Source organism: Odocoileus virginianus, chromosome 2, assembly GCF_023699985.2.
Source record: "Odocoileus virginianus isolate 20LAN1187 ecotype Illinois chromosome 2, Ovbor_1.2, whole genome shotgun sequence".
NCBI classification, from domain to species: Eukaryota; Metazoa; Chordata; class Mammalia; order Artiodactyla; family Cervidae; genus Odocoileus; species Odocoileus virginianus.
Window position 1 is genome coordinate 78,614,015 of NC_069675.1, and position 121,896 is coordinate 78,735,910.

At 48.5% G+C, this 121,896-nt stretch overlaps 1 long non-coding RNA gene across 1 annotated transcript; it reads right to left on the bottom strand.

The window, feature by feature from the left end:
- Positions 1-59,089: 59,089 nt before the first annotated feature.
- On the bottom strand, positions 59,090-100,282 carry LOC139037193 (uncharacterized). The gene is made up of 2 exons (XR_011490051.1): positions 100,148-100,282; positions 59,090-60,284 (listed from the first exon to the last, which is right to left on the bottom strand). It is a non-coding gene; the product is annotated as an uncharacterized lncRNA (long non-coding RNA).
- Between the last annotated feature and the right edge of the window lie 21,614 nt (positions 100,283-121,896).

The window sequence follows — 121,896 nt, forward strand, 5'->3', positions numbered from 1 at the left end:
CTGGCACTGCCTCAGCTCTGGGACACTAAGATGCCACGGGTCACCTGCCTCCCAGCAGGATTAGGGCCTCCATCCTGTGTGCTCCATGGCGTTTGTCCAAATCTCTCTGAGCGAGGTGATGAAGAGGTGGTTAAGAATCTGCCTTAAGAAATACTGTGTCCCTTCTCCTGGGAGAGCCAGTGAATTACTGACAAAAAGAATTCAGTGGAATTAGTTGGGATGAGACTTTTGGTAAACCTGGGATCTCTGCCTGTTAATTGTAGCCCCCTACTTACATGGGACCCATAGTCGAGAGCCGTTGCATAGAACAGGGATCTGAAAGGCTATGTTTCGGCCAGAGTAAAACTGCTGGAGAATGTTCCCATGATCAGGTGAAGGGCTCCTGTTATCACTGAGAAGCTGAAAGGCAGAGCAAGGGATGTCTTTTCCTTGTCAAGAACTTTCTAGGCTTCTTCCTTGAATGACTGTATCTTTTCAGGGGAAATAGTACTACTTTATCCCAAGAGTAATTTTGATATGAAAGTCTGTATTTGAAAGAATAAACTGTGATAAAATAAAAAGTATCTGCCATGAGACACAAGAAACCCGGGTTTGATCCCTGAGTCAAGAAGATACCCTGGAGTTGGAAATGGCAACCCACTCCAGTATTCTTGCCTGGAGAATCCCACGGACAGAGGAGCCTGGTGGGCTACAGTCTATGGGGCCACAAAGAATCGAACACTACTGAGCGTGCATGCGCTCTGAGCCTTGGGTTCACCATCCTGCACTCACCGGTTGGTCTGTTTGCACCCCGACAGGACTGTGAGTATCTTTCCTGAATTTCTGCATCTGTGGCACACAGCACATGCCCTCTACTCAAAAGACCCCCTACTAAGTGCCATTGACTGTTGTGCGAGGTCTGGAAGGCACCAGTGCAGGACACTCTCCTGGTGCCGACTCTGAGTCAAGAGATTAACACGCAGGAGCTTTGCTGCAGAATGAGGGAAGCAGGACTGGGTGGCAGGAGAGTCGAGCTGGGACGCAGTGAGGACAGAGTCCCAGAGCCGAGCTGGACCCGAAGAGCTGGGTTCGGGGGCCAGAGACTGGGCCCGGCTCCCAGTCTTCCTTGACCAGTCAGTGGGTGACAGCTGTGCTGGGAAGAGGATGGGACCCTGGCCGTGGATGTGTCTGCTGAGAGCTGTCAGTCCTCCACACTCTCAGAGCCTGAAAACGGTCTGGGGGGGGCGCCCTTTCCAGCCCTTAGCGCCCTCTCAGGGCCTGGGTTCATCATCCAGGGGCTGTGTTTCCCCCAGCGTGGGTTGCGCACTCCTGCATCACAGACCCCCTGCCAGAGCCCAGGAATCACTACCAGTGACGGGGGTGATTCCGATGCACTGGAAAGGTTAAGAGAATCTGAGGCTACAACGGGGAGTGGCTTATCTGAGGTTCCCAGCAGATTGGAGGAAGGATCCAGATGAACTTCCAGGTGCCTAAGGTTCAGACGAGGGTCCTAAGGTGCAGACAAGTGTCCTGGGCCGAGGCACCTAAGAGCCTGAGCAGAGGAGGGGGATGGCGGTGCACCAAGCAGTCGTGGTCCATCCTCATCCAGGGCAGAGGGCAGAGGGCAGAGGGCAGAGGGCGGCAGCCTCCTGAAGAACCGGCTCCCAGGGCCCAGGACCAACACAGCGCACTCGTGATAAACACAGGTCTCACCCCATCCCCTACCCTCCAACTGGCCCAAGAGATCACCCACCTGGGAAGGAGGGCCCTGGTGTCTTGAGGATCTGTGAGATCCTCCTAGGAGCCACTGGAGTTGTTTCAGGCCAGGGGGATCTCTGTGTCTCTGACCACCAGTGTGACAGGTCTTTTTATTAACAAGAGTGGGGGTCAAGGGATGGGACCTCCATTCATAAGAGCAAATGGTCACTATTACATATTCACAGCTTGGAGTCACTATTCCTAAGGATCCTACTTGTATGAACTCGATCCTTCCAGCAATCCCCAGAGGGAAGGGCTGTGCTACCTACCTCTTACAGCGAGAAAACACAGGCACAAGAGAGGCTATGGTTCCTCCTGTGACAAGTAGCTCAGCCTTTAGCTCTGGCGAGCATGGGGGTTTTAACATATATTTTCTCAGCAGGCGTTATCACTCCATTTTACGAAGTAGGAGATTGAGGCTTAGAAACAGTTAGCAGTGTCTTGAAACAATTAAAAATGAAGAGACAGATATACACGACAGATATACACAGATATTCTGGGGGGCTTCCCTGGTGACTCAGATAGTAAAAAAATCTGCCTGCGATGTGGGAGACCCAGCTTCGATTCCTAGGTGGGGAAGTTTCCCTGGAGAAGGGAATGGCTACCCACACCAGTATTCTTGCCTGGACAATTCCATGGACAGAGGAGCCTGGTGGGCTACAGTCCATGGGGTCGCAAAGAGTCGGACACGACTGAGCGACTAACACACACACACATTCTGGGGGGCAGGGGGGTGGTACGCAACACCTCCAAACACAGGGGACAGGGGCCAGCAGCACGTGGTGCAGTGAAGGGCGGGGCAGGTGCAAGGACAGGAGGGAGGCGGGAGACCCAGCTAGAGATCTAAGTCTCCCCCCAGAGCCACAGAGCCCCAGAGAGGGGTCAGGGCTGGAGTGGGAGGGGGTGGCTGGAGCGGGGTGGGCTAGGGTGGGATAGGCAAGTTATCTCTGCATCCAGAGCCCGCTGTGAATACACACGTGACTCTTCCCGGGTAACATGGCGCCTGCTTCCTGCAGATTTAATTCAATGTCAGCTGCAAAGCTCTATTAACTAAATTGGCCATCAACCTGCTTGTCTGTTTCATATAATGGGATTTTGCACAAAACGAGTTTTGCACCGCGTTAAAAAGTGTCATGTTTGAATCAAAACTTATTCCAACGATCGGGCTAATGAAAGCCTCAAGTGAGAGCTGATCAATGGGTCTGGAGGTGTTTCCATGGAAACAGGAGGAGGGAGGCAGGTCTAATCCTAAGCCAAGTGCACCAAGGTGATGCTCTGAGTCTGAGGCGCTCATCAGTGGGACCCTCACTCAGCTCCACTGACAAGTGCTGGGTCCAACAGAGACCTGGAGCCAGAGCCAGTGCAGGGTGGGCAGAGGGGGGCCTCCCTGGGAGCTGGAGCCTCTGGGTCTGAGTTTAGCACACTCGCTGTGGCAGCCAAACCTGCTTTTAAGGATTTATTTTTGTGTTTTTTGCAGGCCTTTGATGCCTCACCAGGAAGACTCCCCAAACTAACCTCTCAGGTGTGCTGGTCCTGCTACCACAGTCGTAGCCAGTTCTAGCACAGTGGGGGCCAGGCCGCCAGGTTGGGGGTCGAGCCTTAAGGTGGGTGCTCAGGGCAGACCCTGGGGAGTCACTTTCCCTTTCTGGTCATGATTCCTTATCTCTGAAATAGAGACTAGAATAAAGCTGCTGTATTTGGGACTGGGAGATGTGCATTTCAGATATCCCCCTCTGCCTCTGATGTGGGGGGATCCTTCACCTGCCCAAAGAGTAGCTTCTCCATCCATAAGTCTGGGAGTGGTGTCTTGAAAGTGAAAAGTGAAAGTGAAGTTGCTTGGTCGTGTCCGACTCTTTGCGACCCCGTGGACTATAACCTACCAGGCTTCTCCATCCATGGGATTTTCCAGGCAAGAGTACCAGAGAGGGTTGCCATTTCCTTCTCCAGGGGATCTTCCTGACCCATGGATTGAACCCAGGTCTCCTGCATTACAGGCAGACGCTTTACCCTCTGAGCCACCAGGGAAGTGTTGTCTTGGGTCTCTCTCAAAAGATGTCAGAGGATATGGTATCTGACAGACCACAGGCTCGCCACACAGATAGCAAGGTGTCAGGCTGACACTCACCACTGGCCAAAAGGAGGGACCACGTGGCCGGTGCTTCTGCCCCCGACTGCAGATCCCCGCTACAGACAGAACAAGGGCCGCCATCCACCACATAGAAGCCACAGGCTAACATGAAGCCCTTCTGGGCATGTTCCTCATCTCGTATCATCCTTACAGTGGTCCTGACGGGATCGCTGTTGGGTCCCATGGGAGACCACGCACTGGGGAGGCTGAGCAGTCTTCCTCAGCCCCTCTGGCCCTTCGGTGACGTGGCTGGGACCACAGCCACCTCTGGGATGCAATGTGCCGACTGCACCCAGTGTCTCCGGCCTCTCCTTTCACCCGCGACACCCAGGCTCACCCAACCTGCACCGACGGTTGGCCGGCGACCTGTCCCTGAGCCCAGGCTTGGCCCCACGGCCCTTCTTCTGAGCTGGCCTGCACAGGCTGCCATGAGGCTGGCCACCGGCCACACGTCCTGCCAGTTTCCCCACCCCACCATATGGCCCCGGGGTCTGTTTTGCTAGGGGGACGGCGGGGCCAGTGAATGGGCCATTCTGTGCCAGGGACCAGGGCCTGATTCAATTTAAACCTGTCTGTCCAGGGACCTGCCTGGGGGGAATAAAGACTGCTCTCTCTGGAAGATGCAGGCAGGCTGCAGCCAGAGACACCCAGTTAATCAGGTTTGCTGGGGCGGGCCTCGGCCTTGGCCCGGCAACATGTCCCATTACCGCAGCCTCCGAGGGGTCAGTGTGGTGGCACGCCTGCCCTGTGGCTTCACAAGGCTCCTCTTTCCCCCTTAATCGAATCAGGCTTCAGCCCGCCATTCCCCTGGCCTGAAGTCATCGCCATGGGGGTGGGGGAGGAGCTGGGGGGTGGGGGCAGAGATGGCCAGGGGCCAGACGGGACCCAAGAAGTCACCCAGAGCTCACCCGCCATGGACGCAGGGGTTGAGGCCAGGAAGGGGCAGACTTATCCTTATTGTGGTCATGCTGGGGATGGGGGGGCCTTGCAGAGGGGGGAGGAGGAGGCCCATACCCCAGGACCCTCAGAGACAAGGAATTCATTCTCCCCACCACCTACCAAAAATCTGAAAGTTGAAATGAGGATGAACCCATTGCTCCAACGTCGATGGCCCTCACAACACAGATGAACTGAGACAAAATGAACACAAAATAAAGCTCAACACAGTAAGAAGAGAGAGTGAATAAGGAAATGAAAACCGCTCAGTCATGCCCGACTCTGCGACCCCATGGACTGCAGCCCACCAGGCTCCTCTGTCCATGGGATTCTCCAGGCAAGGATACTGGAGTGGGTTGCCATTTCCTTCTCCAGGGAAGAGAGAAAGCAGATACAAAGAGTGCGTGCTGTATGTTGCATCCTTAGGAAGGTCAGGGATGAGAACACACATTGGTTCTCGAAGTCAGATGTGGGAGAGGGGATGGGGCTCACTAGGGGCTGGGAAGTCGATCCTTGAGCCAATGACACAAGTTTTCACACGTGAAAATTGATGGAGTCACGCACTTGGGGTTTGTCTATCTCTCTCTCTGTGTGATACTCAAGTTAAAAAAAAATGCCTTAAAAAGCTGAAAGCTCAGAGAGGCGGTGTCTTTACAAAAACAGCAGCTGAACACCTGCCTTGGTCCTTTGCTGGGGGCCCAGAGAAAAAAGACACAAGCCTTTACAGGAAGGAGCTGAGGTCACGGTCGGTAGCTAGTCTTCAGTGCTCCGACAGAGGGATCCGCACGTGGCTGGGGGATAGACTGGACGTCAGAGAAGGGAGGCTCTGGGAGCAGGTGTAACCTGGATCACCACCTCTGATGTGTTTGTAGGAGTAAGGAGGGGGCAGGCCCCAGTGCCAGAGGTACAAGCCACAAGGCCAGGGATGCCTCAGGCTGGGCATCCTCAGGAGTCACCCAGAGAGCTTCCTGGCCTCGAGAACTCGAGATCAGAATCTCTGCCGGTGTCAGAACAGGAGCAGAAGCCTCCCCAGAAAAATCACTGATGAAGTTTTAGCGGGAGAGTCGTTGGATGAAGGTTAGCTTTGTAGACAGAGGGTCTCATCCCTGTTTCGGGTAGGGGAGTATGGAAGCCTCCGTCCAGGTGAGAATTTCCAGCTGCCTGAGCTAACACAATGATGAATGGAGAGCCGCGGTGAGGTTCCAGACATGCGGTGACAGAAGACGTGGGGAGCCGATGTGAGAGGAGTGACCTTGGATTTGGAGATCCTGTAGAGGGAACATCGGTGATGGTGGGCCCTGGGCAGGGTGATGGATGACCACGGCGTCGAGACAGTGGTTTGGGAGTCACTCGAGTGTAGATGGTAGATGACGCCTCCTGGGTGACAGCACCTGTTAGGAAGGATGCATTGGGGCAAGACGTGCATGAACCCTTCAAGAGCAGGTGGGTGGTTTGAGTTAGAACTTTGTGTGCCTGTTGAGAGAGCAGTCAACCAACCCCATAAAGGTTGCTTATCTCACAGTAGCTGGGAGAAGAATTTAAATAACTCAGTTACCAGCACTGAGGCCATGGCAACTGTCACATCACCCTGCCCTTGACTCAACAACAGTGGCACATCTCTTTTAGTATTTGTCCACCCGACAAAGGCATTTCTTGGCTTTTCCATGCCATGCAGACTTTGGCCATCACCTAAAAATCTTGGAACAGTCCAAGGCATTCTCTCCCAGGAAGGAGCTTGAAGATGGAGACAGATCTGTCTACTGGGGCTTGTCACCGCCTTCAGTACCAGATTTCGCTCCAGTATTCTTGCCTGGAGAACCCCATGGACGGAGGAGCCTGGTGGGCTACAGTCCACAGGGTCGCAAAGAGTCGGATACGACTGAGCGACTTCACTAGTCCACTCAACTTCATTAAGACTGGAAATCCATAAGCACTGACTCCCTTCCATCCGCCAATCTCAGCTATGCATCTGAGATCCATCAAATAAATGTCAAGTACCAGCTCTGTGTCTGGCACTCTGGAAGAAAGGGGGGACCAGGTGGTACTCATACCCCAGGGTGTGGATGAGTAAACAGTGGGATCCTGTTCAATTCAATTCAGCCCAATACCCTTGAAAGCCAGGTGCCTGTAAGATGCCATCTGGCCAAGGGGCACAGAGGATGACCCTGCCCTGGGGTGTCCTAGCCTGATGCGTGTATATGTGGCGGTATCTGGTCACATGCACACTCATGACATCGTGAGGCTGGATGGTGGCAGACAGGAGTAAGCCTTCCTTTCCTGGTCCATGGGTGTATAAGCATTTATCAGCCCATCTGAATCATTCTAAACCTGTAAAGGGCATGGTCCTTGTGAGCCAACAGCCAGTGCATCTTTGTGGCAGGACCTTGAGCTGGTCTTGATGGCAGAGGCCACGGGGAGTAGAGGAGGGGGCACGGGGAGTGGAGGAAGGGGCACGGTGAGCTTGTTTCAGGGCAGTGAGATCAAGTGGCAGTGCTGACAAGATGCATAGGAGGCAAGAGCTGTCCCATGGAATTATTCTGCACAGGCTGAAGCTGAAGCTCCAATACTTTGGCCACCTGATGTGGAAGGCTGACTTATTGGAAAAGACCCTAAGGTTGGGAAGGATTGAGGGCAGGGGGAGAAGCGGGTGGCAGAGGATGAGATGGTTGGATGGCATCACTGACTCAATAGACATGAATTTGAGCAAACCCCAGAAGATAGTGAAGAACAGGGAAGCCTATAGTGCTGTAGTCTGTGGGGTCACAAAGAGTCAGACATGACTTAGCAACTGAATGAAAACAAATGCTTGGTGTCCCTTTGCGTTGAGGAGCGGTCTCTGTGGAACAGGATGCAGCTGGCCCCCTTTAGGTTCAACCTCAGGTGGAAAGGGACACTTCTTGGCAGTCAGACTCTGCCAGCCCTCCCTTCTCATCCTTACCCTCATTATACCCACCATGAACACGTTTCTCCAGCCTCATGGGACTGTGTCCAGCCTGGCACATATGCCCCATCGCTGGCGAATCCATCTTGCCCAATCTCACCTCAGCACTGGAGTGCCCTTCTTTCTCCAAAACTGCCTCATGAAATCCACACGCCCTTTAAGATCCCACCAAATCCCACTCCCCCTAGAAGCCTCTCCAGATCTGTCTGCCCAGGCTCCCACAGGCTCTGAGCAGAAATCCGCCCTGTGCCAGGGCTTTTTTTAAAGAAAAAATTGTGATAAATACACATAACATACAGTTTACCATTTTAACATTTTTAAGTGTGAATTTAGAAACATTAAGTACATTTGTGGGCAACCATCACCACTATTCATTTCCAGGAATTTTTCAGCATTCCAAGCTGAAACTCTGTACCCATTATACAATAAATCCCTGCCCCGCTGTCTCCCCAGCCCCTGGGAACCTTTATTCTACTTTCTGTCTCTGTGAATTTACCTACTCTAGGTAGGGCTTCCCTGGTGGCTCAGATGGTAAAGAATCTGCCTGCAGTGTTGGAGACCCAGGTTGGATCCCTAGGTCAGGAAGATCCCCTGGAGAAGGAAATGACAACCCACTCCAGTATTCTTGACTGGGAAATCCCATGGACAGAGAAGCCTGGCAGGCTACACTGCGTGGGGTCACAAAGAGACACAACTGAGCAACTAACACCCTAACACCCAGGTACCTACTCTAGGCTTCATTGGTGGCTCAGTGGTAAAGAATCTGCCTGCAATGCAGGAGACTTGGAGGAGATTCAAGTTCGATCCCTGGGTCGGGAAGATCCCCTGGAGGAGGAGGAAATGGCAATCCACTCCATTATCCTTGCCTGGAAAATTCTATGGACAAATGAGCTTAGCAGGCTACAGTCCTTGGGGTCACAAGGAGTCTGAAATGACTGAGCATGCATGCAGGTACCTACTCTAGAAGTGGAATCATACCATATTTGTCCCTTTGTGTCTGGATTATTTTCCTTGGTACAGTGTTTTCAAGGTTCTTTGGAGAGGTAGCATGTGTCAGAATTTCACCTCTTTCTCTATGGCTGAATACTACTCCACTGTATGTATTTTGTCTTTCTACTCATCTGTTGAACATTTGGGTTGTTTCCACCTTGTAAATCTGAATAAAACTTCTATAAATGTGGGTGTAAAAGTGTCTGTTTAAGCCCTTGCTTTCCAACTCTTTGAGGTGTCTACCTAGGTGTGGAGTTGCTGGGTCATATGGTAATTCTATGTTTGATTTTTTGAGGAGCTGTGTCAAGAATTTCTATGCTCACCTGCACACAAACCCAGAACCATAAGGACAGCAGAGCCCAGGCTGCATTCATTTGCACCTATCAAACTCTAAAGGGGTCTTTGGGGCCGGACAATCCCAGGTTCAAATCCTAGCTCTGCTTCCCAATAGCTGAGCCTCCATTTTCCTGTTTTTGAAGCAGACGATAACACTTACCTCACAGGGTTGCTGCAAATGTGAGATGGACTCATAATGTGAAATGCCTGGCACTCTGCAGGTGTTCAATAAATATTCGTCCTGCCTCCCCTCACCCACTTCTGTTTCCTCATCTGTAAAGAAGCATCTTATTTACTAAATGCTTCATAAACCCCAAATGCTTTCAGGACAACTGGGTGGAAATGTTCAGAGGCAACTTTCTTTAGAAAACATGCCCCCCTTTCAAAAAGGAGCCCATAATTCCTCCACATGCTTCCCCATCTGTTCCCCCAAATGTGATAATTAGGAAATGATGCTGTCACTTTCCAACGTGAGAAGTCGGCCCCTCCCACCGCATCTCTGAGCCACACAGCAGAAGGATAAGCAGATAGCTCTTAGAGCTCACAGCCGGCCCCTTCCCCAGTGCCCGTGGGTTTAGTGGGGTTCAAAAACCAGATCAGTCTCCACTAGGAGGCAATGCAAAGTGCGGAGATAAAATACCAGTCTCAGGATGTGTGTGGAAGGGGCTTATAGACCACCTCAGGCACCCTCGCCATCTATGGTTCTTTTTTCATTCACCACTGTCTAGAGTAGTGAGATAGACTAGTAACATTTCAGATTCATGAACGAGGCCCAGGGAGGCAAGTGAACTTCTGAATACAGCGAGTCGGGAGGAAAGCCAAGACAGATGTCCAATCTCCTCCCACCCTGCTGCTGGAGATGGGGGCGGCATGGCACCCGGCCCGTCAAGTAGACTAAGACGACTGTCTTAGTCTTCCCAAGGCAGCACCTAAATCTGGAACTCTGTCTGCTGATAGTCCTCAGACTTTCATGTCAACCAGTTCTATCCCCCATTCCCCTTCTGAAGTTTTCACATTCCAGCTTCTAAACCTTTTTACATGAAGTCCCTAGGCTCAGTTTGAATTTTCTCCAATGCGGAGCCTGAGACAAGGATTTGGGTGCCTGTTTTCACTTGAGAAATGATCCTGGGATGAGGAGTAGACAGGTTTGGAGGGGAAGTCAGGAAGGGGTGCGTTGTGGAGTTGGTTTCACTACAGTAACAGTGAGCAGTCCCATGGGAACCCTCTGAATCTTGGTGTAGAATTGTCCCTCCAGGTATCAGAGGCTGAGGCATGCATTCCTGTCCCCTACTGGTTAAGAGTTGTCTTCATTGTCTATTGCCGAGCAGCAATTTGATGGCCCCGCGTTTACAGGTTTCAAACAACATACATTTACTGTCTCTTAGTTTGTCTGGGTGAGGAATCTGGGAGCCGCGGAGCTGATGGGTTCTGGTTCAGGGTCTCTCATGAGGCCACAGTCAGGCTATTCACCGGGCTGCAGTCTCTGAAGGCTTAACTGAGGCTGAAGGATCCACTCCCGAGATGGCTCAGTCATATGGCCTTTGGCAGGAGTCCTCAGTTCCTTGCCTTGTGGGCCTCTCCACTGGGCTTCTCCAAACATAGCTTCATCCTGAGAACGAAGTAGAAAGGGCAGGTAGGATGAAAACTGAAGGCTTGTTATCCCATCGCGGGGGCGACACGCTGTGACTTCTGTTGTATACCATCCACCATGTGATCAACTCTGGCACAAGATGGGGCACAGTACAAGGAGGTGGGGTCCCCCCCGGAGGCTGGTTACCCCTAGGTAAGCATTGATCTTGGAAGCATTAATCCTCCCCAACAAGGCATAAACACACACTTCCAGGCTGCACCCACCCCTGGGATGAATGGGCTCACAGTCAGGGGCCTCAGAGACGTAGACGGTGCTTGGATGGGAAGGTGTCAGCACACATGGGAACCTCTCAAGGAGACTGAGTGTGACCCATTCAAAGGCATCCTCTAGTCCTGAAACCCTCCTTGACTGCCAGCCTCCCAGCTCTTCACCTGGGCTTGCTTTGGGGTTTGCATTTGCACAAACACTGTCAGGAACAGCCAAAGGGCTGAAGTGTTCCTCACTGGGTCCACCGCAGGCCTGCAGGCCTTAGAAAAGCCCAAAGGTAGGGTGAATGGGGCGGTTTAAAGTGTCACCGGTGTCCAGTGGGGCTCCATCTCTCCACTTGGCCCCTCTGGGGGTCAGCCTTGGCCTTGCCTAGTCCTCCTTGTGCTCTGGAGATGGCAGCTGCCCTTCCAACCAAGATATCCTGACACAACAAGGCTCCCAGACAGAAGAGAAGCATGTGTTCTCCGTGTCTCCTTTAAAAAGAAGGAACAACTTGCTTGAACGCTCCCAGCGGCCTTCCCTTTCCATCTGATTGAAAAGATCTTGGTGCCCCGCCAAGCCCTAAACTACTCTTTGGCAAGGGGAATAGGACTGTCATAACGAACTGAGATGGATCAGAGGCCACCTGAGAACAGAGGATGGATTACGTTACCTGAGCACGTGGCCTCAGGACCAGAGGATGCTGCCAGACTTGGAATCAAGCAGAGCAAGGTTCAAATCCCCACTCCACCACTTCTTGTCTCTGCACCTCAGTTTCCTCCGTTATGAGGACAGTGAGACCTACTTTGTTTTTGTATTTTTCAATGTATTTTTTATTGACGTGTAGTAGATTTGCAATGCTGTGTTAATTTCTTCTGTATAGCAAAGTGACGGGAGTTATACACAAATATGCATTTTTTTCTTATATTCGTTTCCATTATGGTTTATCCCACAAGATTGGATATAGTTCTCTGTGCTATATAATAGGACTTAGTTGTCCATCCGTTTGATGTGTAATAGTTTTCATCTTCTAATTCTGAACTCCCAGTTCATTCCCTCCCTCACCCCTTCTCCCTTGGTAACCAAAAGTCTGTTCTCTTTGTCTGTGAGTCTGTTTCTGTTTCATGGATATGTTCATTAGTGCCATATTTTAGATTTCACATATAAATTATTTTATATGATATCTCTCTCTTTGTCCTACTTTGCTTAGTATGGCCATCTCTTGGTTCATTCATGTTGCTGCAAATGACATTATTGTGTTCTTTTTCAAGGCTGATATATATATGTACCACATCTTCTTTATCCATTCATCTGTTGATAGATGTTTACATTGTTTCCATGGCGATACTTACTTTGAATGGTTAAAGTTAGGCTCTAGCACCTAGACATCTCTATAATTAATTACTCCATGGCTCACCATCCACATTACCAACAGTTTTTTCCAGCCCATTTGTCTCTCTTCTCTCTCTCTCTCTTTTTCTTTCTTTCCATCTCTCACTCTCTTTCTCTCACACACACACACATGCACACACACACACACATACCTTTTAGGATTTTTAACTGACGTGTATCTTATATACAGAAGGAATACAAATCTTAAACGCACAGCTCTATAAGTTTTTACATATTCATACTCCCTGTGTAACTACCAATCAAATCAAGATTTAGAATATTTCCAATACCCCCAGAAGGCTTCCCTGCACCTTCTCCTAGTTAATACTGCCCCAAAGGTAATCTTTATGTGACTTCTAGTATAATATGTCTATTTTTAACTTTATAGAAATGGAACAATATTGTATGGTTTCTTTGCTCAAAATAAATGTCTAAGAAATTAATCCATGTTGTTGCAAGCAGATTTTTTCACTGTCATGTAGTATATCATTTTATGAATATAGCATAACTTATTTACCTAATCTACTGTTGACGGACATTTGAGCTGTTTTCAGTTTTTACTATTGTGAATGATGATGCTATTTTTGTGCAAGTCCTTTGGTGAACACAAACACTCATTTTAATTGATTATACATCTAGGAGAAGAATTGCTTGTCATTAGGTGTAGGTATGTTTAGCTTTGATAGTTACTACCAAATGCTTTCCAAAGGAGGTCCACTGATTTTCAGTTCCAGCAGAAACATGTGCCCTCTGTAATGTCTTGCCTGGACTATTGCCAACAGGCTGATCATTCTTCCTGCATTTGAGGTGCACTCTCAAAATTGTCCAATCCCCACCCCTTTCCATGCCTGGGATGTTGGAAGCTGGCAGTGTGACCCGGGCAGGGTATCCCAAGCCCAGAATGAGACCAGTGTGGGCTCTAGTGTTTATTTCTCCCCTTTGGGGGTGCTCTCTGACCTTCTGACTCTTCTTCTCCCCATCACTACACATATGGGGTTGACCAGATGCCTCAAAGAGCCCTAGGCCTTGTACCTTATAGGATGATCCTGGGTTGTGATGGTTGGGTGCAGTTCCAGAAGAGCAGCCTGATGTCCAGATACGACTGGACAAGTTTCCCACAGCCGACTTAGTATTTCTTTTCCATGATTGTACAAAAATGGGCTGCTAGAATGGAGGTGACATGTTGGTTTGTGGACGTTGAGATATAGGACAACTTCAGGTTTATTCTTGCTGACCAATCCTTGGGCTTGAACCTTGTGTAAAGGCCCATGCACCAGCTGTTGCCCACACGTGTTCCACCAGACTGCCTCCTGAAATCTACCCTACCCAAGGCAGGAGTAGGGGAAGGCAGCAGACAATCTGTGTCCCATGTACCCCTAGTGTTGGCACCAGGGTAACATTCCGTGGTTTCCACAGGCTCCACACCATTTGTTAAGCCTTCCTCTCTGTGTGGCTTGGTCGTGTCTTCTCCCAGGACTTCTGAGATGGTTGTTACACAAAGCTAATGGGCTCTTCCAACCTATGTCCCTGCTTGCCTGCAATTGATGTGGGGACCTATTACTCCCCCCAGACCCTCTTTGGCTATAAAAGACGAGGACAGACGTTTCTTATGCAAGTAAGCTCTTTTCCCTGTGCCCACAGGCCTTCTGCCCATCCTCCCTCCCCGCTAATGGCAGTGTGTGAATCAAGTCAAAGTCAATATTGGAAGAGATCCCATTCTAGAAAATGAAATGACTAAGGCCTAAAGCATTCAAGATGTGTCATTCTTTCTGTTATAAAATTCCGAACAGGAAATTTAACATAACCAGAAAATGAGTAACCGATCATATTTTCCTGCCTGTCGTAGGCGAGACATACATTGATGGTCATGTGACCAGCCTTCAATAATTGGTGTTGTTGGAACCACAGAGGCAAGGTGTTCTATACTGTTTCAGTCCAAGCAGATTCAGCAGAGCCATGGAGTGGTTTATCCGTGGGGGACAGAAAACTAACGAGGAACCAAGCCTTTGACAGTGAAGATCCTAATGACCTGGTTCTTGGATCTGAACAGTAAGAGATGGTGCCTGGACACTAAGGAATCTTCACAAGCACTAATCAGACAATAAACAAATATATAAGTACGTTTTTCCTACCATCATTCTAAATCTTCATCAAGAAATCAGCATAGGGCTTCCCTGGTGGCTCAGTGGTAAAGAATCCACCTGCCAATGAAGGAGACATGGGTACAATCCCTGATACAGGATCACAGTGAGGAAATGAAGATGAAACTAACTCTAAATCTTTTAGTGAATTTCCTAGAAGTGCCGGTTTGATGGAATCTCGATTTAAAACACTTTATGAAATGTAAAGAAAAAAAATGTGAATACTTAAATGTGAAATGTGAATACTTAAGTACTTAAATACTTAAATGTGAAAATGGCTGACACAAGAATTAATTGGAGTAACCAAGGGAAAACCCACCTTCCATCACTAGGACTGCCCTGATCTAGCTGGAGGCTCTTTCCTTTGGTTCATATTTGTCCCCAGTCAGTGGCGAGGCCCAGAAGAAGTCAAAGGCACCGTTAATAACCCACAACTGACCAATTAGGTTCAGCTGCAAAGCTGGAATGACTCTTGAAAATTTCAATGTTCCAGTTCAGCTTAGGAAACAAATTAGGCTAGAAAGCCCCATTTTATGTAATCAGGTGAATTTACCATCATTAGTGGCAATTAAGATAAAGTACTAATGACTCCATTTACCTTGGTGGGAAAACCTGTAGGGAGCCTATGCCACTAGGGGCTTAGTCCAGGATGAAGTCCCTGGAGCTTCAAGGATGCCCTCTTTCTGTGCTCCTAGAACATAAGAAGATGTAAGTCCCCTTGGGGAGCATCATTTTACAGATGAGTAAGCCAAGGCTGGAAGCTCCGACGGGCATTACTTGCCCCGGACCTTGCTCTGAAACTCTTCCCGCTTCATTTAGCTGCCTCGCTGGCATAAAGGGTTATTGCTGATGGATGGGGTGGAGAAAAGGGAGGGAAAGTAGACTTTTCAGAGCCATGCCTGTGTGCCAGGCCCCTGTTTAGTTATGCGTTAACATTACCCAGTTGACTGTCTTAACCCTAACAGACACAACCTTTCTGGAGAAACCTCCTTAACTCCATTTCACAGATGGGAAAAACTGAGGCTGGAGAAAGAAAAGCAGCTGCACAAGGTTAGACAGCTCTTATAGTTCCTGCTCCAAATCTCCAGTTCTGCCCATTTCCGCCTACAGACTTTCCAAGCTCATCTAGCTCAGCTGCTCGCCCGGCTGGCAGGCTCGCCCCAATTCCCCAGAGGTCCAGAGTGGGAAGACGAGGATCAAAGAGCGATCTGGACCTGCCAGGGCCTGCCCGCCTCTCCCTGGGCTGCCTGCAGCTGGGGGACATGTCCTACCAAAGTGACTTGCTCTCGTGGCTTCCAGGCTGGGAAAAGAGCAGGGCTGCAGCATTCCTGAGCTGGGGAAGGGAGGCAATGGGCAGATAATTAAGGGGTAGGGAGCAGGAGGGAATTGAAGCCATTATCCAGCTAATTGAGGGCCAGTTTCCCACTTTCCCTGAACATCTGGGGGCCAGGCTCAGGCGGCTGACAGCCCAAAGCTTCAGGTAATGGTGTCTGAAGAGTCCCAGGAAGCGGGCAGGCTGTGAGATCCCAAACCCCTTGTTTCAGGCTGTGTCTCCGGCCTTGTCTTCTGTGAGGTGAAGCCTGTGACATTGAAATTAACTGCCCATGAAAGTTACTGATAGAAATTGCTTTCCTCCACTGTCCATCGGATTAAATCACTTCTTTCCTTTTTATACATATTTATTTTTTAATTATTTATTTGACTGTGTTAGGTCTTCATTGCTGCGAGCAGGCTTTCTCTAGTGGCCGTGAGTGAGGGCTGCTGTCTAGCTGTGGTATTCTCATCACGGTGGCTTCTCTTGTTATGGGCTTCAGTAGCTGCAGCACATGGGCTCAGGAGTTGTGGCTCCTGGGCTCTAGAGTGCAAGCTCAGTAGCTGTGGTACACAAGACTCTGCTTTTTAGCATGTGGAATCTTCCTGGACCAGGGATAGAACCAGCATCCCTTGCATTGCAAGGTAGATTCTTACCACTGGACCACCAGGGAAGCCCTATTTTTGTTTATTTCTTTGGCTGCCCTGGGTCTTAGTTGCAGCACACAGGATCTTTGATCTATCTTCGTTGCAACATGTGAACTCTTAGTTGTGGCACGTGGGATCTAGTTCCCTGACCAGGGATTAAACCTATATCGGCAGCTTGAAGTCTTAGCTGCTGGACCACCAAGGGAGTCCCAGGTTGAAATCAGTTCTCATCACTGTGTCATCTTGCGGAGTCATCACAGTGACCCGGTTTTACACATGGGAAAACTAAGACCTAGACAGTGAAAGTGAGGTGCTCAGAGTCACATCCCCAAATGGGAATTAACTGGAAAAGCCACCCATCTCTGGATTGCTGGCTCCATCCTCTTCGGCCAGCCCCGCCCAGCTCTTGCCCAGAGCTTGAGTTTGGACACGTGTCTTCCATTCCATCCTTCCCACCTCCAGCCGCCCCCCCCCACCCCCACCTATGGAGACCAACCGATTTGCCATCCCCGGAACGAATGTTGAGGTCACCACTTCGGGAGCCGGAATTTTCCTCACTGCCCAGAGTCCAGCTTTTGTGTTTGTTGTGTACACAAAGGCAGCCTAAGTTAGCACATGTGTTCGAGTGGCTTCCACCCCTGGCCCCTCTCCGGGGACCCACGGGGAATTCTGCTAAGATAATTATCTCCAACTGGGGTTTTGTTCAGTCCTCTGGTAAGACAAGCTCCCGTTTAGAATAATAAGGCTCTGCTATTGAAGGCTAGCTGGGAAATATTTTTCAAACAAGCAATTCACGTATGTGTTTCACATATGCCGCTCATTAAGGTTTATAAGACCTTTTGGTCTTCACAATAAAGCTTGTTTTTTTTAAAGGTTAAAGTCAGCAAGGCCCGGTTACTGCCAGCTCCCTGTTTCCCTCTTCAGACAGGACAGAAGTCCTGGGAAGTGTTGAAAGCGAATCAAAGAGGCTGATGGCTCCCAACCCCGCGAAGGGAGAATGGTGACCCCGAGAAACCTCCCGTCCACCCTCCCCCCACACCATGAGCAGGAGCAGGACCTGGAGGGGAGTCCTCCTGCCTGAACCCCGCATGTGCAAGGCCTCGACGATTTGGAAAAGACCGCATCTTTATCTCAGTGACTCGCAAACCTGGCAGCATCTTAGACTCACTGGGGACATTTGAGCAACACACGGGGCTGGGTTCCTATCCCCCAAACCCTGATGAGGCTGATCAGAGGTGGGTCCCTGGATTGGGTCATTTTTAAAGCGCTTTGGGTGATGGTGGTGCACAGCCAAGGTTAAGACCACCAATTAATTCCTAGGCCCTCCAAGCTGCCCTGTACGCCGGTGGGGCAGGAATCCTTCCCCCATCCTAGGGATGAGGAGACCAAGGCCCAGGGAGCAGACGTGGCTGAACCGGGACTTGAGCCTGGCTCTCCAGACTCCTTCTTCCAAGGACTCCTCTTTGCCATCTATGAGACAGAGATGGTGACAGCTTACCACTTACTGAGCCCCAGATCTTTGCATGTGCTGTCATTCAAGCCTCACAAACCACTGAAGTTGGTATTAGAACAGCCACTTTGCAGATGAGGAAACTGAGGCTTGGAGAGGTCGAAGGACATGATTTGTGTCTCCCCAAATACAAGGACTTGATCACGAAAAATCCTGCAGGAGACAGGTACTATAGGCCATAGAAACTTAGCCATTAGGCTCCCAATTCTGAGAAGCCTCTCACTCCTTAAAAGACTTTTTAAACACAGGAGTTCCTTTAAGGTCTAACATTGGAAGTATGCACTGTTTTCCTGTTAGGAAAGTGTTAACAGCAATTGAGGGTGACACCTATTTACTCATGGTCCTTTGAGGTCCAGGGAGCCACCAGCTGTAGACTAAGAATCAGACACTCATCCATTCATTCCATGACTGGGGACCTACGGCGATGCAGAAAGAGGAAGCAGACATTCATTTATCCTCCACCTCCTCTGCATCACACACTGAGCTGGCTTTTGTACCTACATTTTAAACCTGTAATCAATCAGGCAGGGGTTGCCCTCCCCAATTCAAAGGAGAGAGCGCTGAGACCTGGTGCTGTGGTGTGACCTGCTCCAGGTCACAGAGCTTGGAAGAGTCAGATTAAAGCCCATAGTCCACAGGCTCCCGCCACCCCCACCTCCTCCCTCTGCTTGTCAAAACGGCAGGTGTGACCTGCCCAGACATAGAGAAGACTTTTGGGCAAAGCTGAAAACAACCAAGATAATTTAAAAGTGGGCGTGGGGGAAGGGGGACAGTTTTATTGTAACCTTGGTTGAATTTCATTCTTTTTGAAGTCACCGTTAATTTGGTACCAGGCCATTTTAATCAATAGGTTGAAGCTGGCTATTTGTGAAACCACCAAGAGTGTGCTTGCTTTTGTTATTAATTAAGAGCATCATTCTTTTAAAGCATTCTTTTATCAAACTGTTCTTTGCCTCCTAATTTCTTTTATTTTTTAATTTTTAAAATTTTAATTTTATGTTGGAGCATAGTTGATTAGCAACATTGAATTACTTTCAGGTATTTTTTGTTGCTTTAGTCACTAAGTTGTATCCCTTTTGTGACTCCATGTCCACCAGGCTTCTCTGTCCATGGGGTTTTCCTACCCCAGAAATCTTCCCAATGCAGTGACTAAACCTGCATCTCATCTCCTGCACTGGCAAGAAGATGCTTTACCACTGAGCTATCTGGGAAGCCCCTGTTTCAGGTATTCATCAGAGTAATTCAGGTTCTAGTTTCTTTTAAACATGGTCATGGGGGCAGGTGAAAGTAGAAAACCATAAGTGGGGGAGAGCTCAGGACTGGGAATCTGGAAAGCTGGGCCTGTCCCACACCTGCCCTGACCTTCAACACGATCGTAGACACTTGACTTCCATGAGCCTCTGTTTCTTCCCCAAGTGGGAGGTTTTGATTTCTACCCCCGCTTCCTGTCAGGGATGCTGTGAGAATGGAAATGAGATGAAACGGTAAAAACTACAAAGGATTATGCATATCGGGTTTGTTGCTAAGGAAAGTATTACTATTAATATATAAAAACAGTTGGCTAACATTGGTAGGAAGCATGCACTGTTATTCCCAGTTAGAAAAAAGTTATCAGCAACAATTGAGGGCAACATGTATTTACTCGTTTTCCTTTGAGTTCCAGGGAGCCACCAGCTGTAGGCTAAGATTTAATCAGTCACTCATCAATTCATTCCATAACAGGGGACATGATGTGGGTCAGCCCTGGGCTAGGGAGGTGCTGAGATGAAGCAGGCACACAGCAAAGGAAGACCAACCTTCACCCACTCGACCAGTGAAGCAGAGTAAGATGAAGACATAACAGAAAGAAGAAGGAATTTCCATGGGAGCCCAGAGAAATGAGAAGTGGGTGGGTTGGGGTGAGTACATGCCCTGGGCAGCTATGACATTTGGTCAAGTTTGTGGTTTTCTCCTGTGAGCTCTTACTCCCAGCCTTCACCCTCCACCAGGGTCTCCCCCAGCATCTCCCCAGGGAACTGATCTGCAGAGGAACTAGAGGACCTCACATGACATGGCCCTTTGGACTGGGCTAGCTGGTCTACCTCCAGCTGCTCTTAGAGCGGACCTCAGGAACTCTTCAGAGAAAACACTCCCAAGGGAGCTTCTCAGGTCACTGTCTCAGGCATGTTCCATCTATTCACTCATTCCTCTATCCATCCAACCATTCATTTCTTCACTCATCAGCTCCCACTGATCCACATACATTCAACCAGTTGACATCCATCAGTAAACAGTCCTCAGCACAACCTACACCTGGAATTCACTTTCATTTAACAGACATTTATTGGGAGCCTGAAATTAATCAGAAATTGTTCTATGTCACAAGGCCTTTTTGACAGATTTCTTCAGAAGCTTGGATAAATTCAACTCAACATTACCAACCTTTCCTCTTTACACATCACTCATTACAGGAAATATAATTCGTCCATCTGGCAAATATCATGGCTCTTTAGGTGGATACATAATATTCCATACTGCCTAACCTTTGCATATATAATATAAAATCCAGATTCATTTAACTGTTAGGGCTATAGGGACTATAGAGATCATCACAGGTGACATAACTAAGGCCTAGAGAGCAGGGAGTAAAATGCTCAAGGTCATATAGTAGGTTCGTGATGGAGCTAAGGCTCTTATCTCCCTATCCCAGAGCAGTCTTCAACCCCATACTATAATATGTTCTAATATTATATGATTTCTAGAATATGCCAAATGAGTTTGAAGAAATCTCTTTTGAATTCTGTTTTCTTACCTATGGAAAAAAGTTTGCTACTGATTTCTAGTCTACCTTCCTGCTCTGATTCTAGATCTCTTTTTAAAAAAAAGGACTGGCGTGTAATCATTAAAATGTCAGGGAGCAGAATGAATCTGCCTCTGGGTTCTGCTTAACTCTAGGACAGTTGTCTATTACCATTGTTAGCCCTTTCGGAGCCTTGGGTGGCTGGCCTGGGGATCCTAGGTCCAGGATGAAAGTGAAGTTTTCTGTCTGCAGTTCTGGTCCATCCCCACTTTAGAGGCTTAGCATGTCTGAGTTTGAGCTACAGGTATCAAGGAAGTGTGTAGAATTAGCCTCTTCTAAAATTAGCCTGGTCCTACAAACATGAGTGTCACACTCACATGCTTGGTACCATTCCCAGCTCCAGACTCCTTTGCCTTAGGTAGCTGGTGGAGCTTGAAGTATCACAACTTCTGCCCATTGATGGAGCCAATCATCCATTCATTCAGCCAGAAGACATCAACCACCAGACCTTGTCTAGTCCAATGGGAGTTGCTTTCCAAGATTCATAGAAATTCAGTCAAATGACCCTCTGGATAACCAGCACATTGAGGGTATGGGCTGTGTCATTCATTTGGCATCTCAAGTGCCACCCATGGTAGAGGCTCTATAAGTGACTGTTAGTTGAATGGAATACATGCTGGAGAACTTCTTATGGACTTGAAAGTATTGGGCAAAATCACCTAACCTCTCTAACTCTCACTTTTTTCATGTCTAAAATGAGAAAACTGGTAACACTGACCTGAAATGACTCTTGGGAGGCTTGGACAAGGAAAACTACACGGAAAAAAAGACTTTGTAGATGGAAGAGCCCTAAGAAAAATATTAGCTCTTGTTGCCGTGTGGTATCCTAGATGGCCAACCAGCAGAGAGACAGCCAGGACTGGGAGAGACAAATCAGGCTGAGTAAGATCTTGAAAGGAAAACTAAGAGAAATATAGTATTTGGAACCTCAAGAATAAGTCCTACACAAGAGCTGTCTGGTCATTCAATTGCTTTTCAATAGGAAAGAAAAAAAATGGACAAATGAAAGATGTTGTGGCCACTCACAGTCTAAATAAGAATTTTGACAACAAGCGAGCTTTTCTTCTTGTGGTTTTGGTGTGAACTTCAAACCAGATTACTAAGCGGTAACTCAACTCTGGAGCCCTTGTTATGCATAGGCCATTTTCTGTACCTTATCCCATTTAATTAGGAATTTGAGAGAGATTCAAAACTGCCATCCCATAGTTATTTGGGTTCTGGAATCCAGGGATCTGGGAGGGCTCAGGTCAAAGGTTTTCCCATTATTAAAGTGTCCAGAATGACAGAAAGATCCAACGCCCGCCGCCTGACCTCCACCTTCACCTCTGTCCCTCCCCTCCCGCCGCCCCAGCCACGGTCTTATTCAAATAAACAGTCTCAGGTCCCAAGTGGAGTTCCTTCGAAGCCAGGGCAGCAATCCTAATTGTGGTTTAATGAGGCCCGGGTTTGTTCTGACCAGGCTGTTTACTGAAGCAATTTCAATTTGCTCCTTTTGGCCAGAGGTGGCGGCCACTGGCTAGCCTGTGCAGGATAAATGTCACTGCAGCAATGGGGGAGTTGGACCACTGCCCCCCCACCCCAGTCCCCTCTCTGAGCAGAAGGATCCCAGGAATAAGGAGAAGGAAGATGCAGACGTGGTCGCTAAGGTCCAGCGAGGCAATAAGTAAAGGAGGGATAGAACTGTGAGAGAGGGGAGCAGGGGTGCTCCGGGGGCCTCTGGGTCAAAGGAAGAGCTGGTCCAGGAAGGCTTCCAGGAGGAAGCATCATGTGGCAGCTGTCCAGGGTCTGATGCCTTTCCAGAACCCAGAACGCGGTGCACTTTCCCATAGCTTGTGGCCATCCCAGCAAGCTGCAAAGGGCTTTCCTGCCCTCCCTGTGCAGGAAGTGACAGCAAAATTCTCTTAGTTGTGAAATCACAAAGAAACACACATTTTTAAAGTGACTTGTCTAGTGTGACAGCTCCTTCTTCAAAGGGAAGTGCTCCCAACCTGAAGGCCCAGCTTCTGCTGCTTTCAGCTTGTGATTTTTGTCTGCAAGAGTTCAGAGGGGAGCAGCAGAGAAGAAAGAGAAGGGAGATGAGGTTTACTGAAATGTATAAGCAAATTGCATCTCCTTGACTATCTTAATTGGCCAGTTCTATTGTCAATATCCAGAGGAGGAACCTAAGGCTTGGAGAGGCAGCCTTTCACTCAAGATCATGTGGTGCTGGATCCAGAATACTTCCAGAATTATGCATTGACTCACTGATCACTAGCGCTAACTACATGCCAGGTGTGGCTCTAGGTGCTGAGGATGTATCTGGGAATAATCAAAGAGCCGGGCCTCATGGAGATGAGATTCCAGGCAGGGAGACAGACCGTGAACACGTTGATATATAATATAATGTAACATCTGTAAGACACGTCTGACTCAAAGCTATGCTCTCTCTTCTACCACGTTCAGCATCCCTCGCAGCCATGAGCATATGGCCTCAGACGTTCCTGCCATCCTTTTTATTTCAAGGGGCCCGACGTTCAGGCTTCATAGCCTGCTGCCTATCCACACGCCCTCCATAAACCCTAAACGTCCCTTTGGGGGTTTGTGCCATCCCCACAGAGCCATCACGGCATCAAAGAAGAACTCTGTTCTCTGCCTGATGCCTGTGGAGCAGCTGTCCTCCGCAGGCCTGGAATCCCCAAAACAAGTTGGCCCCTGGGGTTCTCCCGTCCTTCCTGGAGGTACCCTCTGAAGTTCCTGGCGAGGAAGTTCTGGTTCAGATAAAGGTTACCCAAATAGCTCCAGCAGCCCAAAATGTGGTGGGAGATTTACAGGAAGCGGGGAGGGGTGGTACTTCCAGGAGCCGTAAATCTCCCCTGCCCGGGGCTGGGGAAGAGAGTGCACGGCCGACACTAAATCAATTTCATTGGCGTGCTCCGCTGTTTCTGCACTTGGACGCTGGGCCCGGAGTGGGAAGGAAATAGTTGTCAAACATCAGGAATGATGAGGACAGACCCCGGGATCCGAGGTTGTGATTTCCTGTGGACCAGAGAGTTTGCCTGGTCTTTTCTTGATGGTCTGCTTCCCAAATGCCTCCGTCCCAGGAGTGAGTAGCCAAAACTCCATGGCCTTGGGTTCTAGACAGCACTGGCTCCTGGGGTCTTTTCACCAAGATCCTTCTCCTGGGCTCCCTCCAACCAGCTCTCTGCCTGTCTGGCTCCATCTCATCAGGTGTATTTTAGCTCAAATGTCCCTTTCCAGAGAGGCTTCTCTGGATGGTCCATCTAAAATCAGCAGGAGGGGTAGACTGGGAGTTTGGGATAGATATGTACACACTGCTATATTTAAAATAGATAACCAAAAAGAACCTACTGTAAATAGCACAGGGAACTCTGCTCAATACTCTGTAGTAACCTAAATGGGAAAAGAGTTTGAAAAAGAATAGATACATGCATATGTATCTATGTAACTGCATCACTTTGCTGTACATCTGAAACTAACACAACTCTGTTTATCAACTATGCACGTGTCTTCATTCACTTCAGTCGTATCTGACTCTTTGCGACCCTATGAACTGTAGCCCACCAGGCTCCTCTGTCCATGGGATTCTCCAGATAAGAATACTGGATGGGGTTGCTGTGCCCTCCTCCAGGAGATCTTCTCAACCCAGGGGTCGAACCCACGTCTGCCTTCATCTCCTGCATTGCAGGCAGATTCTTTATCCACTGAGCCACCTGGGAAGGCCCGTTAATCAACTATGCTCCAGTACAAAGTAAAAATTGTATTTAAAAAATAAAGTCAGCCCGTGGACCCCACTGCTGTCTCTTGGGAGCTCTCTGGTATAATGCCTTTGTGGACAATCCTGTATGAAGAATCCTGTTGATGGAATCACTGTGACTGCCTGTATATCCCCCCACTTTCAGCTCAATGAGGACTGACTTGTCTGCTATGGCATTCCTGGTATGTAGTGCAGGAACTTAGGATATTTTTTCGTTATTCAGTTGCTAAGTCATGTTCCACTCTCTGTGACCCCATGGACTGCAGCATGCCAGGCTCCCTTGTCCTTCACTATCTCACAGAGTTTGCTCAAATTCATGTTCATTGAGTCAGTGATGCCATCCAACCATCTCATCCTCTGCCCACCCCCTCCCTGCTTCCCCTTTTGCCTTCAGTCTTCCCAGCATCAGAGTTTTTTCCAATGAGTTGGCTCTTCACATCTGGTGGCCAAAGTATTGGAGCTTCAGCTTCAGCATCAGTCCTTCCAATGAATATTCAGAAGTTGATTTCCTTTAGGATTTGCTAATTTGATCTCCTCGCAGTACTTGAACTAAGTATATAATAGGTGCTGAATAAAGATGGATTGACTCAAAGAATCAATGAATACATTAAGTACCAAAAGTCTTCCACCCTACTCTGCATCTTACATCCTGAGTAGCAAAGATGGATGGTGAAGGAGATACACTTATTAAGCTCAAGCACTAGGAATGTATTTTCACCAAAAGCAATCACGGTGTGTGCTCGGCTCTGGGAGAGATGATGACGGAGACAATGACGTGTTTGTCTGGTGCTACAGAAAGAGCTCACGGAAGCAGAGCTCTTCCTCTGTTACCTGAGGGTCTGAAGCCCCGAGACTGGGTTCTTGGGTGAACATGGCTGAGACAGCTGACCTCCAGTTCCTACCTGCTTCCTTGTGTTCTGATGTTTCCCCTACAGCCTCTCCAACTCCAAAGACCAAGAAGGAGCTGCAGTCGGGTCCTCTCTCTCCTCTTGCCTGTTTGCTCAGCCCCCACGCCACAGTCCTCCTCCTCTCCTGCCCCTCCCAGGTAGAGAACTTCCAAAGATCTCTCTCCTTCATTTGTAAGAGGCTGGCCTTCCCGGGAGGCAGAGATGGATCCTGGGCCAATTTAGTCAGAAGCCTTTGAAGGTCATCTGGCCCCAGTTTATCATGTTTCTGATGAGTGAGTTGAGCCTCAGAGAAGAAAGTGGACTTTTTTGAGGTCACACAGCACTAAGCAGAGGCCTGGGTGTCTTGACTCTGAGGCCAGTGCTCCTTGGGTCATGTCTACCTTCTTGCCTTGGAGAAGCTTGTGGCTGCTGGGAAGGGATGAGGAGGGCGGTGATTGTCCTGCTCTTGTTGCAGGGCAACCCAGGCATGGTTGATGTGATGGAGAAAAGAGCATGGGAGAAACCCGGTCTACCTTCCAGGTGGCCTTGGCGGATGCTTCAGTGTCCAAGGCTCATCTGTAAAATCTCCCGGAGGTGAACCTGGAGACGAGGGAGAATATGGATGACAGGTCAGTGCCTGGTGAAGGTCAGGGTCCTTCTCTGTCTCTTCCTTCTTCTTTCACACAATTTTTTGGTGTCTCTTCTCTCACTCCCCCAAATCCTATCTCTGCCTCCCTCCAATCACTCTCCACTCCCCAGCTTGCGAACTGTTTTCAACCCCCCTCATGTCTACTGTGGTCCCTGGTTTCAGGGATGTCCCTTCCTTGCTACCTAACCCAATTAAAAAAAATTTTTTTTTATTTCAATCATCTCTTCTAGGAAGCCTTCTAGGATTTCCAGTCCCATTTTGAAGGGGAGAAAAATATCTGACAATAGGTTCAGCTTCTCTTTCTGGTTATAAGTTTAACTGGCCAAAAACTTTCAATATTCATTCAATCACTCAACACACGTGGTAGGCATGACATCAACCTCAAGAATATAAAGACAAATCAGATAAGGCCTTTTCTCTCCAAGAGCTCCCAGGCTAGTAAGAGAGGAAGACACAAGGGCAGTTACACGACGAAGTGCTAAGAGGTCTGAAGAGTAAATCAGATCAGCTAGCTTAGTGCTAATTGTTCTAACAATGAGCCCCCAAATGTCTGAGCTTAACACAATAGGAGGGGATTTCTCACTCATGAAACTGTCCAGTGCCTATGTGCTGGTTGGCAGAAGGCCGACTGGGAATGGTCACTGCCAGAGAGAGGGGCCATTTCTCCAGCCAGGAAAGGAAGGGACAGTTCAAGGGCAGATAAGTCAGGCCAGCTCAGGGGTTGTTTTAAACTAGAGCTCACAAGCTTGGTGCATGCAAAGTGGTCCTCATTCAGGCCAAGTCAACGATGGCCCCCCCCCTTTTTTTTCCAGGGTGGAAATGTACAATTTCTTTTTTTTTTATCGGGGAATAATTGCTTTATAATGTTCCGTCCACATGAGCTGCAGTCCATGGGGTCGCAAAGGGTTGGACATGACTGAGTGACTGAACTGAACTGAATTGAATGTTGTGTTAATTTCTGCTGGACAACAAAGTGAGTCAGCTGTGTGTGTATATATATATCCCCTCCCTCTCAAGCCTCGCTCCCCACCCCCATCCCACCCCACTAGGGCAGCAGAGAGCACCGAGCTGAGTTTCCGTGCTATCCAGCCCCTTCCCACTAGCTATCCATTTTACATACGGTAGGGTGTATATGTCAATGCTTCTCTCTCAGTTTGTTGCACCCTCTAGAAACATACAATTTCGAAGAACACAAGAGGGACACCCGTTTGGGAAATCGCCCCTTGGCTGGCTTGCCCTCTTGTCATCAGGTCATTCAGCATGAGGGACTTGCTTTTAGGAAATGCCTCAGTCTCCACCTTCTGTCTGGTGTGTGGCTGGATGAAGTCCAAGAGACAAAAACACTAAAGGAGGGTGTGCTCAACTCGGACTTGGAGCGGTTGCCCCAGTAGGGAGGGTGGGAGGAACAGGAGAAGTGTCTGCCAATGGTGAGTCAGCCTCAAGTCTGCATGGGCATGTGGTTTGCTAGATGATGGGACACCCATCCAGGGGTACAGATGACTTTTCAGGGAAAGACCTTCTGACCACATCCTGTCAAGGAACTAGAGCTCATTGAGGCCAGAAAAGACCCTGATGCTGGGGAAGATTGAGGGCAGGAGGAGAAGGTGGCGACTCAGGAGGAGATGGTTGGATGTCATCACTGACTCAATGGTCATATATGTGTTTAGTTACTCAGTCATGTCCAACTCTTTGCAACCCCATGAACTGTAGCCCATCAGGCTTCTCTGTCCATGGGGATTCTCCAGGCAAGAATACTGGAGTAAAAAAAAAAAAAGAATACTGGAGTAGGTTGCCATGCCCTTCTCCAGCGGATCTTCCCAACCCAGGGATCTAAACCAGGTCTTCCACATTGCAGGTGGTTTCTTTACCGTCTGAGCCACCATGGACATGAGTTTGAGCAAACTCTGGGAGATAGTGAAGGACAGAGGAGGTTGGTATGGTGCAGTTCAAGGGGGGTCAAAGAGTTGGACACAACTGAGTGACTGAACAACAACGTCATCATTTGAATCCCTGGCATAGCATTTCCCTGAGGGTGGCCCAGCCTCAGTTTGGATTATCTCACTAGGCAGAAGGGTTGTGTCAGGAAACTCCAATAGAAAGACATCCTTAGATTCAACTATAGGACTTTCCAAACCCAGACCCTCTTAGACGCCCGGATCATCTTCATCCTTCATTCAAGGAAACAGAAGGGAGAAGGGACCTGCCCATGTCTTCAGCAACTTCATGGCAGGTCTGGGAAGGGAAGCCAGCTCTCCTCACACCCATTCTTGGGTTCTTCCCACTCGGTTTTGTCAAATCTGTTTACAAAAGAGAAAAATCAAAGGAGCTGTACTTCTTCCAACTTGATTTCAAATCTCCAAGGTTTTCTTGGTGAGACAGAAGGCGCGTGGGAGACTGGAGGAGGGCCCCGCTTCTCCAGGGGACCGGAGGTGTCGGGGGAAATGTGACACAGGAAATACACTGGCAAAGAATGAAAACAGGGGGAAGGGAGCAATTTTCCAAACTTCAAGCAAGTAGGAGAAAAGGCCTCTCAGGAAATAAAAAATGACCCTTTCAGGAATGTTCTTTCAGAGAGTGAACAAGGAGCCCACACATCTCTTACATAAAGTAAATAGTCTGGTTACCTGATTTTTCAGCATAATTGATGGGGATCACAACATAATCACTCCGGCATTCATTAACAGATCTCAAAAACTGGTTTTAACACTTGCCACACACACACACACAATTTTGCAGGAAAGATAAGTCCCTGCTGGAAGGAATTTATTTCAATGCACCACGGACGGGTCTGTGCAGATAGCAGTTCCCTGGGAGAAGGGCTCGTCTCTCAGTCGTGTTTATGTCTGCCTCTCTCCAGCACGCAGGACAACCCACCCCAGGATGCTCGGAGAACACTCCTCCAGGCAGCCTGTCGGGTCCCAGGGCAGTGGCGAAGGCCAGGGAGGCGCAGCAAACCCCCAGTCTCTGCAGCTCCAATCCTGCCGCTCACACGCTGCGGCACAAGGTCAGGGCTTCCCAGCAGTGTCTGCTCCCACTCTGTGCAGACACCAGCCCTCCCCAGGAAGCACTCCCAGGCGCGCTGGGGGCGAGACCACGCTCACCCAGCGTGTTAAGTGCTCTGCGGGAAAACCTTGAAATAGAAGGAGAGGAGAGGGTGATTATCTCTGGAGGGGAGGGACTCGGCCTTCACCTGCCCCAAGATGGTGATGCTCAAGTGGGGCTTTGAAGGGTACCTCTGATGAAGGAGGAGGAGATTCCAGGCAGGAGGGTTGGAAGGTGCATGGGCTCAGTGAAAGTGAAAGTCGCTCAGTTGTGTCCGACTCTTTGCAACCCCATGGACTATACAGTCCATGGAATTCTCCAGACCAGAAGACTGGGATGGGTAGCCTTTCCCTTCTCCAGGGGATCTTCCCAACCTAGGGATCGATCCCAGGCCTCCCGCATTGCAGGCAGCTTCTTTACCAGCTAAGCCACCAGGGAAGCCCACATAGGCTCAGAGGCGGGCACAGTAAGGCCAGTGCAGAGAACTAATGTGAAGTCTGCAAAGCTGGTGTTCACAGGCAAAGGAGGGGCTAGACTCCTTTGGGCCAGGACAGGAAGGGGTGCAATTCCACCTGGGGATCCAAAGGTCACCACCTCACAACTGCTCCAAAGAGGGGAAGAAGGGTCTGGTCTAGAGTCCCAGAGTTTCAGAGCTGCAGGATGGGATGTGGGCAGTGGTCTCTGCCAGAAGCCCCCCGCCCCCACCACCTACCGCCCCAGCAGCAGCATCACCTCTCTTTGTCTGAAGCTTCAGTCTGTCTTTACAGCTGCCCAGAAACAAGCTTCGTTTGCCCAAATCAGGGCCCCAGCTCTGTGGCAAGGTGGCTAGAACCCCTAAGCATCCAAGCGCTGAGAACAGGGTTGGCAGAGAGCCTGTAGGAGGCCCTGGGTTTGAGCCAGGATGGGGAAACTGAGGCCCGGAGAGGGGGGACTTGAGTGTGGCCCCTTAGGGACCTGGGGGCTGGCCCCGCCCCAGGGCAGCAGGAAGCCAGCCCTCCGGGCTCCCAGGCCAGTGCTCCCACCCAGAGTCACTGTGCTGCCCAGCTCTGGGAGGCACCCTGGGGAAGAAGTGCAGGGCACCCCTTGGGGTCGTGCAGACAGAGCCCGGCTCTCAGCTCTCCAGGCGGTTAGCGATTGGTTCCCCCGTAGGTGACTCCGATGCTGAGCAGACACAGAACCTGATGCTGTTCACTGCTTGCAGCAGCTTAGCATCCATTGAGTCCAGGGTCAGTAACTGTAGCCCAGCGTGAAGCCCTTGTCCCATCAGATTTTGCTCGTTCAGTTCAGTCACTCAGTCGTGTCCGACTCTTTGCAAACCCATGGACTGCAGCACAGCAGGCCTCCCTGTCCATCACCAACTCCCAGAGTCCACCCAAGCCCATGTCCATCGAGCCAGTGATGCCATCCAACCATCTTGCCCTCTGTTGTCCCCTTTGCCTGCCGACTTCAGTCTTTCCCAGCATCAGGTCTTTTTCAATGAGTCAGTTCTTTGCATCAGGTGGCCGAGGTATTGGAGTTTTAGCTTCAGCATCAGTCCTTCCAATGAATATTCAGGACTGATTTCCTTTAGGATGGACTGGTTGGATCTCCTTGCAGTCCAAGGGACTCTCAAGAGTCTTCTCCAACACCACAGTTCAAAAGCATCAATCTTACTCATTAATCACTGTCCATGTTCCTGTGAAACCTGAGGAAGGATTCTCAGTTCTTCTCAATACTGAGCCCAAGGCAGTCATTGCTAATTCCTTCATTCAAAATATTTTTGTGTCATGCCCTATTCCAGGTACCGCTTAGAGTTGTCCATGACCCAGGTGCCAACTGCAATTTCTGACCCTCTAGCTCAGTGTCCACATGGGAGGTCCAAGACAGAGAGGAGGATGACCTACCCACCATCACACATCAGTTATCAAATCCAGTCTCTTGACTCCTGGGCCTGTTTTCTTTCTCATCTATCACAATGCCTCCCAACCAAGCTCCCTATTAACACTGTAAAGCTCCCTATTAACACTGTAAAGCTCCCTTTAACACCGTAACTAAACTCAAGACCACAGTGAGGGACTTCCCTGGTGGTCCAGTGGTTAAGAATCTGCCTTGCTGTGCAGGAGACGTGGGTTTGATCCCTGGTTGGGGAACTAAGATCTCACATGTGACAGAGCAACTAAGCCTGAGTGCTGTTAACTGCTGAAGCTGGGTACTGCAGCAAAAGAGCCCTCATGATGCAACGAAGATCTTGGGTGCAGCAATCAAGACCCAACACAGTCAAATAAATAGGTAAATAAAAATCTGCTCCCCAAAACCACAATGAGCACCAGCCCTGTGTGAGGAACATATCAATTTCTTGTCGCTTGCTTGTCAGGAAGCCACAACAACTAGCTGAATTCTTGCTGCCAGCCCAGAGTCGCTTTATCATTTACAGATGGGATTGTGTTTGGTGGCTTAACTTCACCAAGCAATTTACATACATCCTATCTTGCACAGGACCTCGTAATGTGAGTATGAATGAATCCATTTCATATATGAGGATACTGAGGTGCAGGGTGGTAGACTGGCCAGTCCTCAGAGGTCACACAGCCAGTAGGTGCCAGGTCAAGATCTGAGCTAGACCCCGTCCAGAAGCTGAGTGCCTCTCACTGCACCTAGTTGCCTTTCCATGCACAAGCTGTATTCATTGCTTCATTCACCCTCAGACTTGTCATCACTTGTCATGGATTTAAATTTTAAACTTCTTCCTTCGAAATAGCCTGCTTTCATTTGGCTTTGGCTTCTGCAACTGTGCAGTTTGAGAACAATATGAAAATCAGCATTTCATCAAGATGTAAAGCTTGTTAAGTGAGATCTTGAAATCCCTAAAAATTATTCTTCCAGGATCCAGCACAACAAAGGATGCTTGAATTGTCAGCATTTATTTTGAAAAAACAAAAAAACCAAAACTGAAATAGATGTCCGTGAATTTCTAAAATATAAGCCCGAATGGGGACTGTTGAGGGATTTTCCATCCTGTGAGTTTTTTTGTAGTGAAGGAACTTCATTGCAATAGTGCAGTGAACACAGTGGAGTGAGGAAGGAGAGGAGCTGAAAGACCGGGGCCTTGCTGTGTGATTTTGGAAACTGTTTTCCCCTCTCTGGGTCCCAGTTTCTCCATCAGTCTTATGAAGGATTGGACAATTTCTGTAACTAGCCCTCCTTCAGGAAATTCAGTCCCATGTGTAATTGTTGTTTTTTAGTCACTAAGTCATGTCTGGCTCTTTTGCAACCCCATGGACTGTAGCCTGCCAGGCTCCTCTGTCCATGGGATTTCCCAGGCAAGAATACTGGAGTGGGTAGACATCTTCTCCAGGGAATCTTCCTGACCAGGGATCGAACCCATTCCTCCTGCCTCGGCAGGTGGGTTCTTTACCACTGAGCAACCAGAAGAAGCCCATGTGCAATAACAGGAATGAAGTTTGTGCCTAAGAGTAGCTTGATGATCAGTCCAGACCACACCAGCATCCACCCCAGGCCTACAGAGAACTCCCCCCCCTCCCACATCACAGGAGGGCTGGAAGCTTTAGGGCCTTCCCAGACCCTGGCCCTGTGTGTGATAAGTCTACTCTGTCTCTTTCCAGCTGTGTAAGGGCCCCGGGGAGGCATGGGCAGGGGTCCCACCTTTGGAGAGTGCTGATGAGAAGGAAGGATTCAGGCAGAGGAAGAAGGAAAATTCTGGAACCCCACCACAACCGGGAAGCCATCCCAGCAATTCAACAAAAAGGTTTTGATGTGGAAACCAGTTCTCTGGCCAGAAGTCTACCTGTTTGGGAGCCAGTGCTATTTAAAGGGGGTCTCCCAGGTGGCACTAGTGGTAAAACCCCACCTGCCAATGCAGGAGACGTAAGAGATGTGGGTTCGATCCCTGAGTTGGAAAGATCCCCTGGAGAAGGGCATGGCAACCCACTCCAGTATTCTTGCCTGGAACATCCCATGGACCAAGGAGCCTGACTGGCTACAGTCCATGGGGTCGAAAAAGAATCACACCACTTAGCTACTAAACAACAGCACAATCCACCTTCTTGCTGGGACCTGGCTTCTCACTGGGGACTTCTACATGTTTTCCTAGAAGTATCTCTTCTCTGCTGTCTCCTCCACTGGCCTGGGTCAGCTCTGGCTCCCTGGCCCCTCCACACCCCCCACACTTGCATCTCTAAAAGCCTTTCTAACCTGGAAGGTATTGTCTGCCTTCCCCCCAACCCGCAGCTGTGATCCTCCAAGTACAAGGACCATGTCCTGTTCTCCAACTTCTCCAGCCCAGCGCCTGGCCAAGAACGGGTGCTCCATGAAGAGCTGAACTAAATTCGGTTGCCTTGGGTAGGTTGAACTTATTTAAAATGTTTTAAGAAATCTGTCAAGATTTGAAACCAAAACCAAAACCAGAGTTGACAGTTTCAGCAGCCCTGGGAGCCTCGGTGGTCTGATAAGAGCTTGCCAGTGCCCCATCCCCCATCCTGAAGGCTGAGTGATTAGCGTGAATCTGAGATAGAGTGACATTCTGATGGAATCCTCTTCCCTTCTGTAACGGCCACTGGCAGCCTTCTAGCACCAGGTTTGAAATGGCGGTTGATTCAGCTCTTGGATGTTCTCATATAGAAATGCTATGTGAAGACTTCATATCTGAGGGAACAGCCACCACCTAAGAGAGTTTCCAGAAAGGCCACCTGCTCCTTCTCCTTCTTCTTTAAGAAAATGAAAGATTCGACTGCCATTCAATTCTGAGATGTGGCAGGTCCACTGGTACGAGCATCACTTTTGGAGTCAGGAAGATCTGGATTAAAAATCTGCTTCTGTAACACACTGGCCATGTGACCTTGGGCAATTCTGTTCCCCCTCTCCGAGCCTCACTTTTCTTATCTTTGAAATAGGAACTGTGTTATTCGCTCAGTCATGTCTGACTCTTTGGAACCCCATAGACTATAGCCCACCAGGCTCTCCTCTTCATGGAATTCTCCAGGCAAGAATATTGGAGTGGGTTGCCATTCCCTTCTCCAGGGGATCTTCCCGACCCTGGAATCAAACCTGGGTCTCCTGCACTGCAGGCAGTTGCTTTTACCATCTGAGCCACTCAGAGTATTATTGAGGATTAGGGGAAAAAAACCAAAAACCTGTGAGCACCCAGGATGAGGCCTGAGGCATAGTAGGTGCTCAGCAAGTGGTAGCTTTGATCTTGATGTTTGAAGGTCACCTGATACCAGAGGTACAACCTGCTTCTCCAGTGGACCTTAGCCAAGTAGGTTGAGGACAGCTGGACTCTCCATGAAGTCATCTCCGTGTAAAACGTATCTGAAACATCCACAGACCCCTCCTTGGGAAAGGAGTAAGGAAAGGGTGGTGGGCCAAAGCCCACAGGATACCCAAGGAGGAGGCAGCTGAGATCTTGAATAGCCCATCTACATTGCCAAGTCCCATGCATTGTTAGTTAGATGAACTCTAATTCTAGATCTTCATAGATCTTTATATCCTAACTCTTTAACTTTTGAGAAAGCAATGCTCAGTTCTGGCCCATCAGTGGGCATCTCCCTTGTTCTGCCTCTGCTCTAGGCCAGGTCTTACAAGGAACAGGAATCAAAGGAGGTGGACAGCAGGGCTGGCCCAGGAGCTCTCAGTAGTCTGGTGGTCATCTGTGTTTATCTTTCTTTCTTCTTTCTTTCCTCTTTCCTTCATTCCTTCCTCTCTCTGGCTGTGCCAGGTCTTAGTTGCAACACATGGGATCTCTAGCTGCCGCATGCGAACCCTTAGTTGAGACGTGCGGGATCCTGACCAGGGATGGAACCCAGGTCCCCTGCATTGGGAGCGCAGTATCTCAGCCACTTGACCAGCATCCACATTCCTTAATCACACCCTCCCTAAGTAAGGCCTGGCTTCCCTGGTGGCTCAGATGGTAAAGAATCTGCCTGCAATGCTGGAGATGAGTGTTTGATCCCTGGGTCAGGAATATGCCCTGGAGAAGGAAATGGCAACCCACTCCAGTATTCTTGCCTGGAGAATCCCATGGACAGAGGAGCCTGGCCGGCTGCAGTCCATGGGGTCGCAAAAAGTCAGACACGACTGAGAGACTAACATTTTCACTTTCCCCAAGGTCTGGCCTCAGACATGCTGCAGTGCTGAGCTGGGTTCTTGTGTTGGAAACTGAAGTGTAGTTGGGATGGGGAAGGGAGTGATGGACCTACGACAGCTGTGGTCTGGTAGGGAAAACCCCTCAAAGCCAGGACCTTCCCATCTCCCCTGAGGAGGCAGCCACTGCCTGGTCCATATGTGGAGGGAAGAAGGAAGCAAAGGGCCAATCAAGTGAAGATTAGAGAAGCTAAGAGAGCAAGCAGGATTTACCCCAGATAAGCAAAAGAGTTTCCAGTGATAGTGAGGGCAATGAAGAGCTGGGTTTTAGGAAGAGACTGAAATCACTTTATTAAAAAAGGATTTTCAGAAGCTTTGCCAGGTGTGAGGAATGCAATCTTTCTTTGATACTCCCTTCAGACACTGAAGTCAAGATTTCTGTTGCCTTTAAACTTGTGGATGCTGGATTGTCATTCACTGAGTGAAATGTGGGCCTCAGGGTCCCTTCACCTCCATGACAATCTGCTTTGGGCTCCAAGTATAATGAAATGCCTTTTGTTCTCCCCTCCCCACATAGCTCAGGTGGTAAAGAATCCGCCTGCAATGCCGGAGACCTAGGTTCGAACCCTGGGTTGGGAAGATCCCCTGGAGAAGGGAATAGCTACCCACTACCAGTATTCTGGCCTGGAAAATCCCATGGACTACAGTCCATAGGGTCTCAAAGAGCTGGACACTACTGAGCAGCTTTCACTTTTACTTCACTTCCCCCATGCCAACCATGAGCCTCTTGAGGGTGGGGTTAGTGTCTCATGCATGATCAAAGCTCCATAAACATTTTTTTGAAGGAGTGGATGCTGAGGGCAAAGGTGGAAGGGGGCTTGAGCCAGACTCCGCTGAGGTTGTTTATCTGCACCCTCCCTTGGATCATTTGTTCTGATTACCAGTGGGGAGGTTTAAAGCCCTAGCCCATGTTCAGTCTAAGAGACCACACGGAAGGACAGAGAGGGATGTCAGTGTCAGTCGATAGACCTCCTTCGAACCCTTCACACCTTGTGTGTTGGCAGGATGGAGCTGAAAGGGAATGCAACCCTCTGCAGGCAGAGGTGACGATAAGAGGAAGGAATAGGACAGTAGGCTGGAGAGTGAAGGAATGAGAGGGAGAACGAGGCCACAGTCAGATACAGGGAGAGGAGGGCAGGTGTGATGAAGGGAGACAGGCATGGTGGGAAGGATCCTAGCTTGCATCAAGATATGGGAGAAGGTGAGGCCAGAGCTCATGTCCTTCATGAAGGATGCTGCTCATCCCATTGCACAAATACAGAAGAGCTTTCAAAATGGGCCTGGTGTTTCGGTCCATCTTCTCCACCCTCCCAGCTTCCTCTCTTCCTCTGAGACACAGACAAGCCTGGATTCCCCGGCCGTCTACACAGCATTCTGAATGGATCTTCTGAATGAGGTCTTGGGTGGAAAACCTTGGTTGGAAGGAGATCTTTCTCCCCAGGTGACTCCACCTTCTTGCACGGGTTCCCCACTCGTCTTGCCTCCACCCTCTGGTTAACAGACAACTGGAGTCCCCCTGCTGAGGATGATGGCCGGAGGCCACTTTTCTGGAACAAAGCAGTGATTTCCTCCAGCGCCATCATGGACCTCCCCCCTCCCTCCCCAAGTCCTCGGGGGGAAGGGCAATTTGTGGAAACGGAGCTGCTGGGTAATAGATTTCTCTGTCAACATGATGAGTGAAAGAAAGACTGAGGTAATTACCAGTAATGCACTTCAATTATTGCCTCTGCCTCCCCATCCCCCCACCCCCAGCAACACGTCCCCATTTAATTTTCATTTAAAACAAAACAGTTGCCACAGACCCAAGGCTAAAAACAGAAATCCCTTTCAGCTCCTGGCAAATTAGCAGGGATGTCTTATTATGGAAGCGGTGGGCGACGAACTTCTTCCAGAGCAATACAGGAAGCGGGCCTCCCGGTCACCCAACGTCCCCTGCCACACAGCTCCATCCTCCAAGGCTCCAGGCAATTAACCTTGTCCCTCCAGGACCACAGAGCACCCTCCCCTCGCAGGCCTGTATTAGCCTCTTTCAAAGCCCTCGCCTGAGCCATTCTGTCAAAAATCAGTAGCACCTTGAGGAGGCCTGAGGTCAGGGGACTTCCTTGCTACACAGGAAGGCGTGTTCTATCAGAAACGGGAAATGTTCTCAGCCCCTCAGATCTTGGGCGACTAAAAATAAACGAATAGGCCTTAAATTAACTTTTTCTTTCTTTGGCCCCCTCCCTCCCCTGACTTTCCACCAAGACTTTTCAACTTGAAGGAAAAGCATTTATTATCTGAGAGTGACACACAGGAAATTAGACTTATAAATTGTGCTTAAAACGTTATAGTTTCCAACTTTCTTTAATGCTAATCTTAATGCTAATAGGTTGTGAGATATGTGTTTAGACTTGAGAGTTTTTTTTTCTTTTCTAATTAATTCTCAGCTTCAGCACAAGAAGCATTTGTGGTGGAGGAGTTCCAGGAGTTTCTACACTATTGGAGAAGGGGCCTGCTGGAGGGGTTCAAACGGCCATTTTCCTAGAGACTTCCAAAAAAATTCAGTTAGTCCAGAGAATCAAAGCACTCACTCTCTACTGATGAAGTTTGGAAGACAGGATTTGTGTTGACATTCCACTCTGACCCAAGCCACCTCCACCACCCTGGTCTGGATTCTACCCTCCTCTCTCAGGTTCTTTCTGCTCCTGTCAGAAATTCCCACAAAGTTTCCCACTGGGACCAAGTTCTCCCACCACCACCATTTTATTTATGTGACTCTCCACCTGGGCTCCCATTGGGCTCCCTCACCTCCATGTGTATTCTTACAATGAAGTCCCTTGCCTTTTGGCATTTGTATATTATCTATTTTTCAGAATGGGCTTCCCAGGTGGCGCTAATACTAAAGAATCTACCTGCTAAAGAAGGAGACATAATGAGACTTGGGTTTGATCCCTGGGTCGGGAAGATCCCCTGGAGGAGGGCATGGCAACCCACTCCAGTATTCTAACCTGGAGAATCCCACAGACAGAGGAGTCTGGCGGGCTACAGTCCCTGGGGTCGCCAAGAGTCAGACACGACTGAAGGACTTAGCACACACATTCTTCAGGACAGTTGTCATGAGAGAAAAACTCATAACAGTGCTGGGAAACACCCTTCTGTAGGGCCGGGCTGACATCTCTGGGACCTACAGCCCCTCCTGGACACCAAATCAGTGTGGTGGCAGAAGGAAGGAGTCAGGAGTTTTGGGTGTGTAGCCAGGTACAGGTATCAAGGGTGGGGGAAAGTGTGATGTGGGAGGGGATATCTCATGGTTTTCCGGATGAGCTAAAGACCTTGCCAGAGGTTTTGGTTGATGGATTTGGGGACCAAAATGAGCCCCCACTGGTGATTTGGAAAAGAACACTTGCTTTCTCTTATCTTCAAGAAGAAAAATAAAATTGTTGTTGTTCAGTTACCCAGTCATGTCCAACTCTCTGTGACCCCATGGACTGCAGCACGTCAGGCTTCCCTGTCCTTCACCATCTCCCAGAGCTTGGTCAAACTCATGCCCACTGAGTCAGTGATGCCATCCAGCCATCTCATCCTCTGTCATCCCCTTCTCCTGCCCTCAGTGTTCCCCAGCAACAGGGTCTTTTCTAATGAGTCAGCCCTTTGCATCAGGTGGCCAAAGTATGACTTTCTCTTATCTTCAAGAAGAAAAATAAAATACATGGACTCTACAACTATCAGTGGGAGAGATTGGCTAGTTGGTCTCCAAACCACCTCCCATTTCTCCTAGACACACCATATGCTTTCTTTTCCAGCCTCCCTTGCAATTGGCTATAGTCATGTGACAGTCTGTCCAATAGAATTGAAGAACCATGCCACATGTTCCTCCCCCTAGTCTGTCCCTTCCCTCAAATAGAGATGGGGGACCAATGATGCCCTCTAGGCTCTCAGTCAGTAGTTTTCAACTGGGGACAATTTTGCCAACCATGTGACACTGTCATATCTAGGGGTGTGAGTGTGCTGTGTTATTGGCCTCTAGTGTGTAGAGACCAAAAGTGAAACTTGCTCAGTCGTGTCTGACTCTGCGACCCCATGGACTATACAGTCCATGGAATTCTCCAGACTAGATAGAACACTGGAGTGGGTAGCAATTCCCTTCTCCAGGGGATCATCCCAACCCAGCGATCAGACCCAGGTCTCCCACATTGCAGGCAGGTTCTTTATCAGCTGAGACCAAGGATGCTGCTAAATGTCCTACAAAGCATAGGACAGCCCCCTCCAACAAAGACTGCTTGGGTTCCAAAATGTTAAAATGCCCAAGCTGAGAGACACTGCTCTAGATGGAGGGAGCCTGGGTCTCGGAATGGCCATGTGACTGCCAACCTTCCTGGCACTGTCATGGAACAAGAAAGAGATCTTCACCAACTGATGCACAGATATTTGGTGGTAGTTTATAAGAGGAGTCAGACCACTTTGATGGGGTCTGCTGTTCCCTGACACTAAATACACCACCTGAAATGGGAGGTGGGCTGGTACACACCAGGGGGGCTCCCTATGCTCCCCCAAATCACAATCTCCATGCTTGTGACACAGTCTCAACACTGTAAATTCCTACTGCCCCACCTGCACTCTGCCTTGAAAAAGTTAGATGTGTCCACAGGTGTCACCTGAAAGTCACTGTGATGTCTTTGAAGGTAGGGACGGAATCTCAGGCAAGTTCAGATGAGTTTAATAAGCTCTTTCAGAGGGTCTTCACCATTTTGGTCTTTGCATATAACTGAGGGTAGAGACCTTGCTAAGCTCTAGTCTAGTCCTCGAGGAGTCATCAGTCCAGTGGGAGGGACAAAAACTTAAAAAGACGGTGGAACACTAAACTAGCAAACATTGTATGGAAGAGGGGCACAGCCTGTGAAAGTGTCACAGACTGTCACGTGACACAGCAGCTTCCTTTCTCTGGGGCTCATTGCTAGAAGCCGGGGATCCTTGGCCACACGTGGAGGAAGTTCTGGGGAGCGCTGAGGGCAGCCAGACCCTGTTGATAGCACTCACCAAGTTCTTCATCAAGACACATGACCGCTGCTCTCCTCTCCACAGTTCCAGCCCCGCCTTGGTCTGAGGCCTCCGCTTCACACATCCGGGGGACGGTGAAAGCTCTCTTGCCTTCAGCCACGTATTCCACCCTTTGTGCAAAAGTGCCACAAACTGCACAGAAGAACAGAGCAGTCACCAAGAGAGCCCCACACATGCTCAGTAAATATTTACTGAAAGAATGAATAGACGGATGAACACCTACAGATTTACGCAGCCAATTCCTTCCAACAAGAATGGCTTGTCTCCATCTTTTCCTCCAAAGGCTTATCTGGTCGACTTTTCTGGTTATATCTCCACGTCGTTATGGTCTGATTATATCTCCACGTCACTATACAGACTAAAAAATAGACAAGAGAAAGATGCAAGCTGCAGAGGGAACACAGTAAAGAATGTGCCTCCTAGACTTGGGAACCAGAAAAGTTTTCCAGACGGAGGTGATATCTCAGTTACAATTTGCAGGAGGCATGGAATTGGAAGAGGTCAGGTTGGGGATGTGAGATGGGGAAATAGAACCCCCCATATGATGGTGGTCCCTCAAGGGAGATGGAAAAAGCTACTTTTGAGGAGCAATGAGTTTGTTGGCAGAGGACGAGGTGAGAAATGACAAGAACTGAGCTCAACAGGTGAACGGTGGCCAGACCATGCAAGGACTGTCTGATGGGGGATAGGAAAGTACAGGAGGCTTGAAGCAGGTAAGCCATGGTCTTCTGTGTGCTCTGGAAGGATCAGTCACACTGCCTTCTTGAGAATGGATTCGATGTGTACTTCTGGAGATGGTCACAGTCATGGGAGGGGGGTGGAAGGGTTCGCTCCCAGAACTACAGTGCTGGAAGTCAGATCTAGAGACTTGGATAAGACACTGGACTCCAATGCCATCCTTCATACAGGTGCCAGAGAGATTTTGCAAACACTGATCTGACAGTGTCACTCTCCTGCTCCAAGTTCTTCATTGGCTCCAAGTGCTACAGGGTCAAATCCCAACTCTTCGCAATCAAGCTCCTGCAAGATTCTGGTTTGTTTGTGTCTTTCTGGATGGCATCCTCTCATTATCTTGAGCTTTGCCTTGGCAAGACTAGAACTGCTCTCCCACTCCAAGTCTCAGGTTTTGTTTCTTCTTCTTCTTCATAAAATAAATCCTCTTTGTTTCCATCCAGGCCAAGGTTGTGCTTTTACTCTAAGTACTTGTATTCTGATTGGCAATCTGCCCACCTAGACTGGGAGCTTCTTGAGGACAGGAACTGAATCACTTAGCTAAATGAGCCCAGCACCCATCATGGTGCCTGAGCCCCACACATGCTCAGTAAATATTTACTGAAAGAATGAATAGATGGAGGAATACCTACAGGTATGCAGCCAATTATGCAGCCAATTCCCTCCAACAAGAATGACTTGTTTCTATCTTTTCCTCTGAAGGCTTACCTTCAAGGTCTTCAAGGATATGTTAGTTAGAACTAAGCACTATGTTAAATAGCTCTCAAGAAGGTTGTAGCTTTAAAAACAAGAGGTTCATTTCTTTTTCATACAGTCAAGGAGGCTGGGTGGGATGTTTGGGTGGGTGTTCCCATAGTCAGGAATCCAGGTTCACTGTGCACTGACATCTTCAGCATGTGAGTTCCAGGAGGGAAATGCATGGAAGCATACATTCAGAAGATTCTATTGCTTAGGTTTAGATGTATGACACATCACACACCCTTTTTGCTCCCACCTTGAGGACTGACTTTGGCATGGTGCCAAGTGAGCCTCAAGGAAAGATGGAAAACATGGGGTGTCTGGGCAACCGAGTTGCCAGCTATCTGGGAGAGTGTGACGTGATGGAGAGCTGACCGGCTTCATCATAAAATCTGGCCCAAATGTCACCAACCTGAAGACTTCCCAGCCCCATGAGCCTGTGGGTCTTTCTTGTCGTTCATCACCGGTGGACACTCGTGCTTTCTACCAGCATGGCCGAGTTATACACCCTCTGGTTCCCTATGCCTCTGCTAGTTTCTCTCCTTTGCAGAATAACCAAGAAAACCATTTATATCTTTGTTTTCTCCCCTTTGACTTTGTAACAGAGCAGCAGAAAGACCACTGCAGTCGGAAACAGGAGAGTTGGCTGATTAGCTGTAGGCAGTCACTGTCCCCTTTCTGGGTCTCAGTTTCCCCTAGTACATTAACAAAGAAAGTGGGCAGAGTGCCTTTTAAGTTCTCTCCCATTTCTATTATTCTGTGGTCCTGGGTCCTCGATGAGCAGATCTCAGACCTCAGCCCTGGCCTCACTGCCCCTTCTCAGTTCTGCAGGAAACTCAACCCTGGGCTCACTGTGGAGGGTGCCCCTGATCACCACCCATGCACTCATAAGCATGCAAGAGAGAAAAAAGCTGGGAGAACTGGATCCAAGGCTTGGCTTCATCATTCCACAGCCTTGTACAATGGGTGAGTATTTTCCTGAATTTGCCTTCTTTCTTATAAATGAAAATCCCCATATCTGCTGCATGATGCAGTCATCTAATAGGGAAGATCAAGTGAGAGCATGAAGGTGAAAGCCCTTTGGAAATAGTGCGTGCGTGCATGCTCAGTTGCTCAGTCGTGTTGAACTCTTTACAACCCCATGGACTGTATCCTGCCAGGTTCCTCTGTCCATGGGACTTCCCAGGCAAGAATACTGGAGTGGGTTGCCATTTCCTACTCCAGGAGATCTTCCCAACCCAGGGCTCGAACCCACATCTCCTGCGGCTCCTGTATTGGCATGCAGATTCTTCACCACTGAGCCACCTGGGAAGCCATAATATATGTCTAATACATAATATATATATCATACATATATATTATATATATCACAGCCACCTGGGAAGCCCTTTTTGGAAACAGTAAAGGGTTATATTTCATTTAGCCTTAAAAATGTGTATTTCCTAGAACATTTGCTGTTTTATGGTCTGAGAGGACCACATTTTTCTCCTCGTGTTCCTGGAGCTTCCAGAAGCAGGGTAGGGAGGGATGGGGCAGGGGCAAACATTTCTCAAGAGCCTCGTTTCAGACCAACACACCCACATGTGGCCTGCCAATCCTTCCTGGGTGGGTGGGAAAACACCAGGGTTAGTAGATGAGGCCGTGAGACTGAGGCAGCCGAAGAAATGGGGGCAGATGGCATGAGTCACCTCTGGGCTAAGGTATTTCAGGTTGCTGTGCCAGGATGACCTTGGATGCCACCTGCAGAGATGGTGGCATCAGGGGACAGAGAGTCTGACTCTCCGAGTCTGGAGTGACCATACAATTTACCACCCACACTGGGACATTTCTGAGAGTGAGAGAGAGGGGCCAGTGATCATCAGGGTGGCGTGGCCAGCGTGAGCCCCAGACAGTCAGCGTGTGCACTTGGCCCTCTTCCCTGAGGTTCAGGCTGGAGGAGAGCCCAGGGACTTGCTTGGGACTGAGAGCTGGCGGCTTGTGTTAGGCTGTGCCTTTCGGCTCTCAAGGCACTTAGGGAATGTTGGCCCTGATTAATTCATTCACATCACCGGGTTCAGTTTCCACAAATACTCCACGAGGTAGGCATGATTTTCCCCAGTCAACACAGCCACCGCATAAGGTTACAGCAATGAACTTGTCCAAGATCACACAACTAGTTTAAAACCCAGCTTTGCCGGATTCCAGAGTTCATGCTCTTTCTTCTACTCCGTCACGTGGCCTTCCTCACAGCCCAGCTCGACTTCCTAACTCCCAGAAGACCCATGGGAAGAGGCTGGAGTTTTAGAATGAAATGTCTGCGGCCCCTGCCCCATTAACCCCCGAGAACACAGCTCCCTGGCTGCCCCTCCACCTGCAGGGCTCAGAAGGCAAGTGCCCATATTTCACTTAAAAAAAAAAGAAAAAGAAAAGATCAAACGCCCTCCGCCAGTGACTTTAACTTATTTATGGGCTTGATTTTTTTTTTTCCTGGATCATTTCCTTTCATTCCTGCCAGAAGTCCTTGCTTACAATCCTCCCAAGTTATTAATAAAAGAAGTCAAACGGTAGCGAGCGCAGGGGGACGTTCTTGGCTCCTGCTGATGTTTAGTTTGTGCTGGAAGCAGATGTTCTCACCCAAATCATAGACACTTGCCAGGCCTCTCACATCGGTCCCCTTTTCAGCGGAGGACAGAAGGAGTTCAGAGGAGAAAGCTGATTTCCTAGCCCAGTAAGAGAAAATGAAGGACAAGGACCCTCACTCAGATCATCGTACAGACAATACACAGGTGATGTGCCCAGCTCTGCGTGAGATATTAAGGACCCCGCCTAAGCCAACCAGCCCCGACTGTCCTCCCAGCCCCCTCCTCCTGCCTTTCTCCATTGAGATGTCTCAGCAATTTCTGATGAGATGGTAAATGACTACATGACTCAGCTCTCCTTTGCAGTCTAGGCTAAGCCTTTCTCAATAGCTTTTTTTTTTTGAGTTCTGAATTATTGTTGTTGTTCAGTCACTAAGTCATGTCCGACCCTTTGCAACCCCATGGACTGCAGCACGCCAGGCCTCCCTGTCCATCACCAACTCCTGGAGTTTACTCAAACTCATGTCCATTGAATCAGTGATGCCATCCAACCATCTCATCCTCTGTCATTCCCTTCTGCTCCCACCTTCAATCTTTCCCAGCATCAGGGTCTTTTCCAATGAGTCAGTTCTTCGAATCAGGTGGCCAAAGTATTGGAGTTTCAGCTTTAACATCATTCCTTCCAATGAAAATTCAGGGTTGATTTCTTTAGGATTGACTGGCTTGATCTCCTTGCTGTCCAAGGGACTCAAAAAGTTCTTTTGAGGGTTTTCCATAAGAAGTTACAGAAAACCTCCAACAAACATTTTGGCCAACCCAATTAAAAAAAAAAATACTCAATGGAGAAGTTTCGGACAGATATTTAGGGCAAGTACACTACCTACATCTTTCGCAGTGAAGACTCCTGCCCCAGAATAGGAAACTAGGCAAGCAGCTTCTCAAGGGAACTTTATCTTGGCCAGGTTCCTGTCTCCCAACTCACCATCCTGGCCTCTACTGAGCCACTTAACACAACAGATTCACATCCTCTTAGTTGTCTGAATAGACCGTTCCTTACCTTGGATAACCAAGTTGAAAAGATCCCTCCTGATCTGAGTGACTTACCCGTTATAATCTTCTGTCCACTCTTTCCAGATGGAAGGAGTCTTGAGACTGGCTTGTCGATGGATGAAGAGGACCCAAGAGCCAGCAGGCAGAGCACAAGTTAGAATGAGCTTCAAGAACAACATGAGGGTGATGGCAGCCAGTGGGAGCCCCGAGAAAGGAGAGTCCGGGCCCAGGGCCACTGGGCAGGTACCAGTGACGCCAAGCAGAGGGAGGGTAGTTGAGGGAGTTGTCATTCGGTCGCCCAGTCGTGTCTCTTTGCAACCCCGTGGACTGCAGCATGCCAAGCTTCTCTGTCCCTCACCATCTCCCAAAATTTGCCCAAGTTCACATCCATTGCATCAGTGATGTTATCCAGCCATCTCATCGTCTGATGCCCTCTTCTCCTTCTGCCTTCAATCTTTCCCAACATCAGGGACTCCATCCCCTAGTTGGGGAGGGGGGGGGGACAAAAGGCTTCTGACTAAAAGCCAAAATAGTTTGTTTCTAGTGCCAGTTTTGCCCCCCGTTGGGCTGATTCACCTGTACTGGGCAGACCTCAGCTTCTCTATCTGGAAAAGATATTTTCAGGGAAGAGGCTTTCCGCTTCCTTTACCTCCAAATGTTAGGAACTTCCCTGGTGGTCCAGTAGTTAAGACACTGTACTCCCAACGCAGGGGGCCGGGGTTGAATCCCTGGCCAGGGAACTAAGATCCCACATGCACTGTGGGTATAGCTTAAAAAAAAAAAAGGTGTGGCTGTGAGAATCAAACAACAGAAGAGAAATGGCCACATGATTGGTAAGTCTATTCAAACTAGACGGTAATCTTGTGATTATGAGTTTGTCACCATCAAGGTTTGAGGGGCTGACTGTGTCCAGGGATGCATGGAGGCTTGAATCCCATGTCCTCCTGCCTTGATGCATGTCCACGAAGGCATGTGCGCATACAGGGAAGGGATTCTCTTAGGCTCTAGAGGCTGTTGGGGCCGGCAAGGGTTTGACGGTACAAACCCCACATTCCTTGTAGCATCACTGACTTGTCTCCACGGACGGACGGGCAACCTTCCCCTGGGTCTTGGCTCACAGCAGCCCTGAGGGCTGAGATTGTGAACCCATGGGTCCCCTCTGGGCTGACTCCCCAGCTGAGCAGCTTATTTGCAAGTAGCCTCGTGGGTTCCGTGATGAAACCACACAATGAGGCAGTCACCCTCAGCCATTGCCCTCTGGGCTCCAGCCCAGGGTCCGCCTCTCTCTGTGGGCTCCATTCATCCCAAAGGACATGCAGCCTTCGGTCGGGGGCGCCCACCCCGGCTCCGGAAGGTTTCAGGGCCCCATCTCTCAGTGGGGGCGGCGGAGGCCAGTGCCACGCGTCACGGGACATTGCTCACATTCTCGGGGAAGGCGTGGAAGGGTGCCAGCCAGTCTCCCAAGCCAGGCCAGCCTGGAATGCCCTGGAGGGCTGGCTTCCTCCCTCCTGGGTCTGCCCCGGGCTCAGGGTCACTTCCTCCGTCTGGCTTCTGCTCGCGCCACCCAAGTCTGGCCTGTCACCTCTGGGCCGGGGAGGGCAGCTCAGGGGTGGCAGTGCCCTTCCCGCCAGGTTCCACTCTGTTCCGAGACAGGTAATGGGGGTGTGAGTCCAGATTTGCCTCTGTCCCACTGTGTGACTTTGGCCAAATTGCTCCCCGTCTCTGGGCTTCCGTCTCCCCATTCGTAAACCGAGCTTATCAACGTTTGTCTCTCAAGATGGTTAAATCTTGAGAGAAAATCAAATCAAAATGTCAAGAAATCTAAATTCAGTTTAATTTCAAGAACAATAAGTCAGATGAAATGTGTCCCCATGCCTCTGCAGAGTCAGTGCCGACAGGGGACTCTGGAATTGAGCTCAGGGTATGACTTTGGGTGTTCATCTCTCGGGCTGCCCCGCATCTGGGAACAGGGTGAACATCCCGGCGCGCCCAGTGCACAAGGACGCTGTCACAGCCACTGAAGGGCCAGATAAGGAAACCCTTCGTGTGCTACAAGTCCTGCCCTGGCTTTGTGTCAGGTCCTCTGAGCTATCAAGCACTTACTCAAACGGTTTAAAAGCCCCGGGCATCCACTACACGTGGGCGGGGTGGGGTGGTGAACAGGGGTGGGCCTGATGCCAAACACACACAGGAGGGAGACTTCAGGAATTCTAATGGTCGCATCCGGTGGGTCTTCCCCTTGACGTGTAATTTCCCGTGTTCATTGAACCCAGGCAGGCCCTTTCATGCATGTGTTTCTGATTCTGATTAGACGCGCTGACATCACTGAAACGGTATGCCCGGGGTTAGTCTCACGACCACCAGGCTGGGGGTACAGGAATTTTGGTGCCAGAAAAATTGGATAATGTGGGACAGTCTGACTTTGCTCTCCGACTTCCAAAGTCTCCTGGGACTCTTCTGATCTGGCCTGAGGCTGTGGTCCCTGACACACTCACATGCACACACTCACACACACACACACACAGGGAGGATGGGGCTGTGGTCCCTGCACACTCACACTCACACACACACACACACACACACACACACACAGGGAGGATGGGACTGTGGTCCCTGTCACACACACATACACACACAGGGAGGATGGGGCTGTGGTCCCTGTCACACGCACACACACACACACACAGACACACACACAGGGAGGATGGGGCTGTGGTCCCTGTCACACTCACACTCACACTCACACACACAGACACACACACACAGGGAGGATGGGGCTGTTGTCCCTGTCACATTCACACACACACACAGACACACACACACAGGGAGGATGGGGCTGTTGTCCCTGTCACATTCACACACACTCACACACACACACACACAGGGAGAATGAAGCTGTGGTCCCTGTCACACTCACACATACACAGACACACACACACAGGGAGGATGGGGCTGTGGTTTCTGCCACACTCTCACACACACACACACACACACACACACACAAGGAGGATGGGGCTGCAGTCCCTGTCACACTCACACACACTCACACAGAGGGAGGATGGGGCTGCCGTCCCAATCACCAGGCACCGAGCCTCTCACCTGTCCTGGCTCCGTAAGCAAGGAGAGCCAGGACTTCACGGCTGGGTCTGAGCGCCTGCCTGTCTGCAGAGCCATCCAAGAGCCTTGGGGGCAGCCTCGCACAATCCCCGTGCCTGTCCTGTGATGACCGGGGCAGGGAAGAAGAACACCAGGTGTGGATGCCGGACAAGGAGGCCAAGCAACCCAGACTTGAGAACTGGCTTTGTCCCTCCCGGGATTCTTGACCGTGGGTGTCATTTCCTTCTCTCTAGCACAGTATCCAGATCTAGAAATTGGTTACTGTAAGAATTTAATGCCAAGCACTTAGCACAGGGGACTTGCCTGGTGGCAGACTGTAAAGAATCTACCTGCAATTCAAGAGGCCCTGGTTCAATCCCTGGGTCAGGAAGATCCCCTGGAGAAGAGAATGGCTATCCACTCCAGTATCCTTGCCTGGAGAATCCCATAGACAGAGGAGCTGGGCAGGCTACAGTCCACTGGGGTCACAAAGAATCGGACATGACTGAGCAACTCACACACACACACACACACACACACACCCCCCACAGACAGGGTGTCCCCGGGGTGACACAGTTGTGTGCATTTACTGATGCACGTTTATCTCCACACTTGAGCTGCCCAGAGTAATGCCTGGTACTCACAGCTGCACCTGTGTTGAGATTTGTCTGGTCTTTGCTGAGCACCTGTTCTAAGCTCTGCCAGGGACCACCCAGAGAAGAAGACATCTGTTCTCGAGCAAGTTTCAAATCAGGGTTGCCAGTGCTCACACCACTGACCATGAAACCAAACAGAACCAGAGCTGGAGCCTGGGACTGAGAGAGGCCGGTGCTGGGCGCTGGATGAGAAGGAGGCAGGCAGACTCCTGCCATCAGTGAGAGGACTTCAGAGAGCAGGAAACTCAGGACCTCCAGGATGGAAGGGAATTCTTTGGGCAGAGACAGCAGAAGGACAGAGGACACAGCAAAGCACCTGTCCTTTGGGCCTGGAGAGACCGTGGCTCACACTGCATCTCTGTCTGGAATGTTCCAGGATCCTCCCTCATCCTCCAAGCCTCAGCCGAGGCAGAGCTCACTCTGACCCCCGTCTCAGCCAGCCGTGGAGGTGTCAGCTCACCCCGGAAGCCCCTCCATGGAAACACTCACTTCCCTGCATTGCTCTCGTCTCCTCTGCCCTTCCAGAGATGAGTGTTCTTTGTGCCAGATGCCAGGTCCTCAAAGCCCAGGGAGGATACCACCCAGGTGAGAGATGAGGACCAGGAGGCTGAGATGAGAAAATGGGATGGGCTATTAGGTGATGGCGCCAGGTCGAGGTGGATGGTATGAAGCCTGTTGTGTATGTGTCAGGAATTCACTCACAGTGGGAGATGAGTTACGAAGTGACTTTTAGAGCCAAATTATGGGGGCCTTGAAATTCAGGCTTGGGAGGTTGGGCTTTTCCCCCAGAAGTGTCTGAATCAGTGTGGCTTCCTTAATAAATACCCATCTACCGCGCCCCTCCCCACTCCCCAGCCAAGACCAAGATCAACAGCTCCAATGTCTCAGACTTTCCTCTTGCTTCCTCCCTCCTTCCTTCTCTTCTCCTTTCCTCCCTCCTTTCCTTCTTTCCATCCTTCCTCCATTTCTTCCTTACCTTCTTCCACCAATATTTATTGAAATTGCGAGGTAAGGACTATTCTGTTTGCAGACTAACCAGATGAAATTCTTATCCTCGAGAAACTCGATCTAATGCAGAAAATGATGTAAAAACAAGTAGTACTGTGTGCTATAGTCTATGTTAAAAGGAGAGTCTGCAGGAGCATGGCAGAAATCACGCAACCTAATCTGGAAGTAATCTGGAAGACTTCCTGGAGGAGGTGATGTCTAAGCTGAAACCTGGGCAGTGGTTAAGACTTCTCAGCAGGAAGAGAGGAGACGCTTGGGGAAGGCATTCCAGGCAGAGAGAATCGAGTGTACAAATGCACAGGGGCACGAAAACAAGGAATCTGGGGCAAGTATGAAAGGTAAGCTGGAGTGCAACATACATGAGGGACAGAGACTGAGGGGTACTGTGTGCCAGGCTAGGGAGCTGCACGGCACCAGTGGGCACCAGGAGCCACCTTGGGGCCTCAAGCAGAGTAAGCAATGTGAGTTCTCTATGAAAGATGGCCTGGCTGCACACCTCAATGATCCAGGTGTGAATTGCTGGTGCACTGGGGCAACGGGGTGTGGGTGGAGAGAAGAGGATGGAATATGGCTAGTGGAATGGGCGGGATAAGATCGTGGGCTGGGGGGAAAGGGAGGGCAAGGAGGAACCCTGGAACATGCTGGGCTTTCTGGCTTTGATGATGTGGGAGAGATGGCAGAGCCAGATGCTGGGGTCGGCCCTAGGGGCAGGAGTGGACCCTTTCCTTTTGACCCCATTCCAGCCCCATTTCACAGTCTTTTGGGGCCAGGGTGAGCTGAGTGTTCCAGCAGGGCCCTATCTCTGTGCCTGATTCATCTTAGGAGAGCTGGTTATTGGACTGTTTGATCACATCTGCATGGGACCCCTTGGTCCTCAGGGGCTGCACACTTCAGGTGGCTGTACTTCTCTAGAAGCTATGCCCCTTCGTGTGCCAGGCTGCTGTTGGCCATTAGGGTTGCACATCCTACATCTCCAGCCAGACCCTGGCCATGCAGGGCAGAGGGCTGCCCAGGGATTTTGGAGTCAGATAGGCTGGGGCAATCATCATCCTTCGCCTAGCCCGGGGCAATCCAGGAAGACTTCCTGCAGAAGGAAGCTGAGAGCCAGCTGAGACCTTCTCAGTCAGAAAGGAAGGAGTCACAACAGAGGTTTCGGTGGAATAAATCCGTTTGCATCTTGTGAAACAGGGAGAGAATGTTGGCTGCATGTTCTACTTGTGAGTATTTGGCGAGGGAATCTGAGAAAACTAGGAGGAGAGGGGCCGTGACAGCATAGCCGTTCTCTGTTCTAAGGGAGCCACCAGCATAATCCGGTCCACAGGAGCAAAGACCAAGAGACCCACTGCTGGGGCAGTCAAGGAAGGCTTCCTGTAAGAAGAAAGGCCAGGCAGAATGGGAAAGACAGCCTAGGTGCTGGTGAATAGCAGGGAGAAGGGCCCAAACCTTCCAAGGACTGGGTGAGCTGTGGGCCTGGGGAGAGCCGTTGTGGGGGCCTGGAGAGGGGTCTGTTTGCCCTGGGACGCAGATCAGCCCCTCCCCGTCCCCTGCTTTGTATTTCCAGCTCTGTGGTTTCCTAATTTATTTGGCTTGAAATTTGTGTCAAACTTTTTTTTCCCACATGTAATTGAAACCTAACCTCTAAATGCGTGTTCATTCCTGAGGGAAATTAAAGGTGATTTCAAGCAGGAAGATCACAGATCTCAGAAAAGGGGCCTGGGGGCGGGAGGGGGCGGGAGGAGGCGGGGGAGTGCTTTTTTTTGCCAGAACACCCGGCTCCTGGAGCCCCATTGGGTTAGATTTGCTGCCCTGATTGCACTTTCTGGAAGGAGAGCCTGGGAGAGCCTGGGTGACATCTGCCGTCCAGGGTAAGGAGGTCTGCCAGCCACAGGACCCCTCACCCAGCAGAGAGCCGAGGCAGTCAGGGAGTGAGACATCATCCAGCTCAACTCACCTCCTCGGAAAGTTCCCCAGCACCATTCCGAAGGGTAGATGACAGAGGAATCTCAGGGAAAAGCGTCCCTAGTCCCCTCACTCTGGAGCTGTGTGACCCGGACAAGTGGCTCAGCCTCTCTGAACCTCTCGGCACCTCAGTTTCCTCATCTGCACAGAAGGAATGGAAATAATGCCTGAGCATTGCAGTGAGGATTCATTTCAGTGAGACAGTGCCCTTGATGCCCTCAGGTCTGGATCCTGATGGAATCTAAGTTGGCGCCTCGGCAGTTGAGGGAAATGGCCTTGGTTAAACATAGGGACTCAAGCAAGACACACATTTTCCTTAGGGAGTGAGAGTGGGTTTCATAGGTGCCTTTGACACAAAAGCTAGCTTTTCTTCACTTTCCTGCCCATCCAAAGATATTGTAAAAGGCTGCAACATCTTCTGTGCTAACCACACTCCATGCATTTGAGCATTTAATACTCACAACAGAAATTAGGAAAGGATTGTTGGTGCTCCCATTTTATAGATGGGAAAACCAGATCAGAAAAGCAGTGTGATCGACTGAAGGGCAGGTATAGTAGAGCCTCAGTGAGTCCTTCCAGCCCCCTTCACCACCTGTCTTAGAGCCCTTCTTCCTGGTCGCTGTGATGGACACACACATTCCTGGTCTCCCCGGCTCTGCACGGCTCTATATCACCAACAGTGAGTTCGGCACCGTGGAAAGGGATGCTCGGGCGACTTCCCTGGTGGTCCAATGGTTAAGACTCCAGGCTTCCACTGCAGGGGGGCACAGGTTCAATCCCTGGTCAGGAAACTAAAATCCCACATGCCACACAGTGCAACCAAAACAACAACATCGAAAATAAAAATAAATAGTTCCTTGTGGGCATTCCCTGGTAGTCCAGTGGTTGGGACTCTGCACTTCAATTGCAGGGGGCATGAGTTCAATCCCTGACTGGGGATTCTGCAAGCTGCTCGATGTCGCCAAAAATTAAAAAAAATAAAAACAAATGAGCAAAAAGGGATGCTCTGGACCAAACTCACAACGAAAGAGGTGCCACTGACTCTCCCACCTGGACAACTCTCAGGTAGTCTTGGAAAGCAAGCTGCTTCCCCTGCCACTGAGCCCGGGACCCTCCGCAGGGACCACCCAAAGAGAAGGCAGTATTGCACTCCAGACCTCCGGGCCTCAGAACTAAAGGGCAATCTGTGGTTTAGGCATTTGTTCTGTGTCTCTAAGGCAGAAGGCTGGAAGGTGCAGGAAAGAAGAGTCCAGTTTGTCACAATGGAGGCTTGGCAGGACTTGGGGACAGGGACACAAGGTCAGTCTCCTCAGGAGGAAGTGAGCTCTCTGCTCCTGGAGGTGTCAAGCAGAGAGACTGGACCATCCCTTGGCAAGAACATCGTGCATCAGTCACAGAGGGAACTTGGGTTTCCACTGGGAGGTCCCGGTGAATGCCCCCTGCAGAAACCCTGTCCCACCTGGGGTGGCATCAAAGGTGTTCCCACACTTGCTCCTGGCCTGAACCCCCACGAACAGTCCTCTCGAGCCTTTTTCTATTTTTCACTGGTTATTTCTGTTAAAGGACTCCCCTGGTGGTTCAGTGGTAAAGAATCCGCCTGCCAATATAGGAGACAAGGGCTCAATCCTTGGATTGGGAAGATCCCCTGGAGGAGGAAATGGCAACCCACTTCAGCATTCTTGCCTGGGAAATCCCATGGACAGAGGAGCCTGGCGGGCTACAGACTATAGGGTCTCAAAAGAGTCAGACACAACTTAGTGACTAAACCACAGCAACAATTTCTGTTAAAACTCCCAACAGGCTGCTCTCTCACTAAGATCCAAGGTCTGCTCTCTGCCCATCTGAGGCCAGCCTATGAGGGGCCCAGGATGGCCTGGCTCACCAGCTGGTCCCTGATGGCCTCCGCGGGCCTGGGTCCCATCAGCAGGATGTCCTGCCTCTCCACCTCCATGCTTCTGCTCTAACGGAAAGCATCATGCATCATAGGCAGGGCAACCAGAGATGGGATCTGGAAGCAGAACCCAGGAGTCCTCTCTGTTAAACTTGGGGTATTCTGCTTAATCCCACTAGTGTGGCAATGCCCCCTGCCTCACCCAAGAGTAGGGGCTTCTTCAGCTCCCATCTGGGCCCTTAATCCATCACTATTCAGCCCTGACTTCCCGGGATCTCTGCTGCTCTTCCTTGGTGCTTCTGACAATGCCCAGGACAGAGTCAGGATTCCAGTTGGCCCTGGATCACACTCCGCCACAATCCTGGGGGAGCTGTGTCCACACCATCGTGACGAGACACTGGGCCACGGGCCACGTGCTCATCCTTGCTGTCCTCTGTGCAACCCTTCACTGGACACTGTCTATGTCAGGATGGGGTACTTGGCACCCAGGGTAGACAGGAAAGTATCCTGTGCTCCCAACCTCACTTTGCTCCTAGCTGGACAGGCGCAAAGGAAACAGAGATCACTGGGAGAAGGGTCAGCAAACTTTTTCTGTAAAGAAAGAGTCAGTAAATATTTCAGCTTTGCACGCATGGTCTCTGAAGGAAGAACTCAACTCTGGCATTGTAGCATGAACACAGCAACAGGTCACAGGTAAATGAGGGAGGCTGGGCCTCTGTGATGCAAGGTCCCCACCTGTGCACTGGCCTGAGAACTGCAGGGGCTGGGGGAGCGGGCAGCTGCCTTGCAAACCACACAGACTCATACTTAAATCTGTGCATGCTTTCTGTTGAACACTTTCCCTGTATTTATCTGGCTGCGCCAGGTCTTAGTGTGACATGAGAACTCTTAGCTGTGGCATGCGGGATTTGGTTCCTGACCAGGGATCAAACCTGGGCCCCCCACGTTGGGAGCATGGAGTCTTAGCCACTGGATCACCAAGGAAGTATCTCCCTTTTATTTATTTTTTTTGCGCACCTATAGTTTGCCTATTGAGCACCAAGAAGTACACCAAAAGGGCTCTTCACACTCATTATCTTATTTAAACCTTAAAACAATCCAGTTAGTTATTGCCCACATTTTATAGACAAAGAGATTGTTAGAGGAAATATTCTGATTAAGTAAGCGTCTCTTGTATACAGCAAGCTTTTCTGTCCTAGACAGGGAGGGGGTGAGGTTCCAGTGAAAACCCCTGTGTTTCAGCCACAGGGATCTTGGTTTTTCTCTTGGCTCTTCCTTTATTATTTGGGTTGGAGAAAAATGTCAGCTCCTTGAGGCTTCATTTCCACCCCGGTGAAGTGGGGATCTTATGCCTGCCTTCCAGGATTTCCTTCAGAATTAAAGAACCAGAGCTGGTGTACATGAAGGGCCTGGTACAGTGCCCAGCATGCAGTAGGTGCTCAATAAATGGACGTTGGCTAAAGAAATCAATCACAGGGCCCTGCTGTAGGAACTTCACAAACCCCTCTCACATCCTTCCTAGAGGTCTGTGTTCCGGAAGAGATCTTTGGCTGACCCTGGGCCCAGGGCAGAAGGCTTCACTTCCATGTGGTTACAATCGGCCCTTTGAGGGGCCGTCACCCGAGGGGACAGAGCCAGCGTCCCCCCTTCTCCACATCAAGCGGTCGAATTTGAGCCAGCCACCAGAGAGGGCCATCCGGGGGCAGAGGCCGGGCAGTGATGGATAACCTCCTCCCAGGACACACACACAGGGCAATCTCAGGGCCTCCTGCCTGGGAGGCAGCCTCCTCGGGGCATGGGGGCCACTGACCCGGAAACAAATTAAAGGCACATCTGTCGGGAGGCCATTTCCAGCCATGGCTCCGAGCGGCCGCCTGCATTCTTGGAACAAGGGGGCTGTGTGTGTGGTGAGCCAGGCTCACACTCTCCAGGCAGAGGAAGGAGCAGCCGTGGCGGGTGGGGGGCCTGAACAGAAGGAAGGGCCGAGTGAGCCTCAGTCAAAGAGGGAGTTGTTTTTCTGGGTCTTGAGTGACTAAGAACACAAGATATCAGGACACTGGATGTTGAAGGATTTTCCCAACACTTAAGTCAACAGATCAGCTCTCTGTATTTGAAAGAACTGAGGAGGGGCCCTCTCCTCCAATTTCTCACGGACATTGGGACCCCATCTCATGATCATGCCCGGACTATCTTGGCTTATGTATTACAAGGGGTGGGAATTCCCTGGCCTTGAAACTGTGCTCTAAGGCACCTTGACATGCTTGTGTGTCAATAATAAGATAACATTTTGTCTCTGGGTCCTCCATTCAATGGCTTCAATGTGCTTCTGAGGCACCACAGGGTAATGCAAGTTCAATAAATATTCTATGGATGGATGGATGGATGGATGAAAAGTGGATGGCTGGATAGATGGATGGATAGATGTAGGGGGGATGGGTAGATAGATGGATGGATAGATGAAGGTGGATGGGTGGATAGATGGATGAATAGATGGGTGGATGGATGATGACAGAAGTTATAGTGAATGAATAGTCTGTGATAGACACAGAAAACAAAAAAGAAGATAAAAAATACCTATATGCGAGACAGCAAAAGAGGCACAGATATAAAGAACAGACTTTTGAACTCTGTGAGAAGGCAAGGGTGGGATGATTTGAGAGAATAGCATTGAATTATATATATATTGCCATATGTGAAATAGATCACCAGTCCAACTTCGATGCATGAAACATGGCACTCAAAGCCAGTGCACTGGGTCAACCCTGAGGGATGGGATGGGGGGGGGGGGAAGTGGGAAAGGGGTTCAGGATGCGGGACACATGTACACCCATGGCTGATTCATGTCAGTGTATGGCCAAAACCACCACAATATTGTAAAGTAATTAGCCTCCAATTAAAATAAATTAATTAATTAAAAAAGAAACACCTAAGGTATACCCTCTGGTTTCAAGACTTAGCATTCTCTCCATACATAAGGAAGTCTAACCAGACTTTCCTTAAACCTAAATGGTTCATTCTTTAGGGCCCAAGACAAATACCACTTTCTCTGTGGAGCCTTCCATAAGGGTGACCTTCTCTCCACTCTCCTCACCCACTAACAGAAAGAAAATTTGACAGACACAGTCAGAAAAAGAGGAGAAATAAATTCTGGGACCTTGAGTCAGGCTAATGTACTCGGGAGAAATGGAGCAGCCAGCAAGATTTTTTTTTCCAAAAAGAATTACATGAAAAATACTGTCTGACGGGGTTGTCTGCCTGAGGACTTTGAAACCTAGCTTGTGTGAAAGTCTCCATTGACTATGCTCATTGACCCATTTGTTGAACAAATACAGTCTCCAAGTGCTCGCTTACTCTGGGGCAGGCTTTACTGGAAGAATTGGGGAATCAGCATAAATCATCAAAGTCCTGCCCCCAGGCACTCACAGCCTGATGGAGGAGGCAACTAAGCTTGTAGGTAGGCAGCATGATGGCATCAACACTGCGCAGTAGTGAAGGATGCCTCGACCATCTGTATATGAATCCCAGCCTCATCGCTGCCTCACTGTGGGACCTTGGGAATGCCGCTTGACCTGCCTGTTCCTCAGTTTCATCATCTGTAAAATGGGGATAATAGACTAGAAAGCACTAAGGACATAGGAAGTTCTATTTAAGGGTTAAAGAAAATAGCAGAGGAGGGTTCCTGGTGCTTCCTGAGAAGAGCGATGTCAAGCAGCTTTCAGGGACAAAGCCCAGTGAATTTGGTGGCATCCCAGTGGGACCTTACTTATTCCATCATTCCTTAAATTTGCAGCCACCTGCTGTGTTCTATGCGAAGAAACAGAGGAAAACAATAGAATGGGAAAGACTAGAGATCTCTTTAAGAAAATTAAAGATTTCAAGGGAACATTTCATGCAAAGATGGGCTCAATAAAGGACATAAATGGTATGGACCTAACAGAAGCAGAAGATATTAAGAAAAGGTGGCAAGAATACACAGAAGAACTATACAAAAAAGATCTTCATGACCCAGATAATCATGATGGTGTGATCACTCACACTCACCTAGAGCCAGACATCCTGGGATGTGAAGTCAAGTGGGCCTTAGAAAGCATCACTACAAACTAAGCTAGTAGAAGTGATGAATTCTAGATGAGCTATTTCAAATCCTGAAAGATGATGCTGTGAAAGTGCTGCACTCAATATGTCAGCAAATTTGGAAAACTCAGCAACGGCCACAGGACTATAAAAGGTCAATTTTCATTCCAATCCCAAAGAAAGGAATGCTCAAACTACCACACAATTGCACTCATCTCACATACTACTAGTAAAGTAATTCTCAAAATTCTCCAAGCCAGGTTTCAGCATTACGTGAACCGTGAACTTCCAGATGTTCAAGATGGTTCTAGAAAAGGCAGAGGAACCAGAGATAAAATTGCCAACATCCGCTGGATCATCAAAAAAGCAACAGAGTTCCAGAAAAACATCTATTTCTGCTTTACTGACTATGCCAAAGCCTTTGTGTAAAGTGAAGTCGCTTAGTTGTGTCTGACTCTTTGCGATCCCATGAACTATAGCCTGTCAGACTCCTCTGTCCATGGGATTTTCCAGGCAAGAATACTGGAGTGGTTGTCACTTTCTTCTCCAGGGGACCTTCCCAACCCAGGGATTGAACCTGGGTCTCCTGCATTGCAGGCAGACTCCTTAGTGGCTGAGCCTCGAGGGATTTGACTGTGTGGATCACAACAAACTGTGAAAAATTCTGAAAGAGATGGGAATACCAGACCACCAGACCTCCCTCCTGAGAAACCTGTATACAGGTCATAAAGCAACAGTTAGAACTGGACATGAAACAACAGACTGGTTCCAAATTGGGAACGGAGTACATCAAGGCTGTATATTGTCACCCTGCTTATTTAACTTATATGCAGAGTACATCATGAGAAATGCTGGGCTGGAGGAAGCACAAGCTGGAATCAAGATTGCCAGGAGAAATATCAGTAACCTCAGATATACAGATGACACCACCCTTATGGCAGAAAGTGAAGAAGAGCTAAAGAGCCTCTTGATGAACGTGAAGGAGTAGAGTGAAAAAGTTGGCTTAAAGCTCAACATTCAGACAACTAAGATCATGGCATCCTGTCCCATCACTTCATGGCAAATAGATGGGGAAACAGTGGAAACAGTGGCTGACTTTATTTTTCTGGGTTCCAAAATCACAGCAGATGGTGATTGCAGCCATGAAATTAAAAGACGCTTACTCTTTGGAAGGAAAGTTATGACCAACCTTGACAGCATATTAAAAAGCAGAGACATTACTTTGTCAACAAAGGTCCATCTAGTCAAGGCTATGGTTTTTCCAGTAGTCATGTATGGATGTGAGAGTTGGACTATAAAGAAAGCTGAGCAAAGAATTGATGCTTTTGAACTGTGGTGTTGGAGAAGACTCTTGAGAGTCCCTTGGACTGCAAGAAGATCCAACCAGTCCATCCTAAAGGAGATCAGTCCTGGGTGTTCATTGAAAGGACTGATGTTGAAGCTGAAACTCCAATACTTTGGCCACCTGATGTGAAGAGCTGACTCATTTGAAGACCGTGATGCTGGGAAAGATTGAGGGCAGGAGGAGAAGGGGACAACAGATGATGAGATGGTTGGATGGCATCACCAACTCAATGGACATGGGTTTGGGTGGACTGAGGGAGTTGGTGATGGACAGAGAGGCCTGGGGTGTTGCAGTTCATGGCGTCGCAAAGAGTCGGATACGACTGAGCGAACACAACTGCTGTGTTCTAGGCCTTGTGTCAGGTCCATAGTAAACCCAATCTTCGGTCTTTCCCCTGTAGGCAAGTGTGATCCTTAGGCTCACTTCACAAGGGAGGAAACTCATTCAGCAAGGCTAAGTAACTTGCCCAAAGTCACACAGCCGGTCAAAGGCAGAGCCAGGCTGCAAACCAAAGCATTCGGGCCTTTGGCTTTGCCGTTTTGCCACATATGATTTAAAACATGTTCCTGAACATTTCCAGGTCGTGGTTTGCGCCAGGCAGGTAATGATAGTACCTACTTCCGGGTGAGGCTAAGTGAGTTAATGGATGCAGGGCACTTGGAGTAGCACCAGGCACACGGCCTGTTCTGTGACGTCAGCCAACACCATCCTCTTGCGCTCCCCAGCTGCGCTCTGACCACGATGCTCGGGGATCTCGGAGCAATGCGGATACCCAGTGGGCAGCCTCTCCTCGACAGGAAAGGCTCCAAGTTCAGAACCCACGTGTCTTTCACTGTGGCAGTGGTGAGTCGGGGGGCTTCTCTTCTTTGTAGACAGCATGTGGTTTGAGTTTGAAAGTTTACTTCCTCAAGGTCTAATGAGCCTCTGAAAGTGATTAAGCAGAAGACAGAAAGGTTAAGCCAACGCCTTTTTATCGGAAGAAGTAATATTCAGCCTAATGTCCCCAGTTCCTTTCCCACCAGCTCCTGTGATCTCTCCCAAGAAGGGGCTTATTTCCTGATGTGGTGGAAATTCCAACCCAAGTCCCCAAACCTCCAGGCGAGACAAGGGACTGGCTGGCACATCCCCGCCCCCTCCTGCATAGAGCCCCTCACCATTTGAGGGAACCTGGCTGAGACAAGCCATCCCCTCTCTGCCTGTTGTCCTCAGGGATGGAGGCTCCCTCATGTCTCTTCTCTGCTTAAGTTCTTTCTGCTCGAAATGCCCTCCCAGTTTCCCGGCTAGGAACATTCCTGCTCTTCTCCGCATGTATCCGAGAGGACTTCCTCACTTTTGGGGCATCCTCTTGAGTGAGGAAGGGGTCCTCCTCCCTCTATTGATATAGAGATATTACTCATCTGGAATCCCAAATGAAAAGTTTAATGGCATCAGGCAGGGTTGGCCGAGGGAAACTACTGCTTGATGCCAGAAAGGGGGGTTCAGCACCCCAGCCTAGGAGGAAGCCCTCGCTTGGACCACCTGCTATTAGAGGGAGAAGCCTCTGCCGGCCCCCTGGGTGAACTGAGAGCTTGTCTGAGCTGTGGGTACCTTGCTGATCACAGGGCAGTGACTGTAGGAAGGTGTGGATGGAAACAAACGTCACCTTGACAAGTGGCATCCACAGGGAAGCAGAGGGTAGGTCTGCATGGGGTCACTCTGATTGCAAAGAGACTGTGAACAAACCACAAAGTGTCCAGAGGCCGGTAGGCCTGAGCTGGAAGCGACGGTTCTGTCTTGCTCTGACACACATCACTGTATCCCAAATCGACACTCCTGCATTAGTCCTCAAGTCGTAGAGCCTGGGACAGTTTTCCCAGCCATTTAATGGCAGTTTTCCTGCCATTAAAACTTAAAAGTAACTTGATATCTTGTACTCCAACCACTGAACTGTTCCTTAAATGCCCTTTATCATACCTACACTTAATCAGCTCATGTGCTCCCAGCTCCAGGCACAGGGACCTCACTACCTCTCAAAACAAACTTTTCCAGTGTTCAAATACATGTACACACTACCTATATAGAATAGATAATTAATAAGAACCTACCGAATAGCACAGAAAACTCTATTCAATACTCTGTAATGATCTATATGGGAAGAGAATCTAAAAAAGAGTGAATATATGTGTATGTATAACTGACTTACTCTGTTATACAGCAGAAACTAATATGACATTGTAATCAACTATACTTCAATAATATAATTTTTTTAAATTCAAACATGTTTCTAATATTGAATTGGAGTCTTAAAACAACGCCTATTCATTAAGAGGTGGGAACAGGAGTGCCACAAGCTTCAGGGCAGATATGATTCTTTGAAATGGTACTAAACACAAAGTCAACCCTCAAGAATACATATCTAGAGATGGTGAGAGCTACTTTCGAGTCGAGCATCACAAGCTAAGAGTGAGGACACATGAAGCCTGGTCCCACCTTCCCCCTTCCTTGCCTGTACCTGTGGCTTCATTTCTTCAAGACTTAGTTTGCTTATCTGAAAAAAATGAGGTAAATTCTTGCCCTTTTCCTGGGACTGTTAGAATAAGCAAATAAACTCTTGGGTGTGAAAGTGCTTTGAAAAGGAAGAAGCACTTTCTCAGTGCAAGATGTTATCATTAATAATGATGATGGCTATCATGAGTGTCGGTGGTAGTGAGAATAGCAATAATAATTCATCCCCTGGAGAGTGTCTCTGCTGGGAGTGTCTTACAAGCACAAATCCAAGGTAAACATTCAACTTGCCGACACAGAGGCCAGAAGACAGAACTCAGCTCTGGGGAGGTTTTTCTGGGCAAGCTGCCCTCAAAAGGAACAGACCCCTCCTCCTTGGAGGAGTGAGGTCCCCATCACTGGAGGCATCCAAGCAGCCTCTGAGTAGCCACTTGCCTCTGATGAAAGGGGACTGCTTTTCCAGGGGGAGTGGGTTAGCTGGGTGGAGCACAAGACAGAGATTTCTCAGAACACTCTGGCTCAGAGGAGACGATTCCAACTGCTATCTGTTGCTTTGGTTCCCATTTTTCACCCTCTCTGCCCTCAGCAGAAATGGCTGTGCCCTTGTCAATTCCCATTCTTGGTTCCTGCAGGCTCCCTGCCTCCACATCCATCCCCCTCCTCTCTCCCAAGCCGTGAAGGTGGGGGTCCTGCATTCCTCCGTCAGGAGCTTCGAAGGGCCCCCAGGCCAGCTGGAGCATCAAGGGTGGTCAGGACACCCCCGCCCGGGGTGGGGGTATGGAAGAGAAGACTCCACGACCTTCCTCTGCGGTTATCTTCCCCATCTGTAAACAGCGCCCGGCCCTCCCCGGGCAGCCTCAGCCTCACACTCGGGGTGACAGCGTGTTTGGACGTTCCGGGACCCTCACCCAGCCGCCTTTGTTCTCCGGGTTTAATGAAGGGACTGCTAAAACCCCACTTGCCAGATAAGATGACAGGGCCGTCTTTTAGGGTTATGGATGGTACACAGAGGTGACAGGACGAATTCCTGCGTGCTGAGGGGTCTGAGTGCACTGCCTTTTGTCCAGCGGTGGGCTCGTCTCAACTGGTACAAGGTTGGTCCTTCGGCTTCCAAAACAAACATTTCTGACTCAGGCCAAAAGATTAGAGGAAGACAGCGGAAGACAGGCTTTCTGTCTCCCACCCACCTACCCACCGCGTGAAGCCCCAGTGCACCAAGCAAGGGCTGTTCCCACCTACTGCTCAGACAGGCTCACCTCCGATTTCCTTCATATTCATGATGACAGCCACTTCTGTTCAGCGCATTTTCGTTTACAAAGTGCTTTTACTTCATTCAACTTGCTCATCACAAGTCCTTGAGAGTCAGGCTCTGGAGGAAGCTCCTGGATGAGGCTGCCTGCTTTACCACTTATATTAGCTCTCCGAACCTGGGCTAAATCCCTTACGTTCCTGAAGATGGAAATTGTCGCCCGGCTGTGGGGGCACCGCTGTTGATTGGCATAGTGGGAAGAGCCTGTAAGCTGCCACCTTCCACATGAGGCACCGTTGCTTTCACCTGGGATGGGGGCTCAGGAGGGTGGGACTCCCTACCGCATCGGCTGTGTTCCAACACCCAGAAGCCCCATGGGGCGCAGTGGTACATGCTGCCTCCTTGTTCACTGCAGACACACTGGTCGGTGGAGGGGAGGGCTCCTGGCGTCTGCCAGAGTGGTCCTGGAGGAACCCACGTACCCGTGTGGAGAACCAGGCTCTTGTCCTGACTTGGAGGTTCTGCCCCCCACAACTCTCAGGGGCATCTCTGGCTGTAGACGGAAGTCCTCCCTGGGCCCTGCTGCCTCTCAGCACCGGGGGGTCCCGGCAGCTGCCCTCCTCCAGCCACTGGGCGCTGTGCCCACACCCTGCCTCCGCATCCGAGGCAGACTGGGTCCCAAAGTGGGGGCCCAAACGTACAGTAGCTCAAGAAGCGGTCTCTTCCACCTCCCCACTTCAACACACACACACAACCACACACATACATACATGCACACAACCACACACACGCAATCACACACACATACACACAATCACACACACAACCACATGCACATGCACTCAGAGATACACACAATCACACACACATACACACAACCCCACACACATACACACACATAATCACACACACATATGCACACAACCACACACATACACACACACAATCACACACACATACGCACACAATCACACACATACATACATACCACACACACAATGGCACACACATACACACACAATCACACACAAAACCACACACACATGTACACATAATCACACACACATGCACACAATCACACACACACACAATCAAACACACATACATATATACACACACAATCACACACAAAACCACACACACACATGTACACACAATCACACACACACAACCACACACACAACCACATGCACATGCACTCAGAGATACACACAATCACACACACATACACACAACCCCACACACACAATCACACACACATACACACACAATCACACACATACATACATACCACACACACACAATCGCACACACATACGCACACAATCACACACATACATATATACACACAACCACACACATACACACACAGATACACACAATCACACACGTACATACACAATCACACACACATACACATGATCACACACACATATACACACAATCACACACACATACACACAATCACACACACAACCACATGCACATACACTCAGAGATACACACAATCACACACACATACACACAACCCCACACACAAAACCACACACACATGTACACACAATCACACACACATGCACACAATCACAAACACATACACACAATCACACACACATACATATATACACACAATCACACATATATACACACACAATCACACACAAAACCACACACACACATGGACACAATCACACACACATACACACAATCACACACACAACCACATGCACATACACTCAGAGATACACACAATCACACACATACATATATACACACAACCACACACAACCACACACAGATACACACAATCGCACACGTACATACACACATACCCATGATCACACACACAATCACACACGTACATACACACATACACATGATCACACACACATATACACACAATCATACACACATACACACACTCACACACACACATACACACACAATCACATGCATACACATACACACACTGCGCTCCTGTGTGTTCTGCTCTGGCTGGCCTAGACACCAGGACCTGATTCCTTGGACCCGCCCAGTCCCCAGGCTGGACTGAATGGCTCGAGGTAACACTCAGGGCTCTTCTCACTTGCGAGTTGTTCAGAACTCGGGGAGTTGGGGGCAGCCCCTTTTCTTGACCTCTTTCTCCAACCCTTAAAGACCACATAGATGAGAGGAGCCTGACATCAGTACTGGAGGTGCGGGCCCAATTAGGGGCCGAGTGGTACCATTTCTGTTTATTTTCTTCAACGTTGAGCCATCTCTTCCCGGCGCTTTTTATTTTGCCAGAATCTTGTTCTCTTACAGGGCAGATCAGTAAACTGGGTAAATGACTGTCCCCAGGCAATGATCGGGTGGGGAAGAGCGCTTCTCACACTGTGATCTGCCTTGATTTGCCTACAGTTGCACCTCTTCCGTCTCCAGCAGGAGCAGAAGCCCCACCAGAGGCTCAGCGACCTTGGTGAGCCCACCCACCCAAGGAGACTAAGGAGGGGCTGGTCAAGGGGGCTGTCAGCCCAGCAGCCCCGTCACAGGCCCAAGGACTGAGGCCGCCAAAGGCCCCTGGGGCCGAGTCTGTGGGGTGGGGGTCAGCCTGGTGCATTGTGTAACAGAAAGCAGACTGTGACAGAGAACAATACACAGTGGGCCTGCGAGGGCAACTTTCTGGCAACTGCCCCGTTGGTGCAGAAGTGCTTCTTCACCCACTTTCTCCCGCCCACTGACACAGCCACGGGCAACTCTTACTCACGGGAGGGCCCAAAGTTCCGTCCTGCTCCTGGTCTCCACCCACCCTCATCATCCCTCATCGGTTCTGTCTCGAGAGCCTCTGCCTCAGTCTCCCTGCCTTCTCCCCCAGGGCCAACCTTCCTGAGGCACACGGGGACTGCAGCCACTCACAGCCCTCAGTGGCTCTCCATTGCCCCAGAGCAAACAGTGATGACTTGGATGGCAATCCAAGCCTTCCTCAACTCCCAGGTCACTTCTTTCGCCCCACCAGGCAGTGTGACACTTTCTGAATGCACTTTCCACTTTCTGGCACATGCTGTGGCTGTTGTTTAATGGTTAGCGTGTCTGACTCTTGCAACACTACGGACTACAGCCCATCAGGCTCCTCTGGCCATGGGATTTCCCAGGCAAGAATACTGGAGTGGGTTGCCATTTCCTTCTCCAGAGAATCTTCCCAAGCCAGAGATCGAACTGCACCTCTTGCACTGGCAGAAGGATTCTTTACCACTGAGCCCCCAGGGAAGCCTGGCAGATGCTGTTACTACCGGCTGAAATGCCCACCCTGCCCCTGTTCTTCCCCACCTACAAATCTTTCCTATTTTTCAGTCTCTAATTAAAAACGCTCCCTGTCACTTAGTCCTGCTCTGTACACTCAATTATTTCTTCCTCCAAAACATACTCCTCGCAGCTTCGTTTTGTAGTTGTCTTTTTATACGTTTCTCTTCCCATGTCACTGTCAGCTGCTTGAGCCAAAGGATGGTGACTTATTCATTGTTGTGCATCCGTCCCTGCTCTGGAAGAGCTCAGATCAAGAGGGAGAGGCAGACGTTTAAACAAAGGCATGCAGCAAAGCTTTAGCGGTGACACGGCAGAAAGACGCATGGCATATTTGTTTAAACGTCCAGGTCACGGAGCCATTGGGCAAAGGCAAAGAGAGAGGAAACGGCTGGTGTATATAAGGGACTATAGAAGTTAGTTGAGTACTACTGGAATGTTCCTGGGGAAGAGGACCAGCCTTGTATGTTATGCTCACTCTTTGAAAGATTTTTTTCATTACAAATCAAAATTAATAAACTGTTGTAATATCACAAACCCTCACTCATCAGTTTACGTCTCTACTAATATGAGACATCCAAAATATTACTAACACCAAATCTTGAGGATAACAAGCAACAAAAGGAGAAGAAAAACCCAGAGAACTCAGATCACATTCTGCTTAGTCACTTTGTGCCCAGAGGGAAAGGGCACCCACAGAAGATATTGAGCCATTGGCTCCAGAGGCGCCAAGTGGACAAGAGAAGGGGCTGCGGAGAGGAGAGATGGAGAGATGACGGAAGGGCAGGATGGGGGAGGGAGGGTTGGGTGTAATTTATCAATAACTTCAAACAAAAGGAAATCAAGTTGACAGATTGATAACAGACAAGGTATACTTTTTCTACTTTGCCTCATCCCCAAAGACACTCGGCTCAATAGGGAGAAAAATGTTTTTAAAATAGCCGATGACAGTAAGAAAAGCTGATAATGAAGTTGAGGCACCAACCTCAGGGTACAAAATAAGGAGACCAATAAGAAAACTGTTTAGAAATAGAAGGGAAATTGACACAGGTCAGTTAACTCAACATTCTGTCCACCTGCTCAAGTACACAAACATAAAAAAAGAAGAGTTTACAAGGGAGAATCAATAACCACACAGGAAACTGTGTATTTATGGTCACTTTCCAAATCTCTGATTAGACCCATCCTCAGAAATGTCTCCTTCTGTTAACCCTATCACCACCATAATTTAGTAGCATATTGATTTACTCATCAATTAGTTGGGGAATATCTAAATGCTAAATATATCTCATTAGTCTCCTCACTGATACACCAGTTGTGCCTAGAAGAGAGCTAGACAGATAGTAGGTGGTAAAAACGTTCTGGTAATAAAGAAAATGTAGTGTACACACCCAATGGAATATTAGTCAGCCTTGTGAAAGAACGAAATTCTGACATATATTACAATATGGATAAAACTTGAAGACCTCATGTTAAGTTTTCATTAAGCCAAAAAGAAAAGAACAAATGTTTTATGATTCTCCTTATATGAGATACTCAAAACAATCAAATTCATAGAAAAAGTAGAATAGACTTTACTAGGGGCTGGAAATTGGGAGTTTTTGTTTAATGGGGACAAAGTTTCCATTTAGGATGATGAAAAAGCTCTGGGGATGGATGGTGGTGATGGTTGTAAATCAGTGGCAATGTACTTAATGCCACTGCTTTGTGCCTTGAAAATAGCTAAAATGATCAATTTTATGTTATGCGTATATTTTACTACCAAAAGAAAGGTGCTGGTAGAGCAAAAGTTTCCAAAAGTGTAGCAAGCAAATGCACAGCTTTCCTCTGCCACTCTGCACCACCCTTCGCGCACCGCCCCCACCCCGCAACAGTGTAATTCACAGTAAGCTCTCTGGCTGGAGAGTTGACCAAAGGGAATTCAGCTTCCTGCTTCCTGTACTGTTTACTCAGGTCAGGAGATTAAATAATTGGCCAATAGGGTTAGGTAACACGGAGGGCTACCATGAACTCCGTGGCCCCACCAGCTGTTCATCAGAGAGGGCAGAGGGCCTCAGGAAGGTCAAAAGAATGAGATGTATGGTGAAATGACGTTATCTGCACTGTCAACACACAGAAAGGGAATATTGACGTGCTCCCCTCTGAAGTTGCATGGATTTTTGTGTTCAAAGACTCAAGGGAAAATTGTTTGTGGATGAAATATTTGTTCTTGTTTCTTTGGGGAGAAGTTTGGGTTCTTCTATGTTCTTTAGCCATATAGTCAACAGATGAGCCAGTGGTCCCCACTTTCTTGGGTCCATATGATGCTTTCACTTACTTGAATTTTGGGCTGTGCATCTGCAAGGATTAAACTGCATATGTAGTACACAGGTCCTCTGGCGCCTATCAACCATGTGCCTGCCTAAATAGAACTAGCAACTACACTGATTTCCTTCTGTTATACATCCACATAGCAAATAATCATGTAATCTGGTAAGCAAGTGGTCTTTCTTTGACACTGCTTGACATTTGATCATTCCTCTTTTTTTTTTTTTTTTTTTGCTGGTAGCAAGGCATGTCCCACTCCACAGTGTCAGATATAGGACCCTCCACCTCCAAGACTTATCCAGCAGACAGCATCATAGCATGTATATCTTCAGTTACAGACCAATGTCCACCAATGAGATTTGGTCCACAGACCAGTGAGATTTGGGACACGTTGACACCACAGACTCGGAACTTGAAATTAGGTGTTTTCTAAGGAGTTGTGTTTAACTCCTCTGGTTTTCAATGTCCTCTTGGGCCATATTAAACCCAAGGCAAGCATTCTTTTAGCATTTGTTCCGTGACAACAGCTACCTTAGGTGCTGTGCCTGGAATCCAGACCATCTGGTAAGTGATCCGGTGTGGATGGACAGAGGAAGAAGCACCCACGTCCAGTAGCCTGAGTACTAGTCTAGGCACTTCCACTGATTAGTTTTCCCTGACCTTGTGTCTTCATCTACAAAACAGAGAAAATAATAAGACTTTTTATTTAGTCCTGACTGCAGGAGATCAAACTAGTCAACCCAAAAGGAAATCAGTCCTGAATATTCATTGGAAAGACTGATGCTGAAACTGAAGTTCCAATACTTTGGCCATCTGATGAGAAGAACATTGGAAAAGGTCCTGATTCTGGGAAAGATTGAAGGCAGGAGGGGAAGGGGGCTGACAGAGGATGAGATGGTTGGATGACATCACCGACTTGATAGACACAAGTTTGAGCAAGCTCTGGGAGTTGGCGATGGACAAGGAAGCCTGGTGTGCTACAGTCCATGGGGTCACAAAGAGTCAGACACTACTGAGCTACTGAACTCACTGAACAACGTACATCTATTATCCCCAATTCTCTCAACCACCATCCCTTCATGATAGGTGTTACCACCACCATTTTTTCAGATTAGAACAATGGAGTTCAGGGATTGAAATGACTTGTCCAATACCACACAGCCAGCTCGTAGCAGAACTGGATTTGAACCCGGTTCCAATCTGTCTGGGTCATAGCCCATGAATATCTAGTAATATAGAGCTGATTTCTCTCTCACTGGTTAATTTGTGAGTATTCCCTGAGATAAGAGCAAAAGGCCAGGCAAGTTACAAGAGTCTGTCAAATTCAAATTTTTTGTTTTATTAGGAGAAATTAAAGATAAATGATTGAGGAATAAGTGGTATTTTTATTGTTTTTTAAAATAATTTGGCATAACTTTTAAGCATTCCTACTGAGATATAATTCACATACATTTCACCCATTTAAAATGTACAATTCAGTGTTTGATGGTATATGTATAGTGTTACGCATCCATCACAAAAAATTTTAGTACATTTTCATCCCCCAGAAAAAGAAATCCCACATCATTTAACAGTGCCAGCTCCCCAGCCCTAGGCAACCAATATCTACTCTCTGTCTCTATGGATCTTCCTATTCTGGACATTTCATATAAATGGAATCATACAGTCTGTGGCTTTGGACTAGCTTCTTTCATTTAGTAAATATTTCCAAATTTCATCCATGTGGTAGCATGGTATTATCACATGTATCAGAACTTCATTTTTAATATCAAATAATATTTTACCATATGGATATGACACATTTCATTTATCCGCTCACCCATTGATGGGCATTTGGGTTACTTGATTTTTTGGCTATTATGAATTATGCATCATTTGTCTTTACTGAAGTATATTTTATATACTGTAAAATGGATAGATTTTCAGTACTTAATTTTCACCCCATGAAGATAAAAACCCTTATGCTGGGAAGATTGAGGGAAAGAGGAGAAGGGGATGACAAAGCATGAGATGGTTGGATAGCATCACTAACTCAATGGACATGAATTTGAGAAAACTCCAGGAGATGGTAAAGGACAGAGAAGCCTGGTGTGCTGCAGTTCATGGGGTCACAGAGAGTCAGACATGATTTAGGGACCAAACAGCAACAACGGTGAAGATAAAGAACATTTTTAGTAGCTACAAAACCCCTCCTGGTCAATCCCTCCCCCACCAAGGGGTGACCTCTGCTCTGATCTCTACCTGCAAAGGTAAATTGACTTGTCTCAAAACTTCAGGGAACTGGAATCGCACCCATAGGTTCTCTTTTGTGTCTGGCTTCTTAAACTCTACCTAACGCCTCTGAGATGCATCCACATGACATTTGCTCTCGCCCGGCTTTGAAAGAATACACAGTATTTGGACAAGTAAAACAGAGAGAGAAAGGACCTTGGTGGAGGGGGGCCACACAGGACAAGCCAAGAAGGGTGGGCAAAGCTGGGGAGTTCTGGCTGACCTTGAAGGGAGACTCACAAGGGGCCAGGACTGTGCCCAGAATCCAGGATGCTCCAGAGGAGGGTTGTGACAAAGAAAGAACGGACAATGACTGTGGAACAGGGCCACCCTGCCCCAGACCTTCATCTCTGTGCCATCTGACCCTCCCAGTGGCCCTAGGAGGTTGGCAGTCAAGCCCTCTCTCTCCAGACTTCTCCAGCGCCCCCTGCAGGTCTCACGCAGGTGTCTCAGCTTCCCCTCTGGACCCTTATTTGACCAACTAATCCTCCACCCCTCGAACCCTTAGCTCTGCCTTGAGCACAGCCCCTACCTTTACCCCCATCCCCAAAGGCTCTGTTGAGAGAGGCGCCACCTCCTTGGAGACCCCTAGCCCGGTTGCCACCTCCCCCAGGCGGCTTCTCTGCACCCGGCCTGCTGGCATCTATGCCCTCTTCCTCTCTCTTGCACCAGGCAGCATGCCCACCGCTCAGCCTGGCTGCCCTGGACGATGTTGAAAACTGCATGTGATGTTACATAATTAATGCCCGTCTCCGGATGCTACAGAAGGACACAGTTGAGGGAGCTGCGGCAGACTGGCTCACAGGTGCGATCCCAGGCCCCCTCCCCTTGTTGATTATTCAGTTGTTTTCTTATTGTTGAGTGTTCTCCAGAAAGGTAAATAATAGGTTATTTTAAGACTTAACATTTGTGTATCTGAAAAGCCCTGGAGTTGATGACCCCATTAGCTCTGAGTTTGGGTCCCAGCTTCACCACTTCCTGGATGTTTGACTTTAGACAAGCTATTTAAACCTCTGAGCCTCAGTCTCCCCATCAGTAAAATGGGATCATAGCAGTACCCTCCCCTGCAGGATCGCTGTGAGGATTAAATGAGAAAGTGCTTTGAAATGTCCCAGCACAATTGCTGGCCTGCAACAGCGAGCGACTCTAGAGATGGGAGTTTCCTCTTCTACTCAATCTCCCTTTCTCTCTCTCTCCTATTTTTTGGCTCAGCAATTTTTCCCCAGGATGGCAAACTCGGATCTGGGAGAGATTCAGGGAGGATGGAAAGCAATTCCTCTGCCCACAGTTCTCTGGTTGCACTCAGAGGAGTCTGCAGAACTGGAGAAGACGAGGTGGGCCTGGAGGGCAGATAATCGCTGGGTCAGGCTGCAGACTGCTGGGGAGAGACATGAAGGTGATGACCAAAGTGCAAAGAATGTTTGCTTCGCAGCCAGGGTTCCGGACCCTGGACCAGGTGCTCCGTACACTCTTTAATCTCACCAGCAGCCTGACTAAGAAGGCCGTCTTGTCCTCCTGTTAAAGACACAGAGAGCGACTCTGAAAGCAGGAACTGAACCTTTCTTGCTGCCTGGGGCCTCTTGAATGCCAAAGAGCAAAACCGGAGGAGAGACTGTTTCCGGACAATAGCCTATTAACACTCATTACCCATAAAACGGGTAGTTTTCAAATAGCCAGATAATTGAGGCCATTGGGTGGAAGGGGGCTGGAATTACCTGATTAATTGCCTCACTGCTGGGCCTCACGTGTTTAGACACAGCCCAGGAGAAGCTGTTGGTGCTTTGAAGTCTTCCTGCACTTTCCCTGTCTCTGCTTTTCCAGTCTGAGCCTCCAACCCCGCTTCCTGCTTTGTGCGAGAGCGCCCACACCCCATCAGTCAACGCAAGACAGCCATAAACTTTTATTCTTAATCCTCATTTGAAAAAGCAACCCTTTTGGCCTTTTCTCTGCTTTTATCTAGATCCAAGAACCACAGATTCATTCATTCATTTGTTCCTTCAATAAAAATGTTATCAAGTACCTAGCGACCTGCCAAGCCCTCTTCTAGGCTCCAGGGGACACAGAAGCAAAAACAACAACAACAAACAAAAATAGAATGAGGTCGCAGCAGCTCAAATACTGGCTCAAGGCAGGAAGACTGGCAAACGACTGAATCCCCCTAGACTTCTTTCTATGTAATATGAGGACAGGGACAGTGCCTGTGCCTTAGGGTTTCTCAGAGAATTAAAGGACATATTCTCAAAAAATAAAAACAAAATCAAACTCCCTGCTCATATAGAAACTACACTCTAGAGGGGAGGGAGACAAATAAACAAGTACACATGCAATATTCCAGATGGTGAAGCTTTGGAGAAAAGACAGCAAGGTGAGAGGGGGTGTAACTGACATCTGATGGGTTGGGGGAGTCTGAGCAGAGGAAAGGAAGGGGCTGTGTTCAGTTCAGTTCAGTCGCTCAGTTGTGTCCCACTCTTTGCAGCCCCATGGACTGCAGCACACCAGGCCTCCCTGTCCATCACCAACTCCCGGAGTTTACTCAAACTCATGTCCATTGAGTAGGTGATGCCATCCAATCATCTGTTGTCCCCTTCTCCTGCCTTCAATCTTTCCCACCATCAGGGTCTTTTCAAATGAGTCAGCTCTCTGCTTCATGTGGCCAAAGTATTGGAGTTTCAGCTTCAACATCCTTCCAATGAACACCCAGGACTGATCTCCTTTAGGAAGAACTGATTGGATCTCCTTGCAGTCCAAGGGACTCTCAAGAGTTTTCTTCAACACCACAGTTTAAAAGCATCAATTCTTCGGCGCGCAGCTTTCTTTATAGTCTAACTCTCACATTCACCCATGACTACTGGAAAAACCATAGCCTTGACTAGACAGACCTTTGTTGGCAAAGTAATGTCTCTACTTTTTAATATGCTGTCTAGTTTGGTCAGGGGCTGTGTGGACAGGGTCTTCTCCGCTCAAAGGAAACAGGTTGTACTAGAAGTCCCACATCTCAGGGAACCCCTCAATCCTGGGGACATAGGGGTGCTGGTCACCCTGGGAGCAGGCAGGGCAGAGTCTGGAGTGGCTGTGGATGGAGAAGATTCAGCACGGCCAAGAGCATCCAGCAGGAGGGCAGGGGCCTGACCAGGGTGGCAAAAGCCACGCAGGCTTTTCCTCTTGCCTCCTTACCTTTCCATAAACTCCCTCAAGCTACCCTGAAATGCATCAATGCCAGGGAAGAAAGGTGTGCTTTTAACAAGATGAGGATGGGGAGATATTGATCTTAAGGAACACCTAGTATAACATGTGGTGTCTTAAACAATGCTTCAAATAACCCCAGGAGGCAGAACTGTCACCATCTCTGTTTTCCAGCAAAACAAGCCAAGGTGGGAGGGGCTCACCTGCCCATACTTCCCCGGCCACGAGCCAGGGTTTGGAGCCGGCTGGCTCCCAGGATGCTGCATGTCTCCGCATCCCTACACATGTGTCGTCTCCTGTTCCTCCATCACGTGCTGGTGAGGTGGGCCAGACAGGGAGGAACCTCGCACTTGACAGATGGGGAAACTGAGACTCAGAGTCGAGAGGGGTTGGTCTATCATCACAGAGTCAATGATCAGTTTATGCTTTAATTGAGGCCTTGTGAGGCCGGATCCTGGCTTATTCTTTCCTCCCGTGACACTGGGCAATGGATAATGCCTGTAAAGAAAAGAGATCATCTCTCCCCAGTCCCCAAGCCAGGCCTCCTACAGCAGCCAGACTCCCGGAAGAGATCTGAGGTCTAGAAATCGGTGGAGTCAAGGGGCATTGCTAGGTGGGCCCTGGGTCCCTTGCTCTATCCATATCATCCCCCTCCCTACCATGGCTGGGTGGGTGAGGGATCCCCTGCCTCGGGGGAACCTGGGGGACTCTTCTGGACTGCTTTCCGCTCCTCCACCCCCGACACAGCCCTGCAGCTCCTTTCCCAGGGGGGAGAGGATTATTTGTTTTTCCTGTTGCCCTGATTTATGGGCCGCTTTGTTCTTTATCTATTTGCACAAACTCAGTAAAGTGACCCGCTCCTTCCCAGAGGTCAGAGATTCTGTCAACACCTCAGGGTCACAGGTCAGCCGACCTGCCTGGGGTGGAAGGGGTTACAGGAGGTCACCTGGGACTGGCCAGTAGATGCCGATTTTGCTCAGGCTCCTTGGCTGCACGTGAGGTCCCCCGCCCCTGGCAGATGAGAGAAGTGATCCCAGGCCAAGCACCTACTATGCACCAGGTTCTGAGCTCAGCCCCGCCCTCACCTTCCAACAAGAGTCCTACTGGAAACAGCTCTTCTCAGAGGTGGGATATGGAAAGAGGTTCTGAGAGATGGAAAGACTCACCCAATAAGACACCTAGTGGGGCTCACTGTGGGTCTCTTGACTGGTCATTCCAGGTGTTTCCACATCACATTGTCCTGCTGAGGTGCACAGGTCAAGAAGGCCCCAGTGACCAGGACTGACTTATCCCTCTTCTAGCTGGGGGCTCGGATCAGAAAGGCCAGATGGCTCTCTGTTTTCCTTTCATCCTCCCTCCTGTCGGAGACCACCATCCTCTCCTCCCGCCCCCCACACCCCATGGTTTTCTGTGTACCTCAGGATGGCTCCCTCACAGGGTCTCAGGGTCAGATCAACATGAAGGTCATGGGCGGACAAACCAAGTCACTCCATGGGCAGACAGCACCATGCACGTTCACGGGCAGGTGGGAACCCCCTGCCCAGAGTCTAGCACCAAGCCCCAGTGACTCTGAGAGGTTCAGCAAGGAGGCCCACCTGAAGGGCTCTGCAAATGGCAGGTGCCCATCAGCTGTGTGGCCTTGGAGAGCCGTCGTCTTTCAAGCCCAGTCTGCTCTACCAGTCCAATGGCATCGACTTCCCAGGGGTGGAACCAGGGTCCTTCAGAATAAAGCATGGGCATGCTCTGTGAGCTGGGAGGAAGTTCAGTCTCATTATGTCATAGATGAGGGATAGAGGCCTAGAGAAAGAAATGAATCTCTGACAAGGGAGCAAAACAGGTCCAAGCTGGCTTTCCCTAAGATGTGGCTCCACCAGATTGCCTGGGAAGCCACAGCACTGGTGGGGCCATGGGCACTTGCTCTCTCCTTTTACTCTACAAACATATCCCCCAAATGGATTCACCACATACTCACAGGAGGTTTGAGAAATCTCTCAAAGGACCAGCCTTAGTCAACCAATGCTGACCTAATGTCATCCAGTCTCCTCCAACTGGTTCCAAGTCAGCCACTTGGAATTCTATTCAGGTCAGCCAGATGAACTCTTCAAAGCCCAGAATAACAAAAGAAATTCAGTCACGATAAATGCAACTCAATTAAATTTGAACCCTGCCAGCTCAATGTATCCATCTCACAAAAAAATCCCATCATCTTCCAATTAGTATCCAAACAATCCAGTCCAGCATAACCTAACCCACCCAATCTAGCTCCTTTCTGAGAACAAATATCCCAACCCAGGCTCAAACAGTAAAGAATCTGCCTGCCAGCAGACCCTGGTTTGATCCCTGGTTTGGGAAGATCCCCCTGGAGAAGGGAATGGCTACCCGCTCCAGTACTGTTGCCTGGAGAATTCCATGGACAGAGGAAGAGCCTGGCGGGCCGTCGTCCAGGACTGACAGTCTTCACTTTCACTTTTTCAGACTAACCCCATCAATCAGTGCATACTGATATGATGCCAAATGCTTCCTCACCCCAAACAGCACAGTTCAACCTATGGCAAATGTCTAGACAAATGTCTCTAGACACATCTTGAAAATAAAAACAATTTTTTTTTTTTTTAAGATGAGAAACCAAGTCTAGTGAACGTAGCACCTTCTGATATTTCTAACCATTTAGCCTTCAATATTTCCTTAAAGGTAAGCCTTCTTTTGATCTATCCTGCACGCTGTTCTCTTTCCACGCTTTACTCAAGAATTTGTTGCATCTTCCACTCATGTCCTGTGTGTCCCTGTCAGTGCCTTGGGCAGCCCTGGCCTCCAACACAATGACATACCAGGAGATCTCAGTCCACGGTTTCTCTCTTCATCCTCTCCCCCGAGAGTCACTGAGACTCTTGCTAGCCCAGGGGAAAGCTTTATAGTGTCTTTTACTGGTTGTGTGGACGGAGTCCTCTTAGTCACACCGTGAGCTTCTGGAGTCAAGGAATTTGCCTATTTGGTGATTTACGGGAATTTTAGTGATTGTTTTAACCATGCACACTTTTTATTCTACGTCACCTTTGTCTTTAGAATCTCATTCTCCTAAAATGTACAGTTCTATTGGATAGCTTTTCCTTCACTCTTGCTAGATGGCTGACTCATTTCCCATTCTGTAGCTAGATTAAGTTTTAAAAACCTGTCACACGTAGACTTAAAATCCTTGGCTGGCTTCCCATTACCCTTGACAAAGCCCAGACTCCCTAACATGGCTTCTCAGGTCCTTTACGACATGTCCTTCACTTACCCCATCAACCTCAGTTTCCACTATCGTCTGCTCTCTGCCCTCCTCTGAGTCTTTGCATTTACTACTTCTGATACTTAAATATCTCTACCCCACCATCCAGTTAGTTTCTCCTCAAGCTTAAGTACTTAGCTTAAGAGTCACTTGATTTCAGGACTTCCCAGACCCTTAGACTAGATTTGTTTCCCTTGCAATAGATCCCTGTATCATTCTACCCTTATCAATTTTATTGCAGTTTCTTGTGTAATGACCCCCTTTCCCCATGGATGTAAATTCCATAATGGCAAGAACCGTGTCTGCTCTTTTTCTTTGACATCCTCTGTAGAAAATAAAGTGAAATGAATGAAGGCGCTACTTTCCATTACCTCTGACCTAATTATGAAGTTTCCACTTCACTCATTCATTTATTATTTCAACAAATATTCCTTGAACACATTTCACACACCAGACACTGCTATGAGCTCTAAGAGGTCCAGTACGAAGAACCTCACCTCTTCACATTTACTCAGGTCTACATATATCTATAAAAGGACTTTCCAGTTTATTCCCTCACTCCACCATATATAACCTGAAGACCTGCCTTGTCTCTAGCTCCATGAGGACATAGACAGGAATAAAGGTCTGATGAGCTCAGACTTTTCATACTGTTCATGAGGTTCTCAAGGCAAGAATACTGAAGTGGTTTGCCATTCCAATGGAAAGAGTGACAGACTTTATTTTTTGGGACTCCAAAATCACTGCAGATGGTGACTGCAGCCATGAAATTAAAAGATGCTTGCTCCTTGGAAGAAATGTTATGACCAACCTACACAGCGTATTAAAAAGTTGTGACATTATTTCGCCAGCAAAGGTCTGTCTAGTCAAAGCTATGGTTTTTCCAGTTTTTGGTTATGGATATGAGAGGATATGGATAGTTGGACTATAAAGAAAGCTGAGTGCCAAAGAATTGATGTTTTTGAACTGTGGTGTTGGAGAAGACTCTTGAGAGTCCCTTGGACTGCAAGGAGATCCAACCAGTCCATCCTAAAAGAAATCAGTCCTGAGTATTCATTGGAAGGACTGATGCTGAAACTGAAGCTCCAATACTTTGGCCACTGGATGTGAAGAACTGACTTATTTGAAAAGACCCTGATACTGGGAAAGATTGAAGGAGGGAAGAGAAGGGGATGAGAGAGGATGAGATGGTTGGATGACATCACTGACTCAATGGACATGAGTTTGAGTAAACTCCGGGAGTTGATGATAGGCAAGGAGGCCTGGTGTACTGCAGTCCATGGGGTCGCAAAGAGTCGGACACAACTGAGCTACTGAACTGAACTGAACTGAGCTCAGACTGGATTTGTAAGTGGGGTGAAGTCAGGGAAGGCTTCACAGAGAGAGAAACGCGTGAAGTCCTCAGAGATTGAGAAACAGTTTGCTAGGCTACCAAAGGTGTAAGAGCGGAGACAAAGGGAGAGAATCCTGTGAAGGTTTGGGCCACGATTTTGGATGGCAGAGGGTAAGAGAGAGCAGCAAAGTGAGAGAGAGAGTTTCCCCTCAGCCTTGCCTGGCCTCTCTTCATGATAGCTCGCTCACTCAGGGAGCACCTCTGGACCACATGAGGGCAGAGCCCACTCCTAGATAAGCATCCACTAATTTATTCTCACGAAGGATAGGGAAGTGAAATGACTTGCTTACAGGAACATAGAGATAAGTGACAGAGCCACAGCCCAGGTTTTCCTGAACTCACAGACCAAGCTCTTTCCCTTTAGAAAGGGAAAGAAAATCAGAAAGAATCAGAAAATCTTTCTGATTTTCAAGGAAGACCCTGACAAAGGTTCACCTTCCTGGGCTTGGAAGGGAAGATTTAGAAACTGTCTTGTCTTGTTTTAGGGAAAATTCGCTTTAGTGAGACTCCTTCTAAACATGCTAAATGAATATCTGAGGCAATTATTCAGATAATTAATGTCAGGAACACTCCCACAGATCTTTTTCCTCTCAATTATTAGCATATTTCAGGTATAAAGTGGTGGGTTTTTTACTGAAATTATTTGGTTAATTGTCTTGCAGGTGTAGACGCATTCTCAGAAGGAGGAGATTGCCGAATCCACAGGCCCAGACCCTGGCCCCAGGCACCTTGGCACAGGCAGACCTTTGTGAGTGAGCCATCTAGTAGGAACAACAGTTATTATTACAAGAGAACCTGAGATGCTGGAAATTTGGCATGTGCACAAGTGCAGTATATATATCGCCCACTCTTCCCCCAGAATTGCCTGTATGGGCACAGAGATTAATGAGCTGCCTGGTTATTATTTTTAAACTGACCTGGTAGGAAATGTAGCTCCTGGAAATACTGCCAGGAGTTTTGAAATGAATACATGCAGGAAATGGTTAAACGTCAGTGAAAGGAGAGCTCTTCAATTACCTAAGCAATCTCCCTCACTTGAGGGATGGTAAAACCAAGGCCGGACAAGGGCACTCCCTGCCAGGGGGCCAATTTGTGCCCTCCCAAGAACACTTCCCTGCAAGCCCCCAGGGACAATGGCATCGACGGGGCACACGTGGGGTCTGATGATATCTGGGCAGCCACATCCGGGGCTTTCATCCTCACCTTCCTGTCGGTGTCTTCAACGCACCAGGCATTTAATCATCACAGAGGCTGGCATTACTATCTCCATCTCGCAGATGAGAGAAACTGAGATTCATGAAGCCAGGTGGCCTTGACAGAGCCACCAGTATAATCATGATGATTTGAAAGCCTATATAATTCATTGACCAGCTGGGCCCCCATTGTGTGTTTGAAGATAACAGGCTGGAATGGACACAGCAAGACTAAAGAGAAGAGACTAGATATGGAACTCAGTCACCATGTGACCTCTGGAAAGTCCCTCCCTGTCTCCAGGCCTCAGTTTTTCCACCTTAAAATGATGCCATTGGGGACTTTCCTGGTGGTCCAGTGGTTAAGACTTCACCTTCCGGTGCAGAGGAGGTGGGTTCTATCCCTCCTCCGAGAGCTAACATCCCATATGCCTCATGGCCAAAAAAAACAGAACAGAAACAATATTGAACAAATTCAAAAAAAGATTTTAAAAGTGGTCCCCAGCAAAATAAATAAATAAATAAATGACACCATCAGACAAGATATTTAAGGTCTCTCAGGAACCCCAGATCCCATCAGCATCTCCATCCTAACTCCACGTGCCCCTGCAAGGGGCAGCTCCAGGTAAATCCACCCCATCACCCACTCCATCCACAGACACTCTTTCAGTTCAGTTCAGTTCAGTCGCTCAGTTGTGTCTAATTCTTCACAACCCCATGGACTGCAGCACGCCAGGCCTCCCTGTCCATCACTAACTCCCAGAGCTTGCTCAAACTCATGTCCATTGAGTCAGTGATGCCATCCAACCATCTCATCCTCTGTCTTCCCCTTCTCTTCCCACCTTCAATCTTTCCCAGCATCAGGGGCTTTTCCAATGACACTCATTCAGTTCATTTCAGTTCAGTCGCTCAGTCGTGTCCAACTCTTTGCAACCCCGTGGACTGCAGTATGCCAGGCCACTCTGTCCATCACCGACTCCCGGAGCTTGCTCAGACTCACGAGGGACACTTATTAGGGATTCATAATGTCCCATCTGCTGTTCTAGCCACAAGCTCCATCATTTCTCACAGTACGATTATGTCTTACGAGAGGAGAGAAAATTGAGGCTCCTTGTCTGGGCTGTGCACTGATGCTGATGCAGATCTGGGGCTGGTTTGGGGTCACATGACTCAAAATTCAGGGCCCCCCCATCAGGACCAGAAGGCTCTCCAAGTTCACAGGCCGAAGTCATCACAGGAGTTTCTGGCTCAGGCATCTGAGCAGACAAGGCAAAACATGGGAAGGCCACCCCTTTACAGGCTGGTTTGGTTCCCAGGGCCCAAGGTCCAGGGCTGGCATGATCCGCTGGCCTTCAGGCACCTCGGTAAACTGACCACAGCCCAGCTACCAGTCAGGCCCAATCTGGACCCTGCACTTACGCTCTGGGGCAGAGACTTGGCTGTTTGAACCCAGAGTCAGCTGAGGCCCCAGAGTGCCGAAGATGCTGCCAGCTGTGGCCTCAGAGAAATGCGCTCTGGGGCCCCCATGGGACCAAAAGATGCAAGAGGAACCATCCGCCAGCCTCCAGGCTGAAAGATCGGACATTCCTGAGTCCCGCCCCCGCGCACTGCACTCCCACACAGGCCCCCCTCGAGAGGCACAGACAAGAGGGGGATTCAGTTCAGGCACAATAAGCTCACAGAACACATACCCACCCTCCATCTCCGATCTGATCTGATGCATATCCCTGGGCCCCAACGCCCCAGCCCAGATCAAGTGTCAAACAGGCAGAGCCGGTTCTGAGAAAAGCCCTGCTTCCTGCGGTGCCCTGGTCTCCATGTGCTCAAGGGAGGTTTGGGTTAGAATCCAAATTCCTGGCTCCAAGAGACCAGCTTGCCGTGGTGACCTCCATGACTTTGGGCAGGTCCCTTCCACTCCTGGGCCTCTGTTTCATCTGAGAAGCCCTATCCTATCTACCTTGTGAGGTGTTTGAGGGTCCACTGGCGGGGGTGATCTGGGTTTAGAACTCAGGCAGTGGCCACCAAACTGTGCCCTTCCTCACCATGGCCCTTTTCTTCTTCTTCTTCTCTAGGACCCCCAGAGTCAGCCTCACATACACGATGAGCTCAGGAAGGATGTTGAGTGGACAGGTGTCATTCTCTTGGACCAAAAAATAATCTGAATCCCCGCTCTGTACATTAGCCATGCCTGAGTCCCAGAGGGAGGCAGAGCTTGTCCCCATGGTACAAGCTGAGAATGATCAGTCTTGATATTGCCAGTCTGGAGTAGGGGCTTCTATCCTGGCCTTCACCATCAGCTGCAGCTGCCTAGACCTGACTCAGGGCTGGTGATCCAGGAAATGGGGACCCTCTTTGGTGGCAGTCAGGGGGCAGAAGCAGAACCTGCAGCAGATGGAGCTCCAGGGAAGCAGTGCCCTCTAGGCTGGCAGCTGTGGCCATGCCCAGGGCCCAGTATGCAAGGTTGGGCACATCAGTGAGCAAGCATCAGCATCTAGTACTGGCGATGAAGGTGCCCACCCCAGGCCTGGGTCTCCAGCCCTCCTGTACTCTCGGAAGCACCCCGTTAATGAATCCGTTCAGGGACCCTTTCAGTTGCTGGCAATTAAGAACTCTGATAAAGATGCCAACTAAGGGATCATTTACCAAATTGTCTAAAGTCTTGAGTTTGGGTCTTGGTTTTCATCCTGACCATCTGTGTGACTTTGGGCTAATCTTTAATCTTAGAACCTTCATTTCCTCCTTGGTAACATGTAAATTATAATAGCTGCACATGGTATTGCTTGAGAGGGTAAATGAGGTCATGTATGTGACCTTTTTCTATGATGAAGATTTAAAGCCTGGATCATGGCCTTGAAGGCTGCAAAATTCTTCACTAATTGCCCACCTCTTCCCTTTTGCTGAAGCCATTGCCCTTCCTTCATTCACCACTGAGGCAAACTCCACATACCTCCCCAATCCTGTTTCCAGCTTCTGGCCTCATCTGGAGCCCAAACTCTGCTCAGCAGATTGATGCTTTGTTTCCATCTATCCACCCGCTGATTCTTCCCTCCTTTCTGTTAACCCAGGTCCTACCCAAACCCCTCCCCAAATCTTCCTTCTTCACCTGCTGTGAGCACCCCTTTGGAGCTCTCCCAGGGGAACCCAGCAGGAGGCCATTCCCCTGAGTCCAGGGGCTGTCTCTCTCCTTCATCTCCAAACCCCCAATTCCAGCCCCAGGTCTGGCACCAAGTGGGTCGAAACAGTCAGCCTGGCAAGTTTGGAACAGTGCAGCAGAGCCTTCCAAGGAAGACAGGCCAGGGATCAACATCCGCATCCGAAGAATGGGAGAAAGTCAGCCTGGGAAAGGACTCGCCTAAAGCCAGCATGGAGAAGGAAATGGCAACCCACTCCAGTATTCTTGCCTGGAGAATCCTGTAGACAGAGGCGCCTGGTGAGCTACAGTCTGCCATGGGGCTGCAAAGAGTCAGACACAACTGAGTCACTGAGGACTGAGGAAAGCCAGCATCTGCAGGCAGGTCTGATTCCAGCCCCAAGGGCTTCCCCTTCCTCCAGTCTGAGCCCCCTCTTGTAAACACTTCCTCTCTTCATTTGCCCTGCAAGCCAAGGGATTTCAGAGCGAGTTCAGTTTGTTAATGGCTTGGAGGGATAGCACAGGGATATTACAACCATGTGACTTATTTTGTTCAACTTCTTCACTCCCTACAAATGTCTATTAAAAAAAAAAGAATGAAGGAAAAAAACATTAGTGGGGAAGAAACAATTGTTGCCTATGGATAATTAGGGGTCTATTTTGGTGCCAAAGCAGGGAACAGGGGAACAGGCTGAAGAAGGTGACAAAAACAATTTCACAAAGCTGTGATTGGTCTGACTTTCTCTTGGGTGACAAACAATTTGCATCTTTTCCCCTTTCTCTCCGGATAGTGAACTCTACCAGCCTAGGCTGACAGTGGACCTGGGAGGAGAGTGAGTCTCGGGGCACGGCAGTGTCCTTGGACAGCGTCCAGCCAGAGCCCTCACTGTGCGGGGAGAGGAAACCGAAGCCCCACAGGGTCAGAGCCTTGCCCAAGGCAGAGGTGGGGTCTTGAGGAGCTTGCCATCCAGGGTTTCACAGCTGAAGGAGCCCGCCACATCACCCGCCCATCCCCAGGACCTGGTCATCAACTCTCTTCTGCCCTGGAAACTGCCCCTGCCCCTGGGTGAGCAGCGTTTGGGCAGGGGACATCTGCACTGAGACTCTGGGGCTTGTGCCCGAAGCTTTGGCGGCTGCAGGGTCAGACTTGCATTTGAAAGAGATTCTTGCCCAGTGGCTTGTCTAGTGTATCTCAGAGTTTATGATTTTTCTAACACCCCTTCCTTTGTACAACCAAATGATTTTCAGCTATCATTAATGCTTTGTTGATCACTTCTTTAGCTTTATTTTTTTAATATGTATTTTATTTACCTATTTTTGGCTGTGCAGCATGTGGGATCCCTGGACTAGGGATCGAACCCTGTGCCCACTGTAGTGGAAGTCTGGAGTCTTAACCACTGGATCGTCAGGGAAGCCCCACTTCTTTAGTTGTAAAGCGAATAGTTAACAATTACAGAAGAAAAATGCATTTCACTTTAAAGATACTATACAAATTCAGTAAAATATATTATGTAAAAATTAAATTTTGCACTTGCTGAAAAAAAGAATACTCCTCACAGTTCACATCATTTTACTGCTTTAAACTTTAAACACAAATATAAGCTCCAAGCAATCACATGAAGAACTCATTCTATGTAACCTATATATTATATATACATAATGAAGAATTCATTCTATATAACCTATATCTTCTATATATATATGAGGAACTCATTCTATATAACCTATATATTTTATATATGTGTGTGTGTGTATATATATATATCTTCTATATATAGAGTACAGAGTCTTTATAAACCCTGTGCTGTCATTATTTCAAATCTATTACTTAAAGTCAGTAATGAGTAGTACATGGGGGTTGAAGATGTGATCAGCTCCAGAAAAAATCAGCCCTGAATATTCACTGGAAGGACTGATGCTGAAGCTGAAACTCCAATACTTTGGCCACCTGATTCGAAGAACTGACTCATTGGAAAAGACCTTGATGCTGGGAAAGACTGAAGGCAGGAGGAGAAGGGGATGACAGAAGATGAGATGGTTGGATGGCATCCCCGACTCGATCGACCCAAGGTTGAGTAAGCTCTGGGAGTTGGTGATAGACAGGGAAGCCTGGCGTGCTGCAGTCCATGGGGTCGCAAAGAGGTGGGCACAACTGGGCAACTGCACTGAACTAGAGCATTGAAAGTGAAAGTGTTAGTCGCTCAGTCGTGCCTGGCACAGAGTAAGGTCTTCAAGAACTAGTAGCTCTGGTTAATACTGAGATGAATGAGTCATGACAGTCAGAGCAGGAAAAGGCAGGGGTGCAGAGGAAAAGCGATGGGTGGAAGGAGTCTTGAGTGTTACTATGCAGTGGCTGTTCACAGAAAGACATGTCACGTCACATGGTGCTTGGAGGCCTTGCCAGGCGAAGAGGGCAGCTTGGAGCCTAAAGGGCCACAGAGTCAACAGCCCAGCACCCTCACTCACCTGTCCTGACCCAGGGACCTCAGGCGCCCTGCCCAGCATCCCCTTCAGGAGCCCCACATGCCTCCCTTGCAGAGGCCAGTCCATGCCTCTTCCCTAGTGGGTGCCCCCACCCTGGCTTCCATCACCTCTCCATCACTGGAATCACCCACCTCTCCACCAGCCCCCTGCCTAGCTTCTCTTGCCCCAACTAGCATGCATCTCGACCTCCTGGGGTGGCATAAGGCATAGCCACCCACCATGTCCTCCTGCTCTCGAGGCCTTTGGAGGTCTCCTGCCACAGTGCAGAGATGAGGGGGTGACCAGCTGCCTGCAAGCGCAACCCAGAACATCTACGGAAACTTGAACAGTGACAGAGCCCCTTAGTGCCTCTGTGCTCTCAGGTCGCTTATTACATCACTTTGGCTTGAGTCACCTCCCCACCCTAGACCCCAGTTTACTCATGCCTAAAATGAAGGAACATAAATACTTGTAGTACAAAGAAGGGAGTATTAACCTGTTTGACTCATGATCATCACCATTTAGAATATGCTGGCATGTTGCAGATTTCAGCAAATCTGAAATGGATTTCAGATTTGCCGATGATGAGCCGAGAGAAGTCTTCAGAGGACATAAGATCTAAGCAACTCAGATTCAGACGAAGTAGTAGGTGCTCAGGTAGAGAGGTCACCTTGTCAAAAGTGACAGAACAAATCAAGGAACTGAGGTATATGGGGGTTGGTTAGGGACAACCTTCGATATCGCACCATCCTTGACTGCAAGCCACAACCAGAATGTGTTGCCGACCCATTGCAACCAGGCAGTTGTTGCCAGCTACTTATTTTTGGTCTTCTTGGAAACCCAGACAGAGGAGTTCAAAGGGGTTGGGATCATGATTCCAGCGCCCAGCCCTGCCTCTGGCTCGTTTGTTATTCTTTCTACATTGTGAGGAGCTGTCATCCTACTCCGGGAAGTGCATACTTCACACTTTGTTGGATGGGACAAAAGAATTTAGGGGGCCAAAACAGAAGTCAGATTGTTGTATTGTTCTAAATAAGAATGCATTGAGCTGTTGCCAGAGCTTCAAAAATGGCAAGAACGAATTCTGTATATTTTGCTGCCAGAGAGCAAAAATATTATTTTTGGAAGGTGTCCTATAGACACTCCCTTCATCACATGTCAGGAGATAAATGCTTGAGTTACTGTGCTCCTGGCATTGAGCAATGGAAGGATGGAAAGACCAGATGGCTGTGAGTGCCAGTGGTGGAGGAAGGTCTGGGAGCCCTGAGACTGGGGTCAACCCTGCTCCCAATCCCCAGGCCACGTGACCCAGGGCATGGCCCTTCCACTCTCCTGGAGACAGGCTCTTAGCATGAATGCACAAGGAGGATGTAGACCTTATCCCAGCATGGCTTCCGTGGTGGGAATCTGGGCAGGCTAACCCTGCTGGAACTCAAGGATGGAGCATGTGGACTTGAGCCGTGATGAAAGCTCCACGCCCCATAAAGAGAAAGGAGGAGGTGAGGGGGACACACGATGATGGTGAGACCCTCAGCATCCAAAATGACCTTTCTCCTCCTCAGACTCAGCGTCTGCCGTGGGCAGTCCCCAAGGTATCTACAAACCCAGTACCTTGTTTGAGGCTCTCAAGAGGAAGGCTACCAGAGCAGAGACCATCAGTGACGAAGCTCTCGCCTTAGGAAAACTGAGGCTCCAAGAAGCCAAATCTATCTGACTCCTCATCCCAGAGTCTTTCCACACCCCTCATGCCCACCTTCTGAGGATGCAAAGGAAGGAGACATAAGCCCTGCCCTCTAGAGCACACAGGCTCCCTGCTGCCTGAATGGGGGTAGGAACCTTCACACGATGTCTGTGAAGAGCCCCAAGGGGGACCAGAGCCCAATACCTCAAGAGGCCATGGCATATTACACGCTTGTTTGAGGGACCCATCAGCTCCTGCTCAGTTTAAAGAGTCCCAGGTTCAGGGGACAGTTCCTTCTCTCCCTCCCAGCTCTCAGATGCTCACAGTGCTTTGAGGGGCAGGGAATGGAAGGCAATAGAAGGGAGGGGAAAGGGACTTTTATCACAGATAAGATTCATGAGAAGACACAGTCAGCTCCTCTTGAGAGTGGAGACTTGATAACTTCAAATGTTCTCCATTTCTGGCCTCGATCAAGTTCTCCTTCCTCAGTCCTGTCCAAAAAGCAATCACAGTTCCATGAAATTGAATGCTGGTGGTATATCCACAGGACTGAGCCCTGTGCCCAGGCTTCATAATCGTCTCAGGTCTAATTCTCAGGTCTCAGGTCCTGGAAGATACACGATGGCTTGATCCTCATTTTACAGGTAAGGAAATGGAGGCTTAGAGGCACAATCTGTACCCATGAGAAGTCAAATGTGATAAGTATTCATTTATTCAATGTTAGAAGGTGCTGAGCACTCAGTCGCTCAGTTGTGTCCAACTCTTTTGCAACTCCATGGACTCTAGCCCGCCAAGCTCCTCTGTCCATGGGATTATCCAGATAAGAATACTGGAGTGGACTGCCCTTTCCTCCTCCAGGGTACCTTCCCAACCAAGGGATGGAACCCACATCATTTGCGTTAGCAGGCAGATTCTTTACCACTGAGCCATCAGGGATGCCCCTTCGATGTTAGAGACAGGAATATTAAAAACCAAACTATGCCAAGCCCATATTAGTCCTTTTGTTTTCTCTATAGACATTAATTTTCAGAGCAATGTTCAGTTCACAGCAAAACCGGTGGAAAGTACAGAGATTTCCCTTGTGCCCCGTCTCCCACACAGGCTACGACTCCTTTTGAAGCCAGAGAAAACCTTTCCTACAGCCTCTGCCTGTCTTCTGCGAGTGAGGTGAGTAAACTGTTCCATACAAGCCAAAGTTCCAGATTACTGACATTTTCCATTTGAAGTGATAAGCTTTTTATATTTTTAGCCACTTGTGTTGGGAGTATGAAATGGATTAGAAGGCATCCCTGACTTCTTTAACAAAGTACAGTGTGTAACAGAGAAGAACAAACCTGACTCCATACTGGATGTATTCTTTTAGCTCTAATGTCTGTGATATGTGCCCTGTGCTTAGTCACGTTGGCCCTGCACCTTTGTAAAAGAGTGTTGCCAGCAGCCTGCAATATACAGGACAGTCTATTCTGAAGGTTCTGGGCTTTAAAGGTGTAACACTTTTCCATTCAAATAGAGATCAAAAGTTTCAGAACAGAAAATAGCATTTATCTTGCTGGAGGTTTACAGGAACATTGTGACCAGACCTATGAGGACAGCTGAAAGAACAAAGGATTCCTGCACCAAAAAGTTTGCCACAACCAACCATACTCTTCCCCTTGTAGTATGAAAGAAGCCTGAGTTCTAACTCAGGTAAGATGGTTCTTGAGACACTAGCCCACCATATTCTCTGCTGACTTTCTGCACGAAGTCTCTATTCCTTGCCTCAACACCTCATCTCTAAATTTATCGGCCTGTTGTGCAATGAGCTTGGACTCGGTAATGAATACAACATTGGTGACTTTAAACGGACTTTGATTTACTGTTGTCCTCTGAAAACACCAGGCTGAGGGCTGGTGTCCCTTCACTTAGTAACACTAACCTGTCTTCAGCGACTAATTCTATTTTCTTTCCCAGAACCGCTCCCTCTAGCTATTGCTTCTCTGTTCCATCTCTTAACGTGTCTTCAGTTGCTTCTGAACCTTTATTCTCATTACCAAAGCGGAGAAATTAGGTTTTCCAAAAGATACTAGACACCCAGCATGATTAAGTCAATCGTTTTCATTCCATGCAGAATTGTATGCCACCAAATTCAGCCAAGAAAGCACAAGGTTGGTGGATGAAAGTAGTCTTTCCAGAAGTTACTCTCCTTGTTATAAGGTATATGAGCTGCTTGCTTCCAGGGTGAAGGCCATGCTCTGGAGTTGAGTCTCCTACATCTGACCCCCCAGATGGGCAGAATGTTAATCGGATTTTATCCAATACCAACTGCCATACTGGCTAGGTAGAAGTGAGGATAACTAGGATGTTGGGTTAGACCCGGAGATGGTGCAAGAGGGAGCTGAACCCAGATACCCAAGAGGAGATGGTCTTTTCCAGGGCCACCTGGGCTGTGACTGTGAATTGGGTAGGGAACCACAACCGGTGAGGAGGAACCATTGCATCAGGAATTATGTGAGGTCCACCTTTACATACATGATCTTATTAAATTTTTACAGCAGCCCTATGAAATAGGGGCTTTCATCACCTCTTTTCATACGGGGAAACAGGCTCAAAGAGGTTGAGGAGGCTGTCCTTGGACGTGAAGCTAGTGAGGGTCAGAGCCTGCATCTAAACCCAGGCTGCCTGACTCTAAACTAGTGCCCTTCCTCCTATGCCTACGGCCACATGATGTCACGACATGCACTTTGCCCATGTCACCAAGATCTGCCCTGAGAGGACCACTGAGATTTAGGTCTTGTGCAATTGAAAACTGAGTCATCCTTCTTGGCCACAGGACCTGATTAACCCTGGGCTAATTTTAGATTTCCTCACAATTGCTCATCTTAATATAGAACAGCCCCTAAGGATCATGCTGGCCAATGTTTTGTTTTTGTTTGATGTGACCAGAAAAAAGGAGGACAGCAAAGGAGATGAGGTAATGGATATAATACCACCCACCCATCATTCTGCTCCTTTGAAGGGTTTCAGGAAGCTCTGATAAGGGACTGCGCCAAGAAGCCCCATCAGTTTTTTTCCAGCTATTATTCAAGGGTAGTGTCCCTCAAGAGATACAGTCTTTAGCTTCCAGGGTGAGGAAAAATAGAGCCAGCCTCCCCTGGGCTCTCTGACGTCTCTGACATATAACGGATACTTTCAGAACAGCTACGTGTTTCAAGGTGCGGAGGCAGGCGCAATGGGGAAGGGAGTAAGACCAAGAGGGGTACCAGTCCCTCGGTGACTGGCACAACAAGCATGTACATCATGCAGTCAACACAGTGCCAAGCACGCAGTATCCTTGGGTACATATTATGAATGGATGTATGTCAATGACCATGGCAGCGTTATTTAGAATTTTAAGATTTTTAAAAGCAACTTATGTGTTCAGGTCAATTGTCCTTTAGTAAATTATCGTGAACTACAAGAGAATGGTTCTTGCTCATCATCCGTCTACTCTTGAGATTTGAGGTGTGGTTCAGAGGTCTTCTCTGCTTTAAAGGAAGAAACCAACACAAAGCTTTGCTCAGCTACTTATGAATCGACCCACTTCTGACTTGCATTATTGATTTGTTGCATGACCTTGAGGTCCCTCAGCCTAAGTTTTTGCTTCTAAAAAAATGGGGAGAAATACAGGCATACCTTGGAGATGCTGAGAGTCCCTCTCCACACTGCCACAATAAAGCCAATATCACATGAATTTTATGGTTTCTAAGTGTGTATAAAATTTGCATTTATACTATATTGTAGTCTATTAAGTGTGCTATAGCAGTATTTCTTTTTAAAAAAAGTTGTGTCATCCTTTAATTTTGAAAATATTTTATTGCCAAAAAATGCTAGTCATATCTGAGCCTTCAACAAGTTTTAGTCTTTTTGCAATAGTCACACCAAAGATCATGGATCACAGATCCCATAACAAATATAATAACAATGAAAAAGTTGGAAATATTGCGAGAATTATCAAAATGTGACACAGAGACATGAAGTGAGCAAATGCGATTGGAAGAATGGCTGCAATAGACTTAACTCAGCACAGGGTTGTCCCACACCAACTTGTGATCAGCGTCGTATCTGTGAAGCGCTATGGAGTGGAGCGTGGTAAGACGAGGTGTGCCTGAACCCCCTCAGCAGACACCCCGCCCCAGCGCTGGTCACCAGGGCTCGGCGGGGCACAGGTGAAACATCTCATGTCCCCCGTCTTCCACATTCTTTTCTCCTCTAATCTGCAAAAATTTTGTCCAATGAAAGGTATTAAAAGACATTGAAGGGACTTACTTCCCTGACAGTTCAGTGGTTAAGACTTCACCTTTTCACCTTTCAATGCAGGAAGTGCAGGTTCAATCCCTGGTTGGGATAAGATCCCATATGCCTCGTGGCCAAAAAAGCAGAACATAAAACACAAACAATATTGCAACAAATTCAATAATGACTTTAAAAATAGTCCACATAAAATAAAAGACACTACTAGAGGTGGGAAACTGAGATATCTGACAAAGAATGTTTGATTTTGAAACCAAAGACATCAAGAGTCCTGGTATGTGCCTTGGGCCCTAAGACTCCCTCAAACACCAAATAAAGAAGTGGAGAAGGTGATGCCCTAAGGTCCTCTACGGGAAACTCATAGGACTGACCACCCTCCCCCTCTGGGTGTCCTCTATGATGCAAACGGGTGGGATTCAGGAAGCTGTAGCATCATCTTTCCACCCTGTGAGGCCACCATCCTCCTTACCCTTCCCCCTTCTCCACCCAGTTAGAGCCACCTCTCAGAAGCACTGGGATGCCACCCCCTCTTCCCTGGCCTGCGGGTGATTAGAGGAAAGATAACATTCCAGGGCGCTGGGGGTGGGGCGGGCCGGAGGTGTGGATCAAGACCCCCACCGCTGCCCCCCACCTGGTCTGGGCTGGTTCTCTCAGCTGTCTGTCCATCACGGCTCCAGGCGCTTCTGCCCCCAGCCCTGGGAATGTCAGGAATCCCCTCCCAAACTCCAGCAGCTCCTCTGCCCAAAGCCTCCCCTCCTCCCACCCTACCCCAGGCATCCATCAGCTCTGGCCTTTCAGGAATGTGCTCACTCCTGGCACCGCCAGGGCCGGGAAGACGGCTAATCCCCGGGCGCATTCATCACTCATCTCAGGGAAAAGAGCTTGTGGCGGCCAGGGAGAGGACCTGCCCCAACCTGCCAGTTTGGCCAGGATGGAAGGATGGACAGATGGATAGATGGATGGATGAATAGAAGGACGACACCACCTGGAAGGGCTGGAAGATGACCAGGCAGGACTTGCCCAAAGACCCAATCAGAAAGCTCTTCTCCCCCTCTTAGCAAAGTCTTTCTACCTCCAGGAATCCTGATAACAGGAAACTTGGCTTGTTTGATAGTGAAGAAGGTAAAAAGGAGTTGACTGGTCTCCTGTTGTTGGGGAGAAGAGGCAAGACTTGTAAAGCTGACAGTTCAAGGGCCAGGCATGACCTCACCTTAGGGACCAGAAAAAGCAATGTTAATCCTTTCCAAGCTGCCACCTCGTTCCAATTCAACAGCTGCCTGTGAGGTGGGGACAGAAGCTCTGGTACCCCTTAAACCCCAGGATCCTGGCATTTCTAGATTCCTTGCCTTGTACACACTCTTCCCGTTGCCTCCCACCCGGGTCCAAAAGGCAGACCTCTAGGCATGCACTTCTCTGCTGTGATGGTAATTGTCCCCTTGCCTCCATCGCCGTATTTTTCCCCATCATGTGTCATTGTCTTAGCACCTGGATGTTTCCCAAGCTGTACTAAAGCCCCTGAAGGTGAAAGCCATCATGAATAATGAGACAGTCCCAAACTGCCATTTCCTGGCTGTGTGTCTCTACCAAGTTAGTGAACCTCTTTGGGCTTCCACTTCCTTCTTTGTAAAACAGGGATTAAGACTTCTCAGAATCCTACCAACAAGGACATTCTCAAGTCTCATCCCAAATATCCAATTCAGAAAGATGTCTAGACACCAGCAGAAACACCTGCGAGTTCATAGCTCCTTAAAAAACGAAATATACAAAGCATGCTTCTTCCTTTACTGCCTGGACATTGGAATGTTTCCTTTCTTTGTGTCTATTCATATTCCATCTTCATCCTTGAAGTTTTGGTTTTAGTTATTTCAACAATATTATTAGGCATTTCCTTTTTTCCCCCCAGATTTACATTCTGAATTTTATATCCTTATTGAAGTATAGTTGACTTACAATGTGGTTTTAATTTCTGCTGTATAGCAAAGTGACTTAGGTACCCATAGACATATATTCTTTTTTATATTCTCTTCCATTATGGTTTAACACAGGACATTGAATATTGTTCCCTATTATTAAGCATTTCTTATGTGCTCAATGTTGTGATGGAGTTTGGAATACTGCAGTAAATCTGGTCCTTTACTTGAAAAGAGAAACTCACAAACAGGCAGATATTGAAAAGTCCTATGAGGGGTGAGCATTGGCTGGGAAAAGGCATGCAACCTAGATGGATGCAGAAGGGAGGTACGCCAGGAAGGCTTCCTGGAGGAAGAGGCATCTAGGTGACCACTTGTGGGATAAATAGTTCTTAGACAAATGCGATGAAAGGAGAGGGGACACAGAGGCCCAGAGAACCCTCCACAGCTCCAAAGACACTCCGGCAAGCTTGCTTCACTCAAGCTGTGTTTCCAGAGAGTCTTCCCAGAACTCTAACCCAGGGGGGCCCAGAGGCTGGGAGCACAACTTCAACACAAACCATCCAATCCACAGAGGCCTCTCTATGGGCTGGTCCAGTCTCAGGGAGGCATGCAGGAAGGGTGGAGGGCACATGGCCTTCAACTGGGGTAATTTTAGATGCATTGTCACTCCTGCCCCGGGGCCACCCCTCAGCCAGGTCCTGACTGAGCTGGGAAGGGCTCCTGGTGTCCAGATCTTGAGAGGATGTGGGCTTTGGAAGGAGGCCAGGTCTGCAGCACAGCAGGCCAAGTCCAGGCAAGGCCCTTCCTCAGTGCGGGCAGGCCCTGGACGCCCCTGTCAATATTGCTAACACTGAGGAGGCCCTAGCGCTGATCAAGCGTCCCTAAACAGGGAAACAAAGCACATGAAAGGCCGTTTATTTGGTGGCAGAGGGATCCTAATGCTGAGAAATAGGGGAACAGGCAGAGGAACAGAAGAGGTGAGCGTGATTGGGTGCAATGGCCTTGAGCGTGGAGCTCCGGGTTCACCCCTGGGCCTCCCCAGGCACTACGTACATGAGCTTCATCAGGTTATCTAACCTTGCCAGAAGTGAACTCGAAAGCAGCAACATTCCTCCCAGGATGTTGTGAAGAGTTCATGAGCTCATCCAGGTAAGTGGACTAACAGGGTATCATAGAATCAAGGAAATACTGGCGAACTATTAACCATGATCAATTTCTTATTAAAGAGCCACAAATCCCCACCTCAAAGCCCCAGCTTGGGTCTCAGTTCTAGTCCCCAGCTGGTGCCTCCCCCCTCTCAGCCTGTTTCACTACTTGTAAGGTGAAAGGTTTTGAACAGATTCAGAGGCTCTCCTCCAGACAGGGGAGAGAGGACGAATGTTGTTCAGGGCCCAGAGTGTTTGTTCAGACTTCGAAGTTCAAGGCCATTCAGTCAACCCCCGGAAACGCTGATACCTCCCTCAATGGATGGGCACTTACAGGCAGTGGCTACACATGGAAACGGTTTGGAGACAGAGAAAAATAAAAAAGGTTTGAGAATCTTTCAGTGAGCTGGGAAGTCCCATGGGTGGGAACTTTCTGAGAAAATCAGATTGGACAGGACATTATGGAAAATAGGATTCCTGGCCTCCCACCCCCCACAGTATTAACAGAGCTAACTTATGATAGGATTCAGCAGGCTAGCTTCTGGGAATACATCTGAAGGAAATGAAATTAGGATCTTGAAGAGATACCTGCAGTCCAGTGTTCACTGTACATAATTCACAATAGCCAAGACATGGAAACAACCTGTGTCCATCACCAGATGAATGGATAATAAGAATGGTATGTGGTACATGTGGAAACTCAAAAAAAAAAAAAGCTGATTTTATAGAAACAGAATGTTGAATGGTGGTTTCTGGGGGCTGGGAGAAATGGAGAAATATGGGTCAAATTGTATAAGATGCACCCAGTTATAAGATGCCTAAGCACTGGGGATCTAATACACAGCATGAGGACTATAGTTGATAATATGGTGTTACAGCCTTGAAATTTACTGAGAGTAGATTTTAAACACTCTCACCACCAAAAAAAAAAAAAAAAAGGAATTAACTATATGAGGTGATGGATGTGTTAGTTATCTCAATTCTTAATTGTGGTCTTCATTTCACAATGTATATGTATATTAAATCATCACATTGTACTATCGAAATATATACAATTATATTTGTCAATTACCTTTCAGTGAAGCTGGGGGGAAACAAATCCATGTCCCCATCTTAAAAAATAAAAAAGGACTGGACAGGAGTGAGGAAACCTGAGTTCTAGAACAATCCTGTGACTTCTTTGCACGGATGAATCCATCCACAAAACCTCAGAGTTCTCATCCTTAAGGGAAGGAACAAGGCATCACTTGGTCACAATGAGATAACCTCAGGAGAGCGCTTGCATCCAGAAGAGGCAAGACTCCTGCGCCTGTGACTGGGGTCCGAGAAGTGTGCTCACTTCAATCACTTCCCAACCCAGGGACTGAAGCAGAGTCTCCTGCATTGCAGGCAAATTCTTTACTGTCTTTACCTACTGAGGGAAGCCCTAAAAAAGAAAACTAGTATTCTCAATCGAAAAATTCCATGGCCAGAGGAGCCTGGCAGGCTACAGTCCACGGAGTTGCAAAGAGTTGGACATGATTGAGCGACTAATGCAAGGCTTCAGGAAAGAGATCGATCGCCTTTAAGAACATTGATGCAAAGGCCCTCCACAAACTGAATCTAGCAATATTTAAAATTTTGAATACATAGCAACCAAGAGACATCTATTCCGGAAATGAAAGGCTGGTTTGATTATTTTGAATCTATCACTGTAACCCACCATGTTAACATTTTAAAGAAGAAATGCCACATGATCACATCGATTGTTGAAGAAAAATCATTTGACAAAATTCAACACCCATAGATATAAAAACTCCTAGTAAACTAGGACCAGGTGGCACTAGTGGTAAAGAACCTGCCTGCTAATGCAGGAGTCATCAGAGGCACAAGTTCCATCCCTGAGTTGGGAAGATCCCCTGGAGGAGGAAATGGCAACCCACTCCAGTATTCTTGCCTGGAGAGTCCCATGGACAGAGGAGCCTGGCGGGCTACAGTCCATGGGGTCGCAAAGGGTCAGACATGACTCACACGACTTAGCATAGCACAGCAAACTAGAAATAGAAGGGAATGTCTTCAGTTGATAAAGGACATCTATGAAAAGTCTACAGCTAACATTCTTTCAGTCTTAAAATACAGGGACCGAGCAGGCTGGCGTTGTTGAGGACCCAGGGGCAGTGACACTGGTTAAGGATCTTGAACCTATGGGAGAGCTCAGAAAGCAGAAGTCTGACAAGGAGGAGAGAATGCCCACAGGGGACAGAAGAGGGGCGCCAAATGCTCTGGCTGTGATCCAGAGGCCCTCAGAGAAGACACACCTCCCACTGCCAGGCGCTTTATATGCTATGTCATTTAGTCCTCGAAACCACCCGGTGCAGATGAAGCTGTGATCCTCAGTTTACAGACGCGGAACTGAGGCTCAGCATGGGCAAATCATGCCACAGATCCTACTGATGATGGTCAGCAGTGTCTGGACTTGGAGAAAAGGCAAAAAATGGAACCATATCTCAAGCCAGAACTCTTTTGTCTTCTGCTGCCCACAAGTATTGGCTTCAGCTTCTTGTGTAAAGTACCTAGCAACCACAAAACCTACTGGTTAAAGTGATCTTCTCTGATTCAGGCTGTTGGTCAAAGTGTACTTGTGATCCCAAAAGGCCATGTGAATTTCACACCTTGCGCTTCTTGGCGGGACTCAGGCTCCACCAAGAAAATCATGAGGCTACAGCTATAACCAAAGCCCAAGTTCTCAGACTATACATAGTCTTCAGCTGTCGATCCATGGGAATTTGCTGCTCACTTGGCTCTCCAGGCTGCTGCATTAGGAACGAGGGACAAGAATGAAACCTCGATCCATGGGTGTGCAGTGACCAGACCTGCTGCTGCCAGACCCAGGTTCCAGTTCTCACTCTGCTGTCATGAGCTGTGTGGCCTTGGGCATGGAGGACACTAAGCTCCTCCTTGCCTCCGTTTTTTTATTTTTTTAGATGGGGGATAAAAATGCTTTCAAGCTTCTCAGGTGGCTCAGTAGTAAAGATACTGCCTGCCAATGCAGGAGACGCAAGAGACGTGGGTTCTATCCCTAGGTGGGGAAGATCCCCTGGAGAAGGAAATGGCAACCCACTCCAGGATTCTTGCCTGAAAAATCCTATGGACAGAGGAGCCTGGAGGGCTACAGTCCTTTGGGTCAAAAAGAATTAGACACAACTGAGTGACTAAACAGCAACAAAAAATGCCTTCGTGATAAAGTTACCAACTGTCTGACCATAGCTAATGCTCAGTGATGATTATTACAACAGGCTCTCAACCAGACAGGGGTCTTCTACTTGACCTGAACATGGATGATCACAGGGTGGCTAAATGGTTCCTCCGAAAAGTTGGACACATACAGGTAACTAACATCTTTCTTGTCCATGTGCAGGGAACCCAGCAGCTCAGAGGACCCTTGGAAGAGCCTGGAAGCTCTGAACCTGAGGCTAAAGGACAAGATCAGACAAGGGACAGCACCCACTAAGGAACTAGACCCGGATGGAGCTACTACCTCTAGCCTTGGGGAGAAGTTCTCATCCAATACTTGCCTTCTGGGGAGCAATTTCCCTCCTCCTTCTGGGAAATGAAAAAGCAGCCAGATGCATGCTTTTAAAAATAAACTATGCAAAAGAAAGAAGCAGAATATCATGTGTTTTGCTCCCAAGCCAGTCTGAAATATCTGAGAACCACAGAATACTGTCAGGAATCAGCAGAGCTCTTAAGGTTTGTTTCAACATTTGGGGTAAAAAACAAAGGGATTCAAATCTGTACTTAAAAGCTGTCATGGGGCATTTGGGATTGCCATAACAATAAGCATGTTTCTCCATCAAAAGAGAAAGGCAGATCGGGCCCCATATAAAAAACAGCACCGCTAATTGGAGCCCACAGAGGAAGTACTTGAGATCACCAGGACGAAGCTGTTCTATCATTTACAATGATTAGGAAGAGAGGGTTTGCCCTGTGGCCAAGTGAAAAGAGATTTTTATAAACACATAGAGCTTAGAAGTTTAAATCGAACACTGGTTTGAGATCTGGTTCCACCACTTCTGTGCGACCCTGGGCAAGTGACTTACCACACTGGGCTTCTGTTGGATTTTATGAAAATTAAATGAGCAAATATTTGTTAAGCATCATGTCTGGCTCGCAGTAAGTGCTATGAAGTATATGTAAAATAATAATATTTAAAATTAAAGGTGGGAAATTTGCAGTGTTTTTGAAGCCTTTTCTCATATCCACTGGGCTTTTCACATTTTAGTTTTATCAATGTAGATTCCTTCAGCATCTCTCAAGTGCAAGATGAAGGTGCTGTGAATTGCATTTCTAGCTCAATTCAACTTTTTTCCCTTGGGGTCTTACTCCATGATAAAAGTTGGGGAAGGAACTCTTACTTTTAAAGATTTGTCAGCTTCTTCACAGTAAAGTTCTGATCAAGCAGGTTTTATCATCTGACAAGCCTGGGAACCACTAACTTAAACTGAATTCCTCCTTAATCAGTCTTAATCAGTAGGAATCAGGGTTTGGCCAGCTGCTTTCTTTGGTACCAGGATTTTGTCCACCTCTCTGTCATCCAAAAACAAAAGAGAAGGGACTTTCAGGTACAAAACTCCCTTAGGAAATGTGGGGCAGGAGTTTCTAGGGAAGGAACCAGGAGAAGACCCTCCTAGAATTTTCATTCCACCCGTGAGCTTAGTTTAGAGAAAACCTCGTACCACTGCAGCCGCACATAAGAGGAGCTCCCTGGTGAGTAGGGGCACCCACCAGCCGTGATACTGACCCTTTCAGCTCTTAGGGCAGTGGGTGGGGCCGGGCACTCCCACTTGCTACTGGGTGCTGACACTCAGAACATCTCTGAGAAGCCCTGGCCAAGGGAGGTCCCTTCGGCGTGGGACCCTGGTCCTCCCCCGAGGAGGTGTTAAGGCAACATTGAGGGATGAATAGCGCTTGTCGGCAGCCTGGGTTCAGCGCACAGGTATGGATCCCTGTCCCAGGGTCACAGGTACAGAGCCTCACACCAACCAAGGTCATCTCCGAACCGACTGAGTCCCGTAACAACTGTTGCCAAAAGCCCCTCTGATCCTTACCAGCCAGCTCCCTGATCCCATATTAGGTAAAAATGCCCACCCCACTGCTCATCCTTCAGTGCCCTAACCAATCACCTAATGCCACCTGTCCAGCAGGAATTTTCTTTGTCTCACAGCTATCCAAATTGTCTACTAACCCACAGAAAGCGCTCGCCCTCCCCTGAGCCATTCCACTGTTCTAACAGCATCCCGTCAACTCTCTTGGTCTGTCAGGTGGTTGCCCATTGTGATCGCAACACCCGCTTTATCTCTGCTCTTTGCTCTTAAGAAACTCACTCTTTTCTGCAGTACTCTGCATCTGGAGATTCTTTCCCAACCCCGCTTAGACGACCACAATCCCAGGGAGGATCACTGAGGAGCACGTGGCTCAGCCATGCTCCACCCTGGCACTGAGCAAAGTCCGGGTAGGACGTCAGTTTCACATATCCATCTCACTGCATTCTGGATCGCATGTCTTTCCTCTCCCCACACTCACCGCTCTCAGAAGGGTCCCAGAGCCTGGATTCCATGGACCCACTGCCCTCCGCATAGGTCAGCCAGTGAAACCGCATCCCAGTTGCTGAGCGCCTGCCAAACCACAGCCGCCGGCACCTGCCACCAAGCTGGCCGAGTGGCCTGGCTCCATTCCCAGCCTGTGCAGCTGGGAAAGAATGAGTCAGCAGTGTCTTGCCTCCTTGGCCTTAGGTGGAGCGTGGTCTAAAGGCCACAAAATGTACAAAAAGTACATGACTTGAGGACAGTTTCAGGGGAGAACACACTAAAACCTCAGAGTCTCAGAGGTGGGAAAAAACCTTAGAGGCCTTCTTGCTCAGACCCTCTTTTTGTGCTCAGGCAGCTCAGACTCTGGACCCACACAGCCCTGTGTGACCCTGAGCAAGTTAATGGCTTCCCATGCCTCAACTTTCCCATCTGTAAAATAGGGGTAATAATAGTACTTACCTTATAGGGTTGTTGGGAAAATTAGATTAGTTGGTTTCTGTAGAGTGCACGTGGCACATAGAAACACCTGAAATTAGCTGTTGCTGTTATTATTTAGAGAAATCCCTTCTCCACTAGAGGCTTTACCAGGGATGTGAGGATCTCAACCTCCAGAGGCAGTAACTCACATACCTGGCTCTAAGTTGTCTCTGCCTGGGCCTGTATTCTAAGAGGCAAACTGTGGACAAGACAGAGGCCCGCCCAGTCTCCATCTCTCATGAAGACTTACAAGGAGGCACCACAGTCCCTGAACCTTTCTTGACGTGTTTGTGTCTGTTTTGGAGACCAACAGAAGCTACCGTGTCTACTTGCTGTGGTACATGCATGAGTGCTAAGTCACTTCAGTCTTGTCTGACTCTTTGTGACCCCATGGACTGTAGCCCACCAGCTTCCTCTGTCCGTGGGAATTTGCAGGTAAGAATATTGGAGTAGGTTGCCATACTCTCCTCCAGGGGATCTTCCTGGCCCAGGGATCAAACCCGCGTCTCCTGTGGCTCCTGCATTGCAGGAAGATTCTTTACCACTGAGCCACAGAGGAGGCCCCCATTTGCTATCAGGGAAGTTCAAAATCCAAGGTCAGACTGGCATTGATTTTAGCTGCATCTCCCACCATCTTATGGCCTGAGCAAGGCTGTAGTTACCTTGCTTCCCTGAGACCCCAGACTGGGTTGAACTGTGTCCCCCTGAAAAAAGCCAAGTCTTTCCCAGAACCTCAGGATATGACTTTATTTGGAGATAGGATGGTTGCAGGTATAATTAATCAAGATGAGGACATATTGGAGAAGGGCAAGTCCTAAACCAAGTATGACTGGTGTCGTTACAAGAAGGGAAGACACGGAGTCACAGACACAGAGGGAAGGCGACCACGTGATGACAGAGGCAGAGATTGGAGTGAAGCGTCTCCTAGCCAAGGGTGGCTGGAGACAACAGAGGGTGAGAGAAAGGCAGGGAACAGACTCTTCTAGAGCCTTCAGGGAGATCATGGTCCTGCCTACAAATTGATCTTGGACTTCCAGCCTCCAGCTCTGTGAGAGAATCAGAGTCTTGTTTCAAGCGCATTTCCGGGATAATTCGTTCTCCGGGTTTTGTCCAAACCTTTTCTCTCAAAGGCTTCTCAGTTCTCACTTGCTGGTGACCTCCCTCCTTCTCTGAGGAGCAGAGACTTCGGGGCACCAAGTCCCGAAAAGTGAAGGCCCTTTCAAAGCTCTCTTCTTTCTAAGGATGTTCCTGGAAGTCTGACGACAGGGCTCTGGCCCTAAATGCAGGATGCCAATTACAGAACATGGCAGCTCTCTCCCATTCCCACATCCACCAACAAACAGAGGAAGGGGACGAGGACCAAGGAGGGGAGCTGAAACTGTACATGGACAGTGATCTGGGGCGCTGCCTGGGGCCTCGGCAAGGGGACAGGGGCTGTCAGGATGTGGCTTTGCCACCAACCGCTAAGCTGTGCGATCTTGAGCCAGTCACACCTCCTCCCTGGGCCTCCATCTCCCCGTCTTTCCAAGAAGGAGCTGAGTTGAGTGACATCAAAGGCCCCACAGTGCCTGTTGCTGAGGATGGCAGATAGCCCCAGAAGCCACCCTTCCTTTCTTCCCACCCAGAGATGACACGTCAGCCCTGCTGCAGGACAGGAATGAGAGTGTGGTCATGGTCCCCAGGTCAGAAGATATTAAGGGAGAGACCTCAAAGACAAAGCCCAGCAGAGAGAATCAGGCAGACCTGGGACAGGCAGGCCCCCTTTTTGGTGAATCCAGCTTCTCTGCTAACTGTACGGAGAAGGGAAGCCCTGTTTCTTTACAGTGGCTTTTGTGTTAAAACCTGGGCCTGCTTATGAAAATAATCACGCACAAAAAATTCTCCTCACCTCCCACTCTACTCCCCCAGGCCTTCAGCTTTCTTGGAGACAGAGGGGCTGAGAGAGTTCTGGAGAGCTAAAATCAAAGGCAGTAGAAAGAGAGGACCAGGGGAAAGGCGACCACAGAAAGAAAGAAATCCAGTGAGGAGGGGCAGGCTGGGAAGGAGCGGGGAGGTCGGTGAGAAAGCAGGAAACATGGCGGCACTTCCTCTTGTCTTTCCCACGCTCCGCCTCACACGGTCGTTGTGTCCCAGTCTCTCTACTCCATTTCTCCTCCTTAGCTCTCTCCTTTCTCGCAGTTTTCTCCAACATCTTCCCACACTCTCTTCTTCCTTCCTGTGATGGCCTAAATTGTGTCCCTCAAGATTCCTGTATTGAGTCACTAACTGCACCCCCCAGTACCTCAGAATGTTGTATTTGGAGATGGGCTCTTTTTAAAAATGTGATTAAGTTAAAATGAGATCACTAGCATGGACCCTGATCCAATAAGAGTGGTGTCCTTAAAAGATGAGGAGATTAGGACACAAATGTGAACAGAGGGAGGGTGACATGCAGACACAGCTAGAAGACAGCCATCTGCAAGCCAAGGAGAGAGACCTTGGGTTTCTACCAACCCTACAGCTTGGCCTTGGACTTCCAGCCTCCAGAAGTAAAGGGAAATAAATCTGTGTTGCTTAAACCACTCATACTGTGGTTCTAGGTTACAGCTGCCCAGCAAATTAACGCACTCCCGTCCTCCCCTCTTTCTTCCCAGCCGCCACACCACCACCACCCCACTACCACAGCTGTCCCACTGCAGTGACCATAAATTCCTATGACATCAGGAGCAAGAGAACTTTCCAGGAGCCAGCTGATTTGGTTCTGGGCCAAGCAAGCCACTGACTCACCGTGTAGCCTTGAGGAACTCACTTGTCCCCTCTGGGCCTTTTTCTCCTCTAAATTCTACCCAGGTAGGGAGTAGTTAAAAAAGTCTCATTTAATTCCAATGTGACAACCACTTGTTAAATGGTAAAAGAACCAGAATGAGAGTTGTTATCTCTGTGGCTAGAGTGGCCCCGGCGTGGGGTGGGGGTGGGGGGTTGTGGCTAAGAACTGCCAAATGCATTCCAGCAAGTGAACAGCCCATAGATACGCTTGTTTTCAACAACATAAGGGATATTCCAGGACTTGGAACAAAAAGCTAAGATTCTAAACGTTGCAACTTCGTTCTGATCTAACACTCTTCAGACGCAGGCGTCCAGCTTTGTGGACAGGCACTGTCAACCCTCCCTGGCCTCACTCTGCTTTCATAGTGAATGGTCTTTAACTCAGCTCTGCACTTGTCAGTGGAGCAGGGAGGGGGGTCTGCACACAGCCTGGGAACGTCTTGGTGTCATGAGAGCCCACGAGGAGGCACGTGAGAAAGTGGATTTTTATTCGCATTGTGTGGTTCATTTCCTCCAGGACGCCAGGCAGGGAAATGCTGGGTGATCTTCACTCGGTCCCTCCCGCCTCTTTGAACCTGGGTTTGCCCATCTGTAACATGAGCCGGTGGAATGAAATGACCTGTCGGGTTCCCCACACCCCCCCACCCGTGAGGCATTTCCAGAGTCTATCATTCTGAGTTCCACGGGTTATCACCGCAAAGAAGGAGTGAAGCTGGTGGCTTCAGGGAATTCTAGGTTTCCAGTTTCCAGTCCAAAAATAAACAGCCTTCCAAGTTCAAAGAGAAGTGCCTTTCACAGGGAGGGATCACTCGACAGCACAAGGCTTGTGGACGGAAGGTCTCAATGAGCTGAATGTGAAGGCACTAGAGCCATATGAAATGACTTTGCCTTAAAATACACAACTCTGCCAGCAAGAGGGAAATGCTCCAGGCACAATGTGGCTGAGACTTTAGCAAACCCAGAACATGTGGCTTCTTAGCCAAAGCCTCGGCCCCCACTCTCCACCCTTGCAGCCCCATGCAGAGTCAGAGTGACACACGATCCCCATTTGTTCCTAGGCAGAGACTCAAGGATCCCGGAGTGTCTGAGATGGATGCTGAGTGGGACTCAGCGGGATTTGTCCAGGGACGTCCTCTGTTACTCCTAGTGTCCTGGCGTAATTATTAATAGCACCCCTCTCACACTTGAGTTGGAGTGTGCAAGATATATTATATAGTCACCCTCTCCAGAAGGATTATGTGCTGCAGAATATGTAACTTGGAGACCAAGGCTGTCAGTTTTACATCTTGTTAAGCCATTACTTGGAAACCTTCTACAAACACAGGGTGCTAAGTCACTTCAGTCATGTCCAACTCTTTGTGACCCCTGTGAGCCCACCAAGCTCCTCTGTCCATGGATTTCTCCAGGAAAGAATGTTAGAATGGATTGCCATTTCCTTCTGCAAGGAATCTTCCTGACCCAGGGATCGAACCTGCATCTCTTATGTCTCCTGCATTGGCAGGCAGGTTCTTTACCACTAGACAGTGTGGGCCACCTGGGAAACCCACAAACAAGGGAGGAGGGATGGATACGAAATCAACAAAAAATGGAACCTGCAACTCAGTGCCTGTCCCAGATTAGACAGAACTGCTTACAGACATCTTAGCACAGCCTTCAAGGCTGTGAATACTTTTCTCATTTCTTCTACTACTCTCCTATCCCTAATCCCATGCAACTATAAACCAAAAAAAGAGAGAGAGAGAGAATTACTCTATTCCTATTTTAGAATAGGTAAGTATACAGATGATTGGTAAACAGCTGGAGAGAAATGAGAGGAGTACTGTGCTCTGGGAACCAGAGTATGAGCTTGAAGAATAAGTTATTTTCAATTTCATTTCCTTCCTAAGAGGTTCCCTGGGCTGGGATAGCAGGAAGATTCAGTGGGATGAAATGAATCCATACTTCAGCTAGACATTTGACAAAATAGGTCATGTTCTCCTTATGGACAAGTTGGAAAATAGCGTGGCTGCAAGGTTCACTTGCTAGTGATCCAAAGAGACCCAAACAGAGGACCTCACCTGGGCTCAGTGCTCGGCAACAATTGAATTAGTGCTGGGACAGGAAGTGGGCAGAGGGCTAGTCCAGTATGGATGAACCACCACTGGAGGAAAGGTGACCTCAAGGATAGAAATGTTAAGATCCAAGGGATCTGTGAAAGCTGGTGATGATTCAACCAAGAGGCTATGAATGTGCAACCTATCTCCCTGTTCCAGTCTAAGGATCCAAGTAGGAGGTGCTGGAGGAAGACAGGGAGCTTCCATCAGCACAAGGTCAATGTCAGTCCCCGGGGATGGGGCAACACCAAGCTAAGGCCAGCATGTGCTGCATTGATTGAATTTCAGTGCCCAGAATGAGGACCTAGGAGACTCCACCCAGAGACAGTCTGGACAGGCCCCACCTTTGATAAGGGACCCAGAGGTTAGTGTCAAGCATATCAAAGGCAAACCCCTCAGAGAAGGGAGTGTGAGATGGACAAGCTGGAACATACAGGGCGCAGCATGGGTGAAATATACAGGGGAGTGGTTTCAGCTCTGTGTAAGGGAGGATTCTAATGATCAGAGCCTTTAACGGCTGGCACGGTCTACCTTGATATGTGGTGAGCTCCCCATCACTGGAAGCATGCAAGCACATGCGGGGAACTACAACCTGCAAGTTGTTGGGGGCAGGAGGATTCAAACTGTCACTGGGAAAAGTGAGACCATTTACTGTCAGGGTCACTTCCAACTCAGAGCATGCCACATAGTGGGCCCTCAAAAATATTTATTGAATCAACAAGTGGATGATGGAGCTACTCAACCAGGGACTCATTACCTCCCAGGCCAGGACCACGATCAGACTGGTGAGTCACTTCTCCCTTCATCAACTGAGAGGGATTTTGCCTTCCCTCCTCACTTCTTAGGGCTGTTACGAATATCACATTAAAGTAGAATATTATGTCGTGATGATCTAATTAATGGGCATGAATTTTGCTTTGAAAGAAATGTACAAGGCACCATATAAAGACCACAGCTGTTTGTAAAAGTCAGCCCCGGAATGGAAGTCTCGCAGCAAGTGTAGCCTTCCCATCATAACAATTCTGACAAGAAAGGGACCCCCAAAGAATTTGGCTCCAGCCTTTTCAAGGAAAAGACATGGAAGTCTTCAAAGAGAGATAAAGTAATTTGTATTTATATGAAGTCAGTAAATTCTCTTTTTTTCCTCCCCAGTTCCCACAATTTAGCCAGTTAAAAGAACCCTATTACAAAACAAACCACTCTAAATAAAGAGAGGAAGTCAGTCGCAGCGTAGACCTTGTTTAAAGAAATCATTTCAAATCCCACACAAGAAAAACATACACCGGCCCTGATAAATGCTCTGGAAGCCGGTGGGACCAGGGAGGCGCGCGAGGCCATCTGGGGCAGAAACGTAAACACCCGCGTGCAGAGCGGAAAAGTGTGGTCGCACCCCGGTCCCTGTGGTCACAGGATGGCCTGGCAGGGGGGCACCAGGGGCAGCAAGTCTGGCAGGCGGGCTAGGGGAGGCGAGAGCCCTGGACCCTGTGCCCGTCAGAGCCCGGACCAGTAGATCGAGGTTAGAAGGTCCTGCTTAGAATTCTCAGGGAGCATCAGTAAACTCAGAAGAAAGAGAAATTTCTCTCTACCATAGGCCGAGGAGGCAGAGATATGACCTGGGTGGAAAAAGCCCCAAGGCTCAGACTTGGCTCTGAGGCCCTGTGAGACGTGGTTTCCTGACCTGCCAGAGCCGGGTGAGAGTCCCAGCCTCAGACCCATCTTGTCAGGTCTGTGGTAAGCACTCAGCCAGGAGGGGTTCCACTAAAGAAAGGTCTTTCTGCATTGAGTGCCATCATTGGCCCCAACCCATAGCACCCTAACTTCAAACAAAACCTCAGCAGCCGCCAGCCCCTTGAACATCCTCCCAGCCCTGAACATCCCAAGGTTTTGACCTTGGCAAAGCTGGTTCTCTCTGCTCAGAAACATCCCCCTCTCATCCTAACACCTTCCCGACTCCACTATCCATGCCCTGTGAGCCTGGTCTGAAACTCTAGGACAGAGTGAGCCGCTTTCTCTGGATTTTCCATCATTTTCTAGCTTACCACAGTGAATTGCCAAGAGCCATTTTCTAACATCTCCTGTGCTAGGTCGTGAGTGACTTGAGGGCGGAGGGGAAGCTTTGACTTCTCAGTGACTCCTCAGAGCAGGAAGAAGGGGCCAAGGACACAGGAAGGGACAGCAGGCAAAGGGCCTGGGTTCCGCGAGGCAAGATGCAGGAGGACGGATGGAACAATGGAGAAAACGGAAGCAAAGGACCCGAAGGCCAGGGCTCCTGGGGACTCCTTTGACTTCAGCCTCTCCCTGACCCCAACAACCCACACCCGTGTCTGCAGCACAAGTGGCTTCCTCTCCTAGAAGACACCCCTCTTCTTAGTACTATCATCTGCCCCATCTTGCAAATCCCCTTTTCCTCCAGGAAACCTTCCCCAGCTTTGGGTCAAGTTCATCACCTTCAGGTTGGAGCTTCCTCCAGAGGCGTCCCCGTCACAGCTCCTCCCTTGCTTCCCTAGTGGTTTGTAAGCCATGTAGGTCATTGCTACCCTGGCCATTGCTGTCACCAAAGATTCCCAAGGACCCCCAGCAGAGACCACTGGTCCTAAGGACCCTCCTAGCAACCGCGGGAAGCAATTGGTCAGGGCCACGTGAAGGCGTGGTACGCCTGCCCCACGCCCAGCCTGCGGGGCTTCAGACAGATGCCCCCAAACTCCTTTCTCATGCACCCACGTTGTCTCAATGTTGTTCCCAAACACGCCAAATTTAGCAGCAGCCACCCTGTGTTCCCTCTACCCGAGCAACACCAGAGAGGGCCAATCTGGAGCCCAGGATGCAATGTTCAGCTGGCGACAGAAGGTGTGAAGACACGCAATTAGATCCCTGTTAAAAAGTTTCATTAATTTCTCCACTGCAGAATCGATCGCTCTTGTTTATGCAAAGTCCCTCTGTTACTAGAAATGCTTGTTTCTCTAGCTTTGAGCCGAGATGGGTGCACAACCCAGTTACTGTGAGGGACTGAAAAAAACCCCTGGTGTATAGTAGACTCATAAAATGGTTATGTGCATGTACGCTAAGTCACTCCAGTCAAGTCCAACTCTTCACAATGCTATGGACTGTATGGGATTATTGGGAAGGTCCAACAATGTACCAGTGGTCCATATTCCATCATGGAGCCCCCGAAGCTGCCTCCCTGGCTACTTGGGCCCTTGAGGGGACTCTGCACCTGGGATAGGAGTCAAGCCCTGTTGTCATGACAGCAGCCTCTGCCCTCACTCAAGACACAAATTTCCAACTGGTAAAGATATCACCCTGCCAAGGAAAGTTGCCAATGACTCCCTAAACCCAGAGAGGTTTTTCCTAACACAAATATATTTTTCTGGAATTTCCAAGGACCAGATAATTTTCCCTTGGGATATAAAATCAGCCCATAGACCTCTGGTTGTTTAGTTACTAAGCTGTGTCCCACTCTTTTTGCCACCCTATGGACTGTAGCCCACCAGGCTCCGCTGTCCTTGGGATTTTCCAGGCAAGGATACTGAAGTGGGTAGCCATTTTCTTCTCCAAGGGATCTTCCCAGACCAGGAATCAAACCTAGATCTCCTGCATTGCAGGCAGATTTTTTACCACTGAGCCACCAGGAAACCCATAGGCCAATAGCCGGGAGAAAATAACTTTCTCCTGCTCTGTGCTCATCTCACTGCATTGTTCTGAATCCTGAGACCCTCTTCCTTTCTCATCCCAACAGGGAGCTCCCCAAGGGCAGAAATCAAGCTGTTTTTGCCTCTCTCTGCATGGTGTCAGGCGCAGGTCCTGACATCAACATTTCCAGTTGAATAAGTAAGCGCCGTTCCCTACTCACAGGACACAAATTTGACCTGGAGATGCTTTTGTCTCCCAAGGAGGTCGTAGTGCAGAAACTGGGCTGCAAGAACTTTTAGGTGGGTAGACATTCACTAATGATGTCTAACTGCTGACTTTGCTGGGTGCTGGGACAGGATCCAAATGATACAGTCCTTGACCTTGAGGAGCTCAGAGTCATTTCCATGGAGTTAGAGCTGCTGTGGAAGTTCCAGAAACAGGTTTTCAGAGACCAACATCTCATTTTGCAAGAAAGCGTGGTGAGGGATAGGCCTCCGTCATGCAGTGAACAGCAGGGCCAAGGCTCCAGTTCAGACATCTGTGCTCACAAGACACATGTCTACTTACCACCCTCTGTCCTCTCTGGGTAATCCATGAGGTCCTATGTAATTAATTCAAATGCTTATTAAATGCCAACAATGAGTCCACCTCTGTGCCCTGAGCTGGGGACATAGAGGGAGCCTGCAGGCACTGGATGTGTCTTCATGGGCCTTAACGCCTGGTGGGCGGACAGACATGCCAAAGAGAACTTGTGAGTAATCGATGCTGTTAGGAGGGCATCAGGGTTTTGGGGGAAGGCAGTCTTGAGCATCACCTGAGGGTCTTCTGCATTCATTCACTCTCTCATTCATTTCATTCCTTCTATAACCACTTGGGCTTCCTAGATGGCACTAGTGATAAAGAACCCACCTGTCAATGCAGGAGACATAAGAAACGCGGGTTCCATCCCTGGGTTAGGAAGACTCCCTGGAGGAGGGCAGGGCAACTCCAGTATTCTTGCCTGGAGAATTTCGTGGACAGAGGAACCTGGCGGGCTACAGTCCATGGGGTCACAAAGAGTCAGACTCAACTGAAGCAACTCAGCCTGCACGCATGCAGGAACCTCAGAAGGCACTTTCTTAGAAGGATGTCAGGAACTGCACATAGAGGACAGGTGACTAGGGAATGAGCAGATGGAGCTCCAAAGCTCGGGAAGTAGAAGGCAGGACATGCAGCGGCTCCCTCACAGCGGAGAAGGTCAGAGATGCCCTTTTCTGCAGCTTTGCCCACCCGGGCCACCTGAGGGGCCTGAAACCTCTCCCTTTGGCCCTCACCCACTCACTCAGGAGCCACTGGGATTCAAAGACTGCGGAGACAGCATCTAACGCCCTGTTCCCTGCTCTATAGGCAGGACAGGGAAAATCCAGACCATAAGCTTCAAGACTGGGATGTTTTTATCTTGGTTTATCCTTCCACAAAGGCCACACATTCCAGGGAAAGTAGCCATCGCAGTGGGAATGTGGGTTGTTATCTGGAGGGGACGTTGGATCTTGGCCGACAAGAGCATCACAGGGCCACATCAGACTCTGCCTCTTTTAGGAAGTCTGAGGTTCTACTCCATTTGCAGCCGGTCCGGAATAGTGTCTCTGAATTTTGCTGAAACTGAAACTCCAGTACTTTGGCCACCTGATGGGAAGAGCCAACTCATTGGAAAAGACACTGATTCTGGGAAAGATTGAGGGCATGAGGAAAAGGGGGCGATAGAGGGTGAGATGGTTAGATAGCATCACTGACTCATTGGACATGAATTTGAGCAAACTCTGGGAGATAGTGCAGGACAGGGGAGTCTGGCAGGCTGCAGGTCATGGCGTCACAAAGAGTTGGACACAACTGATCGACTGAACAGTAACAACAAAATTTTCCTGAATGAGTAAACGAATGAAGAAAAAAATCTGTAAGATGGAGATAGTGCTTTCTCCCTCTTTTAGGTTATTGTGAGCATTAAGTAAGATAATTTGTGAAAAGAACATAGGAGAGTGTCCAGCAGAAGCAAACACTCACTAAAGGCTAGCAATGAATATCCATTTCAGCACAGCAGCACAGTATTGCCTTGGTGGGGTGTGTGTGCTGCGTGGACAGGAGAGATGCATAGGAAAGGGACTCCAAGGCCAGCACATGACGCCTGTCATGTGAAAATGAGAGACTGTCCATCTCACACTCAACAATCTGGCAGGAATAAAAAGTCTGACAGCATTAAGTATTGGTGATGATAAGCAGGTGGAACTCATTTCTACTGTTGTAAGTACATGCAAACTTTTTGGCAATATCTAGCAAAACTGATGATAGACACACCTTATGATCCAAAAGTCCTATTTATCTATCTATACATACAAATACATATACAGACATACATATATATAGATATACAGATTGAGTGAGTGTTACATGATCATTCATGTCCAATTCTGTGGCCCCATGAACTGTAGCCCACCAGGCTCCTCTGTCCATGGGATTATCCAGGCAAGAATACTGGACTGGTTGCCATTTCCTTCTCCAGGGAATCTTCCTGACCCAGGGATTGAACTCACGTCTCCTGTGGCTCCTGCATTGGCAGGCAGATTCCTTACCACTGAGCCACCTGGGAAGCCCATATGCAGATTATATATATATATATATATATATATATATATATATATATATATATACACACACACACACATACACATCCAAAGAAAAATTTATAAGTAGATTCCATAAAAAGAAAAATCAAGGGAGAAACTTCAATATAAAACAATATGAATGTAGGAACTTCCCTGGTAGTCCGGTGGCTAAGACTCAGTGCTCCCAATGCAACGGTCCTGGCCAGGGAACTAGATCCCATATGCTGCAGCTAAAGATTCTTCATACTGCAGTGAAGATTCAGCACAGTCAAATAAAAAAAAAAACAATATGAGTATAGATGAATAAACTGTAATAGAGACATATTATGACATATCATGGCATCCTGTCCCAATCACTCCTTAGCAAATTGATGGAGAAACAATGAAAATAGTGACAGACTTTATTTCCTTGGGCTCCAAAATCACTGCAGATGATGACTGCAGCCATGAAATTAAAAGATGCTTGCTCCTTGGATGAGAAGCTATGGCCAACATAGACAGCATATTAAAAAGCAGAGACATTACTCTGCTAACAAAGACCTATCTATTCAAATCTATGATTTTTCCAGTAGTCATGTATAGATGTGAGAGTTGAATTATAAAAAAGGCTGAGCACCGAAGAAGTGATGCTTTTGAACTATGGTGTTGGAGAAGACTCTTGAGAGTCTCTTGGACTGCAAGGAGATCCAACCAGTCAATCCTAAAGGAAGTCAGTCCTGAATGAATATTCTTTGGAAGGACTGATGCTGAAGCTGAAACTCCAATACTTTGGCCACCTGATGAGAAGAACTAACTCATTTGAAAAGACCCTGACGCTGGGAAAAATTGAAGGCTGGAGGAGAGGAGGAAGACAGAGGATGAGAAGGTTGGATGGCATCCCCGACTTGATGGATATGAGTTTGATCAAGCTCCAAAAGTTGGTGATAGAAAGGGAAGCCTGGTGTGCTGCAGTCCATGGGGTTGCAAAGAGTCAGACACGACTGAGTGACTGAACTGAACTGAATGCAATGACTCAACTAAAGCCTGCGTAAAAGCATGAATGAAACTCACACACAACTCAGAGCTTTATCCTTGCAGGAATTTTCTACACAAGGCAATCAGTCACAGAAATGATCATATATAAACAGAGTTATTTCCTTGTTTCTTAGGAAAACAGTAGGATATATCTGTTTTTTTTTTTTTTAATATTTCCTTGTTTTCAGAAAAAGCTTGTGGCCCACTCAAATGAGTTGGGAAGCATGTCTATTGTATTTATGATTTAGAGACAAAAACTTCTGTAAGTATCATCAGTTCTTACAATTGTAGATGAAGCCTAAGCCAAGGTCATGGGGTGGGCATGATGGGGGGATGTTTTCCTCGTTACATGGTAAACATTGACACATATCCTGGGAGCCCAGGCCAGTCATCACTGTCAGAAACCCCCAAGCCTGTATGTTCCAGCTCTCTCCCAGTGGGAAGGGCAGAAGGCAGTCTATTCAGAATCTTTCTAATAACTCATCCCCATACCTTTTCAACCTCTCTTCCTACATTAACCCAATTGAGTCTTAGGACACATCCCTAAATTCTATCGTAGCATCCCAGGTGGTACTAGTGGTAAAGAATCTGCCTGCCAATGCAGGAGACATAAGAGACACAGGTTTGATCCCTGGGTCAGGAAGATCCCCTGAAGGAGGAAAAGGCAACCCATTCCAGTATTCTTGCCTGGGGAATCCCATGGACAGAAGAGCCTGGTGGACTACAGTCCATAGAGTCACAAACAGTCGGACACAACTGAAACAACTTAGCACATATGCACACTAAATTCTATCTGCCCTTCAAATCTAGCCTCATACTTATGCAACACATAATATGGTCTCTTCTTGTCCTCAGACTCAGCTCAGGTATCTGCACAGGTGTGAACATTAGATGCTGGGGCAATGACAATATTGTGATAAAGATGCACTAAAGATGACTTCAGTGCAGGGATGGTGCTCTTTAAGGTGTCTGTAGGACTTGGGTTGGTAAATTCAGCATGTGTGGTGGACACTACTGGTATGAGTTAGTATGTATATGGTAGAGAAATCCCAATGTGTACAGCAGGCAGTGATCAAGACCATCCCCAAGAAAAAGAAATGAAAAAAATGGTTGTCTAACGAGGCCTTACAAATAGCTGAGAAAAGAACAGAAGCTAAAGGCAAAAGAGAAAAGGAAAGATATACCCATCTGAATGCAGAGTTCCAAAGAATAGCAAGGAAAGATAAGAAAGTCTTCCTCAGCAATCAATACAAAGCAATAGAGGAAAACAATAGAATGGGGAAGACTAGAGATCTCTTCAAGAAAATTAGAGATATCAAAGGAACATTTCATGTAAAGATGAGCACAATAAAGTACAGAAATGGTATGAACCTAACAGAAGCAGAAGATATTAAGAAGAGGTGGCAACAATATACAGAAGAACTATCCAAAAAAGATTTTCATGACCCAGTTAACCAAGATGGTGTGATCACTCACCTACAGCCAGACACCCTGGAATATGAAGTCTAGTGGGCCTTAGGAAGCATCACTATGAACAAAGATAGTGAAGGTGATGGAATTCCAGTTAAGCTAAAAGATGATGCTGTGAAAGTGCTGCACTCAATATGCTAGCAAATCTGAAAAACTCAGCAGTGGCCACAGGACTAGAAAAGGTCAGTTTTCATTCCAATCCCAAAGAAAGGCAATGCCAAAGAATGTTCAAACTACCGCACAATTGTACTCATCTCACAAGCTAGCAAAGTAATGCTCAAAATTCTCCATGCCAGACTTCAATAGGACATGAACTGTGAACTTCCAGGTGTTCAAGCTGGATTTAGAAAAGGCAGAGGAACCAGAGATCAAATTGCCAACATCTGTTGGATCATCAAAAATGCAAGAGAGTTCCAGAAAAACATCTACTTCTTCTTTATTGACTATGACAAAGCCTTTGACTGTGTGGATCACAACAAACTGTGGAAAATTCTGAAAGAGATGGGAATACCAGACCACCTGACCTGACTCCTGAGAAATCTGTATGCAGGTCAAGAAGCAACAGTTAGAACTGGACATGGGACAGCAGACTGATTCCAAATCAGGAAAGGAGTACGTCAAGCCTGTCACCCCGCTTATTTAATTTAGATGCAGAGTACACCATGTGAAATGTTGGGCTGGATGAAGCACAAGCTGGAATCAAGATTGCCAGGAGAAATATCAATAACCTCAGATATGCAGATGACACAACCCTTATGGCAGAAAGTGAAAAAAAAACTAAAGAGCCCCTTGATGAAAATGAAAGAGGAGCATGAAAAAGTTGGCTTAAATTCAGAAAACTAAGATCATGGCATCCCGTCCCATCATTTCATGGCAAATAGATGGGGAAACAATGGAAACAGTGAGAGACTTTATTTTGGCGGGCTCCAAAATCCCTGCAGATGGTGACTGCAGCCATGAAATTAAAAGATGCTTACTCTTTTGAAAAAAACCTATGACCAATCTAGACAGCATATTAAAAAGCAGAGACATTACTTTGTCAACAAAGGTCTGTCTAGTCAAAGCTATGGTTTTTCCAATAGCCATAGATGGATGTGAAAGTTGGACTATAAGGAAAACTAAGCACTGAAGAATTGATGCTTTTGAACTGTGGTGTTGGAGAAGACTCTTGAGAATCCCTTGAACTGCAAGGAGATCCAACCAGTCGATCCTAAAGGAAATCAGTCCTGAATATTCATTGGAAGGACTGATGCTGAAGATTAAACTCCAATACTTTGGCCACCTGATGCAAAGAACCAACTCATTTGAAAAGACCCTGATGCTGGGAAAGGTTGAAGGCAAGAGGAGAAGGGGACGGCAGAGGATGAGATGGCTGGATCTCATCACCGATGCAATGCATGTAAGTTTGAGTAAGCTCCGGGAGTTGGAGATGGGCAGGGAAGCCTGGCATGCTGCAGTCCGTGGGGTCACAAAGAGTTGGATACAACTGAGCAACTGAACTGAACTGATTGAATGTGTTCCATCAGAAAATCTATGATTCCAGAAACACTGGAGGAGGTATGACTTAAAGCTGGACTCTGACCAAATATAGTCCAGGAGTCTTTCTCTTCCCCAGCCAAAACCTATGACTCCACCTGTATTTCCTATCTTTGGAGGATGGCATTCCACCTTCTATTCCCTTACCCAAACCAAAACCCACAAGGTGTCCTCAACATTCTTTTTCCCCACTCTGTCACACTTAATCTGGTACTAAGGCACAGTTCAAAGTCACATAGTTCAAACTAAAGCTGATGAGCATTGGATGCCCAAGAGTGGTAGTCCTAGAGCAGAATGTGGGGTTAGCACAGCCCAAAGCTCCGGATCTAATCCTATGTCCAGGATTAGCAAATTGATGAGTATTTTCCACCTGGTTTATTTTATTTTATTGTGGATCTTAGTTCCCCAACCAGGAATCAAACCCGACTCCTCAGTAGTGAAACCACAGAGTCCTAACCACTGGACAGTCAGGGAATTCCCCTTATTTGACCAATTTTAAAAGGAACCAGAAATGGAGAATAAGAGAGGTCTGGCCCTCCACTCCTCACCTTGAACCTGGCAGGAGAAGTGAAACATAGCTATAAAATCACAATAAAGTGCCAAGTTTTAAGAGAAAGGCTGGCCAAGGGAGAGCAGGGATCAGGGTCAGGCAAGGAGGGGTGGGGTGTCCTGGCCTGTATTTTCAAGAACACACTGAATTTCCCAAGATAAAGAAGGAAATGAAGAAAGAAGGCAGGCAGGTCTCCCTGGCCTGGAGGACAAAGGCCAGGGAGCAACCCAGGTCAGATGGGCTGAAGCACACAGTGCTAAGGACCCTGTGCCCTGGGGGTGGGTGTGCTCCTCCTGGGGGCGGGAGGTGGTCGGCCGATGGATCTGGTCTCTGGTGATCCGGTCTGGGCCCGCTAATACACAGCCCCTGCCCAGCCCCACAACTGCCAGCTGCTGTCTGCCCTTTTGCTTCCTGTTCTGAGCAGCTGGTCCTGTGAGAAAAGCAGAATTTGGGTCAGGGTTGGGAAACCCAGTAGCCTAAGTGTAGGGAGCAAACCTGGAAGAACCCCAGTCCTTGGAATCAACCCTTCTGGCTGCCCGGGCCCCCTCCCACCTGGCTCTCCCATGTTATTATCCAAAAGGGCCCGGGGTCCCATGCCACCCGCCAGGCTGACCCTTCTGTAGAAGCTTCCAGTGGCGTGACACAGGAGCCATAGAAGAGTCCCCACAGTACCCCCAACCCTGGGGTCTGCCCTCCAGGAATGAACATGCAATCAGGCAGCACACTTTATCTGTGTCCTTGTTTCAGCAGGCTGGGGAGAGGGGCATAGAGAGGAGATTTTGAGGACTGGCAAGAAGACCTCTGAACCCTGAATTCACCACTTATTAGCCAAAACCTTGGTAAAGTGACTTAAAGCTATCAGCTTTGGGGGTGCCCAACCACCCACTTTCCTGAATCCTGTCCCTCTAGCTATCCAGGCTATACAGCAAGATCTGCTGATGACACTTCTCCCTGGGGGTCTCTTGGTTTCTCTGCACATCTGAGCCCCTTTCTCAGTCCCTGGGCACCTCACCTTGTTCTCCAGACCTTTCCACATGCCACTGTCCACAGCCTTCAAGGTTCATGTCCTTAATGGTAAGGCAGGGATGCTGGATCTGATTTCAGAGCTCCTGTGGTCTCTTGGTGTGTCCCATGGGTACCTCCACTCTATCCATCAGTCCCTTAATAAACCAAGCCTTGGCCATGAGTGGGTCTCTCTAGTCCCACTCCTCAGCTCTCTCAGGATTCTCTCCAGGGTTCCAAGGAGACACTCACCTAGAACCATTGATTCATGCAAGAAAATGCCACCAAACTATCAACCTACCTCCTCACACATGTAAGCTGTACACTCTCAACGACTCTGTATTATTATCCCATGTCACAGACCAGTTAAACAAAGTCCAGAGAGATGCACAAAGAAATAGAGACCCAACAAGCCCCAGAAACCAGGTCACCTGACTCCCTGATCCGGCCATGCACCCCAAACCACCACCGTCTCCCTGGCCTTCTCACAGAAACTCTGAGAATTAACACTTTGCAAAGAAAGTTACATGAGGATATTCATGTCTTCCCACCTTCCAGAGGTGTTCTGAGGATGTGTACAGACAATGCATGTGACAGTTCTCTGAAAAGCTCAAAGTGCTATGGAAACATGAGATTCAGTTGCAGCCAAGCCTCTGCCAAGTTCCACTCCAGCATTTTTTTTTTTTTTTAACTGCAGAAGAGAATGAAGCAGGGCCCTTCCTGACAGAGGCTGCTAACACCTTGAACATAAGGAAATCCTTCCACCACAGAGCGGGCTCCAAGCTAAACAGGGGAGAATTGTTTGGAAGGGGTTTTCATTTCCTTCTTCCTACCCCCTCCTTCATGCCGAGTATTCAACAGGCACTAATTTCACTTTATAAATGGAAACTGAATCATTGCATTCCAGGCTGGAAAATGATTGGGAATGAGAGTATGTCCGAGGTCAAGACCTAGCCACTTCCTCTCTGGACAGGAAGTAGACGCTCCAAATGGTTCTTGCAGGGCCTCCCAGTGATAAAAGGCCAGCTTTGGCTCTGGACTGGGAGAGCTCTCTGCTGTTTTCAAATCTCACTTTAAAGGAGAGAGAGAGAGGAAAGAGAAAAGCCCGGATGCCCCTCTCTAAACAGGGATGTCAGCTCAGGAAGGAGGGGTTTTGCAGCTGCCTTTTGGTGGGGGGTTGTCGACAGCATAAGAATTGTTTAAAGTCTGTTGTAAACACAGGCATAGAGTTATGGTGAGTCAGGCAGAAGTGCTGCACCTCTCTCAAGCACTGCACGGGGCCTCCCAGGGCCGTCGGGGCCCTTCTCACAGAGTTGGCTGGTCCAGATTGTGAAGATATAGGGAAGGTTCAGGCCTCTGGAGGGCACAGCTAACCTGGCACAGGTCAGAGCACATCAGAGATGAAACAAGCCCCTCTACTTGTGGTCCAGCCTTGGGAGCCAGGCAGAGAGGGGCACTGAGAGCTGGAGCTGCAGTTGCTGGGCTGCACCAGGCTAGGAGCCCCTAGGAACAAGGGCTGGCCATTTGCCCCAGGCTCTCCAGCTCCTGGGCTTTCTCAGGTGGCTCAGTGGTAAAGAATCCACCTGCCAGTGCAGGAGATGTGGGTATGATCCCTGGGTGCAGAAAGATCTCCTGGAAAAGGAAACGGTGACCCACTCTAGTATTCTTGCCTGGGAAATCCTGTGGACTGAGGAGTCTGGTGGGCTACAGTCCACGAGGTCACAAAGAGCGGCACATGACTGAGTGACTGGGCTCATATGCACGTGGTCTATAGACAAACCTGGGTTCAAAATGCAGACTCCATGCTTACTAAATGAGAGGTCCTAGATGAAGCCACTCAACCGCCTGGGGTCTCCACTTCCACACCTGTTGAACTGGACATAATAACACTGAAGTTTCAGAGGTACTATTGGAATTAGAGATCATATCATGCCTGGAAATGCAAGCCCGTCTTGGCCTGGAAAGCTGAATTTGTTCATTCAAATACCTACTGCCCAAGACTCAATGCTCAATCAGCCTCTGTCCTTGAGAAACCTAGATCTTCCTAAGCAAAAGAAGGCTGAGACAAATATGTTTGCTTGTTGTAGAAGTGGAGCCTGCCCATGTAAAGCGCTTCTAAAGGTTGCTAAAGAATGAACAAGCAGGAAAACAATCACCATGGGCAACCACTGTTAATGTGCTGACAGATTTTCTTTCAATTTTCGATTTCTTTTTTTTTTTTAAGTGATTATCCCACTTTGTATCATTTTTCTACTGCTGTAGAGCAATTATGCAATTATAACAGTAACATAACAGACTCAGTGGCTTAAAATAACACCCATTTATTTCCTCTCACAGTTCTGCTAGGTCTGAAGTCCAGTTAGGCTCAATTGGGTTCTCTGCTTACAGAACAGGTCAAGGTCAAGATGTCAGCCAGGTCTTTATCTAGAGGCTGGGGAGACTGTCCTCCAGCCTCTGGCAGGCTGTTGGTTGAATTCAGTTCCTCATAACAGCAGAACAGAGGTCTCTGTTTCCTTGCTAGCTATTAGCAGGAGGCCGCACCCAGCTTCTTTCTTTTCTTTGCCAACGACAATTGTTTCACACATCAAATGACTAGATAAGACTCCATTAAGTGGATGCATCATGATCTGCATAATAATTTTGCTAAGTAATAGCGACCATGCAAGACGTACACAGTACTTCATGGCACTACTGTTGAATTAATTCCATAGGGATGTCAAGTCATTGCCCCCAAGGGATAATGTAATCAGTTTTGTATTTTATAAAGATTATTCAGTCAGTGGTGGAAATGATTGACAGAAGGGAGACCAAGCAGCATTAACAAACTGATGGTGGGGGTCTCCAGGGAACTCAGGTGGGCGAGCTTCAATTGATTTCTTCACAAAGAATCTCATGCCTTCAGTCCCCTCACCTATTCAGCAAGCAAATACCAAGCACCACCCATGCACTTGGCATTCTTCTGGGCCTTGAGGATTCAGAGGAGGAACAGATCGACCCTCTCTCTAAGGAACTGACCATCTAATAAGGGAAATATGCGCATAGTCTAAAGGCAAGTTATTGGTCCTGATGATCTTTCAGACAGGATCCAATGAGAGCATAGAGGAGGGGATGGCTGATTCTTCCATGGGGTAGAAAGAGAACCGAAGGGAAATGAGGAAGGAAAAGTCATGAAAGGAAAGTGCTATGGGTTGAATTGTGCCCCTTCCCCTCACCCAGTGCCTCAGAACAAGGCCTTACATGGAGATAGGTTCTTTTTTTCTTAGCTGTGCTGGGTCTTCATTGCAGCACATGGGTTTCTCTAAATGCAGAGCAGCATGTGGGATCCCAGTACCCTTACCAGGGATCAAACCCACGTCCCCTGCAATGGAAGGTAAGTTCTTAACTACTGGACCACCAGGGGAGTCCCTGGAGATAGGTTCTTTGTAGAGGGGATGAAGTTAAAATGAGATTAGTGAAGTGAAAGTCACTTAGTCGTGTCCGACTCTTTGTGACTCCATGGACTGTACAGTCCATGGAACTCTCCAGGCCAGAATACTGGACTGGGTAGCCTTTCCCTTCTCCAGGGGATCTTCCCAACCCAGGGATTGAATCCAGGTCTCCCACATTACAGGTGGATTCTTTACCAGCTGAGCCACAAGGGAAGTCCAAGAATACTGGAGTGGGTAGACTATCCCTTCTCCAGATCTTCCCAACCCAGGAATCGAATGAGATTGGGATAGGCTTTATCCAGTATGATGGCTATCCTTATAAAGAGAGTGAATCTGGACACAGACACAAACTCTTTGTGACTCTTTGCAACCCTATGGACTATTGATCACCAGGCTCCTCTGTCCATGGGATTTTCCAGGCAAGAATATTGGAGTGAGTTGCCATTTATTTCTCCAGGGCATCTTCCTAACCCAGGAATTGAACCTGTGTTTCGCGTATTGGCAGGCAGATTCTTTACCACTGCACCACCTGGGAAGCTCACAGTCTAGTACAATGGGTATCCTAGTAGAGAGAGTGAGTCTGGACACAGATACACACAGGAAGAGTGACATGAATATGACGGCAGAGACTAGCGTGGTGTGTCAACACAATAAGCAGCATCAAGGATTATGAGCAAACCAGCCTGGAACAGATCCTTCTGAAGTACCTTCAGGAGGAGCATGGCCCTGCTGCCATGTTGACCTCAGATTTCTGGCCTCCAGAACCGAGATGATAAATGTCTTCTGCTTAAGCTGCTCAGTTTGCAGTGCTATGCTATGGCAGCCCTGGGGGAAGTGACATGGTAAACAGCCCTAGGGAAAGACTATTTCAGGGCAACACCACGGGAGGATGAAGTAGGCTTGTGAGTTTGGGACACGAGGCATGGATGGGAATACAGGAGCTGAGATGTAGAGGCAGGCAGTGATTGGGTCACTAATCTCCCTGCTGGCTGTGCTGAGGACATTGAGCTTCAATCCAGAAGGTGATGGAGACCCAGAGAAAAATTTTGAGGGAGTCAATACATGGGGCTTGGTCACCAATGGCATGTGATGAGATAGAG